Source organism: Rutilus rutilus (assembly GCF_951802725.1).
Source record: "Rutilus rutilus genome assembly, chromosome: 17".
NCBI classification, from domain to species: domain Eukaryota; kingdom Metazoa; phylum Chordata; class Actinopteri; order Cypriniformes; family Leuciscidae; genus Rutilus; species Rutilus rutilus.
In genome coordinates, this window is record NC_140230.1 from 30041674 (window position 1) to 30170182 (window position 128509).

The following is a 128509-nucleotide window of genomic DNA, read 5'->3' on the forward strand; positions in this document are numbered from 1 at the left end:
GGGCAAGATAATTAATACTAATGACCTCAGTTGTCAGTGCCAGTAATTTCATAATAGCCTTCAGAGGACTTGCTCATTTATTTTGGAGAATTAATTAACGTCTGATAATTATCAATTCTATTAATTACACGTGTCAATATTTGGAGGGAAATGAGCATCGCTTTTTTTTTTTTCTCTTGTATGTTAGTGTGGGTAAACAACAAAAAAAAAGAAGAAGAAGAAGAAGAAGAAGAACGAGACAGGCCTCCCATATTTTTCACCCTCCCATATAAACAGGACGGGCAGATAAATGAGTGCGGTGAATTCATACACAGGGAAATAGCCAGTGTTCCGGGAACAGCTATAATCTGTTTCTCTTTATCATTCGTCCGGAATGACACCGTTTAGCATCGCTCCCCGTTCTTCGGGACTCCTCTGCTCAGAATTCCAGGGCCGGCGATCTGCCTCGGACGGCAAAACTAAATAAAGATGTTTAGTGACAGGCTAATGAACAAATGGGCCCTCTTGATTTAACCTTGATGAATGGTCCGGCCAGGTGTTTTCAATAACGACAATAAGCACTGCAAGCCACAGGCCCACTGATACTGGTATAATGCATTATTAGACCATTAGAGGCTGGGGATGGGAGACCACTTACGCACTGGCCTATCAATAATGCTGTGTCCCAGTCTGCATTTAGGCTCGGGGAATTAGTCATACTGATATTCTATTTAATAAAAAATCACGAGAAGACGCATAAAGAATCTCATTACATTTTAACAGGGTTACAGTAACCCGGGAGGACCGCAAGTTTAATTTTCATAAGAGCATCCATTCTTCAATTATGTCAAGCAGAGAAAATGTAAATGGCAAATGGAATGCTAACAATATCTCTACAAGCGCATTGGCAGATAGAAGCCCGGGGTTCGGACGGAGAGGGACGGTGCCGTGCACGTGCACGCGTGTTTGTGTGAAAGTGTTTCAGAGAGAGGACAGGGAAGCGCAGTGTTTTGTCGGTTGCGATGCCGAGCCATTTAGATGCAATCAGAAGATAGGTGTATTTCTGCAAGTTACGAAGGTGTGACTTTGGTAGCGCTGTCTATCAGCTGTAGTTGTTTCAGATGCCAGTGACGGTGTAAGTGAGAGGTGTCAGTCCCCCCTCTCCCCACCCCCACGGTGAAAGCGCTTACCCCTGAAGTGTCAGTAGCAGTATTGGCATGTGGCTATCAGCGCCCGGTGCTGTGGGGCCTCTGCAATAATAAACTGCTAATTGAAAGGCGCTCTCAGAGAAGGCCTGTTAGCGGGGAGCCAAGTTGCTGAAAGATTACTGCAGCAGGCCGGCTCGCTTAGGTGCTGAAAGAGCCTATTACGCCTCTGCTCTCTACCTGTAAGGGGTGTTAATACAAACCTGTGCTCTCACTTTCTCACTTTTCTTTTTTTCAATGGGCTCCAACAAGCGAGGCTAGTGTCAGGATGGAGTCTGGGAGTAATGTGGCAAAGTTTTCATAGACAAATTTATCCTGAGACTCACTACACTAATATTTTTAGCACAAGGTTTCATTACTTTAGTTAACGCGAACTGAGAATGAACGATACTTCTACACTGCATTTATTAATCTTAGTTTATGTTTATTTCAATATGTACTATGGAAATCAAATGTTGTATTTGTTAACATGAGTAAATGCACTGTGAGCTAACATGAACAAAACAATGAACAGCTTATTAACTAACATTAACAAAGATTAATAAAAACTGTAGCAAATGTATTGCTTATTGTTAGTTCATGTTAGTTAATACATTAACTAAAGTTAACGAATGAGACCTTATGGTAAAGTGTTACCAACATAACTTGATTTTTCTTGCTTTTATGACTTGGATTCTCAAACTTTATTTAAAGGGATACTCCACTTTTTTCGGAAATATGCTCATTTTACATCTCCCCCAGAGTTAAACAGTTGAGTTTTACCGTTTTAGAATCCATTCAGCCGAACTCCGGGTCTGACGGTATCACTTTTAGCATAGCTTAGCACAGATCATTGATTCTGATGAGTCCAGTAGCATTTCTTTCAAAATGACCAAAGAGTTTAAATATTTTTCCTATTTAAAACTTGACTCTTCTGTAGTTAAACCGTGTACTAAGATCGACGGAAAATGAAAAGTTGCGATTTTCTAAGCCTATATGACTAGGAACTACTCTCATTCCGGCGTAATAATCAAGGAACTGTGCGGCTGTACCATGAGTGCAGCAGGCGTAATGATATGACGCAGCGCCTGAAAATAGGTCTAATAGGTTAGACAAACTTAGTCCCGGTCACGTTGGAAGAAGTTACCGAGCTGGGGACTATTTTCAGGCGCTGCGTCATATCATTACGCCTGCTGCACCCATGGTACAGCCGCACAGTTCCTTGATTATTACGCCGGAATGAGAGTAGTTCCTAGTCATATAGGCTTAGAAAATCGCAACTTTTCATTTTCCGTCGATCTTAGTACACGGTTTAACTACAGAAGAGTCAAGTTTTAAATAGGAAAAATATTGAAACTCTTTGGTCATTTTGAAAGAAATGCTACTGGACTCATCAGAATCAATGATCTGTGCTAAGCTATGCTAAAAGTGGTACCGTCAGACCCGGAGTTCGGCTGAATGGATTCGAAAACGGTAAAACTCATCTGTTTAACTCTGGGGGAGATGTAAAATGAGCATATTTCCGAAAAAAGTGGAGTATCCCTTTAAGGTTTAAATGATTACAACAGTCAAAATAATATACATTATTAAAAAAATAATGAATATATTGATTATCTAAAACAGTTATAGAATATTGTTAAAATAAATAGTTTTTTTTTTTATATATAAAATTGGGAAGTATTTAAATAAGTTATGTTAGTGTTTGATATATTGCCTTTTAATAATAATTTAATAATTATAAGAGAAATTACTATATTGTGGCAATGAGAATCATTAAAAATAATAGTACTTATTATATAGCCCCCCCACCCATTCTCATTTTTTTTGCAAGTACTATTATTTTTAATGATTCTCATCCAATCTCGTCCGATAAAAAGTCATTATTATTATTTGTTGCTTTTTTAAAGAAAATAATATTTTCAGATAATTAAACTTTTTTTAGTCTTGTGACATTATTTTTTTAATGACAACTATGTGCTTTTTCCCCTAAAAACATGTTATTGAGAAATTAAAAATGATTGTATTGCAATATATATATATATATATATATATATATACAGTGGTGTAGTGGTAAAAAAAGAGGTGGGTAAACTATAAATTCTGGTGGACCACAACTTGGTCACCCGGTAAGGTGGGCCACTGCCTACCGGTGTATGCGTATATCCTGATGACATCGCTATAGGCTATCATTTGATGGTACTACCAAGGGTATCACTGGTTGTTCCCTCATCATAGGTCACACAATCACTATTCAATTCATACATTAATCTAAGTTCTTGTTAAAGAGACTCAAAAAGGAATAATATGGTTGAAATCTATTAAGTTTACTAAATGACAAAACAGAGAGAACAAAAAAAGAGAGATAGAGAGGGAGGCTTATAGGCTATCCAGGGCTTCCAATGCAATGCACTTGTGCATAATGATTAGGGATTTGATTAATTGATTAGTTGTTTGGTCTATCAGAAAAATGTAGATCAGTGTTTCCCTGTAGAGGGAAAAGTCTTTAACCTGGTGCAGGCTTGATTCCCTTCCCTCTGAATCTCTTGTACAGTTGGGTTTTGACATGCTCTCTACATTAAACCAGCTGCCTGTAATTGTTACGTCTAAAGACGTATATTTTTGTGAGCTATTATTGTACTGTGGTGTGCTTTTCTTTCTGTTGTTTTTGTTGTGTCTCTTGCTCTCCTTTGGCTCCTCCCACTCTTTCCTCTGGCAGGTAGCTGATTGCGTCTCCAGCTGCACCTGCTTACCATCCAGGAGGGAAGCAGCATAAAATCCGGCAGAACTCTGAATCGTTGAGAACTCTTCTCCAGAGCATGGTCTGTGTCCTGCCCGGTCCTGTTGTTTGGAGCTGGTGTGCCCTTGTTGTGGATCTGTGCTGTAGACTGCTCACTGTTGAATGCTGTTGCTGTTGCTGTTGCTAGTGATGGCAAAATGAGGCTTCCTGAACCACTGAGACCTCGCAGTCCATTGCTTCAGCCAAAGGTTCATTACTCGAAGCTTCATTCAGCATTGCTCACTAGTGACACCTAGTTACTGTGCAAAGAAATAGCAGACAAATTCATTCATTCTGAACCAGTGTTCAGAGCCACGCAACCCCCCTCCCCCCCCCCCTAATTTTATTTAAAAAAAATCTTTTTTTTATAAAAAAATGTATATTTTATAAAATACTTTTAGAAATAAAAATATTTATTTGTAATGTAAATATACAAATAAATATTTATATTTATTTGTATATTTTTATTTAAATGTATATTTTATAAAAATATTTTTATAAATACAAATATTTATTTATTTATTTTGTAGGCTACTCACTGTTGATGTCTGTAACCTTTCATTTGCAATAATAAAAAGACATGATCAGACATTTGTCCATTACTATATAAAATATGTATCTTTCTCTGTCTGAATTTACTTGTGCAGAGTCACACACACAGTTTATTAATTATTCATACATTTTTTGGATAGTGACAGTATGAACAACAACAGTGACACTGTGTTGAGTGCAGTGCTTATGTTAGAGGGAGTGTAATAAAGTAAATTTATTCATTTAGCAGATTATAGATAACAGATTAAAGTAAACTGCAACAGAATAGTCCGGAAGGAAGGATTACAATAGATTTTTTATTGAGAAACAGAATTATTTCAAGTGTGTTGGGGTTTAGACGATTCCTCTTCTTGGACAAAATCTCTCTAGCCTTGGAAAATATCCTTTCACAAGGAATAGAGGATGCAGGGGAACGTAAAAATGGCAGTGGTACAAATGAGGACACTGATGCTTCTGTTGAGCCAAGACAGGGGAGGATTCCCTCTTTCTTGCTGGCTCCATTACCAGGAAAAAGAAGAGTCACAAAAAGCAAACACATCCAAAAAGGCAATCCAAATCAAAAAGCAGTCCAGTCCAGATGCAAAAATCCAGAGCAATCCAAATAATCTTATCTAATTAATATAACAAGACTATAATATAGCTAGGCCTACTATAATAATAATATACTATAACTATTCTAACCTGATAATGTAATAATATACAGCCCTCACATATGACACAACAGTTATCATCTAACTCTCTGACTCTCTGACACTACTACAACTTCTTCTACTACTCCTGACAACACCCACAAGGAGGCGCGAGTTTCGAACCGCCTTTTATCCGGAAGCGACACTCAGACCGAACCGATGACGTATCCACACAAACCGAGGCCTCGTTTGTCATTAGTCACGTGATTTTCACGTTAACAACACAAGCCTCGAATCGCGGCTTCATCTGGCACGCCCACTTTCTCTCGACACACGCTCCGACGCCTCGGTTCAAATGTCACATCACTGCACATAAATATAAATATTCATAACTGTGCAAAGAATTCAAAAACCTTTAGAGACTCATATGATAGTTCAGCATCACACACCATGAGATGGGTTAAATAGAGAGATTAAAAAAATACCCATTTTCTCTGCAAAACGGTACCAGTTTTAGTGTTTTGATAAATGAGAATCACTAATATTATCAGATTACCTCACCTAATGCACTGGAAAAGGCTAAGATAGTGAGCTAACACTGTAATTCCATGCTATTAAATATGTTACAATCTAAAAGTAAATGCACATTGTTCTAGAAGGGTGGCATCATCCCTTACATTTTACACAGCTACATTTACTCACATTGTAATGCTGATAATATAATTTCTAAGGAAAATTGTGCATTAAATAGGGAAGTTATATCCGGGAAACTTTTACAAAAGAAACACACACACACACACGTTATCATCTAACTCTCTCACACTACAACTGCTTCTACTACTCCTGCAACACCCACAAGGAGGCGCGAGTTTCGAACCGCCTTTTATCCGGAAGCGACACTCAGACCGAACCGATGACGTATCCACACAAACCGAGGCCTCGTTTGTCATTAGTCACATGATTTTCACGTTAACAACACAAGCCTCGAATCGCGGCTTCATCTGGCACGCCCACTTTCTCTCGACACACGCTCCGACGCCTCGGTTCAAATGGCCCATCACTAGCTGTTGCTGAAGGGTCTGCTTGATTGTGAGACGCCTCAATCTTAAAACCTTTTAAGTTGTAAAGCCACTTTTGATTTATGTTCCTTCCAAAGCTGTTATTTTCCTGATTGTTTGTTGTTATTTTCTTTTGTTTGTGACGTGGGAACTGTAGGGAGGTGGGCGCCATTTTATTTTTGTAACCCTCTTTTTCTCCTGTTTTGTGGCTAGGCAGGGAGTGAGTTTAGACTTCTGTTATTTATTTTGTATTTTCTTTGTAAGGCTTATTAAGAATATTAAATAAACAGGTAGATCTGGCATTTGTTTATTATTTTGGCATTGCCCCCTTCTGAAGCCTTTGTTTCTGCCCTAAGCTATGTTAAGAGCCTTTTGAATAAAAAAGAGTTAAAAAGAATCTTGTTGTTGTGGTGCTGTGGCAGGGCCAGACAAATGCTCTTTAAAATTGTAAAATGTTTCGTTCTGTTAAAAGAACCCTAGACACTCATAGGACATAACATATTTGGGGGCTCGTCCTTTGCGAATTTGATAGTTTGTAGAATTTGTCCTTTGTCCTCTACCAAGTTATTTGTTTTTGAACTTACCCATTAAGGCACTTTTATAATTGGTGACTTTCTCTTGTAAAATACCCATTGTTAAGGTAGACCTCATTGTAGCATATTGTTGGTTTTTCAGTGAGACTTTTGTATTATAGGTAGTAAGTTTTGGCTGCTTTCATTTTTTGGGGTGAGGGCAGACTGCATGCGTCAAAATGGAATTTGATCTTTTGGCGTTTACACTTGCACCAACTACAGAAGTTTTTAATCAGTGTAGAAAAAAAGATTTTTTGGTAATTGCTGATTTCTTTAATGTTACTGTGTCCAGAGATGCTGCAAAGCAAGTGATTAAAAGGGAGCTGTATAGTGCGCTGGTAAATACAGGCATTTTACCTGCTGAATCACCACTGGATGTGTCAGAGGAGAATGTAGCAGTGGAAGAAGCTTCTGCTTTAGGTTTACCCCTTCCCACTGAATCTCGATTAGATCCGATGACGGCAGTTAAAGGGGTCATGAACTGGATTGTTTTATTATTTTATAATGTTGCCTGGGGTGCCCTTATAATGTTAGTATGATTTTTACATCAAAAATTGTCATAATTTATAAATAAAAGCCATTTTTCCAAGCCTGATTTCAGCCTAAGATTTGAACGCTCTGTTTTAAGGGGCGTGTCTGCTGTGAGACTGCAGTGCAATCGCCCACTGCTGTGATTGGCTGACATGCTTGCATATGAAATAGCTAGTATTACATGAACTCTCTCGAAAACTTTTACTACGTTTTTACTATTACAGCTATCGAGATTAACAAATCGTGAAAAGTATCGTTTAAAGCATTATATTTAAATCTATTACATCGCATGAAAGGTTGCAGCATGACGAGCACTGACTGAGCAGATGACAGACAGTCTGTTGATCGCGTGAATAAAGATCTTATCATTGCAACGCAATTTTTGCACTCTCACAAATGCTTACACCAAATCACAATGTAAACACGATGTGAATACACAGTAAGAGCTTCGTTGCGTAGTGTAACAGTGTCATTATTTCATCACGAGTTTGGTAAGTGTCCAGATAAGCTCTCGCGGCTCGCGCTGTGCTGTTTGATTGACAGCTTGGGCGAAAGGGATCGTTCTTTGATCGCTTTCTGTATATATTTTAATAACAGTTTAAAAAAGATTATTTTCATAATACTACGAGAAATTATGTGAAGTTTAGTCACTGATGCATAAACAGTATTGAACGATTTTAAGAGAAAGATATCTGAACTTGTATAATTACACATCAGAAATGAAATCACTGATCGCAGATCAGGCATTAGAATACACATGGTTACTTACATGTTGCTGGCAGATCCGTGTCGGGAAATTGTGATTGACTGATTTAATAAAGTTTAACCATGCTGGAATCCGAAGGAAGCTTATGCAGACTGTCTTCTTCCACAAACAGGCGCTGTACAATTAGTAAACAGCATGTTTATTGCTTGGAAGTAGCTCGATCCGGTTTAGCAATTATCATGTCGTCCTATGTTATTTAGAATGTTTGGGCGAATCGGTGGGCGGGGCTAAACAGGCCGTGTTGAAGTAGGCGTTGATCTTCTTTTGTGGAGGCGGTGTTTTATCCTCTTTGACGTCATAGTTCCCCACTTTGAAAAACGAGTCGTTTGCTGAGCCTGATGTCTATAAAAGCTTTTATTGGACTAACAAGGTAGTTTTCAGTTCTGAAACTTACAGGATATTATTATAGTATGATGATCTCTTATATGTCAAAAGCTCAAGGAAATTTTGATTTCTCAGTTCATCACCCCTTTAAGTTAAAAGAGCTTGACTTAGAGCTAAAAAGACAAGAACATGATATTAAAGTAGTACAACTCCGTACTGTTGAGGTTGAAGCACAGCGTGACATTAAGCTAAAAACTCTTGAATTAGAAGCTGAGGCTTTGCGCAGGAAGCCTGTTCCCCTTCCACGCTTGAGAGCTCCCTCCTCACCAACGTTTGAGAGTTCACCTTCACGATCCAACACGGTTAGCTACGACCCAGTAGGCAATACCCAGCCAAACTTTGATGTTGTGAGGTACGTAAAGCTGGTACCACCTTTTAGAGAAGCTGAAGTAGATTGTTACTTCACCACTTTTGAACGCATCGCTGCTAAGTTGGGGTGGCCAAAAGACATGTGGGGCCTCCTTCTACAGTGCAATTTTGTAGGTAAGGCACAAGAGGTCTGTTCTTCACTTCCGATTGAGCAATCTCTTGATTATGAGATTGTCAAAGCTGCAGTATTAAGAGCGTATGAATTGGTTCCTGAAGCTTACCGTCAGCGCTTCCGACACTTAATGAAAACAGCCAAACAAACATATGTAGAGTTTGCGAGAGAGAAAAAAAACACTCTTTGAGAAGTGGTGCCTCTCTAATAAAGTCACCAATTTTGAGCAGTTGCAAGAACTTATCTTACTGGAAGAATTTAAAAATTGTGCACCAGAACCTGTAGTTGTTCATTTGAATGAACAAAAGGTAAACACGCTCTCCGAAGCTGCTGTGATAGCAGATGAGTTTGTGCTCACCCATAAGACAGTATTTCCATCTTCACGTCAGTCCAAACGTCAGGTTTTTAATACTGAGCAGGCAGAGAAGGAAACTTCCAGTGTTTTGAGGGAGATGGCAGAGAAAAGTCGTAAAGCTGATGCAAAACGCTCTGGTAACAAACGTGTTTGTTTCTACTGTTTGGATCCAGGCCACTTGATTATAGATTGTAAAGCGTGGAAACAGAAAAGTGCTGCTGGGAAATCTAAAAGTGTAGCTTTTGCTTAAGCTGTCTCAGTCCCTAAAAACTGTTCGGTACCGGCTAGTGGTACAGGGTTTGAACCCTTTCTCTTCAATGGTTCTGTTTCCCTTTGTACTGAATCTCTGGGTAAGCCTATCTCCATTCTGAGAGACACTGGTGCAACACAGTCATTTATCTTAGCAGATGCTTTGCCGTTCTCTGCCGAAACGTACACTGGTTCTGATGTGTTGGTGCGTGGAATTGAGTTAGGATGTGTGAGGGTGCCAGTACATGTGGTTTATCTTAAGTCTGATCTGGTTACAGGTATGGTTCCTCTTGGTGTGAGAACTGAGCTGCCTGTGGATGGTGTAAGCCTTATCTTGGGGAATGACTTGGCAGGTGGTAAAGTTTTCCCCTCTCCAGTTGTTGTCGATACACCAGAGATATCGCCTGACTCTGATGTTGCTGTTTGTTTCCCTTCTGTATTCCCTTCTTGTGCAGTAACTCGTGCTCAGGCCCAGAAGTGGAAAGAGACAGTGAATCTTGCTGACTCGTTTCTGAATCCAGCAAATAGTCGCCAGGAGTGTACTCTATCTATTAAACCACAACTAGCTCCTGATGGTTCTGTGAACTCAGATTTAAAAGCAACAGCTCTGGAATTTAAAAGGGAACACTTAATTGCTGCTCAAAGGTCTGATCAATCTCTAGCACCCTGCATGGAAGCTGCTGTTCAGTTCGGAGACTTGTACAATGCTAAGATAGGTTTTTTTTTGGGAAGATGATGTCCTAATGCGTCGCTGGAAACCACATGATGTTGGTGAGGCTTTAGATGTCTATCAAGTTGTTTTGCCTTCTGATTATCGTTCTGTGGTATTGCAGCTTGCCCATGAGCATCCACTCTCTGGCCATCTTGGGGTTAACAAAACCTACAAGCGCATTTCCCAATACTTCTTTTGGCCTGGACTGAAGTCTAGTGTTTCCAAATTCTGCAAGACTTGCCACATCTGCCAACTTGCGGGTAAGCCGAATCAGACTTTACCTTCTGCTCCCCTCCATCCGATTCCAGCAGTGGGTGAACCATTTGAACGGTTGATTTTGGATTGTGTTGGGCCGTTACCAAAATCCACATCAGGGCATCAATATGTTTTGACGTTGATGTGTGCTGCAACTCGGTTTCCGGAAGCTGTTCCGCTCCGTACTCTTAAAGCCCAGACGGTAGTGAAGGAGATAGTTAGGTTCTGCTCAATGTTTGGATTGCCTAAAGTTATCCAAACCGATCAAGGTACTAACTTCACTTCAAAAGTGTTCGCACAAGTGTTAAAAGAGTTAGGAGTTGATCATAAGCTATCCAGCGCATACCATCCAGAGTCCCAGGGTGCGCTGGAACGCTTTCACCAAACCTTAAAATCAATGCTACGTGCATATTGTCTCAGTACTGGCAAAGACTGGGTTGAGGGCTTGCCGTTGTTAATGTTTGCAGCTAGGGAGACTGTGCAGGAGTCTTTAGGTTTCAGCCCTGCGGAACTTGTCTTTGGACACACTGTTCGTGGGCCTTTGAAACTGCTAAGTGAGCAGTTATTATCAAAAAACTCAGTACCTAGTAATGTGTTGGACTACGTAAGTGATTTTCGTGAACGTCTCCATAAGGCTTGTGAGATAGCAAAAGCTCATCTGATAAGTGCACAATCTAAGATGAAATTGCGTTATGACAGGAAATGTGTAAAGCGCAACTTTCAACCCAACGATTTGGTTTTGGTCTTGCTTCCGGTCCCAGGGTCAGCACTGCAGGCTAAATTCACTGGTCCCTATGCTGTTGAGAAAAGTCTTACTGACACCGATTATGTAATCTCAACTCCAGATCGTAGGAGAAAAAGTCGAGTGTGTCATGTGAATATGTTGAAGGCTTATGTCACGAACGTAGCCACAAATGAAATCCCTGTCTCTGATGTAGTGTCTGCGGTTACTTCTACACTGCTGCCTGCTGCATATTGTCCATTGGAGGATAATCTGATTGAAAATGAAGACCGAATGTCTTGTACGCGTCTGAACAATTCTGCAGTACTGAGTAACTTAGACTCGTATCTTGCTCACTTGACCCAACGCACTAATATAGTAGAGTTAATAAGTGTGTATCCCACCTTGTTTTCTGATGTTCCCCGCCAAACTACTGTCCTCACACATGACATCGATGTAGGTGACTCTGTGCCTATTAAACAACATCCTTACCGTGTCAACCCGCATAAACGTGAAATAATGAAGTCAGAGGTTGAATATTTGTTGGAACATGGTTTTGCTACGCCCAGCCAGAGCCCTTGGAGTTCACCATGCTTGCTTGTTCCTAAAGCTGACTCGTCCTATCGTTTTTGCACTGACTATCGCAAAGTTAATAACATCACCAAGCCTGACTCTTTTCCTCTACCTCGAATAGAGGACTGTGTTGATAGAGTTGGTTCTGCACGTTATGTCACCAAACTGGATCTTCTAAAAGGATACTGGCAGGTGCCACTCACACCTCAAGCCTCAGAAATCTCTGCTTTTGTTACCCCTGACAACTTCCTACAATATTCTGTTATGGCATTCGGGATGCGAAATGCACCTGCGACCTTCCAACGTCTAATGCAGCACGTGTTGTCAGGGGTGACTAACTGTGAGGCCTACTTAGATGACGTGGTGATTTATTCAGCTAGTTGGGAAGACCATCTGAATAGTCTTAACCAAGTTTTTAGTAGGTTATCTGAAGCGTCATTGACGTTAAACTTGGTCAAGTGCGAGTTTGCGAAGGCTGTAGTTACCTATTTGGGTAAAAAGGTGGGCCAAGGGCAAGTGAGGCCAGTTGAAGAAAAAGTTGCTGCCATACTGAATTTTCCCATTCCTACTAACAAAAGAGAACTGAGACGATTTCTGGGTATGGCTGGGTACTACAGAAGCTTCTGTAAAAACTTTGCTTCTGTAGTTGTCCCGTTGACAGATCTCCTGAGCACTTCCAGAAAGTTTGTGTGGAGTCATGATTGTAACAGTGCATTTAATGCTGCAAAAGACCTGTTGTGCCATGCCCCCGTCCTTTCTGCTCCAAATTTTGCTCTGCCCTTCAAGTTGCAGGTGGATGCAAGTTCTTCAGGGGCAGGTGCTGTATTGCTGCAAGAAGACTCGGCTGGTGTAGAGCATCCTGTGAGTTACTTCTCTAAGAAGTTTACAAAGTGTCAACAGAGGTACAGCACTATTGAAAAAGAGGCTTTAGCCTTACTCTTGGCATTGCAACACTTCGAAGTTTACTTGGGAAGTAGTTGTAACCCGGTGGTGGTGTACACTGATCACAACCCCTTGGTATTTCTTTGGAGAATGTGCAACTCAAATCAACGACTGATGCGCTGGTCTTTAATCATACAAGAGTATAACCTTGACATTTAACACCGAAAAGGTTCCGAAAATATTGTAGCAGATGCACTTTCTAGAGCAGTGGTTCTCAAACCTGTCCTGGCGTACCCCCAACACTGCACGTTTTCTTTGTCTCCCTAATAAAACACACCTGATTCAACTCATCAGCTCATTCACCCATGTTATAATGAGCTGATTAGTTGAATCAGGTGTGTTTGATTAGGGCGACAAAGAAAACGTGCAGTGTTGGGGGTACGCCAGGACAGGTTTGAGAACCACTGTTCTAGAGTATACAGTGTGGACAATTAGGATGCCTAATTCTTAGTTTACAAACATTTATTTAGGGGTATTGTTTGTAACTTGTTGGTGGGAGTGTTACGTCTAAAGACGTATATTTTTGTGAGCTATTATTGTACTGTGGTGTGTTTTTCTTTCTGTTGTTTTTGTTGTGTCTCTTGCTCTCCTTTGGCTCCTCCCACTCTTTCCTCTGGCAGGTAGCTGATTGCGTCTCCAGCTGCACCTGCTTACCATCCAGGAGGGAAGCAGCATAAAATCCGGCAGAACTCTGAATCGTTGAGAACTCTTCTCCAGAGCATGGTCTGTGTCCTGCCCGGTCCTGTTGTTTGGAGCTGGTGTGCCCTTGTTGTGGATCTGTGCTGTAGACTGCTCACTGTTGAATGCTGTTGCTGTTGCTGAAGGGTCTGCTTGATTGTGAGATGCCTCAATCTTAAAACCTTTTAAGTTGTAAAGCCACTTTTGATTTATGTTCCTTCCAAAGCTGTTATTTTCCTGATTGTTTGTTGTTATTTTCTTTTGTTTGTGACTTGGGAACTGTAGGGAGGTGGGCGCCATTTTATTTTTGTAACCCTCTTTTTCTCCTGTTTTGTGGCTAGGCAGGGAGTGAGTTTAGACTTCTGTTATTTATTTTGTATTTTCTTTGTAAGGCTTATTAAGAATATTAAATAAACAGGTAGATCTGGCTTTTTGTTTATTATTTTGGCATTGCCCCCTTCTGAAGCCTTTGTTTCTGCCCTAAGCTATGTTAAGAGCCTTTTGAATAAAAAAGAGTTAAAAAGAATCTTGTTGTTGTGGTGCTGTGGCAGGGCCAGACAAATGCTCTTTAAAATTGTAAAATGTTTCGTTCTGTTAAAAGAACCCTAGACACTCATAGGACGTAACAGTAATGAATAAAAAATATATAAAAAAACTGCTGCGATCAAGTTTCATTCTCGCGCAGCTTGTTTAGTAACTTAACGAGCGTGTGTTTTCTGCTACGTGTGTGCGTCATTCTCTTTGTTCCACGTGCGTGCGTGTGCGTGCGTGTGTGTGTGTGTGTGTTTCGGCGCGCTGCGCTCTCTGCTCCGTGCTCTGTCGTTAACGGCCCAAATGCTCGAATCATGTACCGATCGGCGATCACGCACTGGAAAAGCAAAGTCCGCTCAAATAACGTGAAATTTAGAGGTGGATAAACGCACTTTGGAGGTGGGCAAACGCTATTTCCAAACTTTGGGAGGTGCGTAAACGGCGTTTACGTGCGTTTAGCCTCCACTACATCCCTGTATATATATATATATATATATATATATATATATATATATATATTTTTTTTTTTTTTTTTTTTTTTTTTTTTTTTAATTAGGCAGGCTATAGTGTTTATATGTTATTACACGTGGATATATGTTACACATTGTTTTAGTGTTTGATATATTGCCTTTATGCTGATTTGTTTAAAACAATAATTTAATAGTTCACTAACCCCTCAAATACATTACTATATTATGGTAATGAGAATCATTATTATAAATAATAGGACTTATCATAATGGCCTATACAGCCTTCAAAAAGCCTTTATACAGCCTTCAAAATATAATTTCGATTTTTTTTGTGAGCAGATCATATTTCTGTGTGATTCTCCAAGTTCTCTCCTCATCTAGCCATCTGAAGTCGAACTGAAAACCCTTGCCCCCCGCCCCGCCTGGGCCTCCACATGTGCCGGACCTTTGGAAAGCTGCAATACAGGGGGACTGTGTGCCGCCCGGCCATGCAGAAAGCTCATAATCTTTTAATACGCACCGAGGAAGGAAAGATTAAAACATTTGGGTGTTGACAAGTGACAGGGAGTCTCTTCTAGTGTGTAAAGCATTCTGAAGCCGTCACACACCAAGGGGTTCTAGATCATCCCAGGCCCTCCACCTTAATTAAAGTAATTGGCTTTCCACATTTCTATCTATAGACGATCAGGTATATCTTTGAGTAAGAGGCTTAGTGGAAAAATATTTCGCATAATTAGCTGCTATGCAAAAAAATGCAAGGAGGCCACTGGCGATGTCAGACCAATGATTGATTTCAATCCGAAATCCTCTCTCAACCTGTTCGCTCGCGGTGTCCGCACCACCCGACTACTTAACAGTTTGTTCTCTGCGCTTGTATTACCTAAAGAGGAGCAGCTGCAACTTTGTAGCAGAGCTTCTGTGTATTGTGTTGCGTTTGAATGAAAAGACATCTTGTCGGAGTAATTGCATTACGGACCCAGTGTGTCTCAGCTGTGGTGCCATATGTGTTTCTGTGCGTGTAGGGGAGGAGGTTCTGTGCTATTTCAACAAATAATATTGTCGTAGGCTGCTGACAGAAATATCTTTGCTTTTGCGGCATCGGGCCCAATGTTAATATCTTCTGGTAAATTATGTTGGGTTTTTACTGCTCTCTCCCAGTAATTACCCTGTCTCTTTGCAAAGCCTGTTGCAGTTCATTTCTCTTTATGCTCACACCCACTGACGGCCTGTGGCATAAGTCCATCACATGACGGCATGTTCTGCACATCGGTCTAATCATATGGAAGAGATGATCACAGGGCAGGAAATCACTGAACGGGGCCAAAGGAAACAATCTTTCTGCACTGGACTAAGCCAATCATGTCCTCTCGCAAACCCCCGACCACATCTTTCCCGCAAAGTGCTTTTGATACAACTCTTGATTAAATGCTCGACTGAAAGGGGCCTGTTTTTATCGCCACAATACATTAACTTAACAGAAGTTTTGATGAATGTATGTGCCACAAAGTGTAGCCATTTGGGTAAAGATTAGTTAATGTAAGTTAATGGGATATTCACCCCAAAAAAGAAAAATTCGGACATCATTTATTCCCCATTATGTCATTGCAAACCTGAAGAATGTTCTTCTGTGAAACACAAAAGAAAACATTTAGAATGTTTCAACTGTTTTTATTCATAAGACGAAAGTCAAAACATACATTTTTTTTAGATGATTAAAAATGATAGACTATCTGAAACAGTTATAGATTATTTGTTCAAATAAATGTTATAGTAATTATATATATATATATGTTAGTGTTTTAGTGTTTCATATATTGCCTTTATGGGTAATTTTATTAAATAAAAAACTAAATTAAATTGAATTGACCTTTATTGTATAGACAAGAAAACGTAAACATTTCTCATAATATCCTCTTTTTATGTTCTGGATAAATCAACCTATGAATGTTTTATTTATTATATATATATTATTTATGTATTATCTCTGTTTACTAAGAAATGATAGGAATAGTTTAGCATTTAAACAAAGAATACACATCACACCACACCTATAAGAACAAGTTAAAAATGTCCAAATCCTCTCAAAGAGACTGTGTGTGTGTGTGTATCTTAGGGATAAGACAGGGAGCACAGACTGATATCAACATGTGTGTGTGATCACCTTGGAGAGGCATCAGGTGACTGTAACACACTGAGAGGACGGAGCATCTGTAATCCTGAAAGCGCTGTATTGGGATTAAAGCAAGGTCTGCAGTCAGTCTGAGCAGGTGTGCCTGGAGAGACAAGAGCACATAGAAACCTTAAAGGAATAGTTCACATAAAAATGATAATTCTATCAAGATTTATTCACAAAAGAATGCATTTTGAAGATCATAGTTTAATAATCAATTGAATAATAATACACAAAGCATGTCGCAAAGGGAATTAGGCCCAGACACACTTTTCTTGTGCTTTGCTCAGACAGCTGATAAACTCTCGCAGTGATTGATGCTCTGTTCTCTGAGATAAATGGCATCTGTGGGACCCAGGAGGGCTCTAATTGAATTGGTTTCCAGAGAATACTAATGGGGCGTAATGTTGAGATAACTGAAGCCCTAAGAATAAGTGATCATTGACAGCATGTGTTTCTTGCCAGTAATAAACATGTCACACAGACGGTCAAGTCAGTAGCTGCAACGCAATTACCTCACTGCACCACACACTGCGCTCAAACCACTGAGATGTTAGAGAGAATAGCCAACTGCAAAATCATTTCACAAATGCTACTCTGAATAGTCCCCAAAAGTGTGCAAACATAAATAAAAAAATTTAAATAAACAAAAAAGTTTATAAAAGTTTTTTTGAAGGAAGAAAAAGTATCTTATGTGCACCAAGGCTGCATTTATTTGCTTTTTTTATGGAAATCATGATCCATTTTTTTTTTCAGGATTCCTTGATATAATGTAAGTGTATTTACTGTCACTTTTGAATTATATATATAGAGAGAGAGAGAGAGAGAGAATTGGGGGGGGGGGGGGATATATTTTTTTATTAAATATGTATATAGTACCAGTCAAAAGTTTAGAAAATGTTTTTGAAAGAAGTATCTTATGCTCGTAAAGCCTGGATTTATTTGATCAAAAACATCTCAAACATCTCATCGACAAATCTGCAGCAACTGCGTGATGCTATCATGTCAATATGGACCAAAATCTCTGAGGAATGTTTCCAGCACCTCGTTGACTCTATGCCACGAAGAATTAAGGCACTTCTGAAGGCAAAAGTGGGACTAAACTGGTACTAGCAAGGTGTGCCTAATAAAGTGGCCAGGACTATATAATTCACAAAATTGAATTGGTGTTTTTATTACTCGAATTTGATTGAACTCATGCATTGAACTGTTTTGACACTCGCATATATACTTACAAACTTAGTGCAGCGAGAGAGATTGAGGGAGAGAGAAAAAGAGGTCAATGCCAATTTTCACTGTCCCATGATTATACTGGCACGCCTTTAGCCCATCTGTGAGATATTTGAGTTTTGGGGAACCTTAAGGGCACAGAAAACCCTTTACATAAACAATGATCCCTGATTCACACTTCAGCCAGCCAGACCGCTCATACATGTGGTCAGTGGGTGGCTTTCTGAACGTCCTTCTGATAATACTACATTTTACCATCAGATTGAACTCAAATGTGGTGTCATCACCTCTTCAGGGCAACAAATGCAGAATGTTAGTTTAATGTATATTTTATTTAGAATTAAAAGGAAATGATATAGTGTTATATATATATATATATATTTTAAATGCACTTAGGTATGTATCACTTTTCAATCTAAGTGCATAACTCAAACAGGACAAAAAAATGTGAATAAACATCCTCCCACCCACCATGCCTTAAATGATGACGCAGCTGCATCTGCTTGTTGGCTTTCATGATGGGCCAAGTGTCCTGGCAAGCCGAGCGCCCGGACAGGAGGTGTCATCAGCTAACAGCAGAGCCTACGCTCTCACCCTCCGGACGGGCCAGATCTCAGCTATGTTTGCTGAAAAAACAAATTCCTTCAGTGTGGCCACAAGCTGTGCTAACACCACAGACATTTTCAGTGGCACCCCTAACCATAACTTTCAAGATGGGCACCGTGTCTCGTTATTGTATTTAGGTTATGTCTAGCACCAGTGATTCACTCAGAGGCAATGAAAGGCCATGGTGAGATCAGTACAACGGCAGAAAACAATTCATCGCTTGGCACCTGAGACCGGCATTGTACGGACACCGTTTCTAGATAATGGATGTTGCAGGACTTGTCTGTACCAGCTCATGCATTATTATGGGATTAGACTAGGCTCAAAATGATCATCATCATCATCGTCGTCTAGCGTTATGTGAGATAAAAAATTAAACCAGGTAAACAACTAGAATATAAGCTAAATATTTAAAAATTACTGTCAACAGGAAATTCATTTATAATGAATTAATGATAACTAAAATAATCATTTGTTATTAATAATATACATATATACACACGTTGTAGGGTAAGTCTCCCCACCTTAATTTTTCTCCTGACCATGGATGACACAAAATCTCATCTCAGCACTTTTGATGAATGTGTTGTTACTTGTGTTATCATATATGTATATGTTATTAAAATGAATGGGGTTTGATTAATGGGGTTATAATGTTATGTACATTTTAGACATCTTCACTTTCATTAAAATCTATAAGTTAGTTGAGTGAAAATAAATTTGCATTCACAGTGATGCTATTATGACATTTCTTCAATTAAAATATTGGAAATGAAATATGTCACAGAATGATTTTTAATTTTCAGATTAATCTCTTTTACTGCGATTCTGCTTTGTCTATCATTGGTTATTCAATTATTCAACTAAATTGTCGAAATTCAATTTTAAATAGAATACTTGATTTAGTATTGTATATTTAAAAATATATAAATAACAATACAAATTATATCAAAAGTCATTTATACATTCTGTAAAAATGTACCTCTTTGAATAATTGTACATTTTGTTTTATAACAACTAAACTAGCAAATGTTTCTATTTATTTCCTATAATAACACATTGACTGATGCATCATCATCCAGCACCTGCTAAACTTGCATCTAAATATGTTCAAATTTAAAAGCAGATGCACAATTGTTCTTCTTTATGTCTCCCTTAATCATTAATAATATGTTATAATAATTTATTACAAGGAATTAAAACAGCGTTATTTCTTTCTATGGGAACCAGACAAACTGTATTAGTCACTGTATCCATTAGGTTCTCATGCATGTTTTCCAGTGAAAGTAAGCTTTTTCTGAGCCCAAGGTCAAAAGGAAGAGAAACGTTTGTGATGTCACCATCAAAAAGGAGTCCAGCCATAATTCTCAGCATATTCCAAACTAAACAGTTTCCTGTTGCTTTAGTTCCATCAGCTCCTTTGCCCACTTCAAGAACTTTTACTCAGTACCATCAAAAGGTTACACTGTGAACTCACAGAAATGTTTCACAAAAAGTTTTTGGACACATAAGCCACACTTAAAAATGTATGACTTTTATTGCTAGCCTAAATACAATATTAAACCAATGTAAACAAATGATTCTACACATTTAGAACTAAACATAGCCTACATACCTACTATTCTAAGCCATTTTTACAAATGCAATAACTGGAGCCAAACTATAAATGAATGTCTGAAGACTCTACTGCCCTGTTTCCAAGGGCGTAACTTTGGGTCTACCATTGGGGGGGTTAAACTCGCGGCATATTTATTAATTAATTAATTTATTGAATAATTTTCTTGTGTAAAAGGTAACATGCTAATTTGCCGTTCCTGTATTAGAAATACATTGTGAGACTTTTACTGATTTAGGCTACTTAATGTAAATGCAGCTGTTCACTTGACTATGTATGCCATAATGACACAGTAGTTAAATTAAGTGTTTCTCAAACTTTCTCTGCCATTCCCCACTTCGGAGGTAGGAAAGGGTTCCGAGCCCCACCTCTCCCCAATCACCCCAACAAAATGTTAATAAACTAGGCTTTAAGTTTAACTCTTAAAATGTATTTTATTAACATCACATTTTAAAAACTTTACATCAAATAACAGCATTAAAAACTTTCAAATAGAGAAAATGAAAGTGCAATTATATTATCACTTTGCATGAAATAAGACTCAAAAGTAGATTAAAAAAAAATGTGTGTTTGCATTTAGCCTCTGATAACATCAAATTCAGAAACTGAGAAAATACAAGTGTGGACCATAGACTGTAAAAGGTGTGGACTAACGTTAGTTGTGCTTTGATTCATTTTGTCACTTTGCAAACTCCATGCAAAAAGAACAAAATAATAATAATAATAAAAAAATTAAATAATAATAATCTCAAATTGAGCCGGAGGTGGTAAATTCCTAATAATGTACGTAATTTTTTTTTATTTTTTTAGGTATTTTAATAAGATAGCAGCTAAGTTACCTAAAATACGTTGCGCATACAGCTCAACTAACGCGATCGTTATAAAGGTGTTTGAACAACAAAACACATCCACTTGCACATATTTGACAATCGGAATATCATATATATCCTGCTATAGCTAACAAATTTGTGAAATTTTGAATAAAAAAGGAAATAAAAGCAGATCATCAGTCATTCAGCGCGGCTGCGGTGTGACAAGCAATGAATGACGCGTCTCCATGGGAACCATAAAGTGATATATCAATAACGGTCGCCTTGAAAAACTTTTAAACTTACGTGTGTAAAGGTTAAGTAAGGCTTACATTTAAACGTGTCTTTGTTTTGTTTTGAGTGTATGGTCAATAAATAAAGGAATTAAAAAGTTGGGCACAAATCCTGTTTGTCGCGCCCCACTTGTCATGTCTCTATTTCCCACCAGTGGGCCGCGCCCGCGCCCCACACTTTGAGAAACGCCGGCCGAGCTAATATAGGGGTACCTCCGTTTGGTCAGGATTTTTCCTCTTTTTGGCTGGTGTCGACCAACAATGAAAAATCGTTGTCTGGCTACCTTTCAGTGTCCTTTTCATCTTTCCATCCGTTAGCATGCTTCTCCAACCATTCATCCCAGCGACTGCGCAAAATAGTTAACAAACTTGGTAGAGAAAGCGGGTTGGGTAATAAGTAGTCGGTGCGGTGGGCGGGGGTACATTACAGATTTTTTAAAAATATGATAGCCTACTATCTTTCTTGCTGGCAAATGAAATTAATAAAGAAAACGAACAAAAGTATTAATTCGGAATATTTCATATTTATTTTAATCTGAATGATGTGATGATATTGGGGGGGTTATATTAGCTGGATCTGATTTTTGAGGGGGTCATGACCCCCGTAACCCCCGTGCAAATTACGCGCATGCCTGTTTCACATGCAAGGCTTAAGCCTACAGCCTTTAGGCCTACATATATCTGTTGTTTGATTATTCAGATCCCAACTTTTTAGTGAAATTAATTGTGCTATTTTCTTCTAAATAAATGTTTGGTTATGCAATGCACCAGCATTCATTCATTTGAAATGTGTGGGGTTTTAATTGTCCCATACTTTTTGGTGCCTCTGTATCGATTTGCTGCATCACAGCGACATCAAGCGGTTGATTTCATCAGAGCACATGATTCCTGATTTTATTCTGATTATTTATTACAGTCCATCTTCTGTCTCCTCAAATGATTTTAGGCCTATCATTTGGCAACGGACTGCTGAAGTCAATTAATTTAACAAGAATATTTCCGAAATATGTATTTTTCAAAAATACTAAAAGATTTGTTAGTGGAAGTGTCAATGAACTGTAATGAATGAACGTTAGATTCCCTATGATTCCCTGGTCCAGGGGTTTTCACACGAATTAAATTAAATTAAATTAAATTAAATTAAATTAAATTAAATTAAATTAAATTAATAAACGGATGAATGAATGAATGAATGAATGAATGAATGAATGAATGAATGAATGGATGAATGAATGAATGAATGAATGAAAAGACGTAGGCTATAAATAGATAAATCAATTAAATACATTAATAATAAATATAACGGTAAAGATTATAAAGATAAGTAAAACGGTTAATAATGCAATGTAATAGAAACTAAATATTTTCCAAATACTATTTTACACATTTATACACAGTAGCCTACAAATGGGGTCTTAATACACGAAAAAAAAAAATGTCTGCCTTTTAAATGTTAACGTTATGATTGATGAGGACTCGCACAAGAAAGAAAACCGCGCCCCTAGGCTACATGTAATTTAAAGGCTATGTTATCTACCAGTATATGCATTTTATTTAAATACGTCTTCGTGATGGTTACCGATTGGTTTGACGCTGGTTGCCGAGATTCTTTACCACCATCATGGCTACCCACAGGTTCTTTAATCGCGTTGCCATGGTAAGTGACGCTGACAGATGAGCGCTGCGTCCAGACGGGGGCGATGCCCGCTTCATTCAACAGATCACTGAAGTCCCAGAGCTCTCAAACTGTGCAGAGACACAAATGTGATGCGTTTGGAAGAGTGAAACAACTGATTCTATCGCGTATCTACGCTCCTGTTGTTCCTCTATTACGGACAGAAATATGAAAACATGGTAGCTAAAACGAGAAAACCAAATGTCAAGGACCAGAGCAGCGAGAAGGACAGGAGTCAGTCCGTCTCGGGGAAAAGCAGGCGTGGGAAAGATGGAAAAGGCTCGGCTTACCAGACTAAAAACGGACTTTTTGCTGGGTTCATTAGAAACAAATTGGGGTTGAGCCCATCTGCTTTTGCTAGAGGAATAACTGTGCTGGTTCTCGGTAAGGCTTTGTTTCTTAGCCGCTAGGTAGCTAACGGTTATTCAGATTAGCATCTAGCATGTTCTCAGGATCAAGCAGTTCGGCTGGTAAACAACAAAGTTGTATAGAGCTTTTATTCTTAAACTACACTAAATTACCAGTTTAAAATCTGGGTTATTTGTGAATGCTCACATGTTAACTGTACTTGGCAACCAATCAAATTTAATTTCACTTCTGTTATTAGCCAATGATGACCACACATGTAACGTTACTGACCATTCCTAAGATTTGTTCATGACAAAACCACCCAGAGTTTTAACACAAAATGTTAATTGATTCAAATAATGAATCTGTATTAAACTAGGCAATTTCTACACGTCATCTAGTAGAGACTAGAGTTTGGTTGGTCAGATAAGAGTCCTCCTATGAATGTGGCCACGTAGCGGTCTGTCTGACCTGGGCAAAGTCGCCTAACCTGATACATTTCTCTCCACAGCTGTTATTGCGGGATTTTTACACTGGTAAGTAGCTTTAGACTTTCAAAACGGATAATAATTTTCCTCTGAAGACTAATTAAATAAATAAATTGTCCTGTATATCTCAGGTATCATCTCTCACGTCTATTTGAAAATGACAGACACTTTTCGCACATGTCGTCCTTGGAAAAGGAGATGGCTTTTCGAACGGAGATGGTTATTACTTCTTTCTTGAATTCACATATGTGTGTGTTCATGTATATATGTTTTATATACACTGGTTTGACAATGAATCTGAAACACCTGGCAGACCACAATAATGTATTAGTATGGGCTTGGGTTACAGCATCAATTCATCTTGGAAATTACAGATACAAATCCTGTACAGTGAGCCATTCCTCCTCCAAAATACCCCAAAGTAGCTCGAACATATTTAGATCTGGTGACTGTGACATTAAAACTTCACTATCATGTTCATCAAACCATTCTTTCACAAGTCTTGCTTTGTGTATTAGTGCATTATCATGCTGATGCCCGGCACCCCCTTCAGGGTACAATATTTGATCTGTTAGGTGCACACGGTCCTTTAGAATGGTTCGGTAGTCCTTGGCAGTGACGCGCCCGTTAAGCTCAGTAGAGAATGCCATGATATTGCAGCCCAAAGCATCACACACTGATCCACCGCCGTGCTTCAATCTTGGCAGTAACAGTCCGGGTGTTAAGCCTATTTAGGGCTTCTCCACACCATTACTCCCATGGCTGTGCGAAAGACAGTGAACGTGGACTCATCAGAGAACAATACATGTTTCACATTGTCCATAGCCCAATATTTTGCACTGTTGACACCATTGAACCCGACATTTGGCATTGGCATGAGTGATCTAAGGTTTGGTTATAGCAGCCCGACCATGAATATTGACTCTGTTGGAGCTCCAGACAAACCGTTTTCGTAGAAACCAGAGAGTCGATTTGTGCGTTTAATTCTGCAGTGAGCTGGGCAGCTGTGGTTTTATGTTTTTTGGATACAATCTGGGTTAGTACCTGGACATCCCTTTCAGACAGCTCCCTCTTGCGTCAACAGTAGTTACTCCTGTTGGATGTAGTTCGTCCTTCATGGAAACCATAGCTCTCGATACACCACAAAGACTTGATGTCCCGGTCACAGTTGAGCCACAGAGACATGGACCAATGTGTAATATCAGTAAAGGTTGGCCACCAGGCTTCGCATATATAGGCATGAAACCCCCAACGCTATACTGGCCAGTGTTTCAGTTTCATTGTTCAACCTCAGTGTGTGTGTATACGTTACACTTTTCACCTTTATAGGGACTGTATTACTCATATTTCAAGACCATCATTGAGGCTACTTCCTTCATGGATGGTCTTTACATGATCATGAATGACCGGCTCACTGAATACCCTCTGGTGATAAACACTCTAAAGAGGTTCAACTTGTACCCTGAGGTAAGATGATTGCCATCTTCTGAATGTCAATGAAATGTCTTCATGCCACAGTTTTTGCTTGAGCTTTGAAATGAACTTTCTCTTGTACTGCAGGTGCTCTTAGCCAGCTGGTACAGAGCATTCACCAGCACAATGGATTTCTTTGGGTTCCCTACCAAGACGTGTTGGACCATCAACAGAGGGGAGGGTCTGGATCCAGTGGAGAGTTGTGAAGGTATTTGAGAAGCCTGGTTTGACCTAAACATCTACTTGTTGTTAAATATTTGAGCTTTTGAAGTAGAGTACATTGTAAATAACACTATGAAATGGGATAACTTTACTTATTATTACGATCACCTTCTAATTTGTCTTACTGTCCTTGAAAAGTTTCCTTGTTTGTAGTTACAATTAAAATGCACGCTTTATAAATGTCTAAAGCCTATTTTTGCACTTGCTAATGTTTCACTTGCTAACACACTCATCACAAAGAGGTTTATTTTTAAAGTGTTTTTGGATGTGTGAGAAAAAGTGAAGGCAGAAGGTGCCATTTTATTGAATGTGTGACTGACTGTGTTCTTCAATTTGCAGATATTTTACTTACTTGAGTGGCTTTTCCACAGGTCTGGGAGACCCTGCATACTTCTATGTCACCTTTGTGTTCCTGTTAAATGGGGCGATGATGAGTCTGTTCTTTATTTATGGAACATATCTAAGGTAATAGAGCCTAGATGACCCAGATTAAACACCTCAGTCAGAGGAGAGTCCTTCAATCGATTCAGAAGAAAGTGGATCTTTAAGAAGTTCAGTTTTGATTCCAAATGGTTGATCCTAACTGTGTTGTTTCAAAAACTAAATCAAAACATGCACTTTCTATTTTGCCTGTTCTTATAGTGGCAGTCGACTGGGTGGCACTGTCACAGTTATGTGTTTCTTCTTTAACCATGGAGAGGTAAAGCTGATGTTTTCTTAAGCATGTGTGGATAGTGTTTTATTTCACTACAGTCTCCTAGTATTTAGAGCTTTCATCTCTGTGTTGAACCCTTGAATCCCAGAGCACTCGGGTCATGTGGACACCACCTCTGAGAGAGAGCTTCTCTTACCCCTTCCTGGTTTTGCAGATGCTTCTGCTCACATGCATCCTCCGGTAACTTGCTTTATTCCTATGTATTCCTACTTCATATTAAATCTTTCATGCTCACGTTCACTCTTTATATTTGTACTTTGAGATGGCTTAAGATCTTTTAGATTTTATATAGTCACCTAAGACATTTAAGCTATCTTTGTGTGTTTTTCCTCTAACCCATCTACTTTTACTTAAATCCCATGTAATTTAATGCTGCGTTTGTGTTGCTATGTACTTTATTTATCATTATAAGGACAGATTTGAATTATTCTAAACAATTAAGATCTATTCTTATTGGACATTTTTCGATTTTTGGAAGGACGAGGAACCCAAGCAAGCATACCATGATGGCTCTGGGAATCTCCAATGTTTTCTTCATGCTGCCGTGGCAGTTTGCTCAATTTGTCTTACTTACACAGGTAAATGATTGAAGAAATTACTAGATCGTAAGCATGCCAAACTAAATGCTTAGTGTCTAAATGTTGATATTTGAAGGGAGTACAGGCAAACAGCCAAATGTAACATTTAGTTTCTGCAACCTTTCATACTTGAATGTCCCGCTGAAATTGAACACAATTACATCTGACTTTTACACTAGATAAAAGTGTTCGTGAAATAATAGACATACACTACCTTTCAAAGGTTTGGTGTTGGTATGATTTTTTATGTTTTTAGGTTGATCAAATATAGTGAAAACACCAATATTGCGAACTGTTTTCTATTTAAATGTTTTAAAATGTCATTTGTTTCTATGATGGCAAAGCTTCTTATCAACATTATAAATGTTTTTACATTTGATCAATTTAATGCATTCTTGCTGAATAAAAGTATTAATTTCTTTCTTTCAAAAGAAATACCTTCCTCATCCCAACTTTTTGAATGGGAGTGTATGTTTCCTAAAAGAAATGTATACAGTTCACTTCCAGAGTCACACTAATTTGTAATCATATTTTTGTCTGAAGAAAACTGACTGTGGGTAAGTCTAACATGATTGCATACCTCAGGAATATCGCATTTTAAATGTAAACCTTTATGAGAAAATTGTTTTGCAGCAAGATAGCAAAGGATGCTATGACAAAAATGTTTGTGTGTTTCACAGGTTGCATCCCTTTTTGCTTCATATATCCTGGGATATCTGAGTCCGACGAAAATGCAGTCCATCTTAGTGACACACATGGTAATGTAAAGTAATCTAGACTTAATTGATGGAGCCACAATATTGCTCATGTTGTCTTTCTGATTCACTGATGATCTGACTGCTCCTCACAGATCTCCTTGGCCGTCTGTTTTCTGCTAATGTTCGGGAACTCGATGCTGCTGACGTCCTTCTACGCCTCTTCACTGGTTTCTATCTGGGTGAGTTGGACAGTGTGAGGTCTCATTACTGTATTCACATCCATTTGCTACTTGCTCTGGATAGATGGTTTCTAAGGACACCAGCAGCTGATATGATTGTGAAATGATTGCTGATATGTATGTTGTCTTCCAGAGAACATGCTAGGCAAATAGTGCCATAGCCTGACTCAATAAATATCCATGATTCAAGTTTCAAAAATGAAAATTCTGTCATTTACTCACACTCATGTCGTTCCAAACCCACAAGACTTTCGTTCATCTTCGGAACACAAATAAAGATCTTTTTAATGAAATCTGAGCGATTTCTGTCCCTCCATTGACAGCTACACAACTACCACTTTGATGCTTCAAAAAGTTCATAAAGAGATTGTAAAACTAATCCATATAAATTGAGTGGTTTAGCCCAAATTTTCTGAAGATACACAATCGCTTAATATGATGGACAGATTGAATTTAGGCTTTTATTCACATATAAACATTCATCAACTCACACATCAGTTGTGGTAAACGGAAGCTCAAGCATGTTCACTTGATGTACGAGAACCAATGAGGTTCATTCTCGTGTTACACAGCATGTTTGAGCTTCGTCAAGAACCAACGAGGTTCATTCTAGTGTTACGCAGCACGTTTGAGCTTCCTCAGGAACTAAAGAGGTTTGTTCTCGCACGCCAAGACAAACATATTGTGAAGAAACCCAGCGGCAACCTTCCTGTCTCTCTCTTGAAACCAACATAGAAGTGATTTAAACTGCAATTCATCGGCTGGCCTTTAGAGACAAAACAACCCCCCCCCCCATGTTTACAGCCTGGTGCAAAAAGTGGTCTATATAGCTCATTTTGGCCCACTTTAGACTTCAAAAATGCTCTTCAGAAACCTACGGGTGACGTCACGGACACTACGTCCATATTTCTTTACAGTATAAAAAAAACATCAACTTTACTGGTTAGTCTTCTTTCGTTTCAGGGGGTTATTGCACTGAGGGACCGTTTGATTGGTACGTTCAAACCTGGAATCTTCACATGGGTAAGAGCGCACCCAGTGTATGCTGATGCATCAATAAAAATGTGCCTGACTAACAAAAAAATTGACTAACCAAAAACAATTGTGTTGTTTTTGTTAGGTCATGCAGTGTCTTGCATGGGTGGTCTCCACTGTCATCCTGAAATTCATGCTCTCTGTGATCTTTGGGGCATCAGATGATGTGAGTCAAATGAGAGCAGTGCTGTGAACCATATGCTGTTTTCTCTTGCTGTGAACATCAGTTAGCTTTAGCCCGAGGGGTTCTTTAAACAGTTCTCAGGGCTTTTGACTTTTTTTCAGGGCTTTTGACTTTTTTTTTTTCTTCTTTTTTTTTCTTCTTTTTTTTAAATAGGCCCACATCAGCAGTCTTATCAAATCCAAGTTCACAAGCTACAAAGACTTTGACACGATGATGTACACGTGTGCAGCTGAGTTTGACTTCATTGAAGCAGAGGTGGGCGACGTGATCAGGACAATCTATTTTCTTGCAATCAGTCAATGGTTACCCCTTAAAGCTTTTTCACAAGATAATTTCCTGTGTTTTCAGACTCTCATCCGGTACATCAAAACCATGCTGCTTCCAGTTAACATGCTGATAGTGGGTTTTATTGCTGGAAGGGTGAGTTGTTTTCTCTTAGATAATGGACGGTTTCCCTCTCCTAAGTTTTGTTATGTGTGACCAGCTTTTATCTGTTTGCCCCAATATTCTTCTAAGTTTACGGTTTTCCGGCAGTTTTCTGAGTTTATCAGTTAGTTTAGAGTTTAGCCTATTATAGAGGGGAACCAAGTTATTTACGTACTAACACTCCCTGCATATGCTTCCTCATTTTGCTTCCTGAGGACAGACTGTGCAGGATGTTCTCATTTTCCTCAAAAATGAGAAGGCAGAAAAGTCAGAGGATGATGAAACAGAGCAGTAAGTATTCTATGTTTTGTATTCTATTCTAGTATTCTATGCATTCTACAGTACTATTGGCATGATTGTTTTGGACATAAATGGTGAACAGAAAAAATGGGGGGAAATGTGATAGAAAAGGGGGAAAGAAATTATATTATTATACAGTGAGGAAAATAAGTATTTGAACACCCTGCTATTTTGCAAGTTCTCCCACTTGGAAATCATGGAGGGGTCTGAAATTGTCATCGTAGGTGCATGTCCACTGTGAGAGACATAATCTAAAAAAAAAATCCAGAAATCACAATATATGATTTTTTAACTATTTATTTGTATGATACAGCTGCAAATAAGTATTTGAACACCTGTCTATCAGCTAGAATTCTGACCCTCAAAGACCTGTTAGTCTGCCTTTAAAATGTCCACCTCCACTCCATTTATTATCCTAAATTAGATGCACCTGTTTGAGGTCATTAGCTGCATAAAGACACCTGTCCACCCCATACAATCAGTAAGAATCCAACTACTAACATGGCCAAGACCAAAGAGCTGTCCAAAGACACTAGAGACAAAATTGTACACCTCCACAAGGCTGGAAAGGGCTATGGGGAAATTGCCAAGCAGCTTGGTGAAAAAAGGTCCACTGTTGGAGCAATCATTAGAAAATGGAAGAAGCTAAACATGACTGTCAATCTCCCTCGGACTGGGGCTCCATGCAAGATCTCACCTCGTGGGCTCTCAATGATCCTAAGAAAGGTGAGAAATCAGCCCAGAACTACACGGGAGGAGCTGGTCAATGACCTGAAAAGAGCTGGGACCACCGTTTCCAAGGTTACTGTTAGTAATACACTAAGACGTCATGGTTTGAAATCATGCATGGCACGGAAGGTTCCCCTGCTTAAACCAGCACATGTCAAGGCCCGTCTTAAGTTTGCCAATGACCATTTGGATGATCCAGAGGAGTCATGGGAGAAAGTCATGTGGTCAGATGAGACCAAAATAGAACTTTTTGGTCATAATTCCACTAAACGTGTTTGGAGGAAGAAGAATGATGAGTACCATCCCAAGAACACCATCCCTACTGTGAAGCATGGGGGTGGTAGCATCATGCTTTGGGGGTGTTTTTCTGCACATGGGACAGGGTAACTGCACTGTATTAAGGAGAGGATGACCGGGGCCATGTATTGCGGAACAACCTCCTTCCCTCAGTTAGAGCATTGAAGATGGGTCGAGGCTGGGTCTTCCAACATGACAATGACCCGAAGCACACAGCCAGGATAACCAAGGAGTGGCTCTGTAAGAAGCATATCAAGGTTCTGGCGTGGCCTAGCCAGTCTCCAGACCTAAACCCAATAGAGAATCTTTGGAGGGAGCTCAAACTCCGTGTTTCTCAGCGACAGCCCAGAAACCTGACTGATCTAGAGAAGATCTGTGTGGAGGAGTGGGCCAAAATCCCTCCTGCAGTGTGTGCAAACCTGGTGAAAAACTACAGGAAACGTTTGACCTCTGTAATTGCAAACAAAGGCTACTGTACCAAATATTAACATTGATTTTCTCAGGTGTTCAAATACTTATTTGCAGCTGTATCATACAAATAAATAGTTAAAAAATCATATATTGTGATTTCTGGATTTTTTTTTTTAGATTATGTCTCTCACAGTGGACATGCACCTACGATGACAATTTCAGACCCCTCCATGATTTCTAAGTGGGAGAACTTGCAAAATAGCAGGGTGTTCAAATACTTATTTTCCTCACTGTATATATATATATATATATATATATATATATATATATATATATATATATATATATATATATATATATATATATATATATATTATCTGAGTCTAACAACAGCCGGTGAGCTCCACACAGAGATCCTGAATAATAATAATTTAAACATGCAAATGTTTTGAAAAAAGGTTATATATGCTCACCAATGCTGCATTAATCTGATAAAAACAAAACAGTAAAACAGTAATATTGTGAAATATTGCAGTTTACAGCAACTGTTTTCTATTTTAAGATATAATTTATTTCTGTTATGGCAAAGCTGAATTTTCAGCATCATTACATAATAGACTGATTTGATGTTCAACAAACATTTATTTTTATTAATAATGTTAAAAACAGTTGTGCTGCTTCATATTTTTGTGGAAATTTTGATACAGTTTATTAGGATTATTTGATGAGTAGCAAGTTATAAAGGACAGCATTTATTTGAAATAGAAATCTTTTGTAACATTATAAATGTCTTTACTGTCACCTCACCTTAATAATAATAAAAATAATAATAATAATTTCTTTCAAATGTTTTTGTTTTACATTGGACTTTGCCCTTCAATATATATTTTTTCTCTCTCTCTTGCAGGGCCCAGGTGTTGGCGAAAGGAGTGGTAAGAGAGCTTTTACCAAAATGATATACAAAAAATATGTGCAATAATATATAGTGACTCATGGAGTACTAGTTGATATCCAGAGGCTGTATTTCTCTTGTCATGGTTGTGTCCATTGTTTTTCTAGCTGGTGTACCACAGTCTGCAGCTGGTGGCGTTTGCAGTGCTGGCTGTGCTCATCATGAGACTGAAGCTCTTCCTCACTCCTCACATGTGCATCATGTCCTGTTTAATCTGCTCCAGACAGGTGACCCGACCATTCACGCTCTATTAGAAACTTTCTTTTCTTCACCAACGCACTCCAAAATATTCCGAATGCAACAAAGCTGATTTGGGCAAAAGCTTTAAAATCTGAGATGCTGTTGGACTCACTAATGTTTTGGTTTCTTTGGCTCTTCATCTGCAGCTGTTTGGCTGGGTAGGAGAGAAGTTTAAACTTCAGATGACAGTCGTGGGAATATTGTCCATCATGGCAGTTCAAGGATTCGCCAACCTGCAGAATCAATGGGGCATCATAGGGGAATTCAGTAACTTCCCTCAAGAAGAGCTCCTGGAGTGGGTCAAGGACAACACAAGCCCTAGTGAGAAACTCCTGTCTTTTGGATTCACTTTTAACTGTGCAAAATGAAACCACTCATTTAATGAACAAATTCTGACTCCTGCATCCATGCAATATTCCTGTAGATGCTGTGTTTGCTGGTGCTATGCCCACCATGGCAAGTGTGAAACTGTCCACAGGCAGAGCCATAGTGAATCACCCACACTATGAAGATGCAGGATTGAGGTAGACACGATTTAACATACATTTTGTCTCTCTATTTAAGTACTTGTCCAATTATTATATTCTTATGAGATTGTTCTGTGTAAAGTGTTTGATTTCATCTTGTCATTATTCAGAGAAAGAACAAAGATGGTGTACTCCATGTACAGCCGAAAGCCAGCTGAGGAAGTAAAGCGAAACTTATTAAAGCTGCAGGTGGACTATTTCATCTTAGAGGACTCATGGTGCACCAGACGCTCCAAGTAATACTTTCAATTACTACCGCTGAGTTTGATCATTTCTTATGGAAGCTTGTTTCTACGGAGCCCCACACATGTGGGAAAAAATATACATATATATCGTAGGGCTGGGCGATATGGCCAAAAAAATCATATCTCTGTATTTATTTATATATATCTCGGTACTTTCTACATTTTTCTATTTGGATAAAGAAAATCTGTATTTATAAAAAAAAAAAAAAATCACATCCTGCCCAATGATATCCTGCAAACAATGTTGATATTGAAGGATATGGAAACAAATAAAGTGAATGTAATGTAGGCTATGCAATATATTATGTGCTAAAAGGTGGTTAAAATCACATTACATTCTAACATTGTAACATTTCAATCTAAAAACAAAAATAATGCTTTTGTTTTTAAATTGACTAAAGGCTAAGCTAAAAATGAAAATAAAAACAAAAGCACAAACTAATTATATTGGCCTGCATTTGATTACCCCATTATAATGGTCATTTTCTTAAAAAGATACTTGAAGGCTTAAAATTCCACACATGGCACATTTATTGTTTCCAACAACAAATATTTTAGCAATATGTATATTTTAGTCAGAATTATTGCGCTACTATTCTATTGTGCTCCGTCTGTTTGGCGCTCATTCACGGAGATTCACTTGCAGAAGGCTCATCCTCTCCTGACAGTGAAATGGACATATTTGTTTGACTTTCTAACATTTACAGATGGAGAATATACCTGTGAAATGTAAGTTAAGCACTGAGGAAAGCACTGCCACCACATCTCAAACGCATTAAACAGCGCAAATATTTATCTGTCAGTCAGCAACAGTAGTCAGAGCATCTGACAGGGCAAGCTGCTTTAAACTTGTCAACTATATCTTACCAGTTATTTTGAATCCCTTAATATAAGCTTGTCATGTTTAGGACCAATAGTACTATGTACCAGTGTAATTTGTTCCCTTGTTTTAGTTTAATCAAAACGAGGGAACAAATTAATGCAAAGTGGCTACAATTTACTAAAACAAGAGAACCAATTAAGTTGTGGAAAGTAATTATACATTTTTGTCCGCATGTCATGTGTGGGGCTCCGTATATTTCCGACAGGGAATAAAAATAAATAAATTATTTGTGATGAAGTCTGAAAAAATGAAGTCGGAAGTCGCAACTCTGAAAAACAGTCCTCTGAAAAAACTAAGTCGGAAGTCGCAACTCTGAAAAACATAGTCCTCTGAAAAAACGAAGTCGGAAGTCGCAACTCTGAAAAACATAGTCCTCTGAAAAACGAAGTCGGAAGTCGCAACTCTGAAAAACATAGTCCTCTGAAAAACGAAGTCGGAAGTCGCAACTCTGAAAAAACGAAGTCGGAAGTCGCAACTCTGAAAAAACGAAGTCGGAAGTCGCAACTCTGAAAAAACGAAGTCGGAAGTCGCAACTCTGAAAAACATAGTCCTCTGAAAAAACGAAGTCGGAAGTCGCAACTCTAAAAAACATAGTCCTCTGAAAAAACGAAGTCGGAAGTCGCAACTCTGAAAAAACGAAGTCGGAAGTCGCAACTCTGAAAAACATAGTCCTCTGAAAAAACGAAGTCGGAAGTCGCAACTCTAAAAAACATAGTCCTCTGAAAAAACGAAGTCGGAAGTCGCAACTCTGAAAAAACGAAGTCGGAAGTCGCAACTCTGAAAAACATAGTCCTCTGAAAAAACGAAGTCGGAAGTCGCAACTCTGAAAAAACGAAGTCGGAAGTCGCAACTCTGAAAAAACGAAGTCGGAAGTCGCAACTCTGAAAAACATAGTCCTCTGAAAAAACGAAGTCGGAAGTCGCAACTCTGAAAAAACGAAGTCGGAAGTCGCAACTCTGAAAAACATAGTCCTCTGAAAAAACGAAGTCGGAAGTCGCAACTCTGAAAAAACGAAGTCGGAAGTCGCAACTCTGAAAAAACGAAGTCGGAAGTCGCAACTCTGAAAAAACGAAGTCGGAAGTCGCAACTCTGAAAAAACGAAGTCGGAAGTCGCAACTCTGAAAAAACGAAGTCGGAAGTCGCAACTCTGAAAAACATAGTACTCTGAAAAACGAAGTCGGAAGTCGCAACTCTGAAAAACATAGTCCTCTGAAAAAACGAAGTCGGAAGTCGCAACTCTGAAAAAACGAAGTCGGAAGTCGCAACTCTGAAAAACATAGTCCTCTGAAAAACGAAGTCGGAAGTCGCAACTCTGAAAAAACGAAGTCGGAAGTCGCAACTCTGAAAAAACGAAGTCGGAAGTCGCAACTCTGAAAAACATAGTCCTCTGAAAAAACGAAGTCGGAAGTCGCAACTCTAAAAAACATAGTCCTCTGAAAAAACGAAGTCGGAAGTCGCAACTCTGAAAAAACGAAGTCGGAAGTCGCAACTCTGAAAAAACGAAGTCGGAAGTCGCAACTCTGAAAAACATAGTCCTCTGAAAAAACGAAGTCGGAAGTCGCAACTCTGAAAAAACGAAGTCGGAAGTCGCAACTCTGAAAAACATAGTCCTCTGAAAAAACGAAGTCGGAAGTCGCAACTCTGAAAAACATAGTCCTCTGAAAAAACGAAGTCGGAAGTCGCAACTCTGAAAAAACGAAGTCGGAAGTCGCAACTCTGAAAAACATAGTCCTCTGAAAAAACGAAGTCGGAAGTCGCAACTCTGAAAAAACGAAGTCGGAAGTCGCAACTCTGAAAAACATAGTCCTCTGAAAAACGAAGTCGGAAGCCGCAACTTGTTTCTCTGTCAAAATTTTGATATATAAACTCGCATTTGTGAGGAGAATTATCTTTATCTTTACCTTTTTTTTTTTTTTTTTTTTTTTTTTTGGCAGAATCAAGCTTCCATAATTTCTTGTATCTCACACGTGTTTTTTTTCTTCATCTCCAGGCCCGGCTGCAGCATGCCTGAGATCTGGGATGTGGAGGACAGCCAAAATGCAGGAAAAGTGCCACTTTGCACTCTCATGTCGAGGGATTCTCGTCCTCACTTCTCCACCGTCTTTCACAACAGCATTTACAAAGTCCTTCGAGTTCCCAAAACAGTGAGAGATGTGAGATAACAGCAGATTTCCCTCAATGTTACTGTTTTGTGTCTTTGATACGTGTGTATATATACACAGCAATGATTATTTTTGTAAAAGTCAGATCTGTTTTTGAGACCTGCTTCTGCCACTTAGGTGTCCGTTTTGTTTTGATCAACTGTATGAAATGTTTAAACTGTGGTGAATCAGGTGATTCACCGCGAGAGTCCATCAGTGTTAAATCTGCTCTTAACCATCTGCTCTCATGCTTGTTGAAATGTATTTATTTTGTCTGGATGTCTGTGATTTTTGCCATTTATGGTGCTGCTGGTTGCATATGGTCCAGAATATTGTTTCACTTGACCTAAATCATTTCACCTTTTTATTTGACTCCTTTTAGGATTTTTAACCTGTGAAGTTTCGTAAAACCCTTTTTGTGGACAGTTTTAAAATTTACATTTATATATATATATATTTTACAACAAAAAAATATATAGTTTAAGGGAGGATTATGATAATCTATAGATTTTTTTTTTTTTTAAGTCTACCAACTCAGTTTTATTTGTCATCTTGTTGTAGATAAAATGCTTGTTACTCTTTGGTCAGTGTTATTAGAGAAGTTATCTTCTGAAATAGTATTTTTATCTCATGGTTTAAAAATGTTGTCAAGCTCAGCTGAATTTTCATTTGGATCATGTCAGTGTCATTTTCTCTCTCTGTACCTCTCTGTCTCTCTTCGTTTACCAGTGTTCAGAATCTGCCTGTGAAATGCAATTGTCAGGAAATGGCAACAGGTTTTATCTCACTTGTCTTTTCTGATGTCACGGAATAATAATAGTCCTTTAAAATCAAGCTGAGGGACTGTAATCACTGCCATGGAGTTATTAAAGGTATCAATTTGTAGCATATTTTCTGTTGTAATTCAAGTGTCCTTTACATTTCATTTGATGTGCATGTGAACTGTCAAAGAATTCATGTTCTCGTTTTAGTTTTTTTTTGTTTTTTTATCCAATGTGAGGTACTAAACATTTTGTATTTCACTAATTAAATGTTTTGTTATTTTAATCATTCATTGGGTCTTTGTTGTTTGTGTAAATATTAAGGCATTAAGTATTTGTTTTATATGTTTCCGTATACGGGATGCCTAAGTTTACTTCACTATATTACAATTAAATCCTAATGTAATCATGACAAACTATATATCATTGGAAAGGTCTAAGACTCCTTAATAGATATTTCAGCACTGTTTTTTGTTACAATTTATGCAGGAACAGTAATAGATGAATTTATGACAAGAGCGCACCTCAAAAAATCTACATAACAGAAGTTCTGGCGTTTGTCACAAAAAGTCGATGCACACTTAATAATTGAAACTTTGGTTTGCATGCTAAAAGTTCATAAAACATTTAATCTAGTATTTGTCAATAAAAAAATATAAAAATAATATTATCCTCTAAAAAGTATAATATACATATTATCCTCTAAATATATATATATTTTTTATTGCCTTTATTACATCACATTTTAGTAGTTATCATAAATTAGGTATCATTTGAAAGCTTACGAACTCAGAATTCATCCTGTGATAATCGTTTGGAAATTGGATGTTGCGTTTCCATAGAAGCAGTACTCTAAATTATTTGATCAGGCTCCTCCCCTTTTTGGTGTCATCATGTTTCATAATTTATGATCAAAAACTTTTCTAATCTTGACAAAACACATATTGTCAGAAAGGTCTGAGTCTCAAGGTTCCATAATTTGTGACAGAAGTGTTATTTGGACAGAAATGTATTAATTTGTTATGGCAGAATTCATACAATTAAATTCAATGGAATTCAATGGCACCCGGTGGCTATTTCTGGTATTACGCCTAAACAAAATCAATTTTTGTGATATCAACTTCAAATTTATAACACAACTTCGTTAGATATATGGCTTTGATTTTAAAGTAATTTTTTTTTCTAAAAACATTTTGTAAAATATATATTTCATATAAAAGAAAAAATATTAAATAAATTATATTTGATTTAATGTAAATTTAAACTTCCATAACTTTTTCATACTTGAATTTTTTGAAGTGCTTTCACTTCAGCAATAATCTGCTATTTTTTCCCAAACTTAGGTCTATACTCCAAAGCATTCTTGAATTACAACCATTTAAGCTTGAATAGTGCATTTTAATGTCAATTCTCAAAAAGGGGAGTGACAGTTAACTGGACTGGACAATGTGGCCAGTTAATTCAGCTGGTGAAGCAGTCCACAGTTCTTTTTGTTTGTAAATTGCTATCAAGAGCAGACATATATTTGACAAAGTCTTACATTTTATTAAACTTATATGAAAAGGGGTCTTTAAAGCTACACTATTTAACTAAAAATAAAACTACATATTTCTTGTGGAAGATCATTGTTTGGGTTTTGCTTCGGCTCTGCTCCAATCTGCACACATGAAAATGGTTCGAGATTATATATATATGTGTGTGTGTGTGTGTGTGTGTGTGTGTGTGTGTGTGTGTGTGTGTGTGTGTGTGTCCTGTATATGGATACTTGCTACTATTCCAAACTATTGAAATATCAACCTCTGGTAGACCTCATTCTCCAACTTAGATACAACTGTAGATTAATAATTCTGGTATTTGGACGTTTGGGTCATGTCCATAAGAGTGTGATCAGGGGGATGCAAAAAAAGGAGGCAAAAAGGCTTGCAAAATTCTGCTCTGTTTCAGCCACCATAGGGAGCATGCAAATATGGAGACGGAGATGTTTTGTTTATCCTTAATGTGTTGAGTATCATAAATGGAAGGACCCGTACACGTATGTGAGCCATGAATTGTAGATCTGTCACCTTGTCAAAGACTCTTCCCAGAGTATTTGGATCTTGTTTTCTTTGTAATGTCTTTCAGATCCAAATAAAAGTATTTAAATGTGTGTGTGGGTTTATATATATATATATATATATATATATATATATATATATATATATATATATATATATATATATATATAATTAACCGGAGATTCATGAGGGTTTTGGTCATTTTTTCTCGTTCGTTGTGACAAACTTTTGGCTTCGTGCTACCCAAAGCCGGAACTACTTTTCTCCGTGTATGGATATGATGTGACGAACCGGCGAAACGGGTATGAATCATGGTATGAATGCAATTTCCTGCGAAATCCGTCCTGATAGCTCTGAAATAGCTTTTAAATCATTATAGTTTTATGAAATTATAAAACAGATAGTTTGAAAGATGAAAGAGTTTTTTTTTTTCACTCCCATTTGAATAACTTTTTAAAAGTTACATAGTGTAAGAGTATCATTAAGACTATTCAGGGAAACATCGAAAAAAATAATGAACACACGGCAGATTAAAGACAACAGAAACAGTTATTGCTTTAATAAACAACTTCATTACAAAAGACAACTCTCTCCCGTTGTTTGTGTATTGTACAAATGCCATGTATCTCCTATTTAAATCTTGATTTGGCCAGTTCACAAGGGAAATATCTGTCTGAACTGAAATAGTACATTATACATTGTGCAGACAGAAGCTCAGAACACCACGGCAGCAATACTTGTTCAGAGTCCTACTGTGAGGCTTATACAGTAAGATACTAATGGTGTATGACACAAAACAGTCTTCCAGATATTCAGTATTACTCCCACCCGCACTCCAACATTAACTGATCAAATTTAGCAAGTAACTTACTGCAAGAATAAAAGTGTACAACCTACTGATTAAAAAACAATCATAGAGAGCCTTCACATGTAGTAGTCAGAGGTATTTCATTTTCATTGTGGGATTTATGAAGTGCGGTGTAAGCATGAGGACAGTAAGCTAGTTCACTACTGCAAGTAAACTATTCATTCCAAATCAACTACACTTGGCAACTTGAAAGAATACATAAAAACAACATAAAATAAATGGCAATTGCTCTGTTGGAGTATCATAAATATTGCAAAAAAGGGTCTTCAACATCTGTAGCTTTTAAAAATGAGTTGGGGGGGGGCAGAGGCTGCACTTTTTTTGTCCAGTGTTCAAATTAAAAGACATTTCTCATCAAATAAAAAGCATAAAGGAGGACATGCGATCTTGAAACACTGAGGAGATGAAGTAGTGTGGCGAAAGAGTGCAAAAAAAGAAGTTTCCTGAGACTGCTCTAGATTAAATAAGTTGTTGTGGTGATGGCAAGCCTACCTAAAGTGCTCATTAACAGCGCTAACAGAAGAGGAAAGAAATGACAGGCTAACAACACTGCAGCAGTCCTTCTGCCCCATCGCCTCCGCATACTTGACCATTAAATGACCGTTAATAAATTAGTTGATTAACACATTGTACAAATCAAAAGTACTAACAATACAAAATTCTATTTCATAACACTAAAAAAGAAACCATGTAAACATGAAAAAAAATGGGGGCAAAACTGATATTGCTTGGCTCTATAACACAATCTAGTTTTAATCGTCCTGACCTGCTATTCATTTTCAGAGTGACTGTAAGAACGAATGTAATCGTTTGTTTAGTTTATTCTCATTCTGTGCTATCAACTGTTCCGGTTTAATATAGTATGTGTACATAAATCATCAAGCATTCTGTCAGACCGTCAGTGGGAATGACATTTTTACAATTAAAGTACAATAATAATAATTTATTTTGCATTCAGGTTTATTATGTCCTTCGTGTGACATTTTAAAGTGTTCGCTTTTCACGTTTTTTTCTTTTTTTTTTCTTCCAGAAACAGTTTGGAAGGTCAGTCATGCAGCTGAATGTCACTACCTTTGGTCTCAATGAGACATTTTCTCATATGTGCATTTGTTTCTTTTAAATAGCAGCACTCTGCAACAAACAGCATTTTAATGTGCTGAAAAGAAAATCATCTTAAAGCGATGACTTGAAAACCGCGGTACCGTGAAAAACAGGATTTTTGAGTGTAAAACTAATTCTAAAAGGCTTTGTCTTTATATCTATCTTGAGAAAAATAAAATCAAAATCAAATATGAAACCAAAGAGGCCTGGGTTCTTCATAACATAACCTATGTCTGAAAAATTGGTGCTTTATTCATATTAAAAACAAATCGTACAAAATAAAAAAGGGTTTGTTGGTGTGGTTAAAAATAGAAACTTAGATAAATATACCTGGAACTCATTTCTCAGCCCTCTATCGGGCACGTCTAACTTTGGCTTGGCTTAGACAGGTTGGTAGGGCTCACAGAACAGAGCAACACTGTTCCAAACTAGAGGACTCTGGGAAGGGCCCCGCAGGGTGTCCACGGTGAGCTCTCTCATATTGACGTCTCTTCATCCACACATTTATCCCCCTGCTCGTCTTCCACGTTGATATTAATGCAAGCCGTCTTCTCTTCACTGTGACACAAAGAGAAAAGATGAAGGGAACATTTGCAATAAAAGTCACCTAGCACAATTTTCCTGAATGTTATCACACCACCATACTAGCAACATACAGTCTCACATTAGATGATGTCATACATCAGAAATGTGCAAAAGCATATCCAACACACAAACTTTTCACATACGCATACTTTTTAAACAATAGATAAAGGCCTGGTCACATGAAAACAAATGCGTCTAATCGAAACATATAAAAGTCTAAGTTGTATGTGTGTGTGAATATATATACATATATGTATGTATATGTCGAAATAAATTATACATTTAATTGAATACAAATATAACAACATTTCTTTGTTTATTTAAAAATAAAAAAATATCAAAATAAGGCTTGACAACTATTAAGACTTAACTTTTATAAATATATACTTCAATAAAATGCATAAATATTACTTTTGTATATAAAAGTTTTTCTTTTTACAAATGAGGCTAAATGTATTTTTTTATTCCTTAACCAAAAAATACTTACATTATTATAAATCCATCATTACCAAAGTATTTGCACTGAATCAAATGCAATGATGTACATTAAAATGAAAAATTGATGAACAGGCCTTTACTGTTTCAAATGTACAGGTCAACAGCTTTTACATCTAGACAAGGAAACAGGCTGTGCATTGAAGCAATGAGAGGAAGCAGAGTATTGTGATGTGAGAAGTGTTTAAAACAGGGATGAGGTCAGAGGTTAGGAATGGCTACCTGGCACTATGTTTCAATACTTTGGCACTGTCAGAGCTCATGGCAACAGCTTTCCACACAGCAGTTTTGGCCATCTCATCAGATATGTTAACCACAGAGGGGTCAATGCTGTAGAGAAGACACATCAGAGCACTTACGGCTGGTCGGCCACACTTCATCACACTATTATCTCTTTTGGTTCACCAGCACTGTGCTTGATGGCCATTTGATTAATAAAGCATGGAACAAAACATCAGATGTACAAAAGACAAACCCTCCCAGCACAGACCCTTCATGTTATTTCAGAGGTGAGCGTTGAATGGTGTCGTAATGATGTTCATAAGCAGGGGTGCACATAACTGGTGAGCAGATGCGTAGCAGAAAACGTGGAGGGAAGCACTTTTGAGTACCAACATTTTTAGGGTTTACTTAAAGGGATACTCCACTTTTTTTGGAAATAGGCTCATTTTACAACTCCCCCAGAGTTAAACAGTTGAGTTTTACCGTTTTCGGATCCATTCAGCCGATCTCCGGGTCTGGCGGTACCACTTTTAGCATAGCTTAGCATAGATCATTGAATCGGACAAGACCATTAGCATCTCTCTCAAAAAAATGACCAAAGAGTTTCAATATTTTTCCTATTTAAAACTCGATTCTTCTGTAGTTACATCGTGTACTAAGACCGACGGAAAATGTAAAGTTGCGATTTTCTAGGCTGATATGGCTAGGAACTATACTCTCATTCCTGCGTAATAATCAAGAAACTTTGCTGCCGTACCATGAGTGCAGCAGGCGTAATGATATGACGCAGCGCCTGAAAATAGGTCTAATAGGTTAGACAAACTTAGTCCCGGTCACGTTGGAAGTTACTGAGCTGGGGACTATTTTCAGGCGCTGCGTCATATCATTACGCAGGAATGAGAGTATAGTTCCTAGCCATATCAGCCTAGAAAATCGCAACTTTACATTTTCCGTCGGTCTTAGTACACGATGTAACTACAGAAGAGTCAAGTTTTAAACAGGAAAAATATTGAAACTCTTTGGTCATTTTTTTGAGAGAGATGCTAATGGTCTTGTCCGATTCAATGATCTATGCTAAGCTATGCTAAAAGTGGTACCGCCAGACCCGGAGTTCGGCTGAATGGATTCGAAAACGGTAAAACTCAACTGTTTAACTCTGGGGGAGTTGTAAAATGAGCCTATTTCCAAAAAAAGTGGAGTATCCCTTTAATGGAGTAGGACTTTTCTCCATCTCTGGCAATCATGATGATAACAAGTGTGTTCATTAATTATTAGTGCTGTCAAAATTAACACGCTAACGCACACGATACATTTTTTTCAGTTTAACAAAAATATTTTACGCAATTAACGCAGTATCTGTTTTTTCGTCATCCTTTGGCTAGCATTACAATATATGATCATGCTCTAATTTAAGCAAATGCTTTAAAACCATTCGTGCGTGATAAGAGAGAACACAGTGTGTAACTACTGGCACGCGCGTCTGTGAATCTCCTGTCTGTGTGAGACACACTCGTGCCCACAGAAAGCCGCTTCAGACGGCGCTTGAACAGACAAAAACACACGCAATCATGCAAAAATGCCCATTTTGTTGAGTATCCTCGCAAGCACAGTTAAATGAGTTAAATTAAGTCTTAAATGTATGTTAAGTGTTGTGAAAAAATATGATGAGCAGATCCAGTTATGTGCATCCCTGTTCATAAGCAATATGTCATGTTAGCAATCAAAGCATGTTTGATTAAGTCATCTCCACCAGCAGAATTACAAAGATTTATTTGCTCCCTTGCTAAAAACTAAACATCAACCTCTTGGAATTGTTTTTCTTCTGTAAGGCCCGTCTATTGCATCTAGATTAGATAAAGTAACTATGAAAAGGACACTAAGCAGATCTGAGACAAAATTGACAACCTTCCCAAAGTACTACTTATAAAAACAAACAAAACAAAAACACACTTTCAAAGTTTTTTGGACTTTGAAAGCAAAATCACATTCACAGGGCAACCTAAAATGCAACTAGTGGTTTAATAATACCAAACTACACTACCATTTAAAAATTTGTTGTCAGTAAGTTTTTATTAGAAAGAAGTATCTTCACCAAGTGTACATTTATTTATCAAAAACACAGAAAACTGTTATTTTAAATTGTAATATTTCACAAAAGTTACTCTTTTTCACAAAAGATATTTTTAAATGTCATTTATTTCTGTGATGGAAAAGCTGAATTTTCAGCATCATTACTCAGAAATCATTTTAATATGCTGATTTGCTGCTCAAGAAACATTTCTTATTATTGTCAATGTTGGAAACAGTTGTGCTGCTTCATATTTTTGAGGAAACTATGATACATTTTAGGATTCTTTGATGAATAGAAAATTCAAAAGAACAGCATTTATTTGAAACGGTAAAGCCATTTATATGCTGCGTCCAAAATCTTAAAAATGCTGCTTTCGGAGGATGCATTCAAAGGTATGAAGGCTTCAAGGCACGTCAGAATCCAATGTTAGCTTCACTTCCTGTCTCCTGAGATGCCTTTTGAAGGCACTCACTTCACTGCCTTTGATATCCCACAATCCTATTAAACCGGTACGCTGCCTCAGAAGTCTGTCCGAAATCAGTTTCAACAAGTCAGCTGCCTAAGTTTTCGGACACAGCCATAATGTTACAAAAGATTTGTCACTTTTGATACTTAAAAAAAAAAAAAAAGTATTAATTTCTTTCAAAAAATAAATAAAATCTTACTGAACCCAAACATTTGAATGGTAGTGTACAGTATGTCTAAATTGTGTTTAATCATCACGGAGGAAACCTCTGGTTTAACTTTTAACACAAATTTGATATGAATATAATTTTAATAATGATTAATCATAAAATATCTTACCACATAATTGCACAATTGGCCAGTCAGTATCAAGAAATCTAGAGAGCCATGTGTAACAATGTGGATTACTTTGGCCTTGAGAGTAAATTTACATAACTTGACTTCAACGTTTAAGGAAAGTCTCTGCTCTAATTTTAATCCCTCTAATAATTATGTAAATAGAGTTAACCCTTCCGACATGGAGTAAAATGCTCTTGAAACCTGTTAGTGAAGTCTAACAAGTGTATTGGTCAAAGTCAAACAGTAGTCTGTCAATGAGCCTGTCAGTGGCCTGCCTAATTTGTTTAGATATTATTAAGCACTGGTTTACACATGGAACGTCGATTACTGAGCATTCAAGGTAAATCATAAGCACCAATCATCATCTGAAGCTGTTCTGCATTGTTAAAGGATGAGTTGAATGAGGTGCATCTGTAGTTTCCCACCACTGTTAACCAATGCAAAGCTGTCAGAAGATGATTTAGACTCGTAACCATGCACTCACACGGTGATGTGCAAAATACTCTGTGTTAATCAAATATAAGTGATGATTAACATCGTGAGCTGGGGCAAATTCCAATCGGAAGAAAGCATCCTATGCCCTACACACTCCGAACGGGAGAGCCTTTGAAGTGGGGACTTTGGAGGGAACAGGGCACTTCTCTTCTTCGGGCCCTGCATGTAGTCACATTTAGCTAACGCATCTACTATTAAACACATTTCTAACCTATGAAACTTATTTAAACTTAAAATTGACAAAAATGTGTGTAATATATCACACAAAACAGCTTGAATAACTCTGTTTATACATGTTAACTCAAACTCTCCCTACATGAGGATCATGAGGATTCGTCACCCTGGGTCACATGACCATACTTCCTTTAGGTGACCTTCACATGTTCCCTTCGCTAACAGACTTGTGGAAGGGCCCTACATAAAGGGATTCAGTTTGTAACACCCCTTCCAATGGCGTCCCCTTCCCAAAGTGCCTTTCAAGGGTGCAAAAACGCAGATTGGAATTTGCCCCTGTAAAGAGGGAGTATGCAGGAACAAGAACACAAACAGGCCTGCGTATAAGCAAAAGACCAACCACTCCGCTCGTGTGTTCCTCATACGAGGCGCCGGAGGCTACACTGTCAGATCTGTCTCAAAAGAAACAGGTCAAAACTTACTGAATGAGGCCAACACATGTTGCTTAAAGGGTATCTCGCGCCAAAATGCAACCTAGGGTCTTTTTGTTAATCTACCCGAGGCAAACCTTCGTTTAAAAGCATAATTAGAATGGAAACGCCACTTTTAAGTTTGACCGTATTTTAATTTTTTGGTCAAATTGCCTTTTGAATGGGGCACTTCTATGATAGCATCAAAAATCGCTATTTTTAAAACACTAAGGCGGCTCAACACAACGTGAAACTTTGCTCGAAGTATCACCAGAAGCTCTGCACATGAACTCGAGCATTGAGAACATTGTTTGTGTACACAGTTTGCTAAAAAGAACGATTTTGAACAACTCACTGTCTCTGTGTCCGCCGGCATTTTGACAGTCAAAAATAGTCGATCTCCGAATGCACCGTAACAGGGAGGAGAGTAAAGATGGAAAGCTCCTAAAGCTTAGTTCCATATAAATCCAGGGATAATTTGTTGTTTTGTCATTAGTGAAAAACAATATTGACCTTGTATTTGAAAAAGGATCCTCATATAAGAAACAATACTAAAATTCAGAGTCAGTTCATTCACATTGAGTTCATGTGCAGAGCCCCTGGTGATACTTCGAGCAAAGTTTCATGTTGTTTTGAGCCTTCTTAGTAGTGCCACAAGCACTCCCATTCAAAAGGCAATTTGACCAAAAACAAAAATACAGTCAAACTTAAAAGTGGCGTTTCTATTCTAATTATGCTTTTAAATGAAAGTTTGCCTCGGGTAGATTAACAAAAAGACCCTAGGTTGCATTTTGGCGAGAGTTACCCTATAAAAGAAACCCACACAAAGAAATGCCTTATGAGAAGAAATGCTTATAATTCAGCAGTATAAAAGAGATCCTGTGATGTGACTTATGAACCGTCACCAACCTGACTTTAAGGGCCTTCACAGGGATTCCCAGGTGACCACTACCATCAAAGGGGATCTCTATTCTTCCTGCCTCCATCATGCGCTGTGCTTCCTGGGCAGACACATTTAGACAAGAAAGGTGCTTAGTAAAAAAAAATGTATTAAGATGGAGCTTCAGAAACATTCTAAACCTGCTTATCATCAGGAGAAGTAAAACAAAGCATCACACTGATGTTACATGCAAATGAAGAGGTACAGGAGAGCAATATTTAACATTTCAGTCTAAGTACTGATCAAATACCTCTTTTTCTTTTTTCTTTTTGTCATCTTCCTTTTTCTTCTTGCTTTCTGGCATTAGGTCATCCAACCAGCTAAGCTCCCTCTTCGTAAAGCAGAAATCTAGAAGCTTCCGCACAAATACCAGAGCAAGAACCTACAGAAGATGAATACAAGAACTGAGTAAAAAAAAAAAAAAAAAAATGCAACAATGGATGATGAGCAGTGCAATCTGAATGAAGATTAACAAAAAAGAAAATCCCCATTTCAAAATGGAATCTACGAGCATGCAGAGACCGAATCCAATTTTGTGCTGCTTTTTGAGTAAATTCTGCAATAAACTTGGTTAAACTGAGTATACTGTGTACTTAACCCTGTAGCCGAGAGCCGATAGTGTAATACATTTGCTTTCATGTTTAATAAACATTTAAATTCAAAAAGCAATATGCAATAATGAAGTTATGCTGCATATATTTATATATGTCACTTTGAAAGTGCTGTGTTCTTGCGCCTTTTTCACATTGCAAGGAAAAAAATGACATTTAAATCAACAATATCTGATTATGTACTACAGAATTTTATTGAATTACACTTGAAATCCCTTTTCTCGAACTAAAAAGTGCATCTTTTTCACAGCTTCTAATGAAAAAACAGCGATATAGCCTGATAATTAAACTTCAAAAGACGATGATTTAATGAAATAACACAGAACGGGGGAATGTTACTCTTTTGACAGCAGATGGCGCTTATGGAACAGCAGAAATGCAGCCGATACCCCAGTAACCCCATGAACAAAGCAGGCGCTGGTTTCTGCTTCTGAACAGTATTTAAATGTTTCAAACAGACATTACATTTTTTGTATTCGCTACGTTCATCACAGCACCAAATACTTGAAGACTTAATAGGCATTTTTTTTTAAAAACTTCAAAAATTTTACATTTTAACCTGGACTAAAACATGGCCTAGATATTGACTGAAAATGTTCTTATTCTTTATTAGTGTTCGGTAACACTTATAAGGTCCTAACAATGAAAAATACTTCTAAAGTATTTATTAATCTCAGTTAATGTTAAGGTCATTTACTAATACATTATTAAAATCAAAAGTTGTATCTGTTAATATTTAATGGACCTGAGCTAAGATGAACAAAGTACAGATGTATTTTTATTAACCAACATTAACAAAGAATAATAACTACGGTAACAAATGTAGCTATTGCTCAGTGTTAATGTTAATACATTAACTAATGGGACCTTATTGTAAAATGTTACCTATTGTTCTTTATTTTCCTTGTAAATGTATCCTTGTATCACTTTATTACGGTTTTACTTGATAAAACTGCATTGCACCCATTAAGTTTTTTAATGCACTCTGACATTTTTTAACTTGTGAGCTTTTTTAAATTTTGTGTGTTAAAGCATGATCCAATCAAATCTGAGATGCATTGGAATTAAAGTGTAAATGCCTTTTGTGTATTTGATCTTTTTTAGCCAAATTGCATGTTAATGCCAGGTGTAAAGGGTACATATGAGTGGGTGAGACTTTATATTTACCATCATAGGGAAGACCACCGCGGCAGCAGTCGCTTTGATGACCCACAGAAGCACCAGGCAGGTGAGCTGAACTATTGTGAATATGTGAACCTTCCACAGCGGCACGTATCTCAGGTAGATCAGGTCAGGCTGGTGCTTTGCAGGCATCCCAAACAGCTTAATACGGTCAAAGAACTGCAGAGCAATGAATACAAACAACATGAGCACAAATTCATCAGTCTTAGATTGAGCTGCCTTTATGAAAAAGACCGTCAATCCTGTATTGTGAATATGAAAGAGCACTAACCTGTATGCCTTTGAGTGAGGACACACCCATGTAGAGGAACACTCCATACAACACAGGCATTGGTATAAACTATAAAGAAATTAGAAAAAAAGAGAAAAAAAATAACCCTGTAAAGCCTGACATAAATAATAGTCTGAATTTTTGTTTAAATGAAAGTTTAAACAAAATATTAAAACAAATAAATATTTAAAATGTGCAAATACCGTATGTTTTTATAAAGTATCATATTCGATACATCAGGTTTTTAAGGCTCATATAGTATAATGTGGAAAATAACACCTCAATTTTATTTAGAGGCCCAAACTGTGCAAAAATAAGCAATTTGATGCAGTTGCTGATATTTTTATGGCCAAAAAGTGAGATGAAATTCTGACAGCTTATAATGTAAATCATTGAGATCTTTATAACAGTATACTGTAGCAGACAACTTGCATAAAACTTAATATATTTTAACAGGATTTTTCCAAAAATTTATGTATGGATAATCAAGTAACCTAAATTGCTTCAGTTCAGCAAGTGTTCATCTTGAAATATTAAGTATTTTTACATTTTATAATATATATGTTATTTTAATTAAATCAGTAAAGATTTCACAGCTAAAGGACAAATGTACTATGACCTAAAGGAGGAACTTTTTAGAATTATACTAAAAGCTATCAATCAGACGACAGAAGGCATGTAGTAGATTGTGTACAACAGGTTTTTCAGCAAAGTTTTGATCATGTTGATAATTTAGAGGCCTTAGATTTTTGTGCATCAAATATGATACAGTAGACTTCCATACATTTTATAAAAAAACAATTCTGCACTATAAACTAAGCGTACCTTTAGAATAGATGTCATAAAGACAGAGAGACCCATAAGCACAAAGATCATGAGCCCGGTAACCCTCTGCTCACGGATGCCGAGGAACTTGGGCTGCTCTCCCGGGGCCGAACACTCCGACTCCACCTTCAGGCTGTTGACGTGAGAGATGGAGAGGACAGTGGCAGCGACGAACCAGGGCAAGCCCATCACAGAACACACGCCGAGCATCACGGCCACCACCAAAAGGTCAAGATGATACCCACAGCCTTTCTGCAGCAGAACAGAACCATGAGGACCAGCACCGCTGCAGTGCTCTGATAGGCTGGATTAGGTGTTCAACTGACCTTGAGCTTGTGTTCTTTACGGTTGATGATGACAGCGGTGATCTGCTGATCCATGAAGATGAGGATGGTGCACAGGAGGGCAGGGATGGCTGCTGCTATCAACGTCCATGTGGGGTTATCACCCAGAGGTGAGATCAGCCAACCCCGATTCTTAGAGGTGGGCTACGGGACAGAAGAAAAACACTCTTTTTATGATAAACATAAAATGTGATTTATTAGGGGTGCACAATTGTTGTGCCATTTCGGCTATCAGCCTACATTAGAAACGGTTTTATTTATTGGTTATTTATTAGTGTACATGCTCCTTTCTCATATTTTTACATCTAGATCACCTTTGTCATGATTTAATGCTCAAATAGTCCATTTTTAAAAGCACTAATAATTTAAAAACACAGTTAAATCTTTTTCAGATATCTAAATGAATTTCAGTTTTTCATACAGTACATTATGATGTGATGCCTAAATTCACTTGTAACATTTAAAAATGATTGATTTTACTTTTAAGTGCTTTTATATTTTATATTGGTGCTCAGGAAACTTCTTTATCAATGTTGAAAACTGATTAACAGCTGATTAATATTTTTTGTGGAAATCATGATAACTCTCAGAATAGTAAGTTTTAGCATGTTATTGAATATGGCAATGTTAATGTATTTGGTCTTGGCAGGCTTTATAGAAAAACAGGACAAGAGAGGTTAAATCAATAGTCAAAGCCCAGCATGATAACAGACAACAGAAACAGCTGGGGTGGTTTTAGAGTCAACTACACCCTGCTAAGTGTGTTTTCTGTTTGTTTTGGGCTGCTTACAACAAATTTGACCATTCAGATGATGATACACTCATTGCAACTCTTTTTGGAGATATAAAGCTGCATAAGTAACTTCTCTGAGAAATATTGACACAACTTTTCTTAGTAAAATAAACATGGAGCAAATTTGGGGGAGTGGAAACAAAGGTCAAAAGTCCAAAAACCCTAAAACCAGCCAAACATGTTTTCTTGCATTGAGTTTAACGACTCATCAGATTACGATGAACAAAAAAATAAAAATAATAGAAAATACCATTCATAGTACCTCAAATCTATCTGGGACATGTAGTTTAGGAGAGGGGATGCCCACCAAGTAATCAACCAAGGCCATAATCATGATGGTTAGAAAAACTGCAAAGTCACTGATGGAAGAGCGAACCTGTAGAGGATGGAAACTAATCGTTAGAGTAAATGACACTGTATCAGCACATGGTCAGGTGGAGGAATGACTCTACTGACCTTAGTGGGGAAATATCGCTTGGTCTTGAACTGCTTGAGGAAGGATGACAGGAAGAAAGTGGTGAAGAAGAGAATGACCGACCAGAACAATACATCAGGGATGTACGGGCCATTATATCCACAAGCAGGACCCACAAACTCGCCATGGAGTACCTTGCAATCCTTTAAAGAGAGGGAGAAAATGACAATTACAACAAATAATAATTAAAGATGTCATTTATTTAGATACAGATACAAATGCATTTTTAAAATCTTTTAAAAATTCATTGTTTTTTATTAAATGAAATATAAATGCATATAGTGTTTCCTTTTTAGGTGATATTTTAAACAGGTCAAGCTTCGATGATCAAGAAATTCTATTGAACGAAACATTTACAATTATTTTACTTTTATTAAAGGTTCCAAATAGATTTGATTTAGAAATAAATATGCTGTTAAGGAGTAGTTTAGTCATCATTTACTAATAAACGAGAATCTGGCAACTGGACACCTATTCTGATGTCTTTTGAAATTGGACAGAAAACATTGAAAAAATTTAAATGTTAATTAAATGTGTAAATGCCGTTAATAGTATTTCATGTTAAAAGACGTAGTCTGAAAATATGAAATGCTTACTTTCACATTAAGCTCACTCCAGTTAATGGTCTCAGGAGTAAACCCTGACTGATTCCATGCCTGTACCATCTCCTCTGTGGTATTGGCTGGAGGGGAACACTGACATCTGAGGGAAAAATATTAAATAATTAGAATTAATGGGCCAAGTTTATTTTTAATCTAGCCTCTGAATATATGGTCTATTTATACACTAAGTTAAATACTTCCTTACGTGTAAAATGTGAGGTTGTCCAAATTGTCATGCATGTTGATAGGGTACATCTCCCCCAGTTGGAAGAGTTTCTCCAAGGCCTCATAGATGAAAATGATGCAGATGAGAGCAGCGAAGGCTTCCTCTGTGAATCTTGTTATATAGCACACCAGAGAGCTGGCATCTGTGGCAACCAGCACAAGGCACAAGAAGGCCGTCCACAGGCCAATGCTAGTGCGCAGAGGGAGGTAGGACAGATTGTAGTCACTGTAGAGAGACAAATAGACATGTTATAAGTTGCTCTTTGTAAAGGCATCTGCTAAATGAAGAAATATAAATATCTTCTACTGTCTGGATTATTCATGTAATCAGCAATGTGTTTTTCTTAACTTCAATATAGAACCAAGCCAAGCAAATGATGCATATTTAAACACTTCAAACAGTAGGATTAAACAAGTAGGATTAAAATGAGGCTATGCTGAACTTAAAGGGATACTCCACTTTTTTTGGAAATAGGCTCATTTTACAACTCCCCCAGAGTTAAACAGTTGAGTTTTACCGTTTTCGAATCCATTCAGCCATTCAATCCATTCAATGATATGACGCAGCACCTGATAATAGTCCCCAGCTCAGTAGCCTATTATCAGGCGGCATGCGCTGCGTCATATCATTACGCCTGCTTCACCCATGGTACGGCAGCAAAGTTTCTTGATTATTACGCAGGAATGAGAGTATAGTTCCTAGCCACATCAGCCTAGAAAATCGTAACTTTTCATTTTCCGTCGGTCTTAGTACACGATGTAACTACAGAAGAGTCAAGTTTTAAATAGGAAAAATATCGAAACTCTTTGTTCATTTTTTTGAGAGAGATGCTAATGGTCTTGTCCGGTTCAATTCATTATGCTAAGCTATGCTAAAAGTGGGACCCCCAGACCCGGAGATCGGCTGAATGGATTCGAAAACAGTAAAACTCAACTGTTTAACTCTGGGGGAGTTGTAAAATGAGCCTGTTTCCAAAAAAAGTGGAGTATCCCTTTAAATGTGTTTTGTATCTCCAGAGCGCTGCGCCAACTCTTTTCTGCACCAGTAGATGGCGCCACGGTATGTATGGTTTAAAAATCAGCCTATCCTAAGAGAAAACAATCTGAACAGAATGAGTAGTATTTACTCTTTACTAAAACTTTTTTAATGGGTTGTTGATGAAATGCCAAGCAATGACTTCACTATGACTGTAACAATTAAGTCACACTTAATTTAAAACTTTTTTATACAATAGTTTGTTACAAGCCAATCATTTGTACAAACGGTTAGTGCTGATATTTCATATAAACATCTGAGTGCTGAAATTTCATTAAATCATGAGTTTGTCAGCGATATAAACTGAATTGATTCATTAAGATAAACCGTTTGAACTGAATTAATAGATTGTAATACTGCAATAAAAATCTATTTCTTATAAACAAACATAAAATAAACACACACAGACACATACATACATACATACATACACATATATATACAGTCACTAATGGCAAATTATATCATTTGAGAATAATGCCTGAGGTACAGAATAAGGAGAAAGGAGTGACACTCTATTGAAAGTGAGTCTCTCTCACCTGCAGAACTTAAAAAGAATTTTCTCAAATACTAGAACTGGCCCAGTGCTGCCCAGGATAGTGAGAGGCTGACCAGAAAACAGAGAGAAGGCCACACCGGTCAGTGAAGCTCCAAACAGAGACTCAATGGCACTCTAAAACAAACGCAGACATAAGGATTGTCATCAAACTGTGGGAGAGTTTCAAGCAAAGAAAACAGCATTCTGTGGAAGTAGAAATTAAATATTTAAGGCACAGGAAAGGGCTACTCTCAGAGCTTTAATCCTCCATTGATCTTTCCAGGCAGAGCCAAGTCTACAAGTCTGACTCACTATGTTGTTTTTGGTGGCTTCACCCAGAAGGCCTCCGAAGGTGATGACAGGGGACATGCAGGCGCAATAGAGGAAAAGGATGGAAGCCAAACACTGCAGGCTGATAGCGTCCTTCACATCTCTCCAGTAAAACGGAGCTTTCCGCCTCACATCTAGCACCAGACCCCCGAATATCCTGTGACAATTGAATGATAAAAAAATTCATATTTACACAAGCAGTGAGTAAAATAAATAATAATTTGAAGATGTCAACAAACAACAAGAATAAGTGTTGTTATTTAAAAGTAAACATACACACTTCCTTATAATAAAATAGAAAATAAGCATCACTGTTGGTAATGACAGTGGAGTTAACTATATAAAGTCACTGCATTTGAAAATTATATTATTTCTCATTTTGTTCTAATGGCTGTTTGGGTGAGCTGTATTTTCAGAGCGCTTTGGGGCTCTTAAAACACGTCTTAATGAACGGCACTCTTACACAACCGTCTCTGGCCGGCCACTTAAGCTGCACATCAGAGGGGCGCCACTGTTAAATCTACTGCCTTTATTCAATACCTCCGACATGAAAGGCTTAGATAATTTGCACCATGATTTTTTTTTTTTACCCCCCTCCACTTAATGCGTTTATAATAAGGTCCTCCTTCATCAAAAGAGACTTAAGTAAATCCAACATTACCCTCTCTCTCTCTCTCTCTCTAACACTGTGATCAACAGGGTTCAGCTTTGACACGCATTCATTCGCATGTCCTTAAAGTCCAGATACCTTAATGGCTTAATGTAAGAGCACAACACATCTAAGCATGTCATTTATATAAACCCATCAGCCATATTTAGGAATCATACATGACAGAATCTCAATTCTGAAGCCTCATATGAATCCAAAAACATACAAAAAGTGACCAACTTTTATGACCAACTTATAATATGGGTGATGTGTGTAAAAGAGTGTGCAGTATATAAGTGATGGAGGTTGTACTATCTCTGACCGTCCTGTCCTCTTGAGTTCAGGTCCAGTGTGGTGTTCCTCTTCATTGATAATCTCTGATAGTGGAGCAGAGCCATTAGGCATGGAAGGCATCTTTCTCTTCTCCTGCAGCCATGAAATTGAAACAACAAAATGTAAGAGGCTAAAAAAAGAGCAACAACATCACCCTGTTAACCCTGTGGCTCATGGCTGGCTTCTCTCAGAGATTAAACCAACAACCTTCTGGTTACCACCTCTGAGCCATAACCATTACTCTACAACAGCCCCAACTCCATATCTCTCAGGCGATGATTACCTGAGACGGGACGCTCTTAGGCGGCTCGATTCGTATCGTGGGGTCCCATTCTCCTGGAGGCAGCACTGTCACCTGGTCCAAGAACTCATCTATGCCTGACAGAAGGTCATTCCTGTCTTTGGCTTTGTACGCTACATCATGAAAGATCTGTCATGGTGTTAGAGAAGGCATGAGCATGCAATTATGCAGACGTAAATGGAACTGCTGCAATCCTAAATTTGTGATTATGAGCAAAGACAGTCTGAGCATCCTTCAAAATCATCTCATACAATATAGATCAAAAGTTTGGGGTTTAATGTTTTTTGAAAGTCTCTTTAGCTCACCAAGGCTTTAATAATTTGATCAAAAATATAGTAAAAACAGTAATATTGTGAAATTTCACTTTTCACACATATTTTAAAGTGTAATGTATTGCTGTGATGCAAAGCTGAATTTTCAGCATCATTACTCCAGTCTTCAGTGATTTCCTTTAGAAATCATTCTAATATGCTGGTTTGGTGCTCAAGAAGCATTTCTTATTATTGTCAATGTTGAAAACTGGTGCTGTTTAATATTTTTGAGGAAAGCATGATACATTATTTGATGTATAAAAAGTTCAAAGAACCATCGTTTATCTATCGAAATAGAAATCTTTTGTAACATTATGTCTTTACGGTCACTTTTGACCAATTTAATGCATCCTTGCTGAATAAAAGTGTTTTTTTTTTTTTTACTTACTCTGAACAGAGGTTCTTCTGAACACAATTAAAATGCTACTGAAGGCTTAAAGCAGGGTTAGTTTATCCTATCTTTATGGACCTTTGTCAGGGTAGATGCCATATTTAATGAAATCGAGGCTGTGAGGTTCAAAAGTCTGTCCAATATGCTGAACTGTAGAGTAACTTGTCATCAATTGTTCAACTAAGGTCGGAGCCATACACTTGTGGGCAGCACGTGAAGGCTTTTTAGTTCAGAATCGTTACGGTAATTACAACATAATCGTAATTTGCAAGATGCAAAGGTTGTAAAAAATTTGACATGCCCTAAAACTTAAGACAATACAACTTATTATTGAATGGGGTGTACTTTATCTCTCACAGCATTGTATTCATTCAAATAAAATTATATTTACATTTATGCATTTTACAGATGCTTTTAATCAAGGTGACTTGCATTGTAATCAAGGTATACATTTTTTTCAGGTCATGGGAATTGAACCCACTACCTTGACGTTGCTAGGGGCATGCTCTACTGTTTGAGCTACAGGAACACAGACTAAGAAATACAGCATTGTTCAAGGGAGAAGCCTCACCTCATCTGTCATTAAAGTAGCTATAGACCTGCCAATCTCATGGTATTGGCCCCCTTTACCGAAAGGTCCCAACAGCAAGAAGAGAAACCTGTAAATAAGTTGAGGAAATAAATAAAACTGCAAGAAAAGATTGCATAAAAGGCTTCACATACATACCATAGGAAGAAACCTACTGAAGTCTCCCTGGGGTACGAGGGGTGTTATTTATGTGCATTTATGTAAATGCAAGTTATGTTTTCAGGGGTGCTTGAGCGCTACCTTGTTGGAACAGGAACTTCGGTCAGTCCAGTGAGAAGAACAGCAGGTGAGAGACGGATGAAGGCAATGATTGGACGCTCAAGGAAATCAACTTCCCCCACCAAAACATTCGAAGCCTCGGCGCCTGGAGGAATTTTCTTCATGAAATTCATGTCCACCTTAAGAGCACAAAAATGTAAAGATCAGGTACATAATGCTGACCTTAGACGTTTGTGTGTTTCTTCATGAACCTCAAGAATGGTTATTGGTTTGCTGGGAGTGTGCAGTTGGAGTAATGCTGCCTTCACATACTATCGGGATTATCGTAATTACGAGTTTCCTAGTTAATAATTGCACATGAACGACCTCCCAAATCGCAAAGCTTGGGGATAATTTTGATGCCCAATTCCCCGAGTTGGACATGCCATAAACTTTAAACATGGCGGAGGGGAGAATGATTTCTGCTGTGACTGTGACTGGTATTCAACATCGCCTTATCTTGTCTTTAAACTAGTGCATATTTACATATATGAATAATCATTTGAAGCTCATTGTATGTTTTATATACAGTGAAAACAGCCTATTAGAATATGTAAATGGTTGTCAATGAATGAGATGCTAAATATATAATTTGGCTGTAATACGACTGTCCCATTAAACAGGCAAAAATAAACCTGGTCTCCTCTATGATTCCCGTTCTTTCCAACAACAAAGCACTTGAACGCGACAAGCTCATAATCACAACTTCAGAAGAGGGAAGTAGGAAATTTGATGATAGCATGTGAAAGCAGCATAAAGCCCAAAGTATACAGGGATGCCGTCACACTACACATTTTGTTCAACTGACTTCCATTCATACGCATGCGAATGCGTCAGACCGGAAACGCATGCTCATGCGAAAACAAAGCCACTTGAAGGCAAGCCTGCAAGGTTAGCAAAAAAAGTGTAACGCCTGTTAAAGCCGCGGTCACACTAGACTTTGAGCATGCAAAATTCCTTGGACACTGCAACTGTCGTGGTATGACGTCGTGCTCTGCAGCATCTTTTTTATAAACATGAATACAAAATATAACAAATAGTAATACATAAAAAAAATATACAATACAATCTACAGCTTTACTGCAAAAATAATTATTTTAATTCAGCAAAATTGGTCATGCCGTGACGTATTGATATACTACTCGTCACACGTCCTCACGTGATGTGAATTTTTTTATCTGATAATTTTTTTTAATGGATGTCAATGGAGGAGAGGCTTTACTGCGCTGAAAAAAAAAACTGCTTTTGTGGAAAAACAGTTTATCATTTAATGAATCGACGGCCCATTTGCTAATCTTCAACATGTTTGCTCTTAAACATTAATTTTGGATTGGTTTATTTTTTTGAGTTTACAACAACAAAAAATGCTGTTTTGAAAAAGAAGTCACAGACAATTGCGCAACAGGTATGATTCAGTATACGGCACTTCTCATTTATTTCTATGGTATTCACAAACAGTGATCAACTGTCGCACAACTCTGAACAAAATTCAAAGACGTCAAGGTGTGAATGGTTATGAAGGCACACATGATCCAAGTTACCAGTTACACTTTCTCCAATGGTAGAGTCACAAACCATCCTATCTCCCAATAATAAGACCATATTCAATGGACGATTTCGCATTTCACAGCATTCCAAAGTTCAATTTTCAATTGGGCAAAATTGATGCAAATTCGTATCACGTGAAGACGTGTGACCAGTAAAAGATCGATACGTCACAGCATAACCTCCTGAATTGCAAGAATGCATATTTTTGCAGTAAAGTCAAGTAGATTGTATATTTTTACATTTTGAATGCATTACTACGCAGGCAGTTGACACATGCACTCAAGAATGTTTCATATTTTTCCAGTGTCTCTGCTATTTTTCTCCAGAAGTTATAACCAATACAAATGTCTTTGTATTCTTTTAAACTAAAGTTGCAGCTATCTCATAACACCCTCACACAATCGCTTGTCAATCTGGGCGTCTATTGTTGTTGCAGTCTCTGGTATTGTTTTGTTGTTCCGTCTCTTTCGTTTAGTTTTCTACTGTGAAAAATGGCCCAGGTCAGAGTTGCCAACTTATGGAACAACTGATTAGTGCAAAACAAATTCAATGCACATGTGCGATCTGCACGTACAGTACACGTAAAGTATACTTTGGGCTTTAAACCACATTCCACAGTATTACAAAAACCAGACCAGGAAATCAAACTAGTTTAATCTAGTGATGTGGTTCTTTATTTCCGGTTATCATGCAGTAATTAAAAGGTTTCAAGTCTTCAGGAACTAAATTTCTGCCAAACTCTGGTTAAGCCAGTTTAACATGGTTATCAATGACACTTCACATACACTATGAAACGCAGAAAAATAAATCTTGAGAAACAATTCTATGATAAACCATTGACAATGAACAAAAGCAACAATTACACAACCAGCTAATATACCAAACCACTGACATGTGAGAGAAAAGTGATATTTCACAATCCACAGGACAGCAGAATGTAGACCAGTTCAGTCTGGAGAAATGTTTTTTTCTCTTAGCGAGTCACGTTTTTCTAACCAGGATCAGTATACATGGGAAGATGTCACCTAACTCCTAACAAAATAGGACGTCATCTGAAGTTGAGGATCAATTGCAGAATGAAAATAAGCTATTGAAAAACCCAGGTACTTTTAACACCCAAAAAACATCGTCTAACTTCTTCCAAGACAGGTGAACATTCGTTAAAAAACAGGTTTCAATCGCATTTCAGTCTAGGGTTTCTGTGTTATTTTGAAACGAAGCTGTCATAATGAAACTATGACCGTGAGAATTTGTTTAAACCAATACTTCTCTATGTTTCAACAGCAACTTCAAGCAGAGCCTCTCTTTGTCACCCTACTGGCAACAACAGATGCAATACAATACAGCATCAATAGTGATAATGATAATGAACATTTAAAAAAAAAAAACATTTAGAGGGTATAAACAAGTAAATAAATATGTAGTAAAATAAGTATCAACTCATTTGCAACATAATAGAATACTGAAGACACTTTAAAATAAGCTTTAAATTCTTAACATTAGCAAATGCATTCGGTGTCATAAAATAAATACTTTTACAGCACTTATTCTAGGTTTTACAGCATGCATTAATCTAGATGTATTAATGAAAAAGAATATAAATTAACAATGAACAGTTGAAATTAACATTAAAAATAGTTTTTCACTGCCTTATACCTAATGCATTAACTAATGTTAACAAATTAAAACATATAATATTATAGTAACACTTTACAATAATATCACATAAAGAATTAAATAAAAACACACTATTTTGGACTCACCCCAAAACTAACCTGCGTTAACATCCCACAAGTATATTGCTAATAAAATGACCATATTAAGGACAGAGATTTTGAAGTTTTTGCATTTTCCATTGTGAAGTACTGCAACATTAAAACAGAAACATTGTTCCTTTTCGCAAGACACTTCAAACATCACTTATCACGACACACAATACGGTAATCAAAACATGGTTAACCACTCAAGAACACATCACAGAAGATCAGAGCCACAAACACAACCTCATGAAGCACTCGATGACGACACACTGGAAGACAGTTATAATGATGAGAGACTTACTGTAGGCCTTTTGCTGCCCCTTCCCAGAGAGCTGCAACTACAGTGAAAAAAGGATTGGCTGTCCTGATACCAACCAGACAGACATGGAGAGTGTTCAGTGCTCTGAATATACCACCCATCTTGCCATGAGACTTATGTTCAGAACTGTCTCCTTCCATTAATTAAACAGGTAATCTGATGCATTTAAAAAATGCTATAAAAAATTTGCCCAGGGGTCCACTTCAAAAATCTTTTTGCACCGTTGTACAAACAAATTGTACCTCCATCCTTCACTTCAACCTCCATGAAAAGCCTGAATTATATTGTGACATTTGAACAAAAGTGTTGGTGGTGAAAACAATCTCTCCGAAACGGTTAAGAGCTGATATGGAATTTTGGCTGATAATTATTTATATTTTAAAGCAGAGAACAAGATAATGGCCTATATTTGATATACATTCTCTGAGACTGATAACAAAAAACAAAACCTAGGGCTGAAAAAATTCTCTGAAAAAAAAAAAAAAGCTATTTAAATTGTGATTTAAAATGTGTTTTTAAGAGCTCCAGGTTTGCTGTGCTTGTTTGTAGGGCTGCAAAATATATTGTGATTACATTTTTATTATTAAATAAAAAATAAACAAAATAAATATATTACTACTGTAATAAAACGATTGTATTTATAAAAAATTATAAAATTTTTAGAGTACAACTGTCAAATACTACATCCAGATCGGATTCAGAACGATGATCAAAACATTGATGGAGTAGATCTAGTCCAACAACACCCCTAATGCTTGTACAGTCCGATACCTCGTCCTGGGTCGACATTTCATTCAGTAACATTAGGCAGTTTTGATTTATATGCTCATAAATGTTGGTGATCACGTTATTTTACATATGCATAAAATTACATAATATTGCTTGTTTCAGTTTCTTCTTCGCTTGTGTTTTGATCAGGATAATCAACGTATACGTGTACATATACACAATATGTATAATAGCGCACCCTACCATATAACAGTGAAAAACGGAAAGTCCGAAAATTCCGCCAATGGTGGGAAAAGAGTTATAAGTCCACAAGTGCTTCAAATTACACAAAGCATTATTCACAGTGCTTTTAAATATTAAAACAGGTAAAACCATCCTTCTTATCCAACAAATATTTCACAAACAGGCTTCCTATGAATCACTGGGATCAAGAAATTATACATGCCACAGTTTCTTTTATAAGAGTTAAAAGACAATAGGTAGATGAACTAGAAATAATGTAGGTCTCATGATCATTTGAAAAATATTTTTGACATCGTGTAATATAAATACTGTGTTTTTAGGTTGGTGTTTTTGGGGAGCTTGGCAGCCCCTGGTCACTGTGCACTTTAGTAGCATGGAAAATAGCATGAACGTTCCTGTCCAAGATCTTCTATTATGTTCCAAAGCCAAGAGAGACAAATTATGAGAAAATAAATGACAAATGTCATTGTTGAACTATTCCTTTAAGTGATGCCTATCCACAACATTTACATTAGGATGTGTTGCAGAGGAAGCTCACCTTGCTAAAGTCCACAGTGCTGTTTTCCCGGCTGCCACCAGAGCCATTCATACGGCTTTCACTGGGCTTACTGTTCTCCAGGTTCCCCGGGGCCGACTGGGGGGATGCAAGGAGACCTGTTGGGATAAAAAAAAAAAAGGAAAGTGGTGGAGGACAGTGTTATATGTGTGTTGAGCTTTAATATGCAGGAAAGGTTAACTGCACACTTATTGTGTGGTCTAGTGTGTGGACATGCAGAGCAAGTCACATGCTTTCTGGAAAACATCACACAGCAGTGTGTACGCTCGTGGATGCTATGCTGTAAGGTTGAATTTTTAAACGTTTAGAAAGTGATCTTTCAGATTTTCCAACCCACAGATTTTGTTGGATAGAAATCAAACCTTTTTTATGGAATGACAGGATGAGTTTATTTGAGGAGAGTATTAAGGCTAAAGCATTGAATGAGGTCACCATGAACTGTTCCTGGCTTCTGTGAGGATTTTAGCTTCACACAGCGATCGAAAACATCTCCCAATATCCATAAAGAGGCACAGTAAAACTGTGTAGGCCCGGGGTGACATTTCATGGAAACAAACTCTCCTGCTATCTGAGCCTGCCGCTTGACGTCATGCTAACTTAAAAATAAAGGGAGCAAAATGACCCTCCTTCTATGGTCTTCCCTGTAAACACACGGAATGGAAATCAGCCATTGCAATTGTTTAATGTCACTGCCTCCTTGCTAGAGCCTGGTCAGGCACTCAGAACGGAGGTTTGTGAGCACGCGAGCTGCACATTCTGCCAACATGAACGCAGCAATGTGCAACATGGAGCAACTCCATGACATCACCCACTCCCATTTCAACAGGCTCAGTTTACACTTGAAGTGTATTCCAAGAGGCCAATGACCTAAAGTGTCACGGGAAGCTTTCTGCTCCTCAGCATGACATCATTTATTAGCAACTGTGAGGTACTACCACCCTTTATAGTTTTCTTAATTTGTGGTGATTTGTTTTATTGATCTGGTTTCTTGTGTGCATATGCTCCAATAGCTAGAACAGAACCCTGTGCCCTCATCGATTGTGGAAGACTTTTAACAAACCCAGACAGTAGTATTAATAATAAAAAATAAATATGTCAGAGGTGCAAATATAAACACTTTTTGAGGCCACTGTACTTCATGACATTGAAGAATGCTTAAAAGTCTGGTCTAAAAAAAAAAAAACGATATAAAACATCAAAGAGAACACATGAGCACTGCAGATGCTGCTACTGGATGTTCTGTATACACGTCTGCGTTCTCAGGGAAAGATAAAACAGGGTACCAAGTTTAAATGTCTGATATGGGTAGTCAAGCTCTTTTTAAAACATCTGATTGACTGGACATGGTGAAACTCAAGAAAAACCTGTGGGGACACGGCGTGACACAAGAAGACATTCAAATACTTCGGGTGAGAGAGGGAAAAGTGGGACTGAGACAGGTCAGAAAGAGACAGGAGAGAATGTGAGAGTGTTGGAGGTAATGTTTTGATAGTAGCGTGTATTACATAATCAGATTGTTTTTACTGACTAATACAATTGATTTTAATGTATGACTGCAGATTTGGGTTTATAATGAATGAAAAATATATAGATTTTAAATATATTTTATGTTAATATATTTATATAATAATATATTTTATGGTTAAAATGCAAGCTTTTTTAATGTATAAACACACACACACACACACACACGTACACTTTCCTGCTGAAGTTTGAATTTAGCGAGATGTTGGTGAGAGATTTCAGGTTTACATTTACATTATTCATTTTATATTATACATTCATTTCTTTATATATATATATATTTTAACTTTTCAAAAGTTTGGGGCCAGTAAGATTTGGGTTTTGAAAGCTCACAAAGTCTGCATTTATTTGATCAAAAGAGAAGAATCAATAGTAATATTGTGAAATATTACAATTTAAAATAACTGTTTTCTATTTTATTATGGTTTAAAATATAATTTAAGTGATGGCAAAGCTGAATCATTATTACTGTGTCACATGATCCTACAAAAATCATTCTAGTATGCTGATTTGCTGCTCAAGAAACATTTCTTATTATTATTATTATCATCAATGTTGAAAACAGAGTTGTGCAGCTTAATATTTTTGTGCAAAGCTGCAAGCATGATACTTTTTTCATATATATATATATATATGAATAATCTCAATATAATGCAGCCATGCTGAATACAAGTATTCATTTCTTTTTAAAAAAGAATAAAATCTTACTGAATAAAATTAAATAAATAAAATAAATGTAACAGTAGTGTATGTGCCATAATCAAAAACTGAATACTCAAACTGCACATTGCTACTTAGGACACACTGTAGCACATTCATTTCTAATCTAATGTAATTAGTTTTCTGGACTCAAACACTCATGACAAATCTAAAAAGAGTGTGAGGCTGAGCAAGTGTATCATGCAGGAGACACATCATGCTGATGGGCTGGATATTTGCCTGACTGCGGTAGGGACAATTGCTGTGCCAGCCTGTTCGGGTCATGAACCACCTTCTCATCCTGAGTGGTGAGAGATAGTGACTGCGGTTCCTCCTCCTCCTCAGGCGGGAACACCACGACCTCTGGAATGTCCTCTCTCTCTCCCCGCGCCACCAGCAGCTCAGGCCCCTGCTGAGAGGGTCCTGGGGAGCGGAGAGATGATGAAGCGCGGTGGGCGGTAGGGGGGGTGTTTTGAGGGCTGGCAGAAGGGGTGGAGTTGGCGCTGGGCAGAAGCAGGTTGAAAATGATGGAGGAACGGGAACAGCGGGAGTCTCTGGAGGGACGGCGCGAGCTGGGGGGAGTGGAGGTGGAGTAGGTACGTCTAAGGAGGGACAGACGGGAGGCAGAGAGACCCTCCCCTGATGGGACCAGTGCAGGAGGTCAAAAAGGATGAGGAAAAGTATGGAGAGGAAAACAAAGTAAACAGACTGCGGATGGAATAAAATAACATTGGTGAATAAAATAAAAGCAAAAATGTTGAGATGAGGGAGTTGGGAAGGTTAGAGTGAAGTGAGGACGTGAGATGGCGGCAAGAACGGAAAGTGCAAATCAGTCACGATTCAACACCCAGAAACATGACCATCACACGCTGATCGTCAACATTTCAATAAATCAGGCTAGCTTGTAGTTTGCTATCACAGAGCCCACATTCAACTAGCTAGGCCTGTTTCACAGAAGCAGCACTCAAGAAGCATTTCAGAACAGAGCCAATTTTTGTAATGCAACACTCTCAACTAATACCAATACTATATTTAATCAATATAATATTTTGCTATACAAGTTATGAAGCAAAAAAAGAAGGAGCACTGTTCAGTTCAGTAGGTCTGTCTGAATGACTGAATCCAAATGATCCAAGCAGTTTAAAAATAGATTTTGGTGTTTGAGTTCTGCTCAACGTATATTAAAAATCACCATTTGTATGTAAGCTACTATTCAAAAGTTTGGGGTCAGTAACATTTAAAAAAATATATATTAAGAAATTAATATTTTAATTTAAATTGTTAAAAAGTAAAAGCATTTTTCATAATAAAAAATTAAAGGAGCTGTATGTAAGAAATGTATTTCAATTAATCATAAAATGGCCCTGATATGTCACTAGACATTAAGAAATCATGTTCATTTCAAATACTTATATTACTGACAGCAGTAGTCCGGCCAGGATATTGTCATTTAAAAAGTGAAGTTGTAGCTCTCAACTGATGTTGATGTTGTCATGTTGTGTTTTGGCCTGAAGCGCCACCCTCCACCTATCTACCAATCTCGAAGTCAGTAGTGTTTCGGCATCCGGGTTGCCAGCTCAGCTCTAGTTACCACAGCTGCAGCTACAAACATTCGTGCTGGATCCTGCAGCCTATCTGGCAACCTCGAGTCAGGGGGGAGGGGGAGGGGATACACCGCTCTACAGTAAAAAGTGATTGCAGTACCAGTTTTGGCCACAATCTTACATACGGCTCCTTTAAGAATATTTCGTAATATTACCGTTTTTACTATAATGTTTATTGAAAGAAATGCAGCCATGGTGGAGCATGAGAATTCTTATTTTTAAAATATATTTTTTTAAATCCTACGACCCAAAAATTTTTAATAATACCGTATGATGTCACCATTCATGAAAATTAGACATCAAGACGATATAAATAAATTTATATTTATAAAATATAATTAAATATATAATGTACTGTAGTACATTACCCATAATTATTTCCTGTATAGCACCACTGTTCTGTCACATAGCTGGTTCAAGAATTTCTTGTGGAACAGGCCTTGACCATGACGACACAAATCACTTGAGATCTTCATTGATAAAGTTTTTAGTGTGAGTAAAGACAGGAAATGCAACCAACACAGCACACAGTAAAGGCCTGAAATCAGTCAATGAAATGCACCATGCACTTCACATTCAAATCCAATGGTTTTAGCACCGAAGAAACGGAACATCTAGTCACATACACTCCCTGCCGGACGTCTTTAACAACAGCTGGCCACAGGCACAAGGACCCTATGCACCCCTACTTTCCTTAATCTCTTGTTTTTGAGTGGGAACAAAAGATCAATAAGCAGTGGATTTAAGAGAATCTAATTAATATTAGAAAGAAAGTCAAGCACAGCAAAAGATCTCACCATTCCTCTCAAGCAAATGCGGGTCTGAATGTTTCTTGCCTATGTCGGCGAAGGAGCGTACGAGCGGGATGCGATTGCTGAGCTTCTTCTCATTCTGGTGGTGATGTCTCTTCATCATGGCTTCCCGCACCTTCTCCCTCAAACTCTCATCCAGCTGCTCGGACGCCACCATGTTGTCCAATACCATGTCTGGGAGCAGAGAGACCATCATTTTTTTTAGACGTTCATTGTGTTCATGCTGAGATATAAGGGTTTATCTAACAGCCAAATGTTACCTGCTATCTCCTCAATGGTGTTTGCTCTCATGTCCAGCATGACAGTGCCATTGAGAATGCAGCTCCGTAACTCAAACAGGCTGTGCAGGGAAAGTGTGGCGACATAAGGCTTACTCCAGCGATCTCCTCCATCCTCTACATCCTCCTCAAACTTCAACCACCTGCAACAAATAGGATTTGATGTTGACCATGTATTAAGACAAGTGTTTTGACACATTCTGGTGGACAAATGTTCAGGTTGTCCATAGTTTATATGATGAACTACATCTGTGGTGAACTTGAGAGGAAATTACATCATACAAAACTATCTTTTAAGTCCTTCTAAAGTCTTTGTGAAAATGGAAACGAAAAGTGTTCTGATAAAAGGTCTAGCTTTATGTTGTTAGCAGAATATATGCCACTTGGTTTGATAGTTGGTTATTAAATACAATGACTTTCCGACATTTTAAAACGTGTCCAAATACTTTTTGGGGCCAATGACACCATTATATTTTTAAGACCAAAGCTGAAGTCCATGTCTAGAGAACAGAGTGGCCACTGGTTAATATAATAGGGCATACATTTTTTTACATGTGTTTTAGATCGGCCATTCCCAAACTGTGGTCCGTGAGGGTACTGCAGGTGGTCCGTGGAAAGGCAAAATAAAATATAAAATAATATTTTTTTACCTTCATTTTACCAGGAAATTCCCATAAAAAAAATAAAAAGTAAAAAGAACATGTAGGCCTATATTAATATAAAATTTAAATTAAACTGTCAAGTTGTTGTGTGATTACTAAAATAGGCTAGTGGCGCTCGGCCGTGACGTTCAAGTTCAGTGCCGTTAGAACCACAACATGGATTGGTGGATAGCAACAGGTTCTCTGAAGAGAAAAGGGCAGAGGCAAATATGTTCTCATCACATCACACGCATAGCCTTTATAGGCAGTTTATATGAAAGGAAATGTTTATAAATGGAATGAATAAGGCCTGTTATTATTTTAATTTCCAGTTAGTTTCTTGATCTCGCGTTTCTGAAATGTTTTGCGGATGTGCTGTTAAGTGGACAAACTCAAGCCTAGGTACTTTTTGAGGACTTGTAAAACTCTGAAGATTAATAATCCCCTAAAATCGCCAAAGGTTTTGAAATGTTGACTACATCCAAGTGTTCTTATTACTGTATAGATTTCATACTCCATTGCTATGGAAATAAGCCTGTTGTTCAAATGAACCAGATTATGCCCTCGGGCGCTTGAGTAGATAAATAAATTAAATATGTGGCAGCCGTTGTGTGCAGTAAACTTTCTTTTAACAAGCCTGTTGTACTGATGTGATAGTTTCAGTGCTAGTAAGCCTATTTAGAGGTGCGGATTAATTCAGGTAGGACTGTGTGCAGACATATTTTATTATGTGTATTATGAGGTGGTCCGCGAAAATTCTTGATTACAAATAGTGGTCCACACACACAAAAAGTTTGAAAACCCCTGTTTTAGATCATATTCATATCCAATTTGCTAAAAAAAAAAAATATTAAAAAGCTCATTATCCATTGACAACATTTTGGAACTGGTACACTTTTGATCTGTTAATCAGCCAATGCAAATAATTTCTAGTGACTAAATTAAATAAATATATAATGAAATTAAATGTTGCAATAAAAAAAATAAAAAAAATGTATTTCATGCCTTATATATTTGTTCCTACATTTTATTGTACTTTCTATTTATGTAACATGATGAAACCACCTGAAATACACCTTAAAATGTAAAACTTAATGAATTACGAAATGAAATACACATTGAAATAAAATGAAGCAGGCAATATAAAACACATCAAATAATCACAAAATAACAATGCATAATTAAATGTTTCAATCAATAAATTAGTCTAAAAGTGTATTTCATGCCTTATTTATTTATTTATGCTTACATTTCATTGCACTTATTTATTTATTGCAACATTCCATGATGCATTTAATAACTATATATTTATTTAATTTAGTCAGTGTTAAATCACTATAATTATCAGCTAATTAATCATTTTTATATATATATATATATATATATATATATATTTATATTTATTTATATATGTATTATAGTAGTTTACAATAAACCAGTACACACAAGAACACCCAATACACACATGCACTCTCAGGCTTCATTTTGTGTCCTCACCTGGCTGTCTCTTTCCACTCGTAAGCATTTCCGTCACGGAAGGACAGCTCGTCGAGCTCAGTGAAGAGGTCATGAGGAATGTGCTCCTCATCATCATCCTCAGTGCCGAGGATAAACTGGACCCTCTGTGAGGGAGTGTCTGCAGCCATGAGTGAGAGAGACCAATGCCAATGAGTCAAGATACTTAGACAAAATAGACAGGAATAAACAGGAAATTATTACCATTCCTTCATTTAAACTAGCCGCACTGAGACATTCTAGACTGTTACTCTTACCGTACGTTGGTGATTCTCTCCCGTCCTCTCGCTCAGACCCTCTGTCCTTCCTTTTCCGATGGTGCTTATGACCACGATGCCGATGTCTACGTCTGCTTTGTCTTCCTAAAGGTACATGTACACCCACATAAACTGCCCTGTGACCTATAAAGAGAAAGACTTTATCCACCTGTCCTGTACTGCATGTGAGAGGAGTCCCTTTTAAAGTCCTTAAAAGGACAAGAAAAGGAAGACACCAAATACAATGTACAAACAATGTTCCAGACACACAAACTGAATTATTCATTGTCTGAATTGCCTATCTCAGAAGTAAGCACTTCCTGAACCACATTTCAATGCGCAAAAACAAAAATGTTCCTGACAAATTGCAAACAAATGCACAATGCTGCACAAGATCTACCCAAAACACATGGACTCCATCCACTAATAATAAGCACAGGTTTATATTAGCACTTAAAAATAAAACCCTAAAACTTCAATATAGAATTTGAAATGCTACAAGCAAATTTAAGCATCACAATAGTCTAATATACAGTATGAAAACTGGATATTCATTTTGAGATTTGTTAAATATTACATTTAAAAGTGTTATTAAATTATAATTGTTCTCAAAACATAAACTTTGATTACATGTTATTTTAAGGTGACATAGTTACATTGTTCTTTCTCAAATAAGTACTGAGTAATATTAATTAATTAATTACATGTATTTACTATAGATTTACGATTAGGGTTTGGTTTAGGGTTAGTTATGCCCAAAATAATCTAAATGTGAAAATAGGGGGAATAAACATCCACAATTAAATATCCCATATCATTCAATACAGAGAAAAAACTCTTATATCGGTGGATAACCAATACGGTACCTGTATATCCACCAAGAAAACTCTTCATGGAGGCCGGTATTTTTAAAACCAAACCCCTTGAGTAAAATGAGACAAATGCTCCGATGTTCCAGTACAAATATCCCAAACGTCTGCAGAGCAACCCTCCTAAACTCAATATGACACTGTGAACAAACTATGCAAGAAACCCGGTGTGCTTTTAAAAAAAAGACATAAATAACATCTTAACTGTCTCTGGCGTGCTTTAAGGAAAGCTTAAAAGTTAAGTCTGCCACCCATGCTTGAGTTTTTGTGTTGAAGGCAGATTTCTGGGAAGCAGAAGCTGCATGCGTCACAAGAAAGATGTCAAAAAGAAAAGGAATTAAAAAACAAGCAATTTGAACCTAACTTCATTCAGCCCGGTTTTGTGCAGGGAGCGCTCAGTGTCAGGGTGGGTAGTGTGTGAACATGTGTGGTCTGTGCAAACGCCTGCTGTGTCTACACCAGTTTCACATGCTTGTCTATGCGGAGAATGCATGGGAGGCTGAAACTCGATTACACACTTTGTCAGCCACAACAGCTCAGGAAAACATCTTGCAAATTTTTCAGACACATAGAGGCACTGCAAATCACTTATCTCATGTGCATCAATCCTTTAAAGCATGTACTCCCCAACTTGAAGTAAACAGAGTCACTGACTTCCATACACACTGGGTCAAAGGTCTCCAAAGCACATCATTAAATCTAAATTAAGCCTCTAAGGTCAATTAGATGGTTTTAGTCAGATTACATGCAAAACAGTGCCCTATTTAGATGTAGATCCACGGTGTGGATACAAAGCAACACATTCAACGGCAAGCAATATGGAAAGGGGGGTGGAGGTGGGACGACCAATACTAAACCTTCCTCCCACATTATCTCGACACTCCCCTAAACACCAGCTACAAAACAACAGCCCTGTGCAGAGCTGCACGCCTGTGAAAACCCATCCTGGTCCTTACTAATTACAATAATCAGCCAAGGCACTCAGTCGGCAGGGAAAGCACAGAAAATGATAAAGATATCAAAGAGCATGAAGCTGAAGAGCTAAAATTGGCACCAAAATGACATGAATCATTGACCTACGTCTGTTACGATTACATCATTACATGTGTCTGGCAGAACAGCATGAACAAAGATAACAAAAGAATCCTGTTTGAGGTCTATAAATTAAAGCAATATAAAAAATAAAATAAATAAATAAATTAAAAAAAAAAGAGTCTGTATTCATTTACTCATCCTCATGTCACTCCAAACCTGAGTGCAAAAGTATGTTAGGCAGAATGATCATGCTCTTTTCCATACAATGAATGTAAATGGGAACTGCAGTTATCAAGCGCCAAAAAGGACAATGAAAGTAGTCTATATGATTTATGCACTATATTCCAGTTTTTCTGCAGCCGCATAATAGCTTTGTGTAGAGAATCATTTCATAGAAATATTGAAAATATTTCTAAAATATTGGCTTGAAAATCTTGCTGACAGCTGAGGTTACCATTTACTTTCACTGTATGGAAAAGAGCAGATTAAACATTGTGTTAAAGAACTTGAATCGGCTACATAAGAAATGCAAGAAATATGCTTTTTAAAATCATTACACTGAATAATATGCAAAGGATTTCCTGTTACTTCCCTTAAAAGCTACATTGGCTCTCAACAAGAAAGTGAAAGAGAACAAACAGGAATGTTCAGTGCAAGATGGTGTTTTACATAAGAAATAGAGAGTGCAGTTAATGCTGGAGGGCACAAATGCGTGACCCGAGCAGGCCCAGTTTAATTAATTAGATCTTGAGCAATTGTCTAATCCATCGTAATGCTTTTAAAGAGAGCGGGGGGCCAGCGAGGCACAGCCCATACATGCTACTTTTAAAAGGAATAAATTATATTTTAAAATGTATTAAAATAGAAACGATTCATTTAAAATTAATATTTCAAAATATGACTGTTTTTACTGTATTTTAGTCAAAGAAATGCCGCTTTGGTGAGCATAAGAGACTTCTTTCAAAAACATGAAAAAAATCTTACGAACCCAAACTTTTGAACTGTAATGTAAATGCATAAATACATAAATAATACCTAACATTTAATTTAATACCTAAACATATAAATAATAATAATAATACATAAATAATCAAATTTAATGATAACAAAGAAAACATTTGTCAACATTAAATTGGTCTGTTTATGTATATAATCAGTTTTTATAAACATGTTTTTCAATCTTGAATTGGATTATTAATGCATATATATCTCAGTACATATCGGTCCGCCACTACTTACAGCTTTGTTTCATTCACTGGCGTCATAGTAAGGGAATCAATTCCCAGACTATGAATGCCATAATTGTAAGAGCCAGATGTAGGTCATATGTTCCCTCACACTATGTACGAGTCACTTTAAGACTGAGTTCCTGAGAGTTCTAGACATTCCTTGCCTTACTCACGATCTGACAAAGTGCTGTTATCAAACACCTAGTGCCTCCTTTCCAACATGTACAAGCTTCCAGAACACACGCAGAAGGCTGATAGCAGGATCAGATCACCTGGAAACATGCCGTTGGCCCATGAGAAAGCCTTCAGAGGGGAAGGGGGGGGTGGGGCGGTTTAAGACACGTTTAAGGTCAAAAACCTCATTGAACTCAGCCAAAGAGTGAAATGAGGTTGAGGGGTGTTGATGGTTTTAATCATTGTGCTTTAAAACACTCCCAAAAGTAACAACTGTGAAAGAATCGCAGATATTATTCACTGTAGATTACTCCCATGTGCCAAAAGACCAGATGGTATGCTTGAGGATAAACAAAGCATATGATTTTGAGGAGAAAATAAAGGAGGGGGGTTATGTGAAAGGAGGGAGTGACTTACTTTCAAGCTCCTCTTTTTCAAAGTTTGTGTGGATGGTAGAGCTGGTTTTTCCCTGATCAACAACAGCTTCCTCATCATTGCCCTGAATAGAGAGAGATAAAGGTGGATGAATGTGTGTAACAACAGAGTCAACAATCAATCCATGGCAACACGAAGGGCAGCCATTCCAGTTATTGTAACTGAGAATTGTGCAATAGTTAAGAGTTTATAACGTAATTGGACTGAAGACTATTGTTTTTGACAATGCTCTCCTTGGCACAAAACTGAAGGAAATAGGTCACAAAATAAACAACTAGAGTTCATTTTGCGTCACATGAACCAAAGCAAAAAGAACATAGTAACTAAAAACTGAAATACGCATGGCATGTCCACAAGAAATTAAGCTAATTAGTGGCTAAAGCAACTATCACAATTACTATTGCTCATACTAAGATTTTGCGATTGGAAAAAACTCCTAACCTAAAATATTAACTTTGTCATGTACTGTAACTAAATACAGTATATAACTATATATATACACATATATATACACACACACACACACATTATATATACATACATGTACACACAAACATCTCATAAATTGCATAAATAATAATAATAAGTTTATTCAATTATTCATAATATGCATTTGATTTTGATGCTGCAGTCTAATGATCATGTTCTTATTGTATCCAAAATGGTTCTGCTCATCAGTAATTGAACACTTAAATATCAAAATATGATGTATTGGCATCAGTCACCACTAACAATTTCATCAGAAAGTAAAAAAAAAAAAAAAAGAAGGTTTTAACCTGTGGCCATAATAACACGTCTCTAAAATAAGACGTGCTTTAAGACCATATTATCAACTAACAGCTGCTGTCAGTTGGCACCTGTCTTTTGTGCAGGGAAGCAGGGAAGATCTGAAAAGTGGTGGGAACACATTAAGGCATTAGCCTTTGAAAAATAATTATTGTCTCCTAAAAAGTGATGGGGATATGTCCCCAAAAATGATAATGGTTTCTCCACCCTTGCTTATCGATGCTCCATCATGAGGGACTAGGACACAGGACGCTTCAACTAAGTATCATTTTGTCTAAGTCCAGGCTTAGACTAAACTTCTTTAAATGCATGCTGCACGTCCACTTCCAGTCTATAATACGTCTACTGCACAATATTTTCCAACCACATCGGTTTAAAAGGTTGAGTCACATTTGGTGACCATGTAAACGAGTGGCTAGAATTGTTACGTGCTGCCCACTCACTTTTATACAAAGACAATGAGCTTAAATTGGGCCAAAACCAAGTTAACTCCATTTTCTCTATTATCAGGACAAAGCCGCAATTTACAGGCACAACGATTATCGTGAAATTAGAAAAATGTTCCACTTGCAGCCTAGAAAGGATCCTAAAGTATGCTTGGGGGACACAAGAGTGCACACTAGAAACTAGAATTTCCCAAGAGATCCCCGCATGTCTATGAGAACATTTTGGTGGTCGCTGTAGAAGGAGCTGGTGTGTTGGAGATGGTGATTATGTGACATTTTTCCAGATGGGACCCAGGGTATTCTCAGGACTATGCATGAGTCCCTCTACTGCATATTTGTTTCAATTCCCCAGATAATATCCCCAATTCCCACAATTCCCAACCATTGCTGCTGCACTTGCCAAGTCTCCAGACAGAACGCTGCATAGGTCTGTGAGAAAACAAAGTAACCTCTTCCTTTTCTGTGACATCACTTAAATATATATTATAAATATAATTTGATATATTATATTGTTATATATTATTGTTTATTTAAAGTTCTAATGTGCAGGTTGATTAGTAAGGTTGATTCATTTTAGAGGTCGACCGATTCATCGGTCGGCCGATTGATCGGCCGATTTTTTGCATTTTTAACATAATCGGCATCGGCCAATATCCAAGTGTATCAAGCCGATTATTAGGCAGGCGCATCTGTGGGCAGCCTAGTGTTGTTGTTGTGGAACACGCGTTCGACGCATGCTGCGCCTAGAGTCATTCTCCAGCAGAGTGAGCAGACCTCATCCAGTGCCTAAGGAAGGAGCTAAGTTCCTTGGAGAAAACTCCTTTATATTTAATTAAAAACTTTTGATATGTTACTGCCAACTTAGAGAAAAAACATGAATAGGCGACATGACGTTCGGCTACTTTGAAATTGATAGCGTAGTTGAGGTTGCATTAGCACAGCAGAAGGGTTGCGATCATGTCACAATAAGTAAGCAAGAATTTACAGACAGTGAATCTGAGACTTTTATTTGTTCTGTTTGTGTGTCTTATATTTGAGAGGGTTGTCACTCAATGCAGAGAAATAAGTAATAAAAAAAAGAGACCAACTATATGCTAGTGAAGGACTTGCTTTGCTAGGGTTGGGTAGCTACAGACAGACCCAGTGCTAATACGGCACTGGTGCCTAAACGACCGTTATTTACCGGACCGAATATCAACGCGCATTTCTGTGCTTCATATCAGTGCTACTGTTATGCCTGTGCTTCTCTTGGATGCTCTGAAAACGGACGTTAGAATAACAGAAACATCGCTTCGCTGCACTTGACACTAGTCAGCAGTTAACTTTAACATTCCGTTAGCTAGTAGCTGGATTAAACACGGTTAAAATGCTGGCCAAACAGTAGTGTAATGTGTGACTGTATTTCACTGTAGACTAGGGGTGGAACGGTACATGTTTTCGTATTGAACCGAAACGGAACAGGCGTCACGGTTCGGTGTATAAATTTCCACGGAGAATACACGCTATAAAAATAAATAAAACTCGCGTGCAAAGTAATGTGGAACTACTGTTAGATACGCGGGTTCTTTAGGGACACCTAATCTGTAACTCCGCTTTAGCTCCGGCTGCGATGTAAAGATTGCAATGCGTTGTGTGTGTGTGTGTGTGTGTGTGTGTGTGTGTGTGTGTGTGTGAGAGAGAGAGAGGCACGATCGAGATCGAAAAGTCGCGTGTGTTTAAAGTCGCAAAGTGTTTACTTATATTTGTGTGCAAACGCGCGCGCGTGTGTGTGTGTGTGAGGCGCGGGCGCGGGCGCGATCGAACAGTGGAAACATAAAAACATACTCCGTCATTTTGTTTATCAGGACATCATTCAAATTGCAAAGTGTTTAAGTTACTGTTAATTCAAATGTTAAGGAAAACAAATATATTTATCTGAAATGTAGCAAATTAATTTTCAATCCATTCAGGTACAATTACCAAACATATCTCAAGTTCTTTTTGTCTTTTGTACAAGTGCAGATTGGTAAAGTGTTCAATAAATGTTTTTGTTGAGAAATCTTGTCTATCTTAAGTAATTATTTGTGTTACATTTTATCTTTCAAATAGAGGTTAAAAACAAGCACATAATCGGCCAAATATCGGCCAAAATAAATCGGCAGCATTTATCGGCCATCGGCCGACCCGGATTTCAAAAGATCGGCATCGGCATCGGCCTGAAAAAAACCATATCGGTCGACCTCTAATTCATTTATTCTTAGATTTTAGTTTAGATATGTTTAATGTGCAATATATTGCACATTAAACATATCTAAACTAAAATCTAAGAATAAATGAATCAACCTTACTAATCAACCTGCACATTAGAACTTTAAATAAACAATAGACACAACTACGTCCTCTGGGCAGCTGCATGACAAGGATGATGTAACTATGGTCACATTCACAGCTATTCTTACCTCGAAACTATTTCAGGGCATATTTTTCTGAGCTCATTCAAAAGAGCACAACGTAAAAATAAATTCTGCCATAACCAACCAACAATTGCATGATACGTTGGCCATCCCAATGTGAGAAAGCCAATAGTGCCAGGGCTGCCACATGTCCTGAATCATCAATGAGGTTACCTTAAAATACCAGCAGAACAGTTCTCAGAAAAGGGTTAGGGTTAGATTTTCAATAATGTACAGTAGGCTTGCTACGACAGAAGCAACACCGGTTAAATCACTTGACCACCGCGGCACCGCTACCCACCGATTTGATTTTTTTTTTATATAAAATCATTTAGTTCAGTTAGACAACAGACACTATTAAACTGAACGCTTATTAAACTATTAAACTGTCTGCTTAGTAAATCGTGAGCCGAACGAGATCAGCAGCAGGAGTCAGATTTCATTCATCACAAGAGCGAGGAGCTGACTGATAAGGCGACTGCGGAATATTTGATGTCAAAGTGAAATGTAAAAGCGTTTATTTAAGCGAATTTGTCATTGCACTGTTTTGTTGTTGTGTTTTTCATTAAGAATAATAGGCTAATGAACTCACCATTCAAGCAATCTGCCCCGAATTGGCGAATTGGCGCTAATTTGAAAGTGAAACTAAATTGCGCACGGCCGCACGTGTCCACGGGCGCAGAGCGAGCAGAACGGAGTGAGCGTTTTAAGTTCATTCCTATGGAAAAACGTTTGCCTTTAAATTAGCGATTTAAACCCCCCCAAGTTGACAAGTTGAAGTTGACGATGCTGACTCGCGATCTTCGCAGTAGTGAACGCCCCAGAGAGAAATGCACATTTCATACGAATTAGCCTACATAAGCAGAGAACAGTCAGTTTTCTTTCGTTTTGAATTGTTCTGTTTAAAATTAGACATTTCAAGCTTTCTATGTCTCAGGTCTGTGAGGCAAGTAGGCTACCTTATCAATGAGTTTCGGTTAATTTATGAGACCAGCTCCAGTTCATGCGCCGGCGCCTCCATGTCGTGAATGATGATCTATTTTCTAATATATTTACTTCTTATTTATTAAATCCAGGCAATTGGTTGATGAAACATTGATTAAAATTAAGATACAATTAGCCTAATACAAAATTTAATTAAATTTAAAGACAGGCTTTGTGCTTTCTGCTTTCTGTTTGAGGTCTCTGTGAAAGTTTTAAAGCAGTCTTTTAGTGCCGCTTTCAGAGCACTCACGTCTGTAACGGAGAACTGTCCTGTCCATAACTGTTTTTTTTTTTTTTGTGTGAAATACATTTCTAAATAAATGCGACTTATAGTCCAGTGCAACTTAGGCTATATATGTTTTTTCTTCTTCATCACGCATTTTTTGACTGATGCGACATATACTCCGGGGCGATTTATAGTCCGGAAAATACGTTAAGTTATATATTCTTTCTGTGCGGCCCGGTACCAAATGTCCGGACCTCTGGTCTAAACAATCATCTCACCTCTACATTTATAATTACTGATGCCTGATATGACTTGTAAATTTATTGACATTATAGCGGGGACAAGATTATATTAGCACTGTTTGATGTATGCATTTGGCAAGTGATAGAGCGTTTAGACCCCAAAACTATGACATTGGATTGGTACAAATGCGCGCGCAGTATTCATAGATTTTAGCCTATGGAACGTGGTTTATACACACACAAAACACATTTCTGACACATTTATGGGGATACACATTGATATTACTGGAATCAAAGTGTATCAAAGTTTGCTAGACTATATTATGCTGTGATATGTGTGTTTTCTTCCTGTACATTCCAGTACAGACCCTTGTATAAAAAACCCAAGGTGGCTCTGTCTCAGCACGGGCCGAGCCAAGCATTCCTGAGTGCCATGGCATCAGATATCATCCCAAAGGGCAAAACGCAGCAAAGGGTACAATGTGGACTTAGAATTTACCATAACAACACGTGATAGGCAAGGTGTCTTGAGACCAGTGACACGCTTTGCCCTTTTTCATCAGAATGCCACCAAATTTCAATCTCATGTAGGCCTAAATTAAATGTCAAACTAAACACGATTTTGGATAAAAAAAAAATATATTTCAAATAGAGATCACGATCCTCCCACGATTCTGAACAGACAACTAAACAAAATAACATGTAATTTACTATAGGTTCTGACAAAATGTTAATTGCTGCGGTCTATTTTTAACTGTTTAATGAATCTGAACGAACTGTTTTAAAATATCGGCTTGAATGAATGATTCAATGACTCACTCAAAGACTTCACTTGTTTTCATTACTTGATGAATCAGAATTGTTTTGAACAAATCTCCTGAATGAATGATTCAATTCTCGATTTTGATTGCTTCCGAAGACTTCAGTGTTTGTATTTGAGTTATAAACTTTTATCCCAGTTTTGTGACACTTTCTTTGTAACACAGAAATAACGATCCTGTGGGCGAAGACCGCTTGTGAAGCGGTTTGACAACTGCTGTCTCTAGCTCATCGGCAGCGCCGACGCAGATTAGATGTTTAATAGACAGGCGAAATGTCAGTAAGGAATGAGATTGTGATCTTTTAACAATTAATCGTGCAGCTCTACTAAACACACTATACTGTGTTCTCAAGGCAATATTTTGAAACAGAACCCACAGAGCAAACACCAAGCCAAAGCATATTTGATGAGCTACGCAGAATCTGAGTTATATGCCAAGCTCAAAAAAAAACTGCATTAGGTCAGATACAGTGAGTCAAAGAAAAACATACCGAGAATATCGTAGCTCCTCTGGTGGTCCTCAAATTCACAACATCTCCCCAGAAGTCCTGCATTTTTCACAGACCCTGGGGAGGAACTTTAAAACTTCGTCACTTGGAGAAAATCAAACTGCACTTAAGACCACAAAAGCTTCAATGATGCAGACGCTCAGGTCCGGAGAGACTGATCATTCATATAGCTCATAAATATGGTCCCCTAAATAAATGTTAAAACCAAAGATCAAAAGATCAACCTGAAGTTTTTAAATGTTTAGGCTATTTAAAAGCAAAAAGGAATGACAAGCTACAATCAGGATCTGTGGAAGAGGAAGTCTCCACGCACTTCCTAAAAAAATGGCAGTCTGCTTCGACCAAGATCTGTCACTCTGACTAGGAAGCAGAAGTGAGAGAGAATCCTGCAAGACTTTGCCAGTGCACAGTTCTTATGCTGACGTCGGACGGGTCTCACTCCTGGTTGCAAAGACCTAAACAAGCGGCGATATTTATATCCGAGAGCCGTTTCAGTGTGTGAGGGTGTGTTGTTGTGAGCGTGCATGTGTTTTTCCACGAGCACTGGAGCTATACATGGCCTGAGCGCTGGGAAGCAAGGACAGAATGCCATTGCCCTGAGGTGTTAAAGGGCACAAAGCAATATAGGCTACTATATGATTACAATATGTGTAGCACAATCAATCTCTTATTTACAGTGTCCACACCTTTTTGATTATTATAAGAATCATAAAAAAAAAAAATCATAGCACAGAGACTTCTTTTCTATAATTTCTTTACATTCTATAAATCAGTTATTAGTTAACATTTTGTAAGAAACTATGATGACTATGATGATATACAAGTAAAGGGAGAGTTTTTAGTTAACCCACAAATGTACAGTTGGACCAAAGAGTTCCTGCGATATAAAAAGTCTAGTAAAAGTCGTGATATCAAATGTGTAAAAGAGAACAAATGTTGCTATCACACAGACACAATGCTACTAAGCCATTGGTATGCGCACACTGATACTATGCTCATGAAGAGGAAGAATGCATACGTGTTGCCCCTGACAACAGAGTAACCTTTGTAGGAAGTCGTGCCATTCAGCCAGTGAAGCTGTTAATGCCTGTAATTAAAGCTGTGCAGTCTGAATGAATGATTGGGGAATTAATTGAAGAAGAATAAAATAAAATAAAGTCCCATTCTATTCTAGGAGGAACCACTGTTACATTAGTTTCTACGAATTTTCTTTCAGACAAATCATGGAAGTGCATGCTTCAAGAATTGACTGATTAATAAGCGAATATTGTATTTTGATGTGCTGAGCGTTTGCAAAAGTTAACCAATTACATTCCCACATTAGATTTTTTTTGGTAGGCCTACATTAGGTTTATTTAACAGTAGCATTCAAGCAAGAACTACAACTGAAATTGAATGATCGAATGTAAAAATAAAGCACTGCTTAGTCTTCGCAGTATGAATTAAATAAATAAATATACACTGATTATTAAAGTTACAAAAGTTATTCAGTCAAGAGCAGTCAGAGTGATTTCCTCTTCGTCTTTTGTGGTTTGATTAACATTAAATGACATAGACAGCGGCAGGATTATTAGGCTGCTGTCACAAGACCCGATGCACGGATCCTTTGGAAACGCATCCAATTTATTTTCCATCTGTTTACGTTCATTTAAGACATAACCGACAGTGTTTACGTGAATACTAGCCAAGGCGGGTATTTTGACATATTCGGCCATATAAGCTGAGGAAGAGAACTGAATTTGGCATCTTTCTCTGCGGCGCAACAACTTGAGGCTGTCTACACCACACTGTCTACAAAGCGAATATTCCAAATCCATTCGTCTTTCACTTCAGAAGTAGCGCGAGTGCTTGGAGTGTGTCAGAAATAGAACGAGGCATCGGTTTACTGTCAGGGATTTGTCGAGTGTAGACAGCATCACTGATTGGCTGCGTCCAAAAGCTTAAGCAGCTGACTTGTTGCCTCGCTGCCCTATCAGGCAATGACTTCGCAGGCAGCGTTTGAGCACGAACGTACCTCACGAAACTGATTTCGGCCAGACTTCTGCAGCAATGTAATAGTTTAATGATCTATAACAAAATAGAGAGAGCTTTGGTTATAACTAAGTGAATATTTAATTCCTACAATAGTAATTTTATCACTAGAAAGTAGATCAAAAGTGGAAAATGTTGGTCAAAAACGTACTTTTGCACACAAACTGACAACCAAACGTGACTTTCAGATGCCATCTTTATTTTTTAGCTCAACTGCCACAGAATGGAACACACAGGATTGTGGGATATCAAAGGCAGTGAAGGATACATCTATGATACCTTCAAAAATCGATCAGATGACAGGAAATGAGGCTAACTTTGGATTCTGACGTGCCTTGAAGCCTTCATACCTTGGAACGCATCCTCCGAAACCAGCATTTATAAGCTTTCGGACGCAGCCATTATAATCGCAAATTCTGGCAAATTCTCTTGTCTTTCGTTGCGTTGTGACGCTTCCGTCCAATGTAGACACGGTGGTATTGTATTAAAATCATCCAGTTATCGCAAGCTGTTGCAATATACATATTGTGATTTGTACATTTGTGATATTTCAGGTGTACACCAGACAGTGAGCTTTGCATGGGGAGTGGGGACATGGACATGTTTTCTTTATTTGGTTGTGGTCTGGTCCGTTACATCAAACTAAGTATTTTAAATGAATTGTGAATAAAATACTTTAGTAACATATACAAATATTAATTTTGATAACACTTTACAACAAGGTTCCATTAGTTTATACATTAATTAACAATGAGCAATACATTTGTTACAGTATTATTTATTACTCTTTGTTAATATTAGTTAATAATATTAACAAAGACAACTTTTGATTTCAATGATGTGTTAAATTGTTGAAATTAACATTTACTACTATTAACAAATGCTTTAGAAGTACTTTTCATTGTTCATGTTAACTAATATAGTTAACTAATGTTAACAAAGTGAACCTTATTGTAAAGTTTTACCATACTTTTCTCATATACGCTTTGAAAAACATAAAACGGACTAAACTAATACTAAGCACTGGCAAACAGACTTTGCACTGCTGAACACTCTCAAACCCTCATCTAAGATTAACAAAATATTTTACGGCACAAAAATGTGAAACAACAAAACCCACTTCTGAAGAAATGCTGACTGTGATTAGAGATTCTATAGACAATCTATATGAAAAATCTCGCCAATTCTGCGCTCATTTATGAAATATTTTTGTCATTTCATGAATATTTGTGATCCAAAATTAAAAACTTCAGTATTCTGTTACATTTAAATCTATTCAGCAGATTCTCCCTCAAAATAAAATGTTTCCAGAGTCTCTCTAGGCCGAGTTAACGCACATGTGACCATTGTACCAACGTTACGTGAGATATTACTCTCAACATATGTAAACAAATGGAACCAGAAAGACTTGTGAATTAGCTGTAAGTTAACAGAGCAACTGTGTTGACTACTGTACACTGACAGGTCACAGAGCCTCATCCTACAGTCCCCAGCTACTCTAAACCTGCTGAGCTTACGGCTGTGCCCTCTGTGGCTTTTTCAACAGCATTGTCTGAGGGGTCCCAGCTGCCCCGTGAGCTGCTGATCCTCCAGCCAGAGAACAATGACAAACTTCCTGTCTAATCTTCCATTCTGAACCAGTGCTGTAACATTACCACAAACTCAACGAGCCATGAAATCTTCCCGATAGAGTCACGGAAGAGAACAGAAGAGGAGCATCATTGTCCTGAAGACACCTGAGTGATGAGTACTAGTGAACTAAGCAACAGGAGGAAATTAAAACAAGGCTCTTTGTTACACAACAGGAACTCTGGAAATTCCAAAAACGTTCCGATAAATAGAATGTTAACTTTGTTTAACGACATCTAAACAATATACATACTTATGCAATAACGTACAAGCATTTCCTTATCTGGATTCCAGTCTAACTCAGATTTGTTATTTGAACCCTTAATCATCATTACATAATACAGACAACATATCTGCACCAACATGAGACTGACCATTGAGGGGAAAACACAAGAGAATGATGGTAGCAAGTCAGAGACTGAGACAGAGCAAAACTGTAAATAAAAAAAAATCAGTGTAGCGAGGGTCCACTGGTTACTGTTTATATGAAAACATAAGCCCTTATGTTATGCTTTACACACTTTGAAAAGATAAAACAAAAATGTAACAATATTCACACTGCCCATTTAAATGTCAATTAAAATAACCTCTCAGCCACTGCTTACTGCAATTTAGTGCTCCACTTAAGATGTTACTGCTTAAAGGTATTGCGGAGGATTTTCTTTTTCCGGGTGGATCATCAAGACTATTGGTCCTCCTAGTTGTCAATCATTCTGGTGATATGTTTACGTAAGGCCGTCATACGTGCTCGTCCCTAGGTAGTTTTCGCTTTCTGCGCATGCCCACTTTCGGGTGTATGTGTGTGGTGAGCTACGGTTTCAGCCATTCATTGAAGCTCGCCCGTTCTCACCGGGTTTTTTCAAAATGTCTGAGGGTCGCAAGAGAAGAAGTGTCTACGAAATGTATGACAAGAAGAGAAAGGCCTCTGAAGAAAGAAACAAGACCAGAGTGTTTATGGGAGAATATTTCACACACTGGCGTGCGCTAAAAGCACAGGTTGGGCTTCCCACTGATGCCTCAGTCGCGAAGTTTCTACTCGACAGGTAAAGTTTGGCATGCTATTTGGAGAAATCCATTTAAAATCACTGCTAGTAAAAGTTAATGTAGGCTAAGCTATGATTAGCGATGCTAGCCCTGGCACAAGTCACGCACCGCGCAGACACGGTAAACATCTCAATTTGTCTAAAGTAATTATGACCAAATGGTAAAAGGTATCACGCTGAAATGTTCTAAAACCTTGTGTGTTCATTTTTGATAATTCCAATGTGTTCACATAGTATTTATTACACAAATGCAACAAGCTACTTCTCCATTGCAGATCATGTCTTGAGTCCTCACTCAATCGATCAGTATAATAAGTAAATAAAACACGGAAGGGCATTTGACATTTTGTCTTGCATGAATGTTTTTGAGTTAGAGTGTTTTTGGGAGAATATTTCACACGCTGGCATGCGCTAAAAGCACAAGTTGGGCTTCCCACTGATGCCTCAGTCGCGAAGTTTCTACTCGACAGGTAAAGGAAAGTAGGCTTGTATGAGCCATGCCAACAGCAACTTGTAAACAGAGCGTGCACGAGGAGAACTAGACTCGTGCATGCTCTCTCGTGCACACGTTTAATAGGCATTCCCTCTCAGGAGCAGGTAGAGTGTTGCGCATGTGCATTTTTTCAAAAAGGTTTGTCAAAAAATTTACAAGCACTGTATGTATTTACTTATATGAGCTAATATACTTACACTTAAAGGGATAGTTCACCCAAAAATGAAAATTAGCCCATGGTTTCCTCACCTTCAAGTTATCCTAGGTGTATATGACATTCTTCTTTCAGACGAATAGGCTACAATCAGAGTTATATTGAAAACAATTCCTGGCTCTTCCAAGCTTTATAATGGCAGTGAATGGCTGTTTCTGTTTTGAAGTCCATAAAAGTGCATCTTGTCATGATAAAAGTGCATCTTGTCATGATAAAAGTGCATCTTGTCATGATAAAAGTGCATCTTTTCATGATAAAAGTACCCCGCATGGCTCCGGGTGGTTAATAAAGGTCTTCTGAAGCGAAGCGTTTGAGTAAGAAAAATATCCATATTTAAAATTGTACAAACTGTCATCTCCAACTTCCGCTAACTATCGTACGCGCGTTCACGAGAGACTGGCGTTCCAGTGTACGACGTAGGACGCAGGCGTAGCGTAAATTACGGTGGCGAGCGCAGAGGTTAGAGCAAAACAAAACACCGGTCGCGCATATTCTCACCAGAGCGTCCTACGTCACACGCTGGAACGCCAGTCTCTTATGAGCGCTTGAACGACAGTTAGCGGAAGTTAGAGATTAGGCTACAGTTCGTAAAGTTTGAAATATGGATATTTTTCTTACACAAACGCATCGCTTTGCTTCAGAAGGCCTTTATTAACCCCCCCACACTTTTATGATGGATAGATGCACTTTTATGGACTTCAAAACAGAAACAGCCATTCACTGCCATTATAAAGCTTGGAAGAGCCAGGATATTTTTTAATATAACTCCGATTGTATTCGTCCGAATCTGAAAGAAGAATGTCATATACACCTAGGATGACTTGAGGGTGAGTAAATCATGGACTAATTTGAATTTTTAGGTGTAGTATCCCTTTAACTATATTAAGTGAGCAATATTCATACCGTTTCTTTACTTAATAGTTGTTACTGTTACTTTAAATAAGTGATGTAGTACTGACCTTATTTAAATATACACGTGAATTGAAAGTGTATCTAGGCTGTTAGTATTTTATCCATTGATGACAAATAATTTGTGAAGCGAAGGAAATATACTAAAGTCATTATGACTACATTTTGAGGAATTGTTCAATTTACTCTTCTTTTTAATGTATGTATTTGTACATGTATGTCTTATGCCTGTTCTAGATTCACTGTAAACATTAGAAATGCTTTGGCAATACATTGTAACGATTGTCATGTCAATCAAGCACATTTTGAATTTCAATTTGAGAGAGAGAGAGAGAGAGAGAGAGAGAGAGATGGGGGGAGGAAGTGCACACTTACTTATTCATGTAAACAGTAATAGCAGGAGAGAGAGAGAGAGTTATCAATTGTTTACTATACAAATTCATGTTAACTGGGTTGACATTTTTTAATAGTCCTATCTTGACAAACATAACAAGTGATAAAAATGAGTGGGCTTCAATCTTAAGTGTTTATGTGATTATGACCTTTTTTTCTGGAATAGTACATCACTATAAAAGGGAAATGTGACAGTGACATACAACCAGAGGAAATTTTCTGTTCTTTAAACAGCAGATCATACTCAGCTAAAAAAATAAATGTATATATAGAGAGAGAGAATAATAAACACTCATTAATGCTTGTATGTTGCTATACAGTATTTTCAAAATGTAGCACAAAAAGACGAGAAAATAAAACACAACAAAAGCTATAACGTGTATGTGTTTATGTATGTTTATAAAAACTTCAAATTATTTTTTATCTTAGGGAGAGAGAGAGAGAGAGAGAGAGAGAGAGAGAGAGAGAGAGAGAGAGAGAGAGAGAGAGAGAGAGAAATATTCATAGTCTAAAGCGCTCGTCGTTCACCGTTATTGTGACGCAATGATCTGAACGACACTTCCTGGCAGCAGCGTGATCACCCCAAAACAATGAAAGTACATTTCCTCACCAATACAATCTCAAAACGCACCTTTCACGTCCACTAAGACAACATGGATGATCCTGGGTCGTTAACAACCAAGAGAAAGTGATGCTTTAAACCAACCCCACCATCCATTACCCTCATCCACGACCCTTTTCTTTCTTTGAAAGAAACGCGCGCAGAAACGCTCTAGGCATCCAAACTCTCAACTCTAAAGAGACAACAACAAATAACTTTATGCTTACTGTGGTTAAGAGTGGTTTCATCTGTTCATTGCTATCTTCCTCCATTTGTTCAAACTGTGTACTTCTTCCGTCCCTCGCCGGAGACTGATTTGAATATGATATTTCGAAATGCCCCTTCTCTCGTGTCACAGCCACTGAGAGCGTGTGAATGGTATTTTTACATATATCGGGGCTTGGCAAATCCCGCCCTTGTTGAGATTGACAGGTTATTTCATCCGTTCACTCTCACACGACCGGCTTTTTTTCTAGCCAATCACATCGTCGGAACGACGCTGGTACATGAATATTAATGAGTAGGGGAGGGGCTAATTGGCTATTGGGTGGTCTACAAATGAATCCATTAGCGAAGAGAAAGAACTCGCGGTGAGGATGAGCATGATGATTTGAACGAAGTATTATGGTGTTATTATTAGGCCTAATGGGAAAACAAAAAGGAATGTCTTGGTAAAACTATCCAACCTCTCAACAGCCTGAGTAGGGATTGGTAGTACAGCAGGGGTAAACCTTTACAGACCCTTGACCCCCACCCTGACTCCCAGCCAAACCATAGTGAGTTTATAATAAAAAAATTTTTATCATTATTGCATAATGCTAATGAAATCATAATTTAAATTGCATTGGTAGTTGTCACCCTGCTTGACTGGGTTGTTTTACAACAATAGATTGGATGACAAATAACATGTAGCCTCTTTTTAAATACATTTAAATTTTAGGAGTCTAACTCTCTTTTTTTTAAGCCAATGACCCATCTGTTATACACAAACTGTTTCAAGACCCAAAATGTATCATTCATTGTAGTTTTTACAGTACTTATTGCCACTATTTTTCTGTTGTATCATCCTTCAGTTTTGTTTAGATCCTTCATCTGAAGACATTTTTAATGCCTACTGGAGGTCCGTCATATTGCACACCACAGCTGTAACTGGTCACTTTTGTTTTTTTTTGTCAAAAATGTTCATTTAAACTGTGCTGTGTAGTGGCAAATGAGGACTGAAACAATACAAAGCATTTGCATTAAAAACGTTTTTTCATTTTATTTATTTTTATTGATGGAGTTACACAGTTAAGGTGGACAAAGATTACATAAATTTGTTTTATTTAAAAATTAACTTTAAATTAAATTAATTAACATTCTGAGTCAGAGTCAAAGAGTCATAAAAGATGAAAAAGACTTCAATTGTGTTACTTTGGCATTAATGACAATCAGTAACAAGACATTTTTACATTTTTTATATAACAGGATTTATTTTTTTCACGATATTCGATATTGTCTAGATTAATTTTTATTTTTTATTATTTTTTATTATTGTTTTGCTTTTTTAAACCAGTTACTTCAGGTAATTGGAACCAAGCAGAGATAGCAATATTTATTGCTCGAAAATGTCTATCTTTGTACAGGGATGCCCCCTTGTGGTTCATAACTTCTCTGCATGTATTATCCTTTGATCTGGGCTACAGTAGATGGATAGAGACCTAAATTAGACTCTAAACATAATGTCACATGACTTTATTTTGTGTTTCTATTCCAGAATTTAACTATTTAAATATAATGATTAACATAATACAAATAAAGGCAGTTTCCTGTACTGTGTTACAGTACTGTACTATGTACATTTTAACAAATCAATCATGGTGATCAGTTATTGCATTGCCCGTACACATCTTGATCTTAGAAAAACTCTCTTATTTACATTCTGTCATTGAAGCTGGGTCCTCTAGTCCTGTCACTCCAAAATCCTTGTGTCAGAAGTGGGATTTGAACCCACGACTCCACCCGGAGAACAGAATGCTCAACAACATCTCGTTGAGTCTGACGCCTTAGACCACTCGGCCATTCTGACAATACGGTGAAGCGGCGATTAACTCAAACATGATGATAATTACTTCCTGGACTGCAAAATGTGCCATGCTAATTTCTCTTTTGATTCTAAATGCCTCAAGATCAACCAGTCTCTTTTTTTTTTTTTACTTCCAAAATGTAGGATATTTGTTCTTATGTTATAACATCCTATCTACAGTTTATAACCTGAATTCACTCAATGTTTACATCTTGAAACACCATTCTCTTCATATTTTGTGGAGGTGGAGTCTTGAGACTTCTTACTAAGAAAAACAAAATCAAAAACAAAATCAAAATGGCTCAAGACAAACACACCGTCAACATCAATAATGACTAATTTCCTAAGTACCATTTCTTCACATACTACTAATATGAATGGATTCTAAGTTGGGAGTTGAAACATTGTTACTTAGTGTGAGTATTCTGCACTTCTGTTGTCTGTCTCTATGTTTGTGGGTTAGGTAAAAGCTAGAATAGAGTACCAGTGCAAACTATCACATATCAATCCTCTTTATTTGCTTATTGTGCTCTTACGTTGGTTTTTGTACGAGCATATCATGTACAGATAGTTGTTTTGTAAATTCTAGCAGATTTTATGTTGTGACATGCAGGATCAGGTGAGCATGCTCCTTCCTTTGTTTTGGACCACCAGAAAATAGTGAAATCCCCTGTGCCGTTATCTTTAGTTTGTACTTTTAAGTCGCATTGGGAAAAAAACAAAGCTAAAACTAAACCAACTGTCTTCGCCAGATTAGCTTCTCATGTGTCATCTGAGCAACTCTTCCAGTTAATCCAGATTTTCTGCTCTGAGAATGTTCACAGTGACATTTGGTTCCTCTTCAGTTTTATTTCACTTTGACTGACAGTAAAGAGAAAAACATGCCTTTATTTTCTGTATAGGCTTAATAAACTGGAACCAATTTTAGTATAATTTTTAGAGTACATTAGCCCATTAGCTCAATTCCCATCCCAACACATATCTCTCTCATTGTGTTTAAAGATGCCTAGACGTGATGATGTGACCAGCATTTTGCAGCACCCAGCGTCACTATTTGACCAGCGTGTGGTGTCTAAATTCATGACGATCAGGCCAAAGTTCCTTGGGGTAAAATACTTTTAAAAAATTCTTTCTGCTACATGCTAATTTTGATTCAGGGGAAATGAGGAGCTGTCTTGTTTTATATCTTCCAGGTTTTGGAAATATCAATAGGTATAGGTATGGTTGTCTTAACGATCTGTACAGGATTTTTGTATCTCCTCTGGTCATGTCTATTTGTAAGTATTTTATTTCAACACCAGGACAACATTGTGCAATGAACAAATACTCAATAACGTTCATTTTCTTCACCTTAGTCAGTTTTAACTGGATCTGTGACAGTATCAGCTGCATACAAACGTAACGCAATCAGGGTTAGTCTGAATGTCTACTGTAATAGAAAATATTTGACATTTCACGGTGTCTATTTAGAGTACAACGCATTATGTTTTAAACATTTTCGTCTTTTTCCCATTTCAGGTCAGAATCTCACAATTTCTAAACTGTTTCAATGCCATAGCATCTGTTCTCTCCATCCCATTCCACTATCTTGACAGTGATGTAAGTGTGTGTATTAGACGTCTTGCTTTGAATCTCACAAAAGTAAAATATATCTGCCAAACTTACATCAAAAGTGCTCAAATTAGTGTGATCAACTATAAAAGTGGTTTCAATTTTAACCGATTTAATAAGCTCTACAATAATCTGTAAGTCATGATGTGCCATTTCTGAACATTTCTTCAAGACAAATTTCTATTTATGACTAATAAAAATGTGTTTATAATCATATTGTCTATACTCACTCAGGGTGTGACTCTTATTCTCTTGGTTGTCTGTGATGTTCTGGTCTTCATCGTCTCTGTTATCATTACCTCATCTTCTTGTGATTGCTGCAGGATGAAGGTAAAACTCTTTAAGATGAAGTTAAAAAATTCTTATCTTTAATCATTTTGAAAAATGTAAAAATTGAAAACAAAATTTAATTCTGACACTGTTTACTCGCCATCATGCCGTTCCATACCCATATAGTAAGCGTTTTTTTCTTCTGTGGAACACAAAAGGTGAAATTATATAGAACATTCTTCAATATAATGAAGATTAATGAGGACTGGGAATTTCATTCTGCAAAAAAAAAAACAAAAAAAAAAAACATATGTCCATGCTAGTTATTTTTATTCTAAGACTTATAATAATGATAGCTTTGTGTGAGGAATGAAACTTTTTACTGAAACCCAGCCTTTGCTCTTCTTTTAAACAACACTGAACATTTGTTTAATGACGGTTCTATGCTCTAAAGCAACTGAATCAGCCAACAATGATATTGTTACACATTTGATTTCTCATCATTATGCGTATTTAACTGCTTTGACAGAAACAAGTGACTTCGTTTTCATATCCATTCTGATTGGTTAATTAATTCATTAGACATTAGGTTAACAGCTGCCACTAGGTGTCACCGCATCCCATTTAGACGCAATAATGATGTTCTTTCTGTTGTGTTCTCTCAGTCAAGACATGTTGCAGTCAGTTACATAAACAGAGATGAGCCTTACATGATTGACAACAATTTTGTGCTTCGGGGCCAACAAGACCCTTTTGCACCTCCAACAAACTACGTTCCAAGTCCTTCAGCATCTCCAGCATACTACAACCCAAGTCCTTCTGCACCTCCACCAAATTATGATACAGTCCCATCTGCACCTCCACTAAGTTACGATCCAGGTCTTCTTGAACCTCCACCAAGCTACACTCAAGTCCTTCTGCTCCTCCAGTGAACTATAATCCAGGTCCTTTTGACGTTCCATCAAACTAATAGGAAATCAAGGGGCAATTTCTAGTCTGTTGATGAAATCAGTTGCTTGGAGCTCCTTATTCACTTTCCTGGATATAATTTAAAAATTCAACCACAAGTCTCATGCTAACACGTTTAAAGGCCCACTGAAGTGCCTTGAAACAATGTTGACGTAATTTCCACTGAAACAGGAAGACAGGGCGACACATATCAAACAGCTCTTCCCCTTTTTAAAAATAGTCAATAGCATTTTGTTTATATCACAGCTCGTCCAGAGTCCTTATATCACTACTGTCCTGATGGTTATGCTACAACACTTATTTTGGAAAAATATATTTTTGTATAATGTTTATGATTTGTATTATGAAAAAAAAATCAATAACTTCACTGTAATACACTGCATTGTTGCCGAATTCAGTTCACACATCACTACTGTCCTGATGGTTATACTACAACACTTATTTTGGAAAAACATATTTTTGCATAATTTTTATGATTTTTATTTATGAAAAATATTCAATAGTTTCACTGTAATTCACTGTATTAATGCCAAATTAAATTCTCACATCACTGCTGTCCTGTTGCTTATACTACAATACTTATTTTGGAAAAATATCTTTTTGCATAATTCTTATGATTTTATTTATGAAAAATATTCAATAGCTTTGCTGTAATTCACTGCATTGTTGCCAAATTCAGTTCACACATCACTGCTGTCCTATTAGTTATACTACAACACTTATTTTGGAAAAATATATTTTTGCATAATTCTTATGATTTTATTTATGAAAAATATTCAATAGTTTCGCTGTAATTCACTGTGTATTAATGGCAAATTAAATTCTCACATCTCTGCTGTCCTGTTGCTTATACTACAACACTTACAGTATTTTGGAAAAATATATTTTTGCATAATAATTGTTATGATTTTTATTTATGAAAATTATTCAATAGCTTTACTGTAATTCACTGCATTGATGCCAAATTCAGTTCACACATCACTACTGTCCTGTTAGTTATACTACAACACTTATTTTGGAAAAATATATTTTTGCATAATTCTTATGATTTTATTTATGAAAAATATTCAATAGCTTTACTGTAATTCACTGTATTGATAAACTTAGTTCACACATCACTGCTGTCCTGTTGGTTATACAACAAATATATAACTCTTGGATTAAACTCATCAAATATGCCAAATATGACATTTCTTCAGCCTCTTTAGACTGCAATGGTCCTTGTGGTCTGTGATATTCTGATCTGTATCCAATTGTCACTTCGACCGTCTGCGATAAATGCTGCTACTGCTGCAGACGATTAACACATTTTCATCTTGTCAAATGAGATAATGTGGATGTGAAATAAATGTATTCTATCCTCGATCTCGATCCTTTAGGAAAGACTGGCTCGCACTCGCAGGCAAGACAACATTTGGCGTTCTGACAGGAACAGACCTATAGCATGATTGTCCAGAATACTGTGATTGTCCCTGACTCTGATGCACTGCCAACAGTTTTCAGTTCAGTCCGATATGCACTGCCATCACGGGGTCAGCTCTATGTTCACACGACCCTATGTTCCCACATTTCTAAGAATTTTTTTTTTTTACGATTTGTCTAAACCCCAGTTACGGGTAGGTTTAGGGGTGGGGTCAGGGGTAGGCCATTTGTGGGAACATTGTCTAAACCCCAGTTACGGGTAGGTTTAGGGGTGGGGTCAGGGGTAGGCCATTTGTGGAACATTGTCTAAACCCCAGTTACGGGTAAGTTTAGGGGTGGGGTCAGGGGTAGGCCATTTGTGGGAACATAGGGCTGTGGGAACATAGGCATGATCCCGCCATCAGAACACGGTCAAGCCAGACTGAAATATTTTGAGGAGCCTTAAGAAATTATGGTTTGTGTAAACTAAAACCCTGATCAAATGAGGTTTGTCATTAGAAAAATATCTTTAAGCTCAACTGAAGATCTAAAATAGGAAATTGTGTGTTACTGCAATATGAACAGTATTCACAGGCCTCTATATCTTCTGTCCCAGACATGAGGACTGAAGGACAGAAGATGATTGAGATCTCAGCCAAAAGATTAAATTAAAATAATTACTTTTTTTGTATTGAATTATCAGATTGTTTAACTAAACATGTTGTTTTTCCTCCTCAAAGTATATTTTCATGAACTGTCATTTGCAATATCTAGTTTATTACAGCAAACGTATTACTTATTCAATCCAGCTGAAGCAAGCTGACATTAAGTGCTCAAGGGCACAATAGTGTTATTTCATGGATCAGCTCTTGGTGGGTTTGAACAGTCATACCATTTTAACCACTGGACTAACAGCACATTTTGACAAATGCTTTTTATCCAGAGCTTTTACACTATTATATCTGTAGCCCTGGTTTTATGTGTTTTCACAAAGGCTCAGTGATGTTAGAGCAACTCTGCAGCAAATATATACTGTATTTCTATTTAACCATATTCTCAGTGAACCAATCTGGGAGAATGAACAAAGTTAAAATTCGCTGCCAGTTCCATCCAAATTTAAAAAACAGATATACTTTTTTATCTTATCATAAATCACTGATGATGACAACATTTATAATAAACTCAACACAATCACATTTTGCTAGGATCTTAGATTTGGTTCACAATCTTTTAGCGCTAGGCTAAATCTAATTACTGTTATGTTTAAAAGCAAAATATTCCATAAAATAAGTATGTGCAGGCATGTGCAGTATCTATATACTCCAGCAGAGGGAGTATTAAAGTGCCCCATTATGCTATTTTAAAGTTTCCTAATGTTGTTTTGGAGTCTCCTACAATAGGTTTACATGCATCAAAGGTAAAAAAAAAAAAAAAAAACTGTTTCATTTTCTCATAATACACATTTGCACATCACCACATTTTCAATGATTCTCAAACGACTCGTCAGATGAATCAATCTCTCTAAATCCCTCCTTTCCGCGAGCTACTCTGCTCTGATTGGCCAGGCAGCTCAGTCTGTTGTGATTGGTCCACCGCGTACAGCGTGCGTGTTGAAAACAAAAATGCCCATTGCCATAATAACATCAGCTCTGCTTGTCCTGAGGCTTCCTACACCGTAAAACTAAACACAGTAACGAACAATGACGTCGATTTTACCATATCAATGCGAGCGCGAGTCCGATAATGAAACACTGAAAGAACAAGTTATTCAACCCGAACCTCCATCGCAAGGACGGCTCGAGCAGGACGTTTCTCAGTGATACACTACTCGGTTTGAGGTACATTATGAGATGTTGCAACTGTAATTCTTCACCATCAGCATTAACAAGTGCATGTCCATCACCAAACCGATTATTGTACTTGTATTTTTCTAATTTATTGCGGTGAACATGTGGAAACTGTATCAATAACAGTGCATACATTAGCCGAGCTCTGAATGAATGACTGATGTAACATAAACGTTGGTAAAACAAATCTTTCTCCATGCTTAATCTTTCCTCAAAGTAGTGAGAACGACAGACAATCTGCTTTAATAGACACAGTTTTAGGTAATAGTGGCCCACAAACTGATTAGCAGAAGTATTTCAGTTAAGACAGTAATAATGTGAGTTAAACAGTTAGCAGGAGACCAACACAATATAAAACTCAAAACTAAGTATTTTGAACACCATCTTTCAAGAGCAAGCGGTTTTCCAAATCCTACATTGAACTCTGAGATTTGAGAAGAAGTCGTCATTCAAATAAAGGGAACTGCTGTGGTGGTATTGTGGTAAAGATGAATTTTAACCACTGATTCTTCACATGCTCGTCGTTGGGCAGTGAAAAAAAAAACTGGCTTTACCTTCACATTAGAGCACAGCATCTTCTCGACATGATGCTATCCAGTATCCACAGGAATCAGCTGTTGGTTAGAGGTTCAAGTTTTCCCTGGTGTCTGCGCGCGCAAGAAGTGGACGGATATGCTAATGTTTCGTCTTGACATGACAACGAAACGGCTTATGACTCATTTGAAAAACGATTCATTTCATTGAGTCGACTCTTACTTTTGAATGACAATAACTTTATATACGGTGCACTTTCAGATTTAAAACTTTGCAGGATGTTTTCATTCACTTGGAGACTATGTTACACACTACATGAAAGGTAATTAAAAAAAATCCATAATAGGGGCAAACAAGAACGCATCACTTTGTGTATGAACCGTATGAACGTTTAAACGGCCTTGTTTGTGCTGAAGTGTTTTTTAACTTGTAAAGGACTTGTAAACCCACCCTTCAGAAGGAGCTTGCTCATCTAATCCTGTCAGTCACAACGTAAGGGTATTTAAAAAGACGCCTACCTCACCTCAATTCTGTATGTAATTATACTTCCACCATTCCAACGCAACCGTTGTTTATATTAACATATTAAAATAGTCCAGGGGGAAGGACTATGTCACTTTCAACGAATACGCTGAAATACTTTTTGTCTCCAGACTCTTTTTTTTACAGAATTAAAGACAGGAATGTTGCTGTGATTGACATATCTTTAGTAAATTAACTAGCATGAAAAGTATTACGTTTTAAACATCAAGTGTCTGCACCACTGATCTATAAAATTACATTTGTAATATCAATGTCATTATATAGATCAGTGGTCTGCACCAGGTCTGCACACCACTGAAAATGTAAGAAACAGGCCCCTCCGTTTTTGCTGCATTCGTCAAGTACAACCATTCTTCAGCCATTCAATCCTGTTTCCCTGTACTGTATATATTAGCAAGAAGATGGTATTTAAATTCAGAATTTAGTTTGAATCCATTCAGGTGTCATTTAAAGCTTGAGTTCTGTTGTTTCGGATTTGAGCTCTCCATCAACAGCAAGCCAGCTATATTTGTCCTAATACCATTCAAGGATTAAACTCATGAAATAAGCCAACTATAAACACACTACAAAATAGTCTTTCTGTACCATGTTCCAGTTTTCTGAAGAAACATTGCTTTTTTTAAGCTTTGCTTTTTGAACCTTACCCAAAGTGGCTTGGTGTTTGAGACATTTTCCTGTTAGCTGATGTTTTGATGTCTGAGTTCAGTGGCTCTGTGATCTGTACTTTGTATCATGGTGTCTCACAGCTGGGAGTGTGTGTGTGTGTGTGTGTGTGTGTGTGTGTGTGTGTGTGTGTGTGTGTGTGTGTGTGTGTGTGTGTGTGTGTCAGTGTTTTTTCAGGACAACTGCTCTCAGGCGTTGCTGACACTGCTGTGTGTTTAACAAACAGAAGAGATGAGACTGCCAGAGGTTCTGAAATTGGATGAGAAGAGCAATTCCTCTGGGATGAAGGTCACTCCTCCGGGATGAAGGTCACTTCTCCTATGACTGTTTATGGAACATGCCCAGAGTCCGGAATGATCTGCTTGGTTTCATTTCCTTTAAATCATCTAGCTTTGTCTCTGTTTCACTAACCACTCTTAAACTAGAAGCACTCATTCATTGTACAAGAGTCAAGACAGTTGTTCTCAACTAGTTTTGCATTATAATGCAATCCAAATCAGTACCAAAACTGTTTGTTCAGCAAAACATTCAAGTTTATTAATATTACAGTGAGCTGCATTTCTGTCAAGACCACTTCCATCAAAGATAATTGACAATTTAGCATCAGTGTTGGGTAAGTTACTTTAAAAAAGTAATTAATTACTATAGCTACTAATTACATCTTCAACAGTGTTAGATTGCGGTACTAATTACTCTCTAGAAAGTATTAAATAACTTATTAGTAATTACTTATCCCATATCAGTAATATTAGTAGTAATCCCATATCAACCTCGACCAGTTGAACAATACAAGGACAGACAAGAAACTGCACTGTAGGTTCTTTCAAATAAACAATCAATTGCATAAATTATTCTTGAACTGACCAAAGTGTGTAACTGGAGAAGGTTACATTAAATGTTAAATCCAGTATTGTTTTGTTGTATAGTCTATATAGTATTTAATGCAATTATATCAAATGTAGCCTAACTGTAATTAAATTACTGGGGGCAGTTGTTGCTGCCATGATTGCGGGTTCGAGTCTTAGTACCGGCAGGAAATGTAGATGGGGGGACTGAATGAACAGCACTCTCTTCCACTCTCACCCACAACTGAGGTGCCCTTGAGCAAGGCATCTAACTCCAAATCGATTCCCAGACACTATAGCAAAAATGAGTGAAATGCATAGGAGTATAGGACCCCATACTTGGATATACGTCACATGTGAATATAAACCTAAATTCAATCTCTTCATTATATAAAGCAATCGTGTCTCTTCAGAAAATTTGGACTAAACCGCTTAATTCATATGGATTAGTTTTACAATCTCTTAATGAACTTTTTGAAGTGTCAGTTGTGTAGCTGTCTGAAGGGAGAGAAAGCTCTCAGATTTCATCAAAAAGATCTTCATTTGTGTTCCGAAGATGAACGGGAATTTACATTTTTGGGTGAACTATATCCCTTTAATGTTCTTGATGACAATGACATTACGGAATGTAAGAGGCTAAGTCTTGACTGTGGACAAGAGGAGGAGCTGATGGTGGTGGAGGGTAATTAGCTTCCGAGCAAAACAATGAAAGCAGCTGAAGGATAACTGAAAAGGCAGCTTAAATAGTAATGCTGTGATAGGCGCTGTGTTCCTATAGGTAGACATGGATCAGCTGAGAGTCTGACTAACGAAACCTGTCAGAACTGATACTATACATTCGATAGGCACAACAATTAACGTTGTTTACTTAGGCCATGTTTACAACTGGTATTAAGAAGCGTTTTCATCAATCTAATCACTAGAGGGCAACACAAACGGGTACTTAAATGTTTTGAGCTTGTCCAAGGTGTTTTCCACTTTCAGAGGTAGTTGAAAACCTTTGACTGAATTAGTGAATGGTGTAGACAGTCATGTGGTGGAATGTGTTCGAAGAGCCACAAAAGACCGCCTACTGACCTAATGCGTAAACTTTATAAGAAGCATGCTAGACAGGCTGAGTATTGATATATACCTAAATATTGGTTTGAAAACGAAAAACGTACCAAGCACAATGTTCTGTCACCATTCCAGATTTCTCATTTCCAGATCAGGCTGCCTTCTTCCAATCCTCTAAGGTTCTGTTCTGATGCTCGCTTGCCCATTTTAGGCACTTTTGCCGGTGAACAGTGGTCATCATAGGCACTCTGATTGGCCCCATACGTAGAGTGCGATGCACTGTGTGTTGTAGAACATTCCTCGTGTAACCATCATTAACATTTTGTGTGACTTGTCTTGGGGCACAGTTATCTTCTGTTGGCTTGGACTAGACAGGATAGCCTTCATTGCCCTTCGTTGACGGGATAGCCTTCATTGAATCGATGAGCCTTAGGCGCCCAACATCCTGTCGCCAGTTTGTGGTTTGATCCACCAGGATACTGTTGGTATCCTGGTGGATCAACCCACAAGCCTTGCCGTTTCAGAGATTCTCTGAGCCAGTCGCCATGCTTTAACAGTTTGACCCTTGTCAAAAGTCCCATTTCTCCTGCATCCAACACGTTTATTAGAAGAATTGATTGTTTGCTTACCATCTAATCTACCCAGACTTTAATATGTTGCCTTGTTAGGAGATGATCAACTATATTCACTTTACCTGTAACTGGTCATGGCCAATGTTTTGGCTCATCAGTGTATATTTTGCATTTTCAGACACACAACCCTATTAGAACCTGAAACCTAGCAGTGGAGAGCCACTGGTCTAAGATGATGATTCAAAGCAGATTACAAACTTACGAAAAGAATAAACACCTTCAATTAGTCAGAGTCAGAAGTTTTTTTCCTTTTAAATAATTTAATACTTTTTCAAATTATTTGGCTTACTACATTTGACCTGTGTATCTCACTAAACATACAAAATAACAAGAAATAGTTAATCCATAATCCATTAAATAATGCATTGATAACTGTGACCCTTCTATGTGAATGGAGAGCAGAACACTGGGGTACAGCTCAAAATACCCAACGACAGTGTAGCACATACAAAGGTCCATTGTGTACAGCACCTAAAACACCCTTTACACTATTAACATTTTTTTTCAGGTACACTTGAACACAATTTCAATCCATTTACATGGATCTTTTGTACAGCAGGTCAGAAATATCGGATATATTAGATACAAACATATTTAGAAACAAATCAAACTCCTGTGAGTCAGTTATCTCACTTGTGTGTTAAATGAACAGAGAATCGCTATAATCAATGAATACACAGCAAAGTGCCGAGAGTCTCCTAATCACATCAGGATAACAGAGAGCTAGGTCATCAGAGATCTGGATTTCTGTCTGTCAGTTTAACAGGAGACGGATGGGTTTTTATCGCGACCGTTTTCAGGAAGATTGCTGTAGCCACTGAGCTCCGGTTCGCTCATACATTATTTCCTACAAACATCCTGGAACACAAAAGCTACCGTCAAAGTGAAATTGCACCACCAACAATTCAGTTTTAAACATTAAAATTCATTTCAATAAAAATAAAAAACAACGAGAATAAAACCCTACAGGCATAAAAAAATATTCCTTTTTGTTTTCGTGATATATTTCAAGTACACTAAGGTTAATTCACATCAAGTGTAGAACATCTCAAAGCAGAAGCACTAAATTCACTCACATCATAAGCTTGAGTTGAACTATGTGTTTGACACGGACACACTGTGCACTGCAGCTCATAAGGGAAATTCATTCTCATATGTATTGTGTGCAGAAATTCCTCCTCTGAATGTAAACTGAGCTCCCAGCTCGTCTTGAACTATTTACCGCAGCATGTTACCACAGACGCACGTCCGAGTGATTGTTCACATTCACGATAATAATATGAAATCAGTGCTGAGGCAGCACGGAATATTGCATGTTCAAACGCTTGAGACACATTTGTACTCTGTACAGTATGTACACAATATCTGTGCTCTGTGTCTCCAGATGGGAGTGTGGGTTAGGTTAGGCTTTTCTCTCTCCCCTCACCTGAGTGGGGTCAGGGTGGATCTGTGTGGTTTTGGATGGGGTTTGTAGAGTTTCTTTGGGATTTTGAGTTTTAAGAATTGCACTTCACTTATTTTGTATCACTTATAAGAGTTTAAGAAAGATAAACAACCCATCCAAAAGCCCTGAAACATGCAGTATGTTTAACTGGTACAATTATGTTTTCATGTTAATTGATTCCTTTAAAAATATTCATCTAGTTTAAACATTTCTTTGCGCTTTCATTACGCATTAAAATGTTCTTCAGATACATGTTCATCTAAGACTATCATTCGTTACAGGAATATTCAGCAGTCAGCCATCTCCAGTCCTCTAGGGTACATCCTGTGGGAAAATCAGGAAGGTTGCCATTACCAGATTAAAAGTCCGAACAATAAAGCAGCAGTAAACATCACATTAAAAAGGCTTGAGCATTCTATTATTTATAAGTAAATAATCAACTTAAAATTTTATTCACATTTGAATGAAATTACTTGAATGTATATCTGGATTGTAATGCTATTTATCTATATAATGAAATTAGCCTTTGAGTTTTGAACTTCGCTTGATGCATTTTACCAGGATTATTAAAGACATTAACCCAATTATTCCACAGGATCATCACAGAGCCACACTCTCAGAAAAAAAGTGCACAAAAAATTACCTTTATGGGTACAGCAGGCCGGGTGTCACTGTAGCAGAACCTTTAATGGGTCATCTTTGTACCTTATTTAGCCCTAAAAGATTCATAGTAGTACCTTAAGGGTACATAATACTACTCTAAAGTACTAATATTCATCCTTTAGGGGTATATAAAGTACATAAAAATATTATCCCCTAATATATATCCAAATTTGGAACTGGTACTGCCCCATTGACAAGCTGTTGTACCCATAAAAATGATTTTTTTTTAAATGTTTTCTGACAGTGCATGACTGGAAGGAAGCTGATAGCCATAACAGCGCTAATACAAAGAGAAACCCGTAGAACACCAAATCTGTGAGGTCTCACCTGGGGCTTGCAGCAAATTCAAACACCAAAAGCACTTCCATAGACACTAATGGTTTCATTTTCACACATTCTTGATGGTCAATGAATAATCCTAAACAACATTAGAATCCAACAAAGAACAGATCATTTGTTATAACTGATCCCTTTATGATCTTAAGTTACCATGACTCATTTTCTTTCATAATCAAAATTTTAAGATGGTTTTGTGTTCATAATGCATATCTTTGATGTATGTATTTTGTTTTAAATGAGCTGAACTGGACAAGAGCAGGTGTGCCTCAAAGAAGATGTAGATGAACCCGGCGAGGAGCCTCTCGGCCAGCACTGTCTCCCATTCTCCTTCTCTCTTGCTCTCAATCTCCATTCATCTCCATAACCTTTTCTGTGAGGATTTCACGGAAGGTTGAAAGCTGCTTCATCTGCTCTGTCTGCATCGAATGTCTCCTCATCAGTTTCTTCTTCATCTTGAAGTCAGGCCCACGTTTTGGAGATGATGGTGCAACCGGCAGCAGGATCTTGCTCCCTGAGTGAACGGGAGAGGTGGGTTTTCCGTTGGCTCGGATATCAGGAATGGGTCGCTGGGGGTTGACGTTGAGAGGAGGAAGGAATCCAGGTCGTGTGTGGGAGATGTGGTCCAGGAGGAGAGTCCCTGATCCCCGCCGTTCCAACAGTCCTGTTGGACGCCGTCGCATTGTGATGGGAGACACAGAGTTGGGAATGCTCTCCAGAGACTCTCGAGAAGAGCTGGTGAGGAGCGACAAGGGAGAGGCATTGTACTTGCGGCGCTCCACTGAGACACGTCCAGAATCTGGAGATCCAGGGATGGAGGCAGGACACAGGTGAGTGTCCGACTCGTAGTGTTCCATGCGGGTGAGTTTGGGGTGTGGCAAGCCACGGATTCCCGTCGCTGCCTGAGCCACATTGTCCTGAGTCTCAGGGGCCGTGTTTCTACGATACAGTGACTGGTGCTGATGGACTTTATCCGCCCAGGACGAGCCACACAGTGCAGCACAGTCTTCCGAACAGGACCGGTCCATTAGCTTCGGAGAGGATGGGTCATGGGTCTCTATACTGTGCCTTCGGGACAGCAGAGGTCTGCCTGGCCCGGAAACTGTCATCCCATTCATCTCTGAGACCAACTTGTCCTCCTCTGCTAAATCGCCCTCTATCCGCTCTGCTCTCTCAGCAAGTACGGAAGGAGCCACCAGACCCCAGGGTTCAGAGTTCAGTCTTTTCAGAAGCTTGCGGGGTGGTGGTCTCCTCTCCCCCTGTGGTCTGCTGGAGGGTAGTGGAAGTGCTGAAGTCACAGCGAAGCTGAAGATACCTTCCTCCTCCTTACTAGGGGCAGAGCCAGTGGTGTGGATCTCCACTTCGGATGGAGACATACAAGCAGGGGAGAGATTGTCCACTACACCCGGAGACGGTGGAGAGTTCAGGTATTGTTTGGTCTTTTTAGTGCCAGAGGGTGATGTATCGGTTGTAATAATGATTACCTCTTTGCCTTTGGCTTTGCAGGCATCCAGCAGGACCTGGAGAGTGTCCCTGTCACCCTTATTGATGGCGTGTACAAGTGCCGAGGACCCAGAGTAGTCTTTCAAGCTGGGATCAGCTGCGTTTTCCAGCAGCAGCGACACCACCTCTTTGCCTGCCCGTTCTGCACATGCATGCATCAGGGCGGTCCGACCCAATTTGTCGGGGATGTTTGGGTCTGCTCCCTTCTCCAGCAGGTATCGCACCATTCTCTGCCGGGTCTGCGGATCATCGTATCCTGCCAGACAGGCTGCTATGATGGGCGTCTCTCCTCGCTCGTTCCCTTCGTTGATGTAGGCTCCACCCTCCAGGAGGAGGCGTGCGAGGCGGAGTTTGCCCTGGAACACAGCCTTCAGAAGGGCATTGCCCTCCGTGCGCAAGGCCCCTCCATCACCCATGATGTCACGCTCTCCACCTCAAGAAATCCAGAATCCCCCACTCTCCCCTCCTCCGGCCTCAGCACTGTCCGCACATCCCGGCTCAGATTCTGGTCAACCTGGAACGAAAACAAATAAAAGTGCTTTGTCATGAGGTACATTTGACAAACTTTGCTTTTTACTTAATTGCATGAATTTATTTCAATTTCTTACGTTAAAATATACTTCTGCATCAAACTAAATTCAGTTGAAATTCAGGAAGTGAATTTAACAGGCATTCTCAATTCAGTTTAGAATGTCACACAACTCAAATAAATCAAACAAAATCTGAAATCTAAAAGCACATTATTTTGATCAGACTCAAAACCACATAATCCACAGCACTCAAAACTCCATAATTACTCTACATTGTCTTACTATAGTATTAACACTTTAAAATGATTGTTAATTGTTAGTTAACCATGAACCCATGAATGCATTAACAAAAGTTAATGTATATAAACTCGTAAAAGTGTTGCCTTCTTAGTCAGTTGTGTTCTGAACACTGTGTCCTGTGCGCTGACACTCTGTACAGCCCTGTACTCTTTAACACAGTCTTCTCTCCACCTTCTCTGTAATGAAGGCAGGAGAGGAGATGATAATGGCAGTCCAGTAAAGAAAAGAAAATTGAATTCCTGAGTGGTGAAAAGAGCATCAAGACATGTGACAAGCTCAGTCCGCTCTGCACACAGATACCAGAGATTTACTGACACAAAAATTATAGTTTTATTTGATATCTGAAGTACTGCAATCGCAAGGTAAGGCAAATAAACCATATTTACAATATTTAACAGTTGTTTTTGACTGTATAGGATGATTTTTGAGCTGAAAAAAAAATGTGTGGGGGAAGGGGGGTTAGTGTGAAAGATTATTATAATTATTAGACCCAAAAAAGAGGTGACTGTTCACCCTCAATCAGAAACCTTCCCATCATGCAATGAATGAGCTAACTATCTTGAAGATGATTAGAGCGAGCAACATGGGGTGGCAGGAGGGCATCCAGTCTAATAACAGCATTATTAACATTCCACAGCCCTCGAAATCAGTTTAAAATTATATGAAATTCAGTGAGCCCAAAGTCACATGGCATATTGATATACGGTAGTCACATCCTCTTTTCAAACTGAAACAATGAGCTACATGAACGGGGAGGAGAGAAATATTAAATTGTTTCGACTAAGTTGGCAGTCGATCATGTATTGTCACAGAGGGTTGTTAGGGTGGTTCAACTATGGAAGATGGTGACATTAAGTGACTTGAGGTCAGTGGGGGAAAGGACAAACTGACTGCGCAAGGTAAAATCTGAGATGTTCCTTTACAGTCTGATTTGTTGAACACACAGAGTGAGAGTCCTCATCCATATATAATTTGTTTGGTTTATTCCTTGTTCTTTCTCTCGCTGCTGTTCTGCATAAAGATCCCAAACTCTGGTGATATAAAGCAGCGATATGCAAAGATGTGACTAAAAAACTGCCAAGGACCCATGCCAGCCCAGGACACAACACACAGCAGATAACAGCCCAATACAAAGTACAGTATGCACACTACACTTCAAAAGTTTGGAGTGAGTAAGATGGGGTGAGTTCAGCGTTAAGTTGAATTAAAGACATTTATGATGTGGCAAAGAATTGATGATAATAATAAGAAATGTTTCTTGAGCACCAAATCAGCATATTAGAATGATTTCTGAAGGATCATGTGACACTGAGGACTGGATTAATGATGCTGAAAATTCAGCTTTGTCATCACAGGAATAAATTTTAAATTGTAATAATATTTCACAATATTACCGTTTTTACTGTTTTTTTGTTGTTTTTTATTAAATAAATGCAGCCTTGTGAGCATAAGAAAACTTACTGACCACAAGTTTTGAATGGTAGTGTATGAACAGTATATAATACTGTATAGTATATAAATGATTGCCTTATGTGTATATATATATATATATATATATATATATATATATATATATATATATATGTTCACTATACTTTAATATATCTTAACTGGCTGCTTTTGTATAATGTTATTTATTGAGTTCACTTGTATATTATGGTTTCCTAACAAAATATCTATCTGTGCTGCACCATATACCTTTAAACCTTTGTATATTTACATTATACAGCCTTCCCTAAAGTCGACTGGCCCACCAGACGAGGCCCCGGTGCTCCTAACGCCCAGTCTATCTCTGGCAATATGAGAAGAACACTGGGAACGTTCAGAGTGTGTAGCTGTGCAGAATTCACATCCCTCCTCCATCACACCAATACACCCACAGACCCCGAGCTGCTGCTGCTCCTCCTGCCTGCCTTCTTAAGGAATTCTCTGTGATTTCCGAGCCAGCTCAGTCAGGGAAAGCAAGAGGAATGCTGTTTTTGCATACTGATTATGCGAGGTGGAGAGGAACAGGGAAAATAACTCTGTTCTTTGAAAGTGTAATTGCAAAAAAATCCATCTTTAAGAGGCCAGGGTCTCATGGATTCGAGACAGTGAGGTTAATCTTCTGTCTCGCACAGGCAGCACGGATGACTCATCTCCATGATAGACTCACTGGAGAGATGTGGCACAAAGACTTGGGGCAAGCGGCGTCTCTCAGGAGATCAGCCTGCCAAAACCCACAGGCCTTCTTGTATGTATCCTGACCGGATGTATATTGTGACCAGCCTATTTTAAAGGGTCAGTTCACCAGAAAATAAAAATTGTCATCAATTAAGTTGAACTTCTGCAAGAACCAACGAGGTTTGTTCTCACGTGTCAAGCAAGTATGGTTGAGCTTCTATTACCATATTTAAGTGCTCTATCTATATTAGCTGATCAATGTTTATATGTGAACGAAAGCCTAAATTAAATCTGTTCATTACATAGAGCTTCTCTTCAGAAGACTGGGATTAAACCACTTGATTCATATGGATTTATTTTACAATCTTTTTGATTAACATTTTGATGTGTTTTGGGTGTACAGTACAGACTTTCAATGGAGGGACAGAAATCTCTCAGATTTCATTCAAATGTGGGGTATGTATATAATAATAAACAATATATTAAAAGTCAGAGGGGTCCAATATTGTTTCGACGTCACCCCAATATTCTTCAGATATCTTCTTGTGTGTTCAGCACAAAAGTCATACAGGTTTGGAACGACATGAGGGGTGAGTAAAATGATGACGGAATTTTCATTTTTGAGTGAACTATCAATTTAAGGACATCAGCCAAGGCTTTTGTTCTGGTTAATGTCAAGACCTACAGTTTCGATGCTACAGACCGCTTGCTCGGTTTAGAAGCAGTCAGAGCTAATGTGTGGGGATATATGCAAAGAAGATGCTTAAAGTTATGTAAGTGCATGCAGCTAGTGCAAATCTGCACCAACATCTGTGTTTTCTAAATAAATTGTTTTCTAATTTGCATAATTTAGATATACTCTAGTCTAGAACCATGAGGGTTATTTATACACAGACTGATTAAACAAGAAACACCTGGTACATTTCAGTTATGTATTTGCCAGATTAATTTTTTGCATTAGTGATTTACGTTGCATTTAATGTATACATTTTTATCTGTTTTTATCAGTTTAGTCTTTGGCTCCTCCAAACATAAGAGGAAAAGAACTAAACTTCAAGACTTAAAAAAACAAGTGAAGTCTGATTCTTCACTCACTTTTGGAACACCAAAATGGACGTTATGTCACACATGATGACATATTGAAGATGCTGTACATAATTTTTTCCACTCTCTTTCAATTCATACAAACAACCGTCATCATCTTTCAATTATTCACTCCGTCAACATTTCTGTCTTTGTTCAGTCAGACAGCATTTCCGTCTCAAATCTCTTTGTAGCACTTTTGTAGCTACAAAGAAAAAAAAACATAAAATCATTATTTTTACAGACTTATTCCAAACCACATAAATATGACTAAAGGCAGAAGATTGCATTTATGAAAGTGGACGTTATCTGATCAGATTTTACGTAGTTTTTATCTAATAGCTGTCTACAGCTTTGTCACTTTGAATTTACTTTTCTCTTGCAGCATTTGTTGTGTATTAAAAGAGATCAGGATTCTCAGTCAATATTTGGTGTATGTGTAGATATCAGATATTGACTTCACTGTCACTGGCAAAATGACAGTTCAGACAGTCCCAAAGATTACATTTGATAGATAAATCGGATTTATGTGCCACCTAAACAAAGCCTTTGCTTTTCCCAGCATTCCCTGTGGATCTTCGAGTGTGTACACACCAGTGTAGTGGAGAGCTCTGACCAAAATAAAGCACGTTGAGAAGCATGTCGAGTCTGCGTTTTAGTGCTGCGCCATAGGAGCGAGGCGACATACCACGCTGTCTTGTCGGGACAAATCGTATCCAGTTCTCTCTGGTCTCCCGACAGATGATGGAAATTAATATCGTGTCTTTATTCTCACTCCTCTGAGAGACCCCACCCCTGGCTTTCTTTTTTACGTAACAGCAGTGTGTGTGTGACTCTAGGTTTCATCTGAGGTTGCGCTAGTGGGCCCGTGAGCAGAAAGGGCTGTGCAGTCAAACCTTTTCGCCCCACCAAGAGCTCCGTGGTGCCTTTGAGCTGCTGTTTGCCTCATTAGATCACACGGATCAAGGCAGGTGCAATCCCTTTTACAGCAGCTGAGAGAACAGCATCCGTCAGCGGTGCACCGTTGACCCTGTGACCCAGTCGCATCAGAACTGCTGAGGGAATTCATCACTCATATTGGCAGCTTCAAAGAGAACCAGCTCTAAGAGGGGCAATGAGATTATCTCCATCATACTAAATGTCCTAAGCATTCCTGACACGTCCTCTGAACTGTCTTTACTGCCGTTTGTGTTTCTTTACGATTGTTTATAGTGGCATGTTTAGATCTTGGTGTCATTTTCATGGCCGTTCATGTTGTGCTGAGTTTGTTTTTCTCCTACACTTGGTCTTTAATGAAATGAATGCAAACAAAACCACTTGACTCAACTAGACTGAGTGGTCAGTGATTTACAGAGCTGAGAATGAATTCTCCTCCAATTCAAGAGTAATCTGTGCGTCTCCTTTCACATAACTGCACACAACCGACACATTCTTCTCTGCCCTCGAACTGCAGACGTTTTATGCAGACAGGAAAGTGGCTTCATGTGATCAATGTAGAAATCTGATGATTAATATACTATAGAGCATATATGGATATGTCTTACGTATAAGATCATTGCATTTGCTTTTTGCATTCTGACATTGTTTTTAAGACAAATAAGCTTATTTTACCCCCACCGATTCTCATTGCATCTGATCATGTCCCTCTTCCTATTCCAATCACTTTTACGTGATATTTCTCATTACTGTAAAGTAGTATTTGTACTGTCTTATAGAGTTTTTTTTAAGCTAAAATTATTTTAATAAAAAAATAAGTAGATAACCAACTAGCATGATGATTAAATGCATTACAATAAATTTTTTTTTCACATGACAGTAATTGAGACTGTATTTTGTAGACAGTCGGAGCAGTTTCAGAATTTGATGCGTTTCAGACTCGACTTGCACGCCAGCTGCAAATATCTTCGGCTCAGAACTATTTTTAGTCTCAAAGCATCAAATCAGCTCTCTGATGCAAGCTCTTTTTTTTTTTTGAAAGAATTTAATTTAAAAATATGTATTTTTAAAAAAACGATAACATGATCCAAAAAATATTATTCTTTTTTTCAAATAAGTAATGAGAACTGGGGTGTAAAATACTTAATTGTCATAATAATCAAAACTCTTAATAGTCCTAAAAATAGGCTTCATATGCAAAGTACAATTCCTTTTGTTTTCTTGATTTTGGAGCGACATCACTGGGGCATTTTTTTATTTCCTTAGTGAGATTTGCCTATATGCTTTATATACTAAATTAATACTTTTGTGCAATAGAGTGTTTCAATGAACTCCACGATCACCATACTTGCCATCATATGTGGTATCGCTATTGCCATGTTCAAAAAACCGTAGCAATATCATACTTGTTCATTGCAGTACAATGGCATTATTTCCTTCTTATATAGCCAACAATGCAAGCAGCAACATTTCTCATGCCTTAATTATGTAATTGGAAATATTACTAAAATCATACAAGCGAGTAACCGCTGATTGTGTGTCGCTGTCCGCGGTGCTGAACGTTATTCGCCAAAAACGGAGCAGTTTCAGAATTTGATGTGTTGCAGACTGGTTTTACACGCCACCTGCAAATATCTTCAGCTCAGTACTATTTTTAGTCTCGAAGCCTCAAATTTGGTGTCTATTCACGTCAGCTCTGTGCCTGACGCAAAGCCTCAGTGTCCACAAATGAACTTCCGAACAGCAGACACACACTTCAAGTCTCTGTAAGAAGCAAACATGCGCCAACCGCCACATAAAGGCTCATATTTGAAGTTTTCGTGTATTAAAGTGAGAGAATGAACATTATAGCAGCATAAATATCCATCTTAAACCTTCTCTTACACACACAGTAAATCTTCAGTGATCTTTTTAAAAAGGATCTTAAGGAAATGCCAGCACACAGTCGGTGTAGCCGAGAATCCGAATTGCGGTGCATGAATTTGTCAGCTATGAACGTTTATAAAGCCTTATGAACAGCAGCAGCCACATGCACATTATTCCTCCAATAAAACATTTGCTCTTACCTTCATCAACTCACACCTAAAATGAGCAACCATTTCTAAACAGTGCACATGCAATCCGGCGGAAAATGATTTCGTAGTCGTTTGCATGCTTTCTCAACGTGGAAAAATGCTCTATAAAAGTGGTTTGAAATGTAGCCTAAATATCAAGAAAGACGGTGCAAGGAAATATTAAGATATCGCTGCAATACGAAGGACTGAAGTCTGCTTAATTATGACCATGCTCATCTGAGAATAATACAAAATAATAATACATTTTAACATTGAAGCATTTGCAGAAGAGTATGTCGAGAGAGTCTCACCGTGTATCTGCTTGTCTTCACTCCATCAGAGCGGCTGGTTTTCGCCCGAGAATCCAGCTGCTGCCCCGTGTCTTACATCCCCCACATCATCTCTCCTCCTGCGACCGAGAGTTTGGGAGACTCTGCGGGGGCGTGGAGTGGGCAGTGAGCTGATGCGAGTCTCCCACGATCACGCACAGACTCACTGGCTGTCTGACTGCTCGCATGCACAGCACCATCTCTGCTTTCCACTAGGGGGAAACTTTATTTCAATTATTATCATTCTTTACATTTTATCATTGAATTTTTTCCTCTTGTTTGATGCACCCCTGCATGTGTGTGTCATGGTGTGCTGTGTTTTACAGGTTGAATACAATTTGATACCATAATAATAATAGTAATAGACTTGTCTTGTCTAAGGAAAATAGACCAAATTTGGCTTGATGCATGAGAACGTTTAAGCATTGTGTGTGTGTTTTACAGAGCCAAGTTAAGGCTGCTCTGAGCAGGCTCTGTGCCTGCTCTAAATTCTGTGTAAAGACGCAATGGCGCATTAAACCCATGCAAAATATAAAATATGCCAGCCCTGACCCACTTAATGCCCCAGTAATGAATCAGCATTGGTGCAGCCTTAAACACTCTTATTGTCATGACAGAGCTTTGTTTTCTTTCTAATTTTGTATCATTTTATATTTAAAACAAAGTACGACTTGCACACAAAAATATAATTCGATTGCTCTGTGTAAATACATGCCCTGTGCAGCATCTGTGCTGGTTTTGCAGTGTAAAGATGCCATATTTCAGATCAGTCAAACTCTATAGCTAAAATCCACGTAACACACTTGCAGAGGTGCATATTCTCCCTCAATATAAATCTGGATTATTCCTTGCATTTACACCTTTTTTAAATTCATATATATATATATATATATATATATATTTTTTTTTTTTTTGGGGGGCCTTGAGATATATATATATATATATATATATATATATATATATATATATATATATATATATATCAAGGCCCTCTCTGCAAGAAAGAAGGGGGTGTGAAACAATTCTCAGACTGCATAAATACTAATTCAGTGACTATGGCTATTATTGAACACAGTTTCTATGGCAACTGATTCAGTGGATTCCGACAGAAGCGTTCCCACGGTGACATGCACATGCTGCAGGAGAGAGAGAGAGAGAGAGAGAGAGAGAGAGAGGTTAATAGTAGTGAGTGTGCTCTTTACTCTGCATGTTTAGACTTACATTATGGCTTGAATTTTGTGTCCCAATATTTCAATTAATGTTTATAGTTTTTGTTTAGTTAAAATTAGGGTGTCTTATTGAAACGAGCCCATCCTTAATTTCTGTCTCCCATACTAATACACACATATTTTCTGATTTTGACGGGGGAGGCTGTGAGTCAGCAATATCATGGTTAGTTTTCCTTTCATTATTTATTTATTTATTTTTTACAAATGCAGATTTAGCTGAATTTTAACAGTTGTCAGGTTTTCTAGAAAAGTGCTGTAAAGCAGCTTCATCAGAACAGAAGGAAATGGAACTGCACTTATTTTGAAAATCTCTTTTAAACACATTTTGTACACAAAATTGGGCAAAATTGTTGGTAGTGATAAAAAATGACAGTGGGACATTTCTAGTTTTGGAAAAATGTATAATACAAAATAATAATAAAAACTTTCATCCAGTTTCATAATAATTAATTCAATAATTGAGTAATGAATCCATTTATGGTGTTTTTTCACATATTATGATAGGGAAATGGGCCTGGGAAAAGGGTAAAACAATAAAATAAATAATAAATAAAATGTACTTATATATATATATATACATATGAAGAGTTCAGATGCAAAAGCCTCTAAGTGCCATCTGAAATTTTCTCCTAGAATGGTCATTTTTATCAAGCTTGTATATTTAAATTCAGTAATTTCACTTAAATGGCAATGAAAATGACTTATTAATTGCCATTTAAGTGAAATGACTGAACTTGTATATACGAGCTTGATAAAAATGACCATTCTAGAAGAAAATTTCAGATGGCACTTAGAGGCTTTTGCATCTGAACTCTTCATATATACATGGTAAACTGGTTCCATGACAGCTTTACCGTTACCTTCATATAAAAAAGAAGAAAAGTTTAAAATATAGTTACTGATTTGTTATAGTTTTAATACAAATCAGCTTTTGACTGTATGTAGTTGGAAAAAACACAATTTTCCATTTGATCCTCCATCAGAACTGTTCAAATAATCGTTTTTTATATTGAGTTGTTTGCTTTTCAAGACTCACTCAGACTAGATTCGTTTAACAGGCAGACGCGGAACCATAAGTGAACGAGCACACGTTTCTGGCAGGAACTTATTCAGCGGCGGGCAAAAACAAATATGCAGATGTTTGGCGGGTGATTTTACTGCTCTACATCAATAAAATCCATGAATTTACATGACAAACAACTGCGTTTAATATTTACGGATCATACAATAAATGCTTGGCACAATGAAATGAAGTTATAAATAAAGAGGGATTTCGTCGCATTTTTTGTCTGTGAGTGTACGAGGCGTGTTTAAATATTACATTTCGGTCTAAACTAATAAAAGTATATTTATACATACATATATTGTGTATATATTATGTAAAATATTTACATTGGTTTGGTCTAAATGTCTATTTTGTAGCCGAATAGAAGTGTGCTCAGACAATCATATCATATTATATCATATCAATCATATAGAATAAATCAAGCTGATGTATAAATGTGATATGTGGTGATTGTGTCTCAGATAATGGCAGGAAGGGGCAGAGGGCAGCTCACTTTCTCTGTGGAGATTGTTGGAATCGGTAAAGGAGAAAATCTCCCTCCGTCCACCGTCCAGCCGACCCCTGTATTCCCTGTGAGTGTTTCAAGATTAGATTAAACCTCATCGGACTGATATTAATTATATTACATTACACTTATGTATTTGGCAGACGATTTTATCCAAAGCGACTTACATTGTATTCAAGTCAAGATACGCATCAATTCTTGCTCTCAGACTCTCTGAGAGTCGAACCCAGGCGTTCCTGGCGTCGTTGAGCTCCAGAAATCACACAACTAAGTAATAACATCTTCTCCAGTTTAACTGTCACATGTAGAGCAGCCCAAAAAACTGTAAAACAAAGCAAAAATGTATGAATGTCATCACAACAAAATATTAAAGTGCTATTTATTTTAAAGTCCCCATGAAATCAAAATTGAAGTTTTGTGGCTTTTAGTATGGATATGTTAGGCTTAAGGTTATCTGTAAGCTAGTGTGCTCCAAAACAATGACAAAATTCACATTTAGAAGATATAAGCATTCAAAACTTACAGTCTCTCACTTCCGCGATTACAGTGATTTTTTCAGATCAGAAGACATTTCTCTACACTTAAAGGGATACTCCACTTTTTTTGGAAATAGGCTCATTTTACAACTCCCCCAGAGTTAAACAGTTGAGTTTTACCGTTTTCGAATCCATTCAGCCGATCTCCGGGTCTGGGGGTCCCACTTTTAGCATAGCTTAGCATAATGAATTGAACCGGACAAGACCATTAGCATCTCTCTCAAAAAAATGAAAAGAGAAAAAAATCTCTCACCATGGGTGAAGCAGGCGTAATGATATGACGCAGCGCATGCCGCCTGATAATAGGCTACTGAGCTGGGGACTATTATCAGGTGCTGCGTCATATCATTACGCCTGCTGCACTCATGGTACTGCAGAAAAGTTTCTTGATTATTACGCAGGAATGAGAGTATAGTTCCTAGCCATATCAGCCTAGAAAATTGCAACTTTTCCTTTTCCGTCGGTCTTAGTACACGATGTAACTACAGAAGAGTCAAGTTTTAAATAGGAAAAATATCGAAACTCTTTGTTCATTTTTTTGAGAGAGATGCTAATGGTCTTGTCCGGTTCAATTCATTATGCTAAGCTATGCTAAAAGTGGGACCCCCAGACCCGGAGATCGGCTGAATGGATTCGAAAACGGTAAAACTCAACTGTTTAACTCTGGGGGAGTTGTAAAATGAGCCTATTTCCAAAAAAAGTGGAGTATCCCTTTAAGCTTCTCATCAGATTTTCTGTCCAATCAAATTCTCTGTAGAACCGAAAGAGTCCCGCCCCCTACATTATCAATAGACACTGAAGCTGCGGCTGAAATCGGTCACTTGTTCACACATTTACTATTTCTACATGGTGAATGGCACATAGTGCACTATATAGGGCCTAGGGAATGATTCAGACAGTGTAAATATGTTTTCCATAAGGGTGAATGAAGTCTGCTTTCACGTTAGTGTCATGCGAACCGCAGCAGCGCACACACAGTCTGCTCCGGTCCAGAGACACGATAGCAGAGCGGATCTAATTTTAATTCTACACAGAATGCTATATTTAATTTAGATTACATATATTTAGATTAGGAGGTAACTGCAGATTTTCCAAGTTCAACAGCTCTGGCTGAATAACACGATTGACTATTTTTAAAAGGTGGAGGAGCTGTTTGATATATCCTGCCCTGTCTTCCTGTTTCAGTGGAAATTACGTCAACATTGAATAATGCTGAGCTTTTCGAGGCACTTCAGTGGGCTTTTAAAGATAGCACAACCAAAACGTTTTACAAACATAAGTGCAAGTTTTAAATTGCTATAAAAAATACTGTTCATAATAAAACAAAAAGTGGTTGTTAGGAATTGTTGAAACATGTGATGAGTTGAAAAGTCACTACAAAAAAATGGTTAAGAATAGTGAAGTTAGTTTTGAGAGAAACTCTAGCATAATGAATCACATATCCCTTATTAAAAGCGCATTTATAAATAGGAATGTTTAATTCAGTCAACAGTTGACTGTCAAAGCTGGTGTTTGTTTGACCCCTTATACAAGACAGATGTGTATCAGCTGTCCTTCCTCAATTCTGTGTGATGTTTCAGCCTCTGGATCAGAAGCCGGTGCCCCTGCAGGCGGGTGAGGAGGCCGAGTACATGCTGGCACTCAAACAGGAGTTCAGAGGAGCCATGAAGACACTTCCATTTTACATCCGTCCAGCTGCACCCAAGAAAGGTCAGTTCAGGGTAGAGGATGAACTCTTTACTGGCATCTATAAAGTTACCATGTTTTTTTTGTTTTTTTTACAGAATGTTGTGGTGCTTATTATAAATGATTTATTTGTGCACATGATTATTTATTTTTTAATTCATAGGGAATCCCCCTCGAAACCATGTCTGTTCTCTTCATGATGAATGTCTCTAAGGCAGGCTAAATAAATATCCTCCACAACTGACTGCAAACTGGCTTTCAGTCCAGCTCCACCTCTTCTGACCTAATGGGCGGAGCCCTATAACCATAATAGAGTTATGGGTAGGTTCGACCTTATAGCTCCACCCATTATGTTCAGCGAGGAGGGGCTGGACGTCCAGTCAACTCCACCCATTGGCTCTGCAGTGAGCAGCCTCTCTGCCTCCATTTAGTTAGCAACGCACAACATCCGATGATACAATAAATTCCTGAAGGACAAAATCAAATCCCGCTCTACATTTTACTCATTCCAGAAGCTTGAATATATGTCACAATAGGAAGAAAAGTCTATCGCAACTTCCATTTCTTGCCGACTTTAAGACATCCTCCATTTCTTTGCCATACAGATTGAATGAAGACAAAATCCAATGTTTTTAAAACAGTTTTAGACTGAGACTGCATAATTTATTAAATCAATTTTTACTTTTTATCAAAGACTTAAAAACAATCTAAGATCAAGGATTTAAAAATTTACAGGGATTATTTTTTTTTTTGCCAGATGATTTCTTCCCTTTTTTTATGAATAGGTCTATAGTGATTAGCAATATGAAGTTATTTCTTCCTCTTGACAGATGTGGAGCGTTATTCTGACAAATACCAAAAAAACGAAACCACTGACAACAGTTTGGAATGGAAGCCAGGTGAGTGATTTATGTCAGTCATTCACTTCAGTGCTATTTTAATATTATTTATATATTTTCAAATAATATTTAGAATTAGTATTTATATTTATATTTTCATTGAAGTTTTTTTTATGTGCTTTTGTGATTTTAAAATTATAATTTTTTATATTTCTAAACAGTTTTAAATTATTTTTATTTCAGTTTTAGTTTTAATTCATTTATTTATTAATTTTAGCACTTTTTAGACCATGCATATTTAATAAAAAATAATAATTTAGTTTGTAAAAATTATTTTACAACTTTGTTGCCATGACAGCAAAAAGCCTAAAACCCTAAAACAGTAAAAAGAAAAAGAAATAAAAAAAGAACTTTACAGCTCAAATAATACACGAGTACTAACAGAAAATGAATTTAAGTGCTTTTATGAAATTCTATGCCTCACATTTCAGCTTTTAAATCCTCTAAAAATTGGCCCCAAGTGCCTCACCGTTCGCCTTTTTTAAAGGGAGGATGAATCGAAATGATTTTGTGTGGCAACAAGCATTATGCTGAGGTTTACTTGCATTAAACCAATGTTCAAAATAAGTTTTTCATCTAATACTTGTAATTTCTTTCATTTCAATAGTTTCTAATAGTTTTAGTTAACAATAACAGCACTGATTCACTTGCACGCTTGTGTGATCCTCTACATCCGTTTGTGTTTTCAGACTGGAGGCGTTTTCCGAAGGAGCTGCGCGTGAGGGAGAAGAGACCGCAGAGAGACAGTGAGTTTGTTTGATGCTCTTAACTGGCTCTTATGCTCTAATACTGGACACTGTGTTCTGCTGCAGAAAGCATGGGTGTGTAAATGTGCTCCTGTTTAAAGCCGAGATAAGGGAGCAGGTGAGGCTGATGTGCTCATGAATGAGTGTGTAAAGACAAACCGCTCCGGCAGGTCTGCGCTTCGCTCTCTGACTCATCGGCGTCTCTGGGGAAATCAGAGAGACGGCTCTCAGCCGCGCTGCACACACATCTCCAAAATGAAAGGATGGAGAGAAAGAGAACGATGAGAGAGGGATGAAGGTTTGGGCTTGAAGGGCGTCTGTCACTAAAACAGGAGAAACAAGTTTATTTTTAGTCTTTTGTCAGAGGAGCTGTGATCAAAGAGTAGATGTTATTATGGGAGGATGTTGCTGATGTCATTTCCACTGTCACAAACATGCTTTGCTTATGTGGTTGCAGAAAGCCAAGCTGTTCCCAAACAACCCAAACAGCCACGAGTGGACAAAGAGGAGATCATACGCAAACTGGAGGTGTACAAATACTTGCCATTAATGCGTAATGCATTCAAATATAAGGAGTTTTAATCTACTTTGTTGCACATTCCCATAAAAAATTGTGGCATATGAACAAACTGTGTTTCTGTACAGACTCTGGAGCGGAAAGAGGAAGAAGGGAGTTCTGATGAAGGGGAGGGAGAGAAAAAGAAGCCAGAAGAGGAAGAAGCCGAGGGAGAGGAGGAGTGTGATGAAGAGGAATTCGAGGGCGTAAGTGATTCCTTTCTCTTGTGATATTAAGCCAACATGTTTGATCAACAGAGAATGTAAAAAGAAAAGAAAGTGCTCAGTTGAGATGAAAAAATGGGCCTGCAATTTATGACTTAAAATGTCAAACTTAAATGCATTGTAAATCGCATTGGATTAAAGCATCTGCCAAATGCATAATTGTAATGTAAATGTAATGTTATTAGTTCAGTTGATTCTAACGTAAAGGAATATTTTGAGTTCAATACAAGATAAGCTCAACTGACAGCAGTGTTATTTTTCAGTTTTTATTTAAAATGATAGTTTTAGTCATTTTGTTATGTGCTTTTGTCATTTTTATTAGTTAACATTCATATATTTTTATTTTTATTTTAGCCACTTTAGGACCTCAACTTAAAAACTTATTTTTTGCAAGTTGCCAAAGCCATTTTTTTAATTTTTATATTTAATTTAATTTCAGCTTTATTTCAATTAACGAGTTTTAGTTTTAGTTAACAATAACTGATTGGCAGTAATTGTGGCATAACGTTGATTTCCACAAAAACTTTAGACTTTTACCAAAAAAGGGGAAAATCTGGGTTACAGTGATGTTCTTAGAATGACTCCATAAACATTCAAATACTCACAATATGCAAAAAGTAAACGTTATGCATTTATATAAATCCATTACTAACCTTTTCTGTTTTAAATGCAGTTTTACAACTTTGTTGCCATTAAAACATAAAGCCTAGGCTAAAACCCTAATGGTTAGCGAGTCCAACTGGTAACCCAAAGGTTGCTGGTTCGATTCCAGTACCGGCAGGAAATGACTGGATATGAAACCAATGTTCAATATAAGTTTTAACCAGTTAATCATGTGTGTGTAACAGGAAACAGATTACGTCATGTCCTACTTTGACAATGAGGAGGAGTTTGGAGGGGAAAGTGATGATAATATGGATGAAGCTATTTACTGAAGCAGGTGACGGTGGCTCCATAGCACCCTCCTCTGGACCTGTTCTGGGGTGGATCATTATGTTTGGCAGCTAATGTTAAAATCTGTATGCAGTAGGCTTCCTCTCCTCCAATCGGTTGGCAGGGCGTTTGATTGCTGACGAAGAGCTTCTGAATCTGAGGGCCACGGTTGGAGGACACAGAGAAAGGCACTGAAACAAAAACTTCACTCTTAATGCAGCTATACGTTCTTAGAGCTTTGTAAATGATTATTCTTGTGTCATTTTTTAGAATCTTACCTATTAACATGTATGTTTTAGTCTAAGTTTTAGACATTTGTATTTGACCGAATAGCTTTTATACATCTTAGATTTTGGATAAACACCAGTAAATGTAGATTGTTTATTTTGTATGATAATTAAGTAATGTTTTATAAAGTCTTAAGTCAAGTGGTTGTAAATATTCATGTCATTGCCATTTTATGTGATAAAGTCACACTGTTTTTTAAGATTTTGTCTCAATGAGGATGGATGGATGGATGGATGGATGGATGGATGGATGGATGGATGGATGGATGGATGGATGGATGGATGGATGGATGGATGGATGGATGGATGGATGGATGGATGGATGGATGGATGGATGGATGGATGGATGGATGGATGGATGGATGGATGGATGGATGGATGGATGGATGGATGGATGGATGGATGGATGGATGGATGGATGGATGGATGGATGGATGGATGGATGGATGGATGGATGGATGGATGGATGGATGGATGGATGGATGGATGGATGGATGGATGGATGGATGGATGGATGGATGGATGGATGGATGGATGGATGGATGGATGGATGGATGGATGGATGGATGGATGGATGGATGGATGGATGGATGGATGGATGGATGGATGGATGGATGGATGGATGGATGGATGGATGGATGGATGGATGGATGGATGGATGGATGGATGGATGGATGGATGGATGGATGGATGGATGGATGGATGGATGGATGGATGGATGGATGGATGGATGGATGGATGGATGGATGGATGGATGGATGGATGGATGGATGGATGGATGGATGGATGGATGGATGGATGGATGGATGGATGGATGGATGGATGGATGGATGGATGGATGGATGGATGGATGGATGGATGGATGGATGGATGGATGGATGGATGGATGGATGGATGGATGGATGGATGGATGGATGGATGGATGGATGGATGGATGGATGGATGGATGGATGGATGGATGGATGGATGGATGGATGGATGGATGGATGGATGGATGGATGGATGGATGGATGGATGGATGGATTATATCCAACTTTGCTGGATATTTCCCTCCACACTTTGTGTACATTAGTTTGTACTCAGAATTCACACAAAAACCCCGATAACCACACATGATTTTGACTGGAAACATTTTTTAGTAGTATGAATCTGCATCCATCGAAAAAAATTAACGTTTACAGAAGAACATGAAATTGCATCTTGAAAAAATGAAATTGGATTATTTCTTGAAATAATTATATACCCTTTACTGCATGAATAACAGGAGCATTTGAAATATCTAAGCAGATTAAAGCATCTTAAATATAAGCTCTGTAAAAATAGAATTAATATATTTGTATTAATTAATATAATAATTAATTTATTAAGGAATAAATCCTTGAAAATAAATATTCCTAAACACAGATTAGATTTAAAATATAAAAAAACACACCCAAATCAACCTCATCATGAACGTGTATCAGAGTTGCTTTCGTAAAATTGACTAACAATATAGGCCTGTGTGTGTGTGTGTGTGTGTGTGTGTGTGTGTGTGTGTGTGCGTGCGTGTGTGCGTGCGTGCGTGAGTCTGAGTGTGAGTGTGTTCATGTTTTTCTATCCCAGTGGGGACTTCAACCTGAATGCACACAGACTCATGGGGACTCGTGTCACTGTGGGGACCTAAATTGAGGTCCCCATGGGTAAACAAGCTTATAAATCATACAGAATGAGTTTTTTTGGAAATGTAAAAATGCAGAAAGTTTTCTGTGATGGGTAGGTTTAGGGGTAGGGTTAGGGTTAGTGTAAGGAGATAGAATATACAGTTTGTACAGTATAAAAACCATTAAGTCTATGGAGAGTCCCCACAAAGATAGTAAACCAGACGTGTGTGTGTGTGTGTGTGTGTGTGTGTGTGTGTGTGTGTGTGTGTGTGTGTGTGTGTGTGTGTGTGTGTGTGTGTGTGTGTGTGTGTGTGTGTCTTAGGGAATTAAAAGTACCACAGTCTATACGTGTCTTTAAATGTCTGGTTAAATTGATTCACAGGTCTCTGTCTCTCATCACCTTTAATTTGCTGTGAATGTTTCTTTCAAGTCAGAGATAATAGCTGGAATATCATTTGACCAGAAACACCTGAAAAGAATCAGAATAGAAAGAAAAAAAATCATATTTTGTTGAGCAAATGATCAGCAGAGGAGAAAGAATTGTTCTAGACGCGACCCTTCAGCTCGAGAACACTCCGCTGGTTGGGCAAATTTGCTGAAGATGAATTTAGTGGCTGACTCAGGCGTCCTTTAACAGAGAACAGACAGGGGAATTCTTCCAGGAATAAGCCTGGGCTTTTATTCAAGGAAGCGGAGAGCAGTTCATCTCCAGTGGAAGATTACAGCAGCTGGAGACGACTGACATAAGAGCCGTCAACTGAAGCCGCTGCAGTGATATATTCACTCTAGACACCCTGAACACCGATCAGACACTACAAATCCAGAAAGCTCAGTTAACTGAGCTTCAATAATAAGCACAATCAACAGCTACACTGTTGAGTTCAGGGGTTAATGCCAAATGTCAATAATAATGTACAGCATGGTTATGCTCAGGAAATAATGCCATGTGGCAGAACATTTCAGACAATGACCATAAACTTTGGTGGACCACCATAGGAAGACATACCCCAATATTTAGTGTTCAAATAATGCAAATTTCCCTCAATCCTTAATAAATGATTACAGCCTTGCAATGTACAAAGTACAAACAGTTTAATATATTAAATATTAATTTATATTAAATTAGAATATTTATATTCTAACATGTTTTGTGTCAACCATTTTAACTGAATTTTGGAGGTTGAATATTACAGTGTTTACAGTATATTATAAATATAATGATAAATAATTACAGCTTTAGTTTTATGATTAAAATATCCACTGTTCTTTTATAACAGAGAAATGCTAAGAAAAGTAGCATTCATTTAAATTCATGTCATTTCATTAAAACCCACCTTTTAGTTGATTTTTTTAAATAAAAAAATAAATATTAAAATGTAATGATGGTTAATAGGGACATGCACATTTGCTGATAATCAGATGATAAACAAAAATGTTTAAATCTGGTTTTATTTTTAAAATCATTTTGCAGTTACATAAATCAAATAATATGTCTAATTTAAGCACCCTGTTAAAAATGTGGATGACCAAATGACCAAATACTTCTGGCGAGATTCTGAAGTGTGCATACGATGGACTCTTTACTATCCCATGAGGCCACAGGAGAGGATTTGTAAATGGCAGTGAAGCGACGAAATGATAATGACAACATGGCGAATGTAAAACGTTCAGATTACATTCATACTACACACATTCATACTATTTAGAACATACTTTTTTAGCGCTCATGAAGTAATTACTTATTCAAAATAAATACCCACTCAAAGAGTATGCGATTTCAGATGCAGCCAGACCCTAAACTTCCAAACCAGAAGTTCCAATTGCTTATGTATGTATTAATTAAATACTTTGACTAATTTGATCATACCAATGAGACAGTATGCCTAAACTCTTTAACATGTTTTACCATGTTTAAACCCATTCTGCAGATTTTCAATCGAAATCCCATCTAGGCCTCATGAATAACCTGAGGATCCTTTTAAGCTGAAGTAAATAAAAGCAAACACACACACACTTACCGAGACAGTTATTCCAGCTAAGGAGGCGAGGAGACGGCCTCTGTCCTTCAGCTCGGGTAATTAGGATGCAGCGCTCCGTCTGGATGGCTGTGTATGTACTGAAAACAAAAGCAACGTAAGCACCCTACATAATAATTGCCAACCTGTCCTGCCCTCTACAGAGGGGTGAATAATTGAGTTTCATACAAAAAACACTCAGTCCACACACACTTATTCCAGGAACATGATTCTTTTTGACACTTGAGGTCTGAGATTGTAGGACACTCTGCATGGTAAAAGCTTTATCTGCATTCACATCACTCATCCCATTCGAATGAGCAAGAGGATCAGTTCAGAGCTGAAATAAAATGCTAACATGAACAACTCTTGTGTTACATTCACAAATATATGTTGGCTGAAGAAAACTTTCTGGAGGAGACAATTGATGCAGTGACCAGCAAACAGAAAAGTGAGTCAGCATTCAACAACATCAGCTGAAGATGTCAGCCAGCCCTGGATGAGCCTGTTACTGATGTAAAGGTCACAGAAACCTGATTCTGAGATAAAACTCAGGCCAACAACTCTGCCTGGGCAGTAGCCTATGATAGCCACTGCTAGCCTAGCATCCAGATTTCCTCCCAAACAAGATCTTGAATTAAAATGCATTTCTTGCTCACAGATACTGGACTGTTTTGATGCAGTTCCAACAAGTTAGGAAAGAATGTATCTGAAGTGACAGCTAACACGTGAAGCCACATAATCTGTTCATATTTTTCACATTTAAAAATGCTGCTTGAACAAAGATTGTCCCGTATAAAGTGTGTGTGGTGTGTGTGTGTGCTAACCTGTTCAGTTTTTATTAGACTGGCCTCTATCCAAACGTAAATTCAGTCTGGTGTAAATCTACATAGTCATTTATGAATTTAGAAGACGCTTACAACGCTACTTACAAATGCAATCAGGGTATTAGCGATATTACACTTGGTGGGCGAGCCTGTTTTTCAATAAATCTTTAGACGAAGCCGGACTGTTCATTGAATGTTTCAAAGGCGGTGTTGGAAATCGCCCCCTGTAGACCTTATTCAGAGCAGCGCCATGAACGCGAGGCTGTTAGGGATAGACTTACCATGTTCTCAATAGTATCCGCTCTGTAAAAAAAAAAAAAAAAAAAAAAAAAACCTTTTTGTCTAATGACATTTCTTGGAAAGATATTTTTGCAGTGTTTGTTTAGTCAGAATTCAGCAGAACAATCAAAAAACACATTAAATAACAGTACAGCCCACTGAAGAGATAACTCACTCACAGCCTCTTTCATTCCTGTTAAAAATCAAAGATGGCGCTGCTGTGAATTAGATCTTTCCTCATTCACTATTCCCTACATTTATTGGCCACTTGAAGGAGTGAATGAAAACGAGTGAGTGAGGGATAATGGGATAAAGTGTCCATCATATGCACACTTCAGAATCTCGCTGAAAGTAATTGGTTATCCGGGTACTTTTTGCCTACTCTTACTGTAGCCTACTGTGTAGGCTATTGTGAATTCTACTGTCACATACTGTTTTTCGCCTACTAGGCCTATATAGTAGGGAAGTATGTAACTTCGGCTATTAATTACTTAGTATAGCCAGCGTTTGCGCATAAAGGTACCTCAGGAATCTGTCCCCGTCTACTGGTGATGTACCTGCGGAAAGATTTTAGTAGGCAAACCAGATTTTAAAAATCGAGTGAAAACATTAGGCTACATTTTAATATTTTCTGAGAATTTTTTTTTTATTTTAAACATTGTTTTGTGGCTAGTTTGTTCTGGATAGTTGGTAAGGCTTTGCTAGGTGGTTGCATAGTGATATAAGTCAAAATAAGAGCACTATGCTATTCTGTTCCCTTGGGCTCTTTCCTCAGTGTCCTTCAATCGGTTTATATAATTGTGATTTCAGCCCAATTACTTATAACATGCATGATTTGAGGCATCATTAAACTGTGCCAGACAATTTATGTGCCCGAGTGTAATTTTTTTGGGTTAGAGATTTGTTCAAATACCAAACTCTAAGCATGAGCGGTAGAGTAGCTGTGGTATTTTAGGCAATACATAAAGCAAGCTATCCGTCCTTATTGTGCTAAATTATATTGTCTATAATATCTGCATTACTCTAGCTCAGGGTTATTAATAACATATCTCACGGACATCATCTCTATTATGCATTTTATAAAATGCTTTAAATTCTAGGCCACACATGTAAAACAAATACCAAGGCTCATGTTGCACCTGTCAATCACAGCAGAGAGTCCCGCTCTCCCTGTTGGGAGTAGACAGCATTAGTCAGCAGGACAACCTGCTTCTCTCACATAACAGTAATCTAAAACAACTGGATGGTATAATTAGTACTACCTGTAACTGTTTGACATTTTCATTTGAATATGCTCTACAGAAGCAAGAGTGATGAATGGCACAGTGTCCGGTGCTCTTCTCGTGCAATGGAATTAAAATTGTCACCAAATTAAGCTCACAGAAAAATCAAGAAGAGACTGGTAAAAACAGTTCTATTTGGGTGGATTTCTAAACTAGGCTAAAGTTCAAGAATCAGACATGGAGAGAGACAAGAGTACGTGAGGGAGGTGAGGAAAGATACAGATCCTTTTTTGAGAGCACTCTAAGAAAAGGAACAGCTGCATAGTGAGTAAACAACCATATCAGGTATCTGATTCTCTCATTTAATTAATGTGTCCAGGATAGCTGATGCTGCCCTTGATGTAGTTCCATCCCAGCACGCATACAGTCTTGCACAAATGATTCTTGGAGGGACAATTCCTCTCCCGTCCCTGTGTTAAAATGTCAAAGGTGAAGTGTGTCATTCCTTTCACCAAACAGATCTGCAATAACAATAATAAACATGTTTCCCCAAACCCTCCCCCCAATTGCCATTAGTTTAGCAGAACAGATATCCCCGCCCCAAAATCCCACCATTGGTTCAGCCTATGTTGCAATACTCAAACATACAAAGATAAATATTTCAGGGAAACCAACCTCAGGGAAACAAACAAACCATTGTTGCGAAACAACATTTTTAAAATCACAATATGTAAGATTTTTGGATTAAAATATCCCCCCAAAAAACAATGTTATATATTTTGTTTACTTGTGTACATCATTATCAAATGTTTTCAATAATGTTTAAATATAGAGAAACCAGCTATTTTAACCAGTGTAATGTCATTGGATCACCTGTCAATTACGTCATACACTGTAAAAAAAAGTTGCTGTCTTAAATTTTTAAGTACATTCAACTTTACATCAACTTAAATTACATTAAACTGACTTAAAAAAATACTTTTAAATATGTAATTTTGTTGATCAAAGATGAGTTTTAAGGGATACAGTTATTGACTACAGGGGGACTTTAAGGCTCATTTCATACCTGTCAATAATAGCATAGAGTCCCTTGGTGGTAGGCAGCATCAGCAGGATGACCTGTACAGCACTCACATTATACTGGAGAAACCAAAGACAACTGGGTTATGAAAATGAAATAAAATAAAACAGGACATTAAATTAATGAAATAATAAAAATAGATATATTTTTATTTTATATTTATAAAAAAATGACTTTTTCAAAATTCATAAGCTGTCTGTAATGGTAAGAGTTAAGGTGAATTAATTATTATTAGCTTAACTGAACATAAACAGAAGTCAATGAGATGTCCACACAAATACTGTATTCTGTTTGGAATCGAAAATCGATTAAAATTCTGGAATCGGATACTTGTTATAAAAATAAAAAATTGAATCCTCTTATTGATTCCTTTTTGTGCTTTTTAATATGACTTTAAACCATTCAAGCGCAAGAGGACCCACGTGCTGTTTTCTGTGCTGCACACACATCCAAAGTGCGCGCACAGAAAAGGTTATATTAATGTGATTTTAAATCAATCGCAAGAAGACTCACATGCTGTTTTCTATATTGCGCACATCCAACAGGTACGCACAGAACTCAATACTGAACTGAGTTCTCTTCCGCATCTTTTTGCACTTGAACGGACGAATACACACACAAATATGTCAAAATATCCGTCCGTTATATCTTAAGTGAACATAAACAGTTGACAAAGAAAACGCATAACTGTATATTGGATTCGTGCAGCTCTTAAAGTGACAGCAGCCTAATATTCCTGCTGCCGTCACTATAATAATGTTAATCAAATAACAAAAAACAGAGAAAATTCACTTGCTGTTCTTGACTGAATACTTTTGTAACCATATTTGTAATGTATATCTTATTCATAAAGTGCAGTGTTATTTTATATTTTCTCGGAATCGATAAGCAGCATCTGAATCGGAATCGCTAAAATTCAAACGATACCCAACCCTAACTGCATGTGAATAAATCTATGCAGCCCTGCATCTCTGCTTAGTGTGACTGTCTGACATTTTCACTTTAAACTCCTCAGCAAATGCAAAGAGTGAAAAATGCCAGCACAGGTTCAGAGACGCCTCCCTATCTGACCTATGCAGTGGGCTTCAACCACTGATTTATATGCAATGGCATTACACAATTCACTCCAGTCTTACGGAAGCATATAGAAAAATCAAGGGAAGACGAGTAATCTTGTATCTGCATGGGTTTCTGAGCAAGGTTCAAGTTCAAAAGCTGGAAAAGGAGCGAGTACGTGAGCGAGACAGAGGGGGGTCAGGAGAGATACAAATCCTTTTTGAGAGAGCTCTATAAAGAGAAACAGCTGCACCGTGGGTAAACAGCCGCATCAGGTTTCTGGTGATTTAATGGTTCCAGGATTGCTGATCTCGGCCTTGACTCGGTTCCATCCCTGCACGCATGCAGTCCTGCACGGATGTCCGCGGACAGGGGTGCTCCTTTCTGAATTCTAGAATTTCTGAATTTCTGAATTTCTAGAGCTGCTATAAAGCCAAAACAATCTCTGTTACTTTAATTTCCTATTATCAATGTAAAGCCGCTTTGGAACAATCTACATGGTTCAAAGCGCTATATAAATGAAGATGACTTGACTTGACTTGAATATCTTCACATATTATTTTAATGCTTGCACTTTAATGTTTTTATATTGCATACATTTATTTAGCAATATTTTTAGTTTACCCAATAATAAGAAATCTGAAAACTATACTAAATATAAGCATTTTCACTTGTGGACCCCAGTGCAAAATACATGGTCTGATCTGCCCGGTGAGCGAGTGTTCAGTTACCAGCACGTTCATTTTGCCTATTTGGATTAGAATTACGTAACTGGAATGCTGTTCTGAATACAGGCCCATGGATGGAAGTGCATTGAGTAAATAGCTCTTGAATACTTTCCGGCCAGAAAATATTCCCCTACAGATACACAACAGGTGCTCATAACATTGCTATTTGTTTTGTTTCCTGCTATCAACCTTTGCTCTCC

At 37.8% G+C, this 128509-nt stretch overlaps 5 protein-coding genes and 1 long non-coding RNA gene across 11 annotated transcripts; 3 read left to right on the top strand and 3 right to left on the bottom strand.

The window, feature by feature from the left end:
- The first annotated feature begins 22826 nt into the window (after positions 1-22826).
- dpy19l1l (dpy-19-like 1, like (H. sapiens)) lies at positions 22827-36979 on the top strand. Its single transcript, XM_084385787.1, has 22 exons — positions 22827-23180; positions 23656-23680; positions 23764-23851; positions 24962-25099; positions 25193-25313; positions 25699-25792; positions 25970-26027; positions 26131-26222; positions 26521-26620; positions 27301-27378; positions 27471-27557; positions 28521-28580; positions 28678-28758; positions 28930-29031; positions 29125-29196; positions 29423-29493; positions 31847-31871; positions 31999-32118; positions 32278-32452; positions 32556-32655; positions 32769-32894; positions 35777-36979. Exons 1-22 carry the CDS (start codon positions 22973-22975, stop codon positions 35946-35948), a joined length of 2193 nt encoding a protein of 730 aa, XP_084241913.1. The 5' UTR covers positions 22827-22972; the 3' UTR covers positions 35949-36979.
- Positions 36980-39272: 2293 nt separating this feature from the next.
- slc4a7 (solute carrier family 4 member 7) lies at positions 39273-87380 on the bottom strand. 5 transcript variants are annotated; one of them, XM_084384974.1, is made up of 26 exons: positions 79686-80203; positions 73241-73322; positions 69517-69660; positions 69242-69380; positions 67086-67246; positions 66811-66999; positions 64650-65048; positions 62169-62284; positions 57014-57171; positions 56756-56843; positions 55465-55611; positions 55171-55274; positions 54182-54356; positions 53871-54004; positions 52276-52521; positions 52065-52170; positions 51450-51611; positions 51256-51369; positions 50183-50344; positions 49857-50108; positions 49032-49100; positions 48746-48919; positions 47218-47349; positions 46937-47028; positions 42014-42121; positions 39273-41269 (listed from the first exon to the last, which is right to left on the bottom strand). In XM_084384974.1, the coding sequence occupies exons 1-26, from the start codon at positions 79746-79748 to the stop codon at positions 41188-41190; spliced, it is 3798 nt and encodes a 1265-aa protein (XP_084241100.1). In that variant the 5' UTR covers positions 79749-80203; the 3' UTR covers positions 39273-41187. The 5 variants fall into 5 exon arrangements, with proteins under 5 accessions (XP_084241100.1, XP_084241098.1, XP_084241097.1 ...); XM_084384972.1 differs by lacking the exons at positions 64650-65048; positions 79686-80203 and adding an exon at positions 87244-87380; XM_084384971.1 differs by lacking the exon at positions 64650-65048.
- Positions 87381-88242: 862 nt separating this feature from the next.
- On the bottom strand, positions 88243-91788 carry LOC311276537. Its single transcript, XR_014625074.1, has 3 exons — positions 91673-91788; positions 90923-91164; positions 88243-89346 (listed from the first exon to the last, which is right to left on the bottom strand). It is a non-coding gene; the product is annotated as an uncharacterized lncRNA (long non-coding RNA).
- On the top strand, positions 90273-91894 carry LOC311276536 (uncharacterized protein; the record flags this gene model as incomplete). The annotated part of the gene is made up of 5 exons (XM_084386236.1): positions 90273-90358; positions 90437-90493; positions 90600-90680; positions 90927-91022; positions 91628-91894. The coding sequence occupies exons 1-5, from the start codon at positions 90302-90304 to the stop codon at positions 91892-91894; spliced, it is 558 nt and encodes a 185-aa protein (XP_084242362.1). The 5' UTR covers positions 90273-90301.
- Positions 91895-101714: 9820 nt separating this feature from the next.
- ankrd34a (ankyrin repeat domain 34A) lies at positions 101715-111058 on the bottom strand. The gene is made up of 2 exons (XM_084384779.1): positions 110776-111058; positions 101715-103912 (listed from the first exon to the last, which is right to left on the bottom strand). Exon 2 carries the CDS (start codon positions 103812-103814, stop codon positions 102240-102242), a length of 1575 nt encoding a protein of 524 aa, XP_084240905.1. The 5' UTR covers positions 103815-103912; positions 110776-111058; the 3' UTR covers positions 101715-102239.
- A 2050-nt stretch (positions 111059-113108) lies between these two features.
- On the top strand, positions 113109-119658 carry polr3glb (RNA polymerase III subunit GL b). Of its 2 annotated transcripts, none has more exons than XM_084384646.1 (8): positions 113109-113313; positions 113550-113660; positions 115710-115839; positions 116646-116714; positions 117404-117460; positions 117918-117988; positions 118106-118222; positions 119089-119658. In XM_084384646.1, exons 2-8 carry the CDS (start codon positions 113553-113555, stop codon positions 119173-119175), a joined length of 639 nt encoding a protein of 212 aa, XP_084240772.1. In that variant the 5' UTR covers positions 113109-113313; positions 113550-113552; the 3' UTR covers positions 119176-119658. The 2 variants fall into 2 exon arrangements, with proteins under 2 accessions (XP_084240772.1, XP_084240773.1); XM_084384647.1 differs by having other exon boundaries at positions 113115-113170.
- Positions 119659-128509: the final 8851 nt, after the last annotated feature.

What these genes read in the sequence shown, in the direction of transcription:
- dpy19l1l (XM_084385787.1), top strand. Translation starts at nt 22,973, where the DNA reads ATGGTAGCTAAAACGAGAAAACCAAATGTCAAGGACCAGAGCAGCGAG. An exon ending in CCATCTTAGTGACACACATG is followed by an intron (nt 27,379 to 27,470) that starts GTAATGTAAAGT and finishes TGCTCCTCACAG; the next exon opens with ATCTCCTTGGCCGTCTGTTT. An exon ending in TATGAAGATGCAGGATTGAG is followed by an intron (nt 32,656 to 32,768) that starts GTAGACACGATT and finishes GTCATTATTCAG; the next exon opens with AGAAAGAACAAAGATGGTGT.
- slc4a7 (XM_084384974.1), bottom strand. Translation starts at nt 79,748, where the DNA reads ATGCAGGACTTCTGGGGAGATGTTGTGAATTTGAGGACCACCAGAGGA. An exon ending in GAGTGGAAAGAGACAGCCAG is followed by an intron (nt 67,247 to 69,241) that starts GTGAGGACACAA and finishes TATTTGTTGCAG; the next exon opens with GTGGTTGAAGTTTGAGGAGG. An exon ending in GTGAAGGCCCTTAAAGTCAG is followed by an intron (nt 42,122 to 46,936) that starts GTTGGTGACGGT and finishes TCTTCTCTACAG; the next exon opens with CATTGACCCCTCTGTGGTTA.
- ankrd34a (XM_084384779.1), bottom strand. Translation starts at nt 103,814, where the DNA reads ATGGGTGATGGAGGGGCCTTGCGCACGGAGGGCAATGCCCTTCTGAAG.
- polr3glb (XM_084384646.1), top strand. Translation starts at nt 113,553, where the DNA reads ATGGCAGGAAGGGGCAGAGGGCAGCTCACTTTCTCTGTGGAGATTGTT. An exon ending in TCCAGCTGCACCCAAGAAAG is followed by an intron (nt 115,840 to 116,645) that starts GTCAGTTCAGGG and finishes TCCTCTTGACAG; the next exon opens with ATGTGGAGCGTTATTCTGAC. An exon ending in GAAGAGACCGCAGAGAGACA is followed by an intron (nt 117,461 to 117,917) that starts GTGAGTTTGTTT and finishes ATGTGGTTGCAG; the next exon opens with AAAGCCAAGCTGTTCCCAAA.